The following is a 124,095-nucleotide window of genomic DNA, read 5'->3' as shown; positions in this document are numbered from 1 at the left end:
GGTGAGCAGGGCCACGTGCCTCCACGCGGACTGCAGCTCCCTCCGCCCATGCGGGGTGCAGTCCCACTGCGGGTGGCGTGGCGGGGAGTCCGTACTGCAGGACTGAGCCCACGAGCCCTGGGGTCTCAGAGCAGGTCTGGAGGTGCGGGGGCTCTGCTCGGGCCGGCACGGCGGGTGCACGGCGGGCTCACACGGAATCCCACGGCTGTCCTGCTGGTGTCACCGGGCGTCCCCTGGCGTGAGGGTGAGGCATTTTTTCAGTGTCTACGGAGCAAATTCACGCTTCCCTTTCTGGGAGATTTCTGGTCATTTGCCCACTTTCAATTGGGCCTCTCTAACTGGGTGGTTCTTTTTCTTACGGATTCATAGAAGATTTTTAAATAATCTAGACAGGATTCTTTCATTATGGGAGCAGCATACATGCCAAAGCGTGGCCTTTTTTTTTACTGTTGGTGTTTGGAATATAACCCCTTCTCTTAGCGTTATTTATTTATTTATTTTTGGCTGTGTTGTGTCTTCGTTGCTGCACACGGGCTTTCTCTAGTTGCGGCGAGCGGGGGCTACTCTTCGTTTGCAGTGCGCGGGGTTCTCATTGCGGTGGCTTCTTGTTGCGGAGCGCGGGCTGTAGGTGCGCGGGCTTCAGTAGTAGCAGTGCGTGGGCTCAGTAGTTGTGGCTCGCGTGTCCCCTGCATTGGCAGGCGGACTCTCAACCACCACGCCACCAGGGAAGCCCCCCTCTTAGTGTTTTTAATTGGCGTTTCCCTGGTTACAGATGAGTAGAGCATATTTCCATCTCTTTGTTGGTCTTTTTGATTTTCTTCTTTTGTGAAATGTCTCTTCAAGTTGTTTGCCTACCTTCCTGCTGGGTCATCTGTCTTTTTCTAAATAATATACAGAAGGCAAGTTTTTAAAACATATTTACGTTATCTTCTGTATATTATCTTACCCGTTCAGCACTTCTTCACTTTCTTTTTGGTGTTGTGGTAAGCAGTGTTTCTAAAGACTTACTTGGTTCCCCGTCCAGCCTCAGTGAGGACCCAGGCTCAGCACCAGCTCTTGGGGCAGGCCCTGGGGGAGGAGTTCCTCTGGGAAGACCCCCAAACCCCCCTGTGCAGGAGGGCAGCCGGGAACCAGCCACAGGGATTGCCTCAGAGCCAAGGTGGGCACTGAGCTCCCCATGGGCCCCCTCCGTCCGGACTCTTGGAGCTGCTGGCCTGAAGGGCCGGCCCCGAGATGGGCAGGACGACGGGCTGTGGCAGACGCCCAGCGAGTGTGGAGCCCCTGCCGTCCTGGGGGCTGTGGCCCGGGTCCCTGGGACGGTGCGGGGCAGCAGGAAGGCGGCCTGGGTGAGCCGTCCTCCCCACCATGACCCAGAGGGACCCTGGAGGTGTGGCGCTTGGCTTCGAGGACCCCTGCCTCGGGGCCAGGTTCCCTGAACACCTTCCAGGACCCTGCCCCCTGACCAGGAGCCGCTCTGAGGTGACAGGGGTCCCCGCCAGAGAAGGGATCTGCAGGGGCCGGGTGGTCTCCCTGCAGGTGACCAGGGCCAGAATGGAGGTCCACTGTGAACCCACGTTGTTAACTTGGGCCTCAGTCACTCGGAACTTGGGGGAGGCTGGTGAGGAATAGTCCTGGGTAGAGCTGCTTTTTCTATCCAAGGCTCATCTTGCACCCCTCGCCCCCCCCCACCACAGTCTCCTAAAGTATGAGACTCAAGCCTGAGGGTCCCCTCCCTGGTGGGAGAGCAGGGCCCACAGCGGGACCGGGTACAGCCTGCAGCCTCAGAGCCCCAAGTCCTCGTGAGAGGGGACAGGCCCTGGGGTGACAGGGACCCCACAGCCAGACCAGGCAGGGTCTTAGAGTGCCATGACGAGAGCGTCAGGGGTGGACACGGGCTCTGCCCCCCATTCCACACGCTCACACCGCTTCCCCAGTGCAAACCTCGTGCCCCTGAACCACCTCCTCCTGGCTGCCCGGCCCCCGAGGCTGCCCAGGCGCCCAAGAGGAGGGCGAGGCAGAGTCCTGACCAAGGCCCCTCCCCGAAGGACGGATGGTCTGCTGCTTCTCCATCTTCCAGGCAGCGGCCTGAGTTCAGGACCTGGGAGGGAAGCCGTCTGCCCCTGACAGGCGAGGCCTCGGGCCTGCTGGGAACTCAGCCACAGTCAGGTCCCTGATGGAGGCCAGGCTGCCAGGAAGGGTGTCTTCCTGGAGAGAGGAAGGTGCAGCCAAGCCTGGACCACACTTCCAGGTCCAGCGGGCCTCTTGGAGCCAGCAGTGACGTGCCAGGCTGGGGGCTGCAGAAGGGCTGCAGAGGGTGCGGGTCAGTGCTATGTGGCCACCCCCCGGCCCCCCAGGCAGGCCCTTGAGGGTACCTGGAGGTGCCCATGCAGGGTGCCCGGGGCATGGAGGACCTGATGGTCATTCCCAGCTCTGCGCTCTGTGACCGGGGCCATGGAACAGACTGTCTCTGACAGTCCCCGCCTGGAGGGCCTGCTCTAGGCATCCCTGAGTTCCCCGAGACCACCGTGCTAGGCCCCCAAGCTCCTGCGGATATCACTGAGGACAAAGGTGGCTCTGGCCATCTGGCCGCCCCTGGGGGCCTGGAATGCCGGGGGTGCTCCCCCAGCCTCTGCCCCTGGAGGCTCCAGCCGAGGCCCCCAAGCCCCAGGTGGGCGGGGCTGCCTTCAGGGCGGGCGGACTAAGGTCCTGGACGGCAGACCCCAGCCTGCACGCCCGTCGGGGGACCCTGGGACGCAGGAAGCCATAGCTCGCCAATCTCACAGGAAAATGCTGCGACTCTTCTGAGAGACCCACTCATCAGGGCGCACAGCTGCCCCCAAAAGAAAGAGGCACCTCTGAGACCACTGGGTGTGGACCGGGGTCGAGATGAGGGCCAAGAGCGTCGTGGGGTGCCCGCCTTGTGGTCCTGCATCCGTGTTCGGCCTCCGGGGCGCGGGGCGGGCCGGCGCCGTCTCGAGGAGGGGCCTCCTTCCTCTTTTGGCGGGTGGACTTGGGGTGAAGGACTGTGCTGTGCCCGCCGTCCTTTTTTTCTCCTTTTCTGCCTTCTCTGGCTTTAGTAAGCATTTGCTGTGCTTCCGTATCTTCTCGTCCCCCAGCTGCCAGTCGCACTTCTTTGTGAGATTCTGGGCGGCCGCCCCGAGTCTGGGCTCCCACTTGCACCTGCCGCACGTCTGCCTGTGAACGCTTGGCTCCGGGGTGGGGCGAGCGGGCACCTTAAGCCGGTGTTCCCAGGCCCTGCGCCCTTGACAAGCCGGAATGGCCGGCACGTTGCTGGCGTTATTGTTCTGACCAGCTTTCTATAGGAATAAATAAAAGAGGTTTTCCTCTAATTTTGTTATGTTTGAAAAACTCGGCAAAACATTGAGAAATGTCCTCTACTCGCTCGGTCAGGGCGCCCGGGTGCAGGTCTCCAGCCTCCGCTGGGCCCTCTGTCTACACTTAGCAGTGGGTATGACTGTGCATCCCGGTCTGGAGATGAACCCCACTTCTCACCGCCTGTCCTGTGCACCCCAGACTCAAGTCAGACAACTCCTGAGGATCCCTGTCGGATGCCATCTTCCCCGTGTGGGATTCCAGGAGCTGCAGCCCCACCTGGTTGGAGCCCCCGGTCCAGCGGCCAAGCAGGGTCCCCTCCCCTCAGGGAGTTGGAGCGTGGGTGCCAGGAGAGGTGGCAGGTGCAGGAGAGGACGCTCGCTGGCAGGACCCCAGGAGCCACTGACCCTGCTGGGACGGGCCCTGGCCCCAGAGGCCACCCTAGCCCATGTTGGCGGCCTGTTGCTCCATCAAGGGCCCTGGGGTCTCCCAAGCCCGGTCAGCCCCCTTCCCGACTGCCCACAGCCTGCACCATCCCCTGGGCATGTAGACGCTCTCTGGGCGGGAGTGTCCCCAGGCGGCCAGCGTGGGGGAGAGGAGCTGCACGTGTGCCCCTCCCTCAGGGCAGGCTCCTCCAGCAGCCGTGTGGCCCCGCCCCCCCACCCCCCACCGGGTGGGGGGCCGCGTTGGCTCCTCTGCCAGCCTCTGGGAATACTCTCTGTAGGAGCGGGAGCCCCACCCCAAGACAAACACGGCTGCCTTGTGCTGGCGAGGGGCACACATCCCTCCTGGGCACGGCCGGGCTCCAGGGCCAGGCAGCTCGCCAGGGAGCCCTCCTGGACCCCGTCCCCGCCACCACCTGAGTTGCTTCCTGCTTTTCGGGAATGCTCAGGCCAGCAGCATCTCCCTGGGGTAGGGGCTTCCCTGTGGGGACCAGGGGGTTGGAGACCAGAGCAAGTGTCTCTAACCCTTGAAACTGGGCGGCTGGGGCAGACCCAGGCCCAGAGCTTGAAGCCATGGAGGGGAGGCCTTACAAGCAATCCTCTTGTCTGTAGGATGCATCCATTTAATAGAAGTTCCCAGCACTGAGCGTGCAAAACCTGTCAGAAAGAGTCACACAGGAACCGCGGTGGTGCCCCGAGTCCCTCCCTCAGAAGGAGAAATGTCCCTCGCGGAGGCCTGGGCCTACTAGTAGCCCAGCGGCTGAATTGTGCTTCAGGTCTGGTGTTAAAAGGAGGTCAGATGGCGCGGCTGCGAAAGTTCAGCGTAAAACCAGAGGAAAAGGCCGTCATCTGATTCTCTTCCCCAAAGTCCAAGGCCGCTGTGGGGTCTCACAGCAGCCCCGCCTCCCTCCTACCGAGCCCAGGCTGCTGGTACCTCTCCAGAGCCCCCTGCCCCGCCCCTGCCAGGGCCTCGGCCGCGCTGCGGACCCTCCTGCTTTTCATTTCCTTCTGGAAAAGGCTCCCTTCGCATGCCTGCCTCACCGTTCCGGAGACCCTTGCGGCCCGACTCTGGGCCAGACCCTCACAAGTGAGACCACAGGGGACCCACAGGGCAGACAAGGGTGGCCCACCGCCCCGTGGCTTGGCTGAGAGCTGTGGGCAAGGCCCAGGAATCAATACCAGCCGTGGCCGTGGAAACGGGCAAGTTCAGGGGCTGCAGTGTGCTCTCCTGCTCCGGTGCGAGCCCCCGGCCCGGGCCTCTGCAGTCCAGCCTGGCTCCTGTCTCTGCACTGCGGCCAGACCCGGTCACGAGTTGCGGTGCGTTTGTGCAAAGGGCCAGGGATTGTATAGATTTGTAAAAACAGGTTAAAAAGGCTTCCCACCAGCGTCTGGTAGTGCCCGGGGCAGCCTCGGCCGTCACCGGGTCCAGTCCCGGGAACAGCTCTGGGCTGGGCGGCAGGTGGGGGTCGGGGCCCTGCGCTCATGCATCACGCGGCCCACGGACCCTGGCAGGACGAGGTCGGCCCGGAGGGCTCCACACGGCACTCAGAACTGCGTCTCGTCCCGCGTCTCGGGGTTGCAGGAAGCCAGCTTGTTGCTGCAGCTGCTCTTCCGGCTCCGGGAGCTGCTGGCCACGTGGGCCAGGGGGTCTGAGCGGATGAGATACCTGCGGGGAGGGCGGGAGGTCCCTGATGTCTCTCTGCGCCTGGGAGGCTGGGCTGGACGCCCACGCGTCAGATAGGCAGGTGTCTAGACTTGTCCGGGGACCCGGTACTTACACAATGTCGTTGGGCTCCAGCCGCGTGTCCGGTGGAGGGTTGATGAGCACATAGGAGAGGGTGTTCTGTTGGTCGTTCATCTCGTCTGCGGAGACAGGGCCCAGCGCGCAGTCACCACTCAGCACCCCCCCCTCCACCTCCGCTCTGGGGGGCCCCGAGGAGCTGGCAGCCCTGGTCCAGCTGCAGAATCCTCCCGGCCTTTCAGCCGTTCTGCCTGAGCCCTTGTCCTGGCGAACCCAGCAGGGCCGGTCCTCCCTGACCGACACTGGCCTCGGCACCCGCGCTGCACGGGCATGGGGGCGGCCGCGAGGGCAGCAGGCACTGGCCCCCACGGTCTCTCGATGGCTCGCTCAGCTGAGTCATCAACATCTTAGGGTGTGCTGACCCTGAACATCGAGCACACCTGTGCACACCGACACGTGTGCACACACCTACACACCCGCACTGACACCTAGTGCAGCCCTCAGACTCCCTCCCTCCCCCGCCCCCCAGTGCCCTGCATCCCCACCCCATACAGGCCACCCCTGACCCCTCCTCAACCCTCCGCTTCAGACTTGTCCTTTCCTTCCCAAGACCTGCTCCCGTGGCACCAGCCCGGAGTCCGCCCGGCTCAGTCTCCCAGAGGGGCCCTTGGGCACACACGGGGTCCGAGCTGCCCGTCACAGAGACAGCCTGGGGTCCAGCCCACGGGGTGGCTGTGGATTCTGGAGAAACCCTGGTCACCTCACAGGTGCCTCTCCGGCCAGATACAGGGACAGGGCTGGCCGCTGTCTGGCAGTGACCCCAAGCTCACGAACGGCTGGCGGCCTCAGTTTCCCCATTTGGTGATGCCTAAAGGCGCCCCCTGACCCAGGACCGGCCCTCCAGGGGGATCAGGCCCTGGGTGGCCTCTGCCCCCAGCCCCTCCCGTTCCCTTCTCTCGGCGCCAGCCGGTCCACTGGGGGGCAGGATCCTCTGCGAAGCCAGGGCAGTTGCCCGCTGGCTGGCCGGGGGCGGGGGGGCTGCAGCTCGCGCCTCTGAACTGATGGGTTCAGGGCCGCATCTGGCGGTACATTCGGGACCCGCACGGCGGCAGGCGGACGGCGTGCTTCCTGGGGACAGGTCGGGGCACAGGCTGGGACCCGGGAGCTGACGGACATGTGCAGACCCTGACGGCATCAGCTGGTGCCAACCTCACGTCCACGCCCGGGAAGGGGACGGCCTGACCCCCGCGCGGGGTCACGAGCCAGGTTGACTCACGCTGGAGGCTGCGTGCCTCCAGGGTGGGCAGCACGGAGCCGGGCAGTGGGGGCAGCGGGTGGCGCAGGTGGGGGCGGGGAGGCTCCCGAAGGCTCTCAGGGATCCCGCACCCCTGACCACAGCCAGGACGGCTCCACGGGGACAGGCGCACGGTCAGAACAAGGAAACCGAGAGGCCGGTGCTGGGCCGGGCCCCTCTGTGTGGCCGGGGAGAGGGGGAGCCACGCCTGCCTCGCTGGGCCCTCCCCTCCGGCCTAGACCCTGCTTCTCCCCCGGGGGGCATGGATCACGGGCATTCCCGGCCCGAAGCAGGCCCAGCTCCGTGCTTACAGGGGCCCGGCTGTGGCGCCCAGGGCTGGGTGTGCTCTGTTGCGAGGCCCAGACCCCGACTTCCGTGGGACGGGGCGGCCGCGCCGTGCCTGCTGTGCTCTGGTGAGGGCCCGGGGTGCGGCCGGGGGCTGGTGATGGCACTCCTGGCCAGTGACCAAGGGCTGTGCTGCTGCACTCCCCCCCGCACCCGCTACCGGGCACCGCAAGCCTCTGTGCGGGCCCTCCTCCTTCAGCCCGCAGACCAGACGCCCGGCCCGGCCCTGGGCGTCCACGTGCTCCTCTGGCGCCCCACCCTGACCACAGCCCCACTCTCCTCCGTGCACTGGGGGCAACTGTAGCACCTTCCCCCGAGATGCATACCGCTGCTGGGTCCTCATGGCGGTGCCCTCCCCGGGAGACTGACTGCCCTGCAGCCCCCCAGGATCAGCCTCTCCTCTGGTTTTACATCCTGGCTTAGGCACCTCTCGGTGTCCACACGTCGGTGGGGGGCTCAGGACACACCACCCGGGGAGCCTGTGGGTGTGGCCACCCCTGCCCGGGAGCCTTGGCAGGGAGCAGGGGTGCAGCTGGGCGCAGGGAGGGGGCGACGCAGCCACCCCGTTCACGGCAGCCCCAGGCTTGGACTTGGGCTGGCCTGGGGGCTCTGCCGTGAATGCGGTCGTGGGGTGCGGGGTGAGGAAAAGCACACGGACCCCGGAGATGCCAGGGCTTTGCCTGCTCAGGCCCAGCTGGGCCGACCCCCAGCAGCTCCCCCGCCGTGAACCCCGGAGCTTCTCGCTCCTGGGCCTGGGTCTGCCCCTGGCCGTCCAGTCCCACCTGAGCTAACACCTACCTGGGCTCAGGAGGCCTGTCAGCGCTGGGGTCACCCCTAACCCCAGAGGGCCGGGGCGTGCTGGCTCTGAGCCTCCCCGGATCGTGAGGGGCCCCCAGGGAGTGAAGGGGTCCCGGCAGGGAGGCCTGGACTCTGCTCTGACCTCTTTTGGGGTCTGGGGGCACGTCTGGGGGCTGTGGAGTGTCTTCCTGGAAGACACAGGGGGCCCACGCAGCACCTGAGCCTCTGGATGAGACAGAGAACCCCCTCCTGAAGCCCCAGCGGGGGCGCGGTGGTCAGCCGTCCCCCGGGCTTGGGTGGCCCTCCGAAGGCTCAGGGCGCAGCAGATCCCAAGGCCCCAGGCACCAGCCCACAGGGCCACGGGCACCCTGGCCTGGGGCCCTCCATCTGGGTGCTTCCCGAGAGCTGGGTGGGCTCCCAGGGGCTGGCTGCAGGCCGATGGCCACCTCCGTGCTCAGAGCAGGGCTTATCTCAGACAACAGTTGGGGCAGAAGGGCTGGGGTACTAGGGTCAGTACCGAAGTCAGCAAATGAAGGAGGAAAGTTAAGGTCCCCGCGGTGGGGCGGCCTGGGAGCTCGTGGGCCCCTGACTGCAGGGACCCTCCCTCGTGTCTTGTCCTGTCTGCCTGCCTGGCCGGGGCGGGCGGCCACCAGGTGGACCGTCGGTGAAGGGTTGGCCTGCCCCTCTGCCAGACTCCAGCCACCGGAGCAGAATTACCTTGCAAATATCCCAGGTTTACCCGATTCATGACATCACTGGCTGTTAAATTTGCTACATCCTCTACGGAACACACAGGAAGAGGGACAGACAGAAACAGAGAGAGACAGGTGAGCAAACAGCGCAGAAGAGGCGGCAGTGCAGCGGGGAGGGGGGCAGGGGGCGGCTGCAAGGCGGGAGGCCCGTCTGTCCCTGAACAGAAGTCGGTCCCTCATCTGCCAGGCTCTGGTGGGGGTGTGGGGGGCGAGGAGGCCCAGGGGAGCACTGAGTGCCCACCCAGGGGCGCCCGCTCTGGGGCTCAGCTGAGCTGGAGTCTCTGCCAGTGCGCGACGCGAGGCCGTGAACACGGGACACCCCACTCGGAGCCTCGGCAGTCAGTGTGCCACCCGGAAGGGGGGTGACAGCACTGAGAGGGGACAGAGGTAAATCGTGAGGCTGGGGTGTGGCCGGGAGGGGCTGGGCAGCTCTCATGGGCGGCCGTCCACCTCGGGGCCCGCAGACAGCCAGACCCTTGGGCAGCTCCTGGGTGAAGCCCGAGCTGCCTCATCCCACTTGGAGGGGACTTAGGGGCCCCTGAGCCAGGAGGTGGGCGCCTGGGGACAGAGCCAGGCCTGGGAAGTGGGCAGAGTCCCCGAGACGGAACCCAGCGGAGTCCAGAGCCTTCACCAGGCCGGGCGGCGGTGGGGGGCTTGGGCCCCTTTCGGCCCCATCAACGGAGGCAGCAACTCTGGAGTGAGGGGAGGGGACGGGCTTCTCTCCTCTGGCCCAGCCAGGGCACCCCAGGCCTGTTCACGGTCACGTCACAAACTTCTCCCCAAAACAAGCTATGGAGAAAATCTGCCGATGACAACCGCCCTGGCGGTGTCGCCCTGAAGTCGCAGGGAGGGGGTGGCCGTGCGCTAGGAGCAACGGTGGGGCCCCCGTGGCCCGGGAAGAGTGTTTTGGTGCTTGGCCGTTCGACCGGCGGCCCCCAGATCTGCCCCCGTAACCCCGAGCTCCAGCTGCTGGGAGGGCAAGGGGAGGGGTGGCCGGGGGCTCTGGGGTCTCCCTGCCACACCCTGTTCTTGTTCTCACAGTACGCAGCGGGCCTCTGTGTTTCTGACCCCAGCAGGACCGGCTGCAGGTGGCCGGTCTGTCCCCGACCGAGGCCTGTGCCCTTGGCTTTCGGGGAGCCCGACCCAGCCCTCCCCACCCCCAGCTGCCTCCTGCAGGAGAGCTGCCTGTTAGGCTCAGCCGGCCTGGGCCTTTATTTTACAGATGGGGAAACTGAGACCGTAGAGTGGAGGGGTGAGCCCTTCCTTACGCGGAAGCTCCACACGGGGAGCTCTGACGGGCCGCGGGGCGGGTGCCCCGGTGGGCAGAGCGCGGGCCGGGAAGGCAGACGGGCAGACGGCCCTGCGGCCTTACCGTAGCCAGTGGTGGGCAGCCCCAGATGCTTCATGCGGTTCTTGACCAGCTCGGAGAGCTCCTGCCGCTCGGACCGCTGGTGCAGGCGGAGCCGCTGCTGGCTGATCTCCTCGGCCGCCGCCTTCCCCGTGTGCCGGGCGCCCTTGCGGCTCAGCCTCCGTGCCCACGGCAGGCTCTTGCGCCGCAGGAGCGGGCGCTCCGCCGAGCCGCCGCCCACCGTGTGCCCGCCGCCACCCGTGCCTGCCCGTGAGCCCCAGGGCCCCTGCGCCTCCCGGGTTTCCTCGTGGTGCTCCACGCTCACCGAGACCTGGGACTGGCCGGGGAGGAGGGGTGAGGGCCCAGGAGAGGAGGGGGACCCGGGCACGGGGAGGGGGATAGGGGACAGGGGAGGGGCTGGGACGGGTTGGGAGGGGTGCCGGGCAGAGGATGGAGTGACCCACGGAGAAGCTGGGGTGACAGGGAGGAGGACAGTCACAGTCCCTGGGGGCACCTCAGCCCAGGGACGCCAGTGCCTTCCTCTGCAGCTGGGCAGAGGGTGCCGGGCCACAGCCCCAAACCACTCAGCCGTCCCAGCTGCTGGCTCTAGGTCTGTCTCTGATTTGCTGGTGAGAGGCGGCACCTCCCTCAACCTCTCTGGGCCCTGCATGTCCCGACTTTGCCATGGGGCGGGGGGTGGGGGGCACCTCCTCTGTGCGACTCAGTTTCCTCATCTTGGGGGGCAGGAGAGAGCGGGAGTGGGGCACATGGTAGGCTGGGAAGTGCCAGGGCCTTGCGTGGCTCAGTCGGGGTGTGGGGCTCTGGGGGTGTGGAGGTCGGGATGGACAGTGGGGAGGAAGGGGTACCTGCCAGGACGGGGGCCGTGGCACGAAAGGCAGATGTCATGGGGGCTGGGGGACCCTGGGCTTCCCGTCCTGGGCCTCAGTTTGCCCATCTGTATGGGGGCTGGGGTGATGCCAGGAGCCCTCTCTGAGCTGCACCTTGGCTGGCGCATCCTGGGGCCTCGCTCCCTGACCTGTCACCCAGAGCCCAGGGCCCTGCGCCCCTGCCAGGCAGGACTCGTGCATGTTAAGTGAACCCCTGTGGGCCTGAAGGGACCACTCACCTGGGCCCTGAGGTTGTGAGGCTGCAAAGGAAACCAGGGCAGCCTGGGTACCTGTGGGGCTCCTGCCCTGACCCGCAAGGCTGCCTGAGCCCTCGTGGACTCAGGACCCGTGGGCAGGCCACCCTCTGCAGTTCCAGCGGGCGGCACAGGGGCCCCACAGTGCTCTCGAGCCGCCCCTCCCCCATGGGGGGGTCACAGCCACCCAGGGGATGTCCACGTATGGAGGTATGTGGGCCTGACCCCAAAAGGGCCTGACAGCAAAGGCCCAGATCCCCAAACTGGAAATGGGGCGGCCTGAGTCACAGAGAAACGGGGCCGCCTCAGGGATCCCTTCTCCTCCCCCTCCCCGCACCTCCGAGGAGGAGAAGACGTGGCACTCGGTCCTGTAGATGCCGATGGGGATCTCGGCGCTGGATGAGCACAGCTTCTGGAAGAGGCGGCCATAGGTGCGGATCCACAGGTCGTCCTCTGTGACCTTCATCTGGAACGCGGGAGCCTGGGCTGGGCCGGCCTCGGGCAGGAGGACCCTCCCCAGCAGGGCCCGCCCGCCCTGCCCAGGCACTTACGGCACAGAGGTAGCCCGAGCCCGGCGTGGTGTCCAACCCCAGGAGCAGCCTGGTGATGGGGATCATGTAGTCCTTCACGAAGGACTGGAGAGGAGAGACCGCAGTGAGGCCAGGCAGTGCGGGCAGATCTGCCTCCACGTCCCCTGGACACGCGCGCCGGGCGCCCACAGCCTCCCGTGCGGTGCGCCCAGCAGACAGAGCTGGGCGGCCTTTCCTGGCTGTGGTCGCTCACTAGGCCGAGTGCACTAGGTCAAAAGGGATCAGAAACCCAGAGGCTGCCGGGAGCCAACCCCAGGGCAGCGCTCTCCTGGGAGGAAAGGACGGGGGACACTCGGGTGAACCCCTGCTGCTCCCCGGCGGGGATGGGGCCCAGAGCCTCCCAGCCCTGGCCGGCCTCCTGGGGACCCAGGGCTGGATGCTCAGCGAGGGGCGCGTGGCTCAGGGCTGGAGCCGGATGCCGGGCGCCGCCCCGCCCCTGCTGACCTGATACAGCAGCGTGTCCAACATGCTGATGCTGAAGACGCGGCCGGCGGCGAAGGGCAGGCGGAACATGAAGGCCAGGTTGGAGCCGTTCTCCCGCTCCCTCTGCAGGACGAGGGGCTCAGGCTGGCTGGTGCCCGTGGCCATGGCCGCGGCCACGCAGGGCAGGCAGCCCAGGGGCCTCCGCGTGCACGGGGTGTGTGCACGTGTGCAGGGTGAGCGTGTGAACACACACAGCAGACGGCCGAGCACCCAGCTACGCGTCCCCCCAGACACACGGGGGGCCAGAGGCGGGGGTAAGGGTTCGGGGCTCTGCTGGGAAGAAACGGGAGCCTGGACTTGGTTTAACGCCCTGCCGTTGCCATCGCGGAACCCTAACCCTTACGGTAACTTCACCCCGGAGCACGAGTCCATGAGCGAAACTGACAGGACGGCAGGGCACGCGCGTGAGCAGAGACAGACGTGTCTGCCTGTGCTGCGTGCACGGCGTCGCGAGGCTCCACGCGGGTCCCTTAGACCCACTGTGTGCGGCTCCCGTGGCCACGGAACAGATGACCACAAACCCCAAAGCTCAAAACCACACGCGTTTACTCTGTCGGTTTTGGACGTTCCAAGTCCGAACAGACTTCAGGGGCTGGAATCAGGCGTCACGGTGCCGTGCTCCAGCCGGCGGCCCCAGAGGACGACCTTTTCCTCTCCCTCTCGCCGTTTCCAGAGGCTGACCATGTCCCTGGCCTCTGGCCCTTCCTCCACCTCCATGCTGACCTCCAGCCTCCCTCTTGCAAGACCCCTGGTGATGGCGTGTGGGCCCTGGGTGAACCAGGGCCCCCTCCATCTCAGGATTCTTCATGGAATCGTCTTCTCCACCCTGTGCTGGTTCCGGGGCTAGGGCAGGGGCTTCTTGGGGGCGTTGTCCCCGCCGCAGCAGGTCGGCCTATGGCTGAGAGGTGACTTTGAGCCCGGGAGACTGTCCTTCCTGCTGGACCAGAACACGCTTCAGACAGACAGAAAGTGGGCCACGTAGACCACGAAGAGCCCTCTCGTGGCCCTTCTCACTGAGGCTGCACTTTGCCTCGGCAGCCAGCCTCCTTGCTGCAAGGTTGGACGGCGGGGCAGACAGACGCCCGGGGAAGGAGGCCTCGCCTCTGTCCCTCCCCACCAGCAGGGAGCCCAAGGGCGTGCTGGACGGCACGCGGGCATCCAGGAGGGAAACAGTGCGCTATCACATAAGAGCCGCAGAACCAGGGCCGCGTGGCGTGGTGACTCCAGGCTGCGTCCCACGGTGTCATTCAGAGCCCAGGTCGCACATTATGAGGACAAACGGAGAGATTCCCGAAATCGTTAAAGTTGTCAGTTTCCCTTCACTCAGAACAACGAATGGTTTGAGAAGAAGAGAACCAGGACGGGTCGGGAGACCGAGGAGGAAGAGGCCTGACGTTTTAGTGGCTTCACAGGACTTTCCTGCTTTCTGAACGAGGGCCCTGGTTTCACGCTGTCCACTCTGTAGCGGCCGCGGAGGGTCCAGAGGCTTTAGCCCGAGCTCCGAGGTCGCACGCGACAGCGAAACGTGGTAACACACGGGGACGAGCCCTCCTGAGAACCACGCGGCCAGAGGGAAGCAGGCGCAGGACTGGACGGGCATCCGGGGCACTGCCGAAGAGGGGCCAGTCTGAACGGGCTCTTGGCCGAGGTCACTGTCATAGGCGCTGAGACTGTTAGAACGATGACGCCACTGGGAGCCTGCGTCCTGGGATGCGGTGGGGAACCCCGACTCTGGGAGATCTTCCTGAGAACAACCTCCAGGGAGACACGGATGCCGCCCTCTGCGCCTGAATCACCCCCCAGTGCCAGCGCGACCTCTCGGAAGCACGTTGATCTGAACGCCGGAAGTATTTCCAGTGTTCCTTCAGTTTCTACTCATTAAACAGGACTTGTCTCATGCAGGTTGTACATACAGCGCGATCCCATCTTCCCTCCCCATCCTCCGTGGAATCCTCTCTGCGCGGGGTGGGCGCGCCAGCTCCGTCTCCAGAGACTGGGTGGCATCACGTGGCTCTGCCCGCCCCCCCGCCCCATCCTCGGCCCCACGTGGACCTCAGCCAGCAAGCGCCCAAGGCTGCAGCCGCCCACGGTCACACGTGCTCACTTCCTGACTTCTCTCCAGATCACAAATCACAGGACTGGGCTCCCCACCGTGCACCCACGGGGTGGGGAGTGGGCCGCCCGCCCCTGCCCCTGGAGACGATCCTGCAAGGGAAGGTGCTATCAAGTGGTGATGCCTGCCACAGAGGGAGGGGCTGGGAGGTGGATTTGAGATGTCTGCCGTGCAAGGAAAGGGGAGTGGGAGGACGTTTGCTGCGTGTTTGCTGACGGACTTCACGCCCACCTCCGGAACAGGTCCGGGGTGCAAGGCCTGTGGGGAACTGGGTTTGCTCGAGGGAAGGCGGCAAGTGAGGGCCAGCACCAGGGTGTCAGCCTTGACCCCAGTTCTGTGCTGGTCACCCCTGCCCGTACTTGGATCAGACTGGCCCGAGCGCCTGGATACAGTCTGGCTGGGGCTGCTGAGGCCGACTTCCAAAGCCCACGGCTCAGCCTTGAGCGGAGGCAGGCTCAGCTCATGGGGCACTGCAAGGGGGCATTTAGGGGGGTCCAGTGGGCCATCGTGTGGGGTGCAGGCCAAGCCTCCTCCAAGAGCAGGACGGCCCGAGCTCCCGGGCCGCTGACTGAGGCCCCCAGCTGCCATCCAAGGAGCTCCAGGGCCACCACGGGAACTCACTTCCGTTGTCTGTCCGGGTTCAGAGCTCCCATGCTGTCCCTCTGTCTGCTGTCGGTGGCCAGGCCTGGCCTGGGGGAGCGGCCGTTCGGGGGTCCTCCCCGGTGTGACACAGGGTCAGCCACGCAAGTGCAAGCCGTCCCCTGACGAGGACCTCAGCCCAGGCTCCCAGGGAATGGTCACTGCTCCCCGACCGCAGCGGCCAGGGTCTCCTCCGTGGCAGCCCACCTGCTTCCTGGTTTCACCCAAGGCAGCCTGAGCACGGCCCTGCCCCTTGGTGGAGGGTAGTGCTGCACTGACCCGGGCAGCGGCCTGGGGCCCACAAACGTGCCAGGGCAGCACCACCAGGCCCGCCGCCACCCGTGTCCCTGGGCTCCACACCTGAGCCCAGCTGATGCCCTTCCTGGAGCCCGAGAAACAGACAGCTGACTTCAGCTGTCCCACCGCACTGCTGTGTGACCTGAGGCAAGTTGCGCCCCCTTATCCCCCACCCCGACTGTACCGGGACGAGCACGTCCCTGCTGGGCAGTTGACAGAACGGACACGGTTCAGGTTTGGGCGCGGTGTCGGGGCCGGTGTCACCTGGGCTAGTAATTTCTGGCATGATGGGCAACCTCTGCCTCACACAAGGCCGGGCCAGGCCCGGCCTTAGGGGGACAATGTCCACTCCTGGCCGATGACCCTGAGTTCTCTGGGCTGCACACTCAAGAGCCTCACGCTGGGGCTGAGCCCAGGTCTCTGAGCCCCCTGGCCGGAGGAGGGCAGGCACCCAGGCCTCCCGTGGCCCCAGTCGCCCACTCCCTCCAGGTTGTGGCGCAGGGGCTGAAGCCCTCAGCTCGGCAGGTCGGGCGGGGCCACTCACCTTCTCCAGCCTGGAAAGAGCCAGAGAGTAGCTGTCCTTGGCGCGGAACTGCATGAACCTCATGTTGGACGGGTGGGTGAGCTCCGTGGTGATGCTGAGGCTGGGAAAGAGCCTGGGCGGGGGCGGGTCGCGGTCACGGACGTGGGCGGGGGCTCAGGGCGGGTCGCGGTCACGGACGTGGGCGGGGGCTCAGGGCGGGTCCGTGGACACGGACGTGGGCGGGGGCTCAGGGCGGGTCCGTGGACACGGACGTGGGCGGGGGGCTCAGGGCGGGTCCCGGTCACGGATGTGGGCAGAGGCTCAGGGCGGGCCGCGCACCGCACCGGAACATGGTCTGCACGTTGACAATGGTCTTTGCGTCGGCCATGTAGTCCTCCTTGGCACTCATGGTGCTCTCCTTGTCCACCACCACCAGGTTGTCGGCGTAGATGATGCCGCACTGCAGCAGGCTGTCCAGGCTGCGGGGAGACGGCCTGGGGTGTGTCCTGCTCCCTCCCACTCCGCCCTGGCCGCCCGGGGAGGAGGGGAGAGGGCGGGGGCCCTCCTGCGGAGCGGCGTCTTACTTGTCCACGGAGCCCTCCATGTAGTAGACCATGGGGAAGCAGCAGATGGCCTCCAGGAAGTGGTGGTCAGGCCTGTGGGCACAGCAGGTCCTGGAGGCACCCACCCTGCCCTGCCGCCAGCCCCCATGGCCAGCCCAGCCCTGACCTGGGCGAGCAGGGGCCCCAGGACCGCAGCGTGTGGGACCAGGGGGGCCTTTAGAGGCCAATGGGGCTGCTCTGTATCATACCCGCGGGGAAACCGAGGCCCCAGGGGCCAGGACAGCCGAGGCTGGACCCCGGCGTCTGGGGGTAGCAGTGCTGGAGGTCGGCCCCTGGGGGCTCATGGTCGTGGGGACCCAGTGGGGCTGGGAGAAGCCCTGCGGGAGGACGACGGAGCAGTGCCGAGGGCCGGGGCTGCTCCCCTGCCTCCCGAAGTGCCCCTCTACCTGTTGTCCAGCAGCAGCACGATGGGGTTGAGCTCTCTGCGGGGCCGGTAGTAGGCGCGGAGCGGCACGATGAAGTTGTACAGCCCGTTGCCCGCCGTCTCCGCCGACACGATGATCAGCCTGTTCTTGAAGCCGTAGGCCTTGGCATCCTCGTAGCTGTTGTGCTTGCAGCCCTGCGGGGGAGACGCCGCGATCAACCACCGGGGAGGGAGAGAGCGTGCCGTGCTGGGGTCCTCGGCCAAATGGCACCTGGTCGCCAGCCACCTGGCCTCACGGGGCTGCAGGCCACCAGCCCGCCGCACAGAGTGTGCGCTGGGGCCACCGTGGGAGAGGTCGCGTCCGGGAGGGAAGGGAGGTATCTGTGCGAGCACACGGTCTTAGCAGGTGCAGATACGGACAGATGAGTTGTGTGTGCACACATCTGGTCGTATGCGCACACACGTGTGTGCATGTGTGCACACGTTTGGTCATGTGTGTACGCATTGTTATGTGTGCACACATTTGGTCTGTGTGTACACGTTGTCGTGTGTGCATGCGTGTACACATTTGGTCGCGTGCATACACATTTGGTCATGCATGCACAGGTGTACACATTTGGTCGTGTGTGCTCGTGTGTACACACACTTTCTAGCTCTCTGCGTGGAGAGACTCAGATACAAAGCACCAGTGAGCACACCAAGTGCCCAGACCTTATTTCTAAACGTGGTTTCCACTGAAAGGAATCAGGTTTCTTGGAGGAGCAGTTGGTTCCAGGACCGGAGCAAGGCAAAAACAAGATGCGGGGGGTGGGGGTGGGGGCACCGTGGGTTCAAAGGCATGGACGTGTTCAAAGATGAGGGGACATGTTGGAAGGACCGGGAGGCCAGCCTGAGGGCCCACCAGCAAAAGTCCACGTGTCAAAACCAGCATGATCCACATGGAATGCCGATGTAGCAGTAATGACCAACTGGTTTACCCTCTGAGTGAAAAAGTGAGGCCACACTGACGTACACAAATGGCTAAGAAAGGGGAAACACTTTCTCCCAGTGAAAAGCTGACATAAACACAGAAGGAAGTGGAATCAGCAAACCATCGGCTGTGGCGGAAATGCGTCGGGGGAGCTCAGTCAAGGCCGGCTTATGTACCTGGTCCCTATGTGTCTCCCCACAAATGACGTCCTAACTGCAAAGGCGAAACAGTAGCTCCTCCAGCAGAGAGACTGGGTGCGCGAGGCACCCGTACCACGTGCTCTAAGGCAGCATCACGGGGAGGCCTCCAGGAGGACGTGGCACCTCTGGGGGGTCCAGCCCCCAGCGCATGGGCCGAGTCACCGCCCACCCCGCCCCGCCCCGCCCCCCCGCCAGGGATGCTCCACCAAACCCAAAACACGGAGACCCAGAGACCCTGGGGAGGGGAAGGGGCAGGGAGCGTCCAGATGGAGGGAGACAAGCTGTGGCTCTGGCCGGGAAGGGCAGCGAGGGCTCCTGGGACAACCAGGGCCAGTGGAGTGTGGGCTGCAGGCCAGGCCGGTTGTGGTGAGTGGACGGTGGTTATGAGAGGGGCACCCTCGCTTCAGCAAGCGCACGTGGATACAGGAGGGAGAGAACACGCCTCTACAACAGACACAGATGTCGGGGAGGGCAGACAGGGTCCAGGACGTCCTCGGCGCATCCTTGCCACTTCCCCAACTTTGCCGTGACCTACCTTGTCCAGCCGCAGGCAGCAGAAGGGGGCTTTCACGGGCAGGAGGTGGCACAGGGTAGGGGAGCTGCCAATGTAGGGCGAGTTGGGGGGGTAGCCCTTCACGTACCTGGGGGGAGAGACAGGAGCCTCAGCCTGGCCCTCGGGCCCTAGGCTGCCACATGGGGGTGGGGTGCCAGACCCCTGCAGACCTGACTGGGCCAGGTAAGATTGCATGCAACGCGCGCACGTACACGCGCACACACACACGAGCTTACACAGGCCACGAAAGAACCTTAAGGGGCTCTGACGGCCCATCACCCCCTGGTGCCCCCAGCACCCCAACGCAGGGGCAGACGCTGGCCCGTGGTCCCCGCTCCACTGTCTCCCCTGGGCCAGGCTGGTCGCCCCACAGGCTGTACTCCCCCCGCCGTCCCCACAGCACCCCGCGCACACACACGCGGTGGTTACCCTGCCGTGGTTGTCCCCCCAGGCCGCCTGGAGAGGGGCTGGCCTCCCGCTCCACCTCCGGTTGGCTTAAGGGACGTGGCGTCCGAGGCCAGCCCGCCACCTGCCCCAGGTGTGCAGGAGCCCTGCCAGGCCCCTCGATCTCAGAGCTGGTCCCCGGCAGCCTGTGTTTAAAGCATGTTTACTCCACCACGGGGCAAAGGCAGGAGCCGAGAGGGCTGCAGTGACAGCCCGGCTGGGAAGCGCTGGCCGTGGCCCTGGGGTCAGGCACCGCCTGTCCCAGACGAGGCCAAGTGGCCAAGACCTGGGGACACAATGGGGTCTCTTCTGTCTCATAATCTCAGAGGAAGACCTGGGCCCAAACCCAGGGCAGCATGATGGCTCAGGATGGGCCAGTGGCCTCCACGCCCGGAAGGCACCTCACCCCGGGCTCCCCTGTCTGTGACCTCTGCAGACCACGCTCAGAGGGTAGCCACCCTGCCAAGCGGGCCGTGGCACTGAGGCCTGGCCGCCCAGGTTGTGATAGGGGAGGACGAGGGGTGAGGGTGGGCACTGCCTGGCCTTCCTGTCCACGAGCTGGGTCCCCAGAAGATTCCACTTGCCAAACAAGGTCTCTGGGGAAGCTGTTTGGAAGCCTTGTTCAGAGCGTGGGGCAGACCCAGGACCGGCGCCGCTGGCCCACCTCTTCCTGGGTGCCGGGCACTCACATGCTGCCCCTCCCCTCTCCCGTGGAAGGCTCCTGTTCCCCCTCCAGCCCCGGCGGCACTCACTCCACCACAGACAGCCCCTCCTCGTCCGACGGCGTCATCTCGTCCTCCGACTGGTCACTCAGCAGGTCGCAGGGCAGCAGGGTCGAGCTGTCAGCCACCTCCAGCACGGGCGCGATGCTGGGCCGCCGGCTGCCCGAGCCGTTCTCCGTGGGGAGTGCCAGCTTGCTGCCCCCACTGCCTCCGCCGCTCTGTGCTGGCTGGCACTCCGTGTTCTGGAGGTCCATGGCCACTGTCCCTGGAACAGAGTGGCTGAACTTGGCTGGAAGTCCCTCCCCTGTCTGTCCCGGGGACAGGGGTTCCCGGAGTGGAGGTGGACAGAGGCTCCCAGTGACCCTTGACGCAGGGCGGTCTCACCCGGGCGGGCACTTGGACATCGATGCCGACACAGGTCCCCACAGGAAGGCAGGATGCCCCCACGGGACAGATGTGCAAACTGAGGCCAGAGAGGCGGGACTTGCCCAGGGTTACGCTGCGGGCTTGAGCACCTGGGTCTCCTGGGTGGGTCCCCCGCCCACCCCTCCCGCCCCGCCGGGAGCTGGACTCGGCCTCACCCATGGAGGCGATGATGCTGTGCACGGGCAGGCGGGACGACCCCTCGTACAGCCCCTGCCCCGCGAAGCCCTTCTTCTTCTGCTTTTCCTCCTGCTTGAAGATGAAGGCCGAGTTCTCCTCCTTGGTGATGTTGATGTAGAAGCAGGTGTCGGAGGCGGCCAGGATGTGCCGGGGCCCCGGGTTCAGCAGGATACTCTTACTCTCCTCCCGCTTCAGGCCGATGAGACACACGCCGTACCTGAGCGGACAGGGCGGGGGCTCGATGGGGCCCAAAGCTGCCCCTCCTGGGCTCCTTGGGGGCTGACGGTGCAGCCCTCCGCTCACGGGTGTCGGGATGCCTTCCCACTCGACGCAAAGACCCACCGAGGGCAGCCTCGAGGGGGAGGGCAGAGGAGAGAGGGAGAGGGAGAGGCCCCGTGCGGGTCTCAGGGCTGAGTGGGCGTGACGTCTGACCCTGAGGCCCCGCTGGTCCACCCTGCAGCGGGCACGGGCCACGCCCATTTCAGCCTCCGGACCCCGCCCCGCACTCCTCTCACCCTGGCCTGGACCGGGTCGGGGGACGTACTTCTTGTGCGCGTGGAAGGCAGCGTAGGTGAAGCTCTTGCCCTCGTACTCGCGGAAGAACTTGCTGTCCCCCATGCGGATGTGGTAGACCTCGTTGCCCGAGCAGCGTCCGTACATGCGCTGCCACTGCTCCGGTGAGTCCTGGCCTTCCCTGGGGCGTGGGGAGGGTGTCACCCCCACGGCCGCCCCCACCCAGCTGGGCTATGGTGCCCCCCAAATGTGGCTTCTGCCGGTGTGGGTGGAAGCCAGCGTGACCCCTGACCCCAGCCCCTCCCCGTCTGGCTGAGACTAGACCTAGGTGGCCTGATGGGTCCTTGGCCAGTTTTAAAAAGCTGTAAACACAATGGTCTGATTTTTAGGGGTGTCAAAATGTTTCAGAGTCAAGACTGCCCTCTGCGGCCTGTGGGTCCTCCCAGGAACCCCGGGCCACGTCCTCTTCCCCTGCCTGGTCCCTCCCCTAGGGCCGCCCAGGCCCCACAGGGAGCCGAGGACACCCGTCGGGGCCCCCCACACCCCAGCCTGGTTTTCCCAGAGAGAAGATGGTGCCCCTCCTCTGTCCCAGGGCAGCCCCTCACCTCAGGCTCTGCCTGGGACCCCAGCCCAGGTGCCAAACACCAAACGCGCCTTCTCTTACAAACCAAGCCCCGCCGGACCCCGTCACTGTGCCTAGATCCCAGGGCTCTCCTGCTGCCCCCGCTACGGCCCTCTGCTCCACGGCGGGCCCCGCCTGCAATTCCCAGCAGCCCCCAGGCCGCCCCCCAGCTGCGACCCCTCGCTCAGCGAGGCACCGACTGCTTCCTCAGCTGGGTCCACAGCGGTCGTTTCCCCGGGCCTCGGCCCCTCCCATCACAGGTCTCCTCAACGCCTCCCGCTCCCCCAGCAGCCCCCCACCCCACCCCACCCCCGTCTCGCTGGCTGCGCGGCCCTGGGGCAGCACTCACTGGCCGCGGGACGTGTGCACCAGCAGCGTGATGAGGGTGGGCGTGGCCGGGCAGATGCAGCTCAGGGCCAGCATGGCGTACTTGCATTCCTCCTCACACACCACGTGCTCTGCGGGCAGGAGCGCCAGGGCCACCGCAGGCTCTTGCTGCCCCACGGCACACGCCCCCTTGCCCAGCACCCCCCAGAACCCCTCCCCGCCCTGCTCAGCGCCATCCAGTGCCCTGCCCCTGGGAGCCTGTTCATTGTCTCGGCTCTTCTGTGCTTGTCTCCGGGCTTGACCGAGAGCTCCAGGGCTGGGGGCGGGGCTGTTCATTGGTCCCCCAGGTGTCCAGCACAGGCCTGCTCGCCTGTGCCCTCCAGGGGTCGGCACAGGCGCCCAGCTCGGGCACGCCCACAGAGGTGCTCGTCAGACACTGCTTCTGCCCGCCCTGGCCCCCAGGCCCAGGTGCAGAACCTGCATGGGCTCTGCCTCTATCCCACACCCCGCACGCTCGCCCGTGAGCACACAGGCGCCCCCCTCCAGGCCAAACATACCTGCAAACTTGACGTGAAACTTGTTCTCGGGCTTGAGGATCTGGACGTAGAGAGGGCAGTTGGGGGCAAAGTCCTTCACAGCCCAGGCGCGCAGAATGGTCTGGTGGTCCTGAGGCAGGGAGGCCACGGTCGGTGCTGACGGGCAGCAGCAGCCTGGGGGAGGGGCTCTGCCCCCAGGCGCCCCCCCCCGGCCTGCGGGCAGGTGGTGGGCGGCAGTGGGGGGACTCACCGCTGCGGTGCGGTCCACCTCGTTCCGGCTGCTGAGGATAAAGCAGGCCTCCCCGTTGTCCATCCTGCAAAACACCGGGTCTGAGCACCACCAGGGCCGTCCGTGGTGCTCCCGTCTCGGCCGTCAGGGGAAGAGTTGGGCCTTGTTGAGACCCCAGCTCGCTCTGGGAAGCCCTGGATGGGCTGAGGATGGGCCCCCGCTAACCCGGGGTGGGGCTGGGGCACGGAATGAAGGGCCCACTTGGTGGCAGAGAGGCTGGACCCTGCCCGCTGGCCTGTCCTCTCCCGAGACAGGCTGCCCGAGGCCTGCGGATGACCCGTTCTGCTCCCCTCATGCCCCCAGAGCCCCTGGCTGCACAAAGGGTGGCTGAGAAACTGTCCACGCCCCAGGGCTGGGGGGCCTAGCGGCTCCCACCCCATCACCTGGCACCCCAACTTGTCCCTGTCTGGGGCCTTGATTCCTGGGCGAGCCTGTGGGGCCCGAGGCTCAGAAGGTAGGCGTGGGGGGGGCGCCGGCTGCCGGGCCTCCTGCTTCCTTGGCCTCCACACAACCCACATTTCACCTCGAAGGTTACGTCAGGCTCTGGAATAAAATCCTGACGGGTGATGGGGGAGCCTCCGGGGTGTCTGTGTGCCGCAGCAGATTCTGGAAAGTTCCATTCACAACTCAGCCTCCTTACCTCAAGTCACCCTGTCACCTCGTCTTCAGAAGAAAACCTGCCCACAGCCTCAGCTTCCCACCTGACTCAGAGTGGCAGCTGCCCCCAGGCCCCCAGATGAACAGCCGGGCAGGTGGGAGGAGGCTGGTGGGCTCGCCCAGGCGGCTCTGCCGGGGTCAGCGGGGGGCCTGGCCCGCCCGGGTGGGTGACAGGCACAGAGAGGGAGCTGCTGCCTGCCTGAGTGCCCCTCCCTGGCCTGCCTGCGCTCAGGGCCGCCGCTCAGGCCGGCGCGGTACCGCACCCTCACCCCCGGCCGGCGCTCACTTGGCCCGCATGAGGTCCTGGTCCTTGAGCGCGGAGCCCTGGAGGTAGATGACCCGCTGGGACCACAGGGGGATCTGCAGGACCCTGCGAACCTGGATGTCCATCTCGGTGGGGCACAGGATGACGACGTAGTAGTCCTGCAGGTAGGAGGGCGTCAGCCCTGCTGGCAGGCTCGCTCGGCTCCGGCCCACCCTCCTTCCTAGTGTTTCCACACCAGTCGCCTCTCAGGAGGCCCAGCCTTCTCTGTGATGGTGTATCTGGCAGGAGGGAAAGGCAGGACCCCACAGACCCGCCCCCACAGCGTGGGAGACCGCCGGGGCTCCACTGCACAGGCAGGGAAACCCAGGCCCGGGGAGCTCAGGGGGCACTGGGGCGGGGTGGGGCCGTGGGCGGGGCCTCACCTGCAGCCGGGGGTGGGCGTAGAACTCATTCAGAAAGTCCATGAGCAGGTCGATCTTGAGGGAACTGACACATAGGATCACGTGCTTCTCCGTCTGGGCCCGGTGGCGGCTGTAGTTGCCCCCCGACTTCTGCCGCTCCATCCACAGGTAGACGAGCTCCTCAAACTGCAGGTAAGAATGTGTGAGCTCCAGGAGGCCTGGGGCTCCGGGAGCTGCGACAGCAGCATCCCGACCACGTCTCGGAAGACCACGGGCAAAGTCTTGGCACAGGTCACTCACGGGGCCAGGTGGGGGCAGCGCGGACGGTCCCGCCAGTGTGGGGGGTAGTGAGAGACGCGGCAGGTCCGGCTCCCAGCCCCAGGAGGCCAAGCAACCGTTAGTGGATGCCGAAGTATACACTCCGAGCATCCAGGTAACTGAGCCCTTTGGGTCTCCATCAGCACCTGAGACACGTTTTGGAGAAACCTGGAAACGTGTCTTGGAAAAGTCTCAGGCCTAGAATGAGGGACCCAGGTGCCCGGCATGGAAGGAGAACTTTGAGTACCATGGTTCTGAGCCCACGTTAAGGGTGTGGGTGATTCGAGGCTGCCGTCTGGGGGGTGCTGTCCACCCTGGCCCACACTTCCTGGCTGTGAGCTTTGGGTGTTGAGAGCCCTTTGTAAGTAAGACAGTGACACATCCATAAAGATGGGCTGGCGGTGAGGGGACTCCAGGCTCCACGGAGCTGACCGGGGTGCTGACCTGCCCAGGGCCTGCCGCTACTGTCTGACTTCCCGTCTCTGGGTGACAGCCAGACCCCGTGAAAACACCGAGGTCGTTCATTTTTTTTCCACACAATTTAAAATGAATGGCAGCAGCCACACCCTCTGGTTCTCACCTGCTCTGGGTGACGTGCTGTATCTTGCTAAGGGGAGATCATCTCATTGAATTTATTGAGCACCTACTGGGTTCCAGTGACAAGGCCCTGTGGCCTGGAAGCACAGGACTGGGCCCTAGTGGGAGGGGCCGGAGACCCCAGGGTGATCCCTGAGGCCTGTGCAGGACTGGGGCTCCGACGGCAGACACCTGGATTCAAGCCTCCCACGTCACAGGTGTGGCCCTCCGAACGTGACCTTATTTGGAAATAGGGTCTTTGAGGATGTAATGAGTTAAGATGAGGTCAGACTGGATTAAGGTGGGCCCTACATCCAGTGGCCGGTGTCCCGTAACGAGAGGACACAGAAGTACAGGAATAAGCCACATGGAGACGGAGGCAGAGCTGAGAGGGATGCAGCCACAAGCCCCAGGACGCCAAGGACCATGGCACCACCAGAAGCTGGAGACACGGAAGCAGAGCCTCCCCTCAAGCCTCCAGGACCAGCCCTGCTGACACCTCGGTCTCAGACTCTGGCTCTGGACTGTGAGAGAGTAAATTTCTGTTGTTTAAGCCCCCACCCCCCCATTTGTGGGGTGCTCTGTTCCGGCAGCTGCAGGAAGCACTGATGTGTGAAACTCAGCCCTGAGCGGGGAGGATGCTGTCAGCTGTCGTCACTGTTACTCTGCAAGGAACATTTACAGGTGGGCATTTCGTTGTCACCGTCTCTAAGGGCACTAACTGGTGAACGTGGTTAAAGAAAGAACGAAGGACAGTAACCGGGACCGTCCCTCTCCATCACTGACAACAGATTAGTCAGTCTCGCGGGTCCTGACCATCCACTAGCCCTGGAGGATGGTGTGTGCCTCCAATGCCGGGCCCTGCGGCCTCCCTCTCCTTGGGGCTTGGGCACCAGCCTGGCCTGGGTGATGGGATGTAAGCACCAGCTCTGAGCGGCCCCTGCACCCGCCAGGAGCGTGGGGGCCAGAGCACCGCAGGAACAGAAGCTCCGCAGCCGTGGGACAAGGGCACAGCCTTGCGGAGGCGTCCGGGATGCCAGGGGGCGGGAGCCAGCTTACCTGGCACTGTTTACTTGAAACCACACACGACCCCTCTATGCACTCACAGGGGGCACACACACGGGTGACAGCCCCCAGCCCCACAACCTGCCCCGGGGAGGGGAGATCGTCCCCTCTCTCTCCTGATGTAGCTCCTGAGTGGGACAGACTTGCCATGCTTGAAAAAGTTCCGGATAGTAATGTAAAAATATAATTTTAAACTTAAAGAAATATGATTAATTAGAATTAAAAACATAAAACAAATAATGATGTTCATAACTATATAACTACAAATGCAACTTAACTTATAACAAAAAATAATTGACGTATATAAATTTAGATATCTAAAACATTAAAAATACGATTTAGAAAAACATGATTGTATAAAAATATAATAAAATGTGAACATGGATTCTAAAAAGGCCCTGGGAAAGTGGACGGCCCACCTTGAGGTGCTCTGTGGCCTGAGGGGGCTCTGCCGGGGGCGGGGGGGAATGGGGGGAGGACGGGGCTTCAGGTGGAGGCCAGGGAGGAGGCCACTGCTGAACCAGGTCCAGGAAGGCAAGTTCTGGCGAGCGCGGGGATGGGGGTGAGACCTCTGTTTAGGGCTCTCGGCCCACGGGTGTCCCTCGCATGCAGCTGGCCTTCCTGGAGGGGTTGGGCTGTGCTCCGGACCAGGGGGAAAGCAGGGAAGGGGGGGTGTCGGCTGGGGGCTCCGAGCTGCAGGGCGGGGGTGGGGAGTTGAGCTCAGGGTCAGCAGAGGACCCCGGGGGTGGACTGGCCCCAGCTGCAGCCACAGTTAGGCACCTCCCCTGCCCCGTCCCTCCAAATCCTGAGTGTCCCCCGTGGGGTCTGGCTTCCCCCAATCCATCCTGATCCCTCCCCTGGGCCTTCTCCTGCCCTCTGGAGGGCTGGGGGCGCCTGCAGCCACCGGCCCCCTCTCCAGGCCTCTACCCGTCGTATCTAAACACGGGTGGCTCAGCCGGCAGATTGGCCTTGCTGACAGGCGACGGGGAAGCAGCTGTGCCCCACGGGGTCCTGACAGCTGCTGCCGCTGCACCGGCTAACGACTCCTGATGCCCAGCCCGCGGGACACCCTGGCAGCCCCCGTGCTCCACACTCCGCACGGGACCCGGGGGAGCCGTCTGAGCACCCCCCCCCACTGTCCTGACGGCTGCGGGCCTCACTAGCCACAGGTCCCCAGGAGGCCCCGGCAGGCCCCGGCAGGCCCCGCGTGCCCCTGTCGGGGTCTCGGCCTTGCGGCCCCTCCCAGGACTGGCACCCCTCCCTGCCCCTCTCGGCCCCGCCGGGCAGGGCTCACACCTGCAGCGGCAGCACCACGAGGGCCACACAGATCATGATGGCCACCAGCAGCTGGGACGGCCAGATCTTGGGCGTCACGTCTCCGTAGCCCACGGTGGAGAAGGTGACGATGCAGAAGTAGAAAGACGTCAGCAGGGACAGGTTGCCGCCTGCGCGCTCCAGGTGCTGGATGCCGCAGGTCCTGGAACCGGGGATGGGGGTGGCGGCAGGGCCTCGGCCGGCCTGGCTCCTGGGGCGAGGCCGGCCCTGCCCGCAACAGCACGTCAGCTGTCGCCGACATGGCGCCCCAGCCTGGGCCCGGGTCCAGCTCTGCACTTCCCGACCCCGGCCTGCGGGGCTGGCACACCCAGTGCATCCCCCCGGGCCTTCCTTTCCTGCCCCGAGGCGCCTTTGAGGCCCCTGGAAAATTGGACGGGAGCGCGGACACAGCGCTGCGTGGGCTCAGCGTGGGCCTGGGGTCAGAGGGGGTGGGCGGAGCCGCCCAGGCTGCGAGCCCCTACCTGCCACCCACCTCGGAGCTCGTCCTCCCCCAGGAGGTCAGACGGCGTGGGGCACGACCAGCCCCCCCGCCCAGCTAGAGCTGGACAGTCCTTCCCCGCCGTGGCCCCGCGTCCCGTCCCCACATACACCGTGGCGCGGTACACAGCGGTGCTGGGGCCCTCCCCAGGGTGGACGCGCTGGCTGCGGGGAGGGGCAGGCTGGACCACCCTGGCGCTTCCTGCCCCGCGGACACCCCGCCCCGCTCCGCTGCAGTGTGCGTCTGCGTGTGTAGGGGGGGGGCGTGGGGGAGGGGAGTTGGGAGGCACACAGCCTTGGGACCCGCCCGTGTCCTCGCCCAGGGCACAGGCACGTGCGGGGGGCGTGCTCTCCGCTCCAGCCCCCCGGCTGCTCCCAGATCTTATTCTTGGCTGGACCTCGAGCCGAGGGTTCCCCCCGCCCCCCCTCCAGTGCCCTCCTCCACCCTGTCTCTGCCTCCGGGCCTCCACCCCGGCTTCTCGGACGTGGGGCCGGGCGGGGACTCACCCCGTGAAGACCAAGCACAGCAGGGTACAGAAGAGGATGAGGACCTGGTTGAACATGGCCGACTGGGTGCGCAGGATGGCTCGGTGGAAGTCGTTCTGCGGGAAGTGGCGCCATCAGGGGCAGAGCAGGGACCGGTCGGAGCCCAGGCCCCCCCCCGGCCCCACGTCCCAGATGCACGAGAATGAATGAATGGGGCGGGGTGGGGGGGGAAGGGCGTGGCCGCGGCTCCACCTGACCTCAGCGCTCGGTCTCCCCGTCCGGCCTCTGCCATGCCAGGGGAGGACCCGGGGCGCAGGCCAGAGGCCGTGACCTCAGCGCCGTCACCTCACTTTGCAGTGGGGATGGAGGTGAGCCGAGGGAGCCTGGGCTGGGGAGGGGCACCCTGGGAGAAAACAGTCGTTGCGCCGCCTGCCGACAGGGGCCTCGCCCAGACCTCAGCACAGGGTCTGCCCGTGGCCCCGTGTCTCGGGGCCCCGCCTGCGCTCACTTGCACTTTCACCCTCTCCCTCCACCAGCCACGGTTCCAGGGGCAGGGACAGGCCTGGGTGACTCTCCCGGGGCATCAGGGCTGGGGCCCCAGCTGGTCAGGAAGGAGGTGTGAGGGCATCTCGTGGTGACAGAGACACGTATGTCCACCGGTCAGCCCGGCCTCCTGGGCACCAAAGGAAGCTGGCCAGCTCTCCACAGGGCCAGGGCATGGCGAGCTGTGCCCTGGGGTCCTGGGGGCCTCGCAGAGGTGAAGCGGGAGGGGAGGGGCGGGGCAGGGGGGAGCCCACCCTGCCCAGAGCTGCCTGGCCCGCGGCTCACAATCATGTTCTCCAGGGCGTGCTTGGCCAGCCAGCAGTTCAGAAACACCGGGATGAACAGGTTCCGCAGCGGCGGCCAGAATATCTGTGGAGGAGACGGGTCAGGGGGCGCGGGCTCGGCGGCCCCTTCCTCAGCTGGTGGTTCACCCACCGTGATGATGAAGGGCAGCGTGTTGATCATCTCCAGGATGAAGGCCACGCGGAAGATCTGCTCCCAGATGTTGCCCTGGGGAGCCAGGGGGGTGGGCTTCAGAGCAGGTGGGCGGGGAGGGGGCCAGGGAGGGGTGTAGGGGGGAGGGGTGCGGGGGAGGGCAGGGCCAGGCCTGGGGGCACTTACTTTGTAGCTGAGGTAAGTGAGGAGCGTGGTCTCCAGGAAGCTGACGGCGGCCACGGTGACCTGGGGCGGGGAGGGGCCGGAGCCTCTGAGCGGGGCCGGGGCAGGCAGGGCCCCCCAGAGCCGTGCTGCCTCCACTCACCTGAGTGGCCCACAGAGCCGTCTTCCTCTCCACCCACAGGATGGGGGCCCTGGGGAGAGAGGGAGGTGAGCCCTGGGCCTCTACTGACCGCAGGCTGCTGCCTGAGCTGGACGAAGGGCAGCAGCCTTGCCCTCGGAGGGGCCGAGGGCAGGAGGGAAGGGGAGGTGCCCGGGGAAAGGGGGCCCCAGGGCGGGGCCTGAGAGGCCAGGGCCTAAGCGGGCTGCCCTGGGGACGGGCCGTGGGCTCAGAGTCCGCAGCTGGCCCAGGTGGCCTCCCCTTCTCGTCTGGGCTCCCGGGGACAGGCTCCTACGCCCGTCCCCGCAGGGGCAGGGGTGCTGGCCATCACGCTCCCCGGTTTCCGACCTCAGGTCCTCGTCCATAACCCAGCAGGGGAGGGGAGTGACTTGGGTGGGGGTGTCCCTGCCCAGACGCAGCCCTGGGACAAAGGCTGGGGCGAGACCAGCAGGAGGGGTCGGGTGGCCGTGCTCAGTGCAGAGCCAGACCCCAGACGGCCAAGGCCCTGACCCCCGTGGGCCCCTGTGGGGTGGGAGGGCCCCCGCCGCAGTGGAGGCATTGGGCTGTTGTTTCCTCGGCCGAGGGACACAGACTCTGAAATCCCCAGGCCTTCAGGGCTGCTTGGACGAGAGTTGGGCCTGGGCTCAGGGGCTGCCCTGGCCGCCACTCCGAGGCACAGGCCCAGAAAGGAGAGGCTTCCAGGGCCGGGTGTGAAGGGAGGGGCTGGCGCGTCCCTTCCACCCCAGCTGTGCGTGCCTTCCAGGGACAGGGCGACCGGGCCAGAGCGGGAGAAGCTGCGGAGCTGGGGACAGAGCTCAGGGTCTGGTACATTGGGTCCTGCTGCTGCCAAGTACCAGGACTGCTCTGCGAGGCTGGGCCGGGGGTGCCAGGGGAGGGGCGTAGGTGCAGGCTAAGGCCAAAGGGGGGATCTGGGTTTGGGGAGGCTGGAAGGGAGAAGCCTCCATCAAGAAGGCGGCCAAGGCCCTGGGACGCGTCCTGGCCTGTGGACCAGGCACCCCCGCCGCTCTAGCGTCACTTCCCACTGCCTGACTGGGCGCCTGCTTTCTTTGGCTAAAGGGCCGTGAGGTGCAGAGGCAGCGATCGACCCTCCGGCAGGTCCTCGCTGCATCTCTCCTCCCACCCACGGTCCATGAGGGCTGGGCCAAGCCGGCTGCTGGTGACCCCTGCTGTCACTCTTAGATTGCTCCTGGGCCTCAGGGGCTGTACGCTGAGGGGCCATCCCGCCACTGCCCGCTGCTTGGCCAGGGCCCGGGGATCCCAGGAGGGTCACGGGCTGCGGCTGGGCATCTATCCTGGGGGGCTGGGCAGTGTCACCCTCTGTCCACCCGACCCGGCCCTGGGCCTCTGAGTGGGAGCTGGGTGGCAAACTCACCAATTGATCTCGGAGGACGACTCATTGAAGGTGTAATTCTGCTTCGGGCAGCCCCAGCTGTGGAGAGACGGAGCTGGCTGGCCACGGCCCCTCCCAGCACCGCCCCCGAAGGGGCCAGACCCTTCCCAGGGTTGCCACGGGCCTAGGGCGTATGGGGGACACACTCTCCCCAGCCAGGGCCAGGCCCCCACAACTCAGACAGGCGTCTGTATTCTAACACCTGGGGAACAGGCAGCCTGCTCGCACCCTGCAGATGCTCTCGGAGGATCTCTAACGGATGAGGGGCAGGCCGGGTGAGGAGGACACAAGAGGTGAGCCCAGGAGGGAGCGGGGATTCCACCTGGGCTGCCAGCAGAGAAAGGGCTGCGCGTGGCCAGCGATGGACCACGCAGCACTCAGGGCCTCCTGGAGGCCAGAGCTGCCGAAACAAGGCCGGGCGACGTGCGTGAGACACGAAGAAAAGCCGAGCTCCTGCCCCGTGGTGCCGGCTCCAAGACGCGTGTCCCTAAGTCACTCCCGAGGACAAGCCTCCCCAAGCCACCTGGATGCCCATCACTGGGAAGGTGGCAGGGGCCTGGCAGACATGCTAGTTCTGCCCCAGATTACAAGCAAAGCCAGGGTCACTGGCCAACAGGACCTCACTCTCACAGAGCCCCATGGTGACGGGCAGCTCCCTCCTCCTTTTTTCTCAACTGACGCACTTCCTCCTAAGCCTGAGCCTGTTGTTGCAAACTCAATGCCCATAGAAGTCGCCAGCCACCCTCCCATCCAGCCACCCACACATCATCCATCCACCCACACATCCATCCATCCATCCATCCACCATCCTTACATCACCCACCCATACACCCTCCTCTCATCCATCCACCTTCTATCCACTCATTTATCCACCCACCCATCCACCCGCCATCTATCCACCCATCCATCCAGCGTCCTTACATCATCCACACATACATCCTCTCATCCACCATCCACCTTTCTATCCACCCACCCACCCATCCATCCTCCTTCTATCCACTCATCTGTCCACCCACTCATCCATTATCCATCCATCTCTTCATCCCTCCATCCATCCACCCACCTGTCCATCCATCCCACGCATACATCTACCAGCCCCCTCACCCATCCATTCGCTCTCCCACCCACCCGTCATGTGCCAGGTGCTGTGCAATGAATACAACAGAGCCGGTCCCTGTGGGGATGTAAAGCCGGATGTCCCAGACGCCTCTGGGAGTGGGAGAAGGTGGGATGAACCCAGCAAAGTGCTTGGAGAGTCAGAACCCCGGTTTCCTTCTCAAACCACCACGGTGGGATCTGTCCTCCTGCACTCCCGATGAAGACAGGAGGTCCGTTCTCAGGAGTGGGTGAGGGTCTGGCCTGCGGAACCCGCCCCGCTGCACGTGGCGGGGAGGTAACTACAAGCTTGCACTGCGAACTTTGACCCCGGCCTCCTTCCCAGCTCAGCGGGCGGGAGCCCAGGGGCCAGGCCTTACCCTGCAGGGAAGAGGGGAACGATCTGCCCTGAGGAGCCAGGCAGACCCAGGGGACGGTGGTGACCAACTGGCCACACACCCTGACCACAGGGCCCTCGGCCTCCGAGAGCCCAGCCTTAGTGTGCGTGGCCAGACGCTTGAGGAAGTCCCTTCAACGCGAGCTCGGGGGCGCAGAGACTGAGCAGAAGGGGGAACTGTAAGAAAGGAAAGCGGTTCAGACAAACCCGAGGTGCTGATGGCAGGGCGCCTGCAGGGGGACCGACGCTTGGAGATGAAGCGTTCTCAGAAATCAGAAAACACAAGAGCAGAGGTGAAAATCTCAACCAGAGGCTGGAGAGAAAGCTGGGGAGACCCCCAGACAGAGCAAAAGAGGGAAGCAGGACCATTCCAGAACCTTCCAGAACCCCACATCCGGGTATGCGGGAGTCCAGAGAGGCTCCCGGAGCAGATGGGGAGGTGGGCCGGGAGGGGCAAGGGGAACCGGGTGGAGCCCCAAGAAAGAGGCACACCCCTGCCCTGCACCGCGAGGCTCACGTCCTCCCCCCACCGAGGCCTGGCACCCCTGCCTGCCCAGCAGGAGCTGCTGAGCGACCCAGAGCCCCTCGCTGAGACCCCCCCGCGCACCCCTGGGCGAGCAGGGAGGGGGCATCCCAGACCCCCAAGGAGAGCTCTGTCCAGGTCAGGGTGTGGCTGCAAACGCAGCCGTCGTCCACGACAAGGACACCCTTCTGCCCATGCTGAGCCGGCTGGTCAGCTGGAGTCTGAGGGTGGCATCCTGGCCACGGCTCTGTTGGGGAGGGGTACTGGGTGGGGCCCCATGGGGGAAGGAAGGACTCCCCAAGGCCCTGGGCACAGGGCGCCGGGCACGGACCCATGTGCGGACCCCATCGGCCTCTGTAACGGCAGAGGGCCCACAAGAAGGCCCAGCCCCGGGCCCGCAGGTCACCCACCATCCGATCCCCAGGGCCGGGTCGTCCAGCAGGACACGGACAATGTAGAGCAGGCAGGTCAGCAGCTTCAGGGAGAAGTTGAACAGCCGGATCCTCAGGCCTGTGGGGGGCGGGACGGTGGTCAGGGCTCCCGGACTGGCCGGGGTCCCAGCCCGCACTCCGCCCTCTGCACCTGGGCCTCCGCACCGGCTGCCCCGCCAGCACTGACAGGGTGACTCTGCTGGGCCGGCCTCTGAGAGGCTTCACCCTGTCCCGCCTCACGGACGTGGTACAGAGGGCTCCCGGGGCTGGTGTCACCGGTGGCGGGGGGTGAGGGGAGCAATGGACAGACTGACGGACCAGGACCCACGGGCACCTCCGCACCCCATCTTGCATCCCAGGGGGCCAAGCTCCTGCTGGGATGCAGGTGGAAGGTACCCGCAGCGGGAGGGTGGGGCCACACGGAGGGGCCAGGGAGCCCCTCGGGGTGAAGGGGCTGAGACGGTGCCACCCGGCTGCCAGGGGCGGCGGGTCCCCACAGGGTGGGACGTGGTGCAGGCCGGAGGTGAGGGGCACTCCCGCCGCCCTGCCCCCCACCCTGAAGGCCCCACTCACTGGATCTTTGGTTTTTGATGAAGAACAGCTTAAGCCTCTCTTTGAAGGTGTTCTCGTTGACGTAGAACTCCACCTGGACCCTGGGGGGCGGGCAGGAAGGAGTGGGCCCGGGGCCAGCGGGGGCTCCAGCCCAAAGCCCCCCGCACGGCGGGCCCCTCCCTGCTGCCAGAGCCAGGGTCAGTGCTGCCACCTCGGACAGAAGGCCCTGGGTGCCACATCCCCACGTGCCCCCAGCGGACCTGCCCACCAGCTGCCGCCTTCTCAGTGCCCAGGGACCCCCAGGCCCTGCAGAGGTGTGTGCTCACAGGCCCCCAGCTGGGCTGTCACGGCAGCCACCAGGATTACATGTGGCCTGTGTGGCCCTTGGCTCAAAACATGCTGTATCATTAGTATAGAATGTTCCAGAAGCCAATGGTCAGCTGCTTTGTCTGGAGGCCCCTGGTGGTTGAGCCTGGAGACTCGCTGCAGCCCGTGGGATGGTCGAGGCAGACAGGCCGGCAGTGGGCCCCCGCCCTAGATGACCCCCAGATGCCCTGAGTCCCTGCCCGGGCTCCCAGCATCCTGGGAACAGACCGCACGGACTGGCAGGATTTTGCTGTCGAACGAGGAGACAGGGGGTGGGGATGGCCCGTCTGGTCACTAGGGTAACGTGGGACCCGGAGGCCACGGGCCGCTGCCCCCGCCTCGGCCGCGAGCCCGCTGTGGCCGGCATGCTGGCTAGGCGAGGGCTTAACGTTCCACCGTAACAGAAACTCCAGTGTTGACAGCAGGCAGCACGACAATGACCCCGTAGCCAGGTTCCCGCGGTGGGAATGGTCCAGCACCGCTTTTCCCTCGCCGGGTGGGGGCCCTGGGGCGGGGCTGCCTTGCTCTGGGTTAGCACCTGGCATCTGCCACACGGCCTCCGTTCCAAGCTGCATCTGCCCCACTGGCAGGTGGGTCTCAGGACCCCACAAGCAGCCCGTGGGCATCACTGTGGCCAGTCGTCACCCCCTGACCAGACAGAGGCACCAAGAGCTCGGGATTTGGGGCGGGGCTTTTGACCGGAAACGCCTGGTCCAGATGCCATGCCCTGTGCCTCACCTCACCCAGATGTCAGGTGGAGGCGGCCCCGCCACCCTCAGGGATGTTGTGTGGGTGCGATAAGACTGTCCAGGTGAGGCAGCTGCTCAGCCACACTCTGTGTGAAGACCGTGACACAGGAGGCAGAGGGACTGAGCACCCTGAAGACAGAGTAGTGCTACCCAGAGGCACCCTGGAGGGCTGCACGTAGGAGGTGGCGGTTGAGCAGATGGGATGCAGGACAGTGGTCCACAGGCAGAGGTGAGGCGCACGCTGGCCCAGGTCCCTGCTCCCCACCCCTACCTCCCGGTCGTCGTCCACCAGGGTGGAGGGCTGTGAACGTCCTCCCCCTCTGACCAGGCTCCAGCTCCTGTCGATGCAGAAATTCATGCCGCTGTCACCTTGAAAGTTCAATGGCACTGCTCTGCCTGCGGCTGGCTGCCCCAACATCTCCAAGAAGTGTTTAAAATGTTCATCACTCCTCAAGCCTGTTCTAGGCATAGTGTGTGATACAGACTTGATATGTTGGCAGCAGCCGTCTGGACCTTCCCTGGTGATGGGCCCACGGGAGGGGACTTGGGCAGAGCCCCAGCACACCTCCCTGACCTTTGCCAGGTCGGGGGCCCTGGCCTGACCACAGTGGCCCCCACTGGTCACAGGGCTCAAGAAGGGCCCAGGGGCAGGAGCTGGTGGTGTGGGCCCTTCCCCACTCTCAGGTCCTGGTGCAGGGCGGTCAGCCGGGGTGGCAGGACAGGCCTCCCGCAGACCGGAGGGGTCCAAGCCCAGAGCCAGTGGTCAGTGCACCCCACTGCACCCCAGCACACCCCACTGGCCCTGAACCCCAACCTCCTCTGCAGGTGCTACCCGGAGCCGGGTCGCGGGAATCCGAGGGTCCCTCTGGGGAGTTGGTCAAATGCCTTCTCTCTGAAGGAGCAGCTCAGACAAGCCAGGCTGGGCCTGGGCCAGGTCAGGGGGCAGACGCCCCTCGGAGGTGCCCACATGTCCCGAGGGACCACTCCCCCACCGTCCTGCCCTGCACAGAGAAGCCTCAAGGAGGGGTCCCCAGCCTTTGTGCCCCTCCACTCGGGTACCCCCTTCCTGGCCCTCACCTGGCCAGCAAGGCCTAGCTCGGCCCACGTGGAGGGTGCGCGTGGCTGGTGGCCGAGTCTCCCTCCTTCCTCCTCAGCCTCCCGGGGACCTGCCCCCCGTGCACCACGCCCCCAGCCCGCATGCCTCTCACGGCGGCTGCCGCTGCTGCCCCCGCAAGTCCCCGCCCAGGCCCAGGGGTCAGGACTGCCAACCGGGACTGGTCACGCCTCAGACATGGAACCCGTCAGCCCCCTGCCCGGGCAGCTGTGGACACCCATCTGGACAGGCCCCCCCGGCCCCGGGCGCTCTCCACGCGGGAGGAGAGAAAGGGGTGGGGGGTGGCGGAGCCCGGCGGAGACTCGGCCCCGGGAGGTCGAGCCTGGGTGCCCGGGGAAATCCACGGAGCCGCCTCCACTTTTAATTTTTCACGAGCTGTGGCTGCCCGCTTCTCCCACCACAGAAAGTAAGTTACAAGCTTTCCATTTACTCTGAAGTGCAGGTGCAACGGGTGTGATTCAGCTGCAGGATGTGCTCTTGGCTCCACAAGTTGCTGGGGGATGCGGCCACGCCGGGGTCACGGACCATCTGGCCTGGCAGAGCCCCGCCCCTCCCCCTGCCTGTTGCCCCGCCTGTCTGAGCCTCGGCGCCTCACCTGGGGCTCGGGCGGTGACAGGAACCGCCTGCCATGACGGCCCGGCAAACACAGCTCGAGAGCCGGGTGAGGGCAGACAAGGGGTCCACTCCGTCTGCACCCGCTTGCATCCATTCACCTGCTCCTTCGGCAGGACGCCCGGCGGGGAGGCCTGGGCGCACCGCGGGGCCCCTGCTGCCCGCTGCCCGGGGTGCAGGAAGGTCTGCGGCACTGGGCAGGCCTGGTCACGGGGCCCCGAGGCTTCTGAGAGCCCTGGCCTCAGACGGTCCCTGGGGTACCCCCTGCGGTTCGGCCATGAGCCCCGAGGACTGGACAGGCCAAACCCACTCCCTGTCCCGGGACAGTCCCGAGCCCTGCTCCCTTCCGTCCGCCATGGAGTGAGCAGCTCTCAGGCTGGCGAGGACGGCGGTCCAGGCCGGGCAGCTGGAGGGCCATGTCCCCAAGCCCGGCCACAGGGCCTCTCGGAGAGGTCCCGCCAGCCCCGTCCCTATACACATGGAAACTGAGGCCCACTCAGGCTGGACGCTGCCTCAGGTCACCCAGTGGTCAGAGGAGACAGGGCTCTGGACTCCCGATGGGGCCTGGGTCTCCCGAGTTTCAGGGGCGTAGGAGTCAGGTCCCAGCAGGCGGCCGTGGCCCATCCCCACTCGGCTCGCGTTCGCTGCCGGTGCGCAGGGTCTTGCCCACGCTGGGGTGGACCAGAGGAGGCCCCCTCGTGCCAGCAGAGCAGCTTGAACTGCCCCCCCCCCCACCAGGACCGCACCTGCCAGGCGAGGGCAGGTGGAAGAAGGGGCTGCAGCTCTCCCTGCTGACTGGCAGCTGACCGGCAGGCTGCGGGCGTGGCCTTCCAAGGATTCCCGGCAGGCAGCTCTGGCACAGATGGCCTGTGCCGGGAAGCGGCACACGCAGGGCCGGGCGGCCGGTCCCGGTGGGACACCAGGCACACGGCTGTGGGGAGGCCCACCCGCCCGGCGGTGCCAGCCTCGCACTCACACGGGGCCGACGTCTGGCGGCCTTCTTCCCGGTCTGCTGCTGCGTGCCGGTGGCTCTCCAGCAGGTGCCCGGGAGCTCCACGCAGGAGGCCATGGAGCCCCGGGCGAGATGGGAGAGCAGGGCTGGGGCCCAACTACCAACGCCGAGGCCGCGGCTACTCTGCGAACGGGCAGAGCCCGTGGCCCGCCCTGCTCCCCGGGCAGTGGCAGGTCCCAGGGTGGGCGGGCAAGGAGCCGGGCTGATCTGGGTTTGGAGGTGGGGCCCTCAGGCGGACAGGCTGCGGACGGGCTGCTCTGCCCCAGCTGCAGCCTCGCCTGTGGGGGCATCAGGGGCACAGGCTCTCCTGCAGCTCCTCCCACGGAACAGGCTGGGGCACAGGCCGCCCGCTGTCCCATGTCAGCCCACGGCCACGCGCCTCCCCTCTGCCACTCAGCCCTCCCGGTGCCTCACACACCGAGGAGAGCAAGGGCTCCGGGTGACCTCTCAAACCAACAGACAGCGCCATCCTGGGCCTCCCCAGTCCGAGAGAGCATCCTTGTACTGGCGCCTTGGCTCGGTCAGGGGCTCCGGATGACCTCTCAAACCAACAGACGGCGCCATCCTGGGCCTCCCCAGTCCGAGAGAGCATCCTTGTACTGGCGCCTTGGCTCGGTCAGGGGCCCCGGTGAGCCTCCTTGGGCCTCCGAGGGCCCAGGGACGTTTGCTCTGCCCGTGACAATGCAATTCTGGGGCAGCAGGACCCCAGCCTCGGCCCCTCAGGCGGCCGCAATCGTCCGCATCCTCCCACGGTCTCAGACCCGCTCCTGGTGGGGCTGGGAGAGCCCTGCGGTGGAGGAGGTACCTTCCCCCTCCTGTTACCCACCGCACCACCGCTGGGGGGCTGAGGCCCAGGGCAGCTCCCAGGCCCCTGCCAGCGGCGTAACAGCGCAAAGCCTCCGGCTGCAGGGGGTGGCGCGGGGAAGCCCCGTGCGCGCGGTGGTGGCCAATGTCGTCGGTGTTAACCAACGAGACTAAAAACCAGGCCCCAGTCGGTGGCCACACTGGACGCCGTGGGTGTGAGCAGGTGGGGGGCTCTTTCCCAGGAACGTCCCCGATGGGGCTGCTGAGGGCGCTTGGGTACCCTGACCTCAAAGCACCCTCTGCTTGACCTAAATCCTAGCTGAAGCCAGGAAAAGCCTGGCAGAGCTCACGGTGGGGCAGCCGAGCCAGGCGCCTGGGGGTCCGGACGGTCACCAGCGGTCACCTGTACGCCTGTCCCCACGTAGGCACCACGGCAGGGGTCCCTGCTCCCTCCCGAGGGCTGTGGTCACAACCTGTGGGGTATTCGCCTCCGGACACCCCCATCTCCTACTCCCAGGCTCCGCCCCAGGAAGCGCCACCCGAGGCCCAGCAGCACCGGCCGTGTCCCCGCTCTCACCCGGCTGCAGGGCAGATGGTGTGGCCGGAGCGGACCCTCTCCCCTGGGCTGGCACGGCTCGAGCTGCCCTCCCTCCCCGGGCCTGCCAGGGGCTGGGAGGCCACCTGTGAGCCAAGCACTTACTGAGACAGAGAGGAGTCCAGGCTGAAATCTTTCAGGTGAAGCCTGGGGACGGAATGGAGTGGACACATCAACGCGGACGGATGGACAGACAGAGGGCCTGGGCTCCTGGACCAGGTGTGGGCAGGGACACGTAGGGAGGACGCGGGCAGGGTCCAAGGGAAGCAGGGGTGCGCCCGTGCGCACACTCCCGACTGGGCCTGGCGCCCTCGGCACCCGTACAGCATCACAGTGCACGCGGCAGTGCGGCACACGTGCCCCGGCCCGCCCCAGGCAGGACGAGCGGCAGGACCGCAGGTCTGGCGAGGGCTTACTGCCCTGTCCGGCACTAAGCCCGCCCCAGGCCCTGCGTGACCCCAGTGTCCAGGAAGCAGCACCGTCAGCCCCCCTCTGACACCCAGGAAGCTGATGGCAGCAAGAGGCGGGCCCCGCACAGGGCCACTGGCTGGATGACCTCTGCTGGGCTCCCCCGCCCTCTACAGGCCACTGCACCCCCTGCCCTGCCCCTCGGCTTCCTGGGTGACGAGGCAGGCCAGTGCTCTTAGGGACCCCCAGGGGCAACCCCTCTACTGGGCCAGCAACACACACCTGCTGCCCTTTGGGCGGCCCGGCCTAGGGCTCTACCAGACTGACCACAGCCAGATGACACCAAGGTGGGCGTGGCCTGTGCCGACCTGGGAGGGAGGCTGGTGGGAGCTGCCAGACTGCCCGTGTCGGAGCGGAGTAGGGAGCGGGGCACAGAGGGTCTGCTCTTTGCTGGTGACGCACCCAGCTGGGGCCTGCTTCTCCGCAGAGGGCTTCACAGGGCCTCTCAATTTTTAAAGCAAACATCTTCCAGAAGGGGAAACCAAGGTTCAGAGAGGACCACTGCCTCCCTAAGACCACAGGCGGGGAGGGGGGAGCGGCCTGCCTGCCTGCCTGTGCAGGGCCCTCTGGGTGGGACCCCCGGCCTACAGCTCCTGGTGCGCCCGCGGGTGAGGTCTTGGGTGGGTGTGGTGTGGGGCTGGGCGCTGCAGAGAGCAGGGGAAACCTGGGCTTAACTGGGCCCAGATTCTGCGTGTTTATCCAGCTCAGGTTCCCTTTGGCCTGGGCTTTGCCCCCAGTGCTGAGTCGGGCGACAGCTGCACCCAGGGTGGCAGGAACCTGGCAGGGCCAGAGCCGGTCACAGCGGACCAGGAACTTGCTGAGAGCGGGTGAGGGGCGCCGGCCGGAGAGGACAGGTCGGGAGAGGGAGACTGGGCCTGTTCCTGGAGGGGGCGGGCACAAGGGCAGATCTGCCGCGGAGGAGGGGCGGGGGAGGCCCGAGGGTCCTGGGGAGAACAGCACGAGGGCAGGGCCGCGCTGGAGCCGCCCGAGGGGGAGCCGGAGCCGGAGGAGGCGGCCACGCGTTGGGCTCAGAGCACGCGGGGAGGGCGGGGTCGGGCCCCCAGAGCAAAGTGCACAGCTGGTCCTGGGCTGGCCAAGCCGGTGTTCACTACAGCCCTTGCTTCCTGCCCTCCCCGGCCCCCCGCAGTCCACAGACGCCCCCAGGGCTCTGCACGCAAAGGCGGGGCCTGACCGCCGCCGCCCCCGCGCGTCCTTGGTGGGCAGCCAGGCTCAGAGGGGCCGCCCTGAGTTAGGGCCCTGGGTGTACGGGCGCCCCCCAGCGGCCACTCTCTGAAGCTGCCACCCGGGTCTCCGGGCGATTTCAACCCCCGCCCAGGCCCTGCAGCACCCGCACTGGCCCCGCCCAGGCCCCACCCCTGACTGCACCCCGCCCCCAAGGCCCCACCCCACCTGGGGGCCTTTGCACGAAGACCCCGCGGCTGGAGCTCGCCCTCTCTCCCCCCAAACCTTCTCGTCAGCCCAGCTCTGAGCGAGCCCCTCCTTGGATGTCCCCTCCGGGTGAGGGTCCAGGGTTGGTGAGCTCCGCCCCTGAAACTACCCCCGGGGAGGGCGAAGACAGCCTCCTGGCCCAGCTTCGAGGCCTGGTCTCCTGGCGGCCTCCCACTCCCCCGTCCAGGTCCTCCTGCCTCCCCTCCCCGGGGACCCTCTTCCTGCCCTGGAGTTCCCTTGACCTCTACGCGCGCGGCCTCCGGCGGGTCCTCAGAGCTCATCCTGGCCTCTGGCCTCCACTCCTCCCCTTGCCCGTGTGGCCCCATCCAAAGCCACACCCACACAAGGGTCCCCACTCCCCGGCCTGGGCTCTGCCTCCCGGACTTCTCCCCGTGGCCGTGCCTCTAGGTACCCCAAACTCAGCCGTCCACAGAGCGCTCCCCATTCCCTGCCACGACTCCCCACAACTCTCAGACCCCACAATTCTGCCTCCTAGACCCTTCTGCAGCCCGCTCCTTCTCACCAGGGCCCCTGCCATGCCTTCCCGGCTACCCCCACGTCCCCTCCAGCAAGCCACCGGTGAGCCCCTCACTTGGGACACAACCCAAACCCAGGGGGCAGGGCCTGCTAAGTAAGCAGGCCCTTCCTCTCCAGCCTCACCTGCCCCAGCTGTCCCACCCCTTTGCATCCCTCTTCCTTCCAGGTCAGCACACCTGGCACCCGGCTAGGACCTGAGCTGTGCCTGGAAACCTCCTGCCTACACCTTCCAGTGGTTCTGTCCCCACCAGCCTGGGGCTCTGCAGGGGTGTCCCCAAAAGCCAGCACACTGCCCTGCTCTGCCCTGCTCTCCTGCTGGCCCCTGGGCGACAGCTCTGGGCCTTAGCACCCTCACCCCATTCTGGCTCCTGGGGCCCCTCCTCCCACACACAGCTGTTGGGGCCCAAGGACTCGTCTCTCAAAGGCCAGGGGGCAGCCCACGTCCAGGGCCGAAAGCACCCCCCCCGCCACCAGTGGGGCCCCCGAACTCGGGCCCCAGTCCATGCAGGCCAGCTTTGCCGTCCCTGGCCCCGACCTGAGGCTGGACTCCTGAAGACTCGGCAGGAGGTGGGGGACTGCGCTGGGCCCCCCCAGCAGATGTGAGGCTACACGGTAGCACCCCTGGGGGCAAGGCCGCTCAGCCCCAGGGTCGCAGGGGGCATGAAGGGGCCCTAGCCCAGCCGTGACCCTCCGGGAGAGTTCACTACATGGCCAGCCTCTCCCTCACTGGCTCTTCAGCTCCAAAGCTCTCAAGCGATGGTCCTTATCACCCCCCCCCCAACCCCGGTCACGTTTCTAACGATCCCCCCACAGCGTCCAGGAGATGGGGGTGCAGTGCTTCAGGGGCAGGTGGGGGGGCGCCCTGGGCAGGGACGAGGCCTCGTGGCCCAGCGAGCCCTGCCCCCGGCTGGCTCCAGAAGGCGTGTGCAGGATGCAGGCAGCCGCAGGAGCTGCGGCCACAGGCTCCCTCCGGCAGAGGGCAACCACCTGCCGGCTCTGGTCTTACCGGAATCTATCAGACTCGTGTTCCTAAGGAACAAAGCCTGCAAGTCCTCCCCTGCTCTGAAACCTGCCATGGCTCCCTACTCCTCCCGTCCAGAGCAAACTCCACAGTGCGCATCTAACGCTTGGGGAGAGGAAGCTGCAGGCACCAGCCCTTGGTGCTGCTGGGCCAGCGATGCAGCTGCAGACACTCCCTCTACTCTGCAGAAGGGGGCTGATGAGGACCCTGAACCTCAGGGGCTGCAGGGGGACTGAGTGAGGCTGCTCACATGAAGGTCATCAGCACAGGACTGGGGGTGGCAGGGGTGGGTATGGGAGGAGGGCTCCCTGGAGGAGGTGTCCCTGCCACCGCGGCTCCCATGCTGCACTGCGGGTTCAGATGCAGCCTGGAGAAGACCTGCCATGCCTCTGTCCCTGCACTGCCTCCAGGAAGAAGATGGAGAAGAGAGGAACCTGGTCTCCAGGGCCTTGGCCGGCCCTTGCCTCCCTCCTGCCCAGGGGCTGCCCATCAGCTGCGTGAGGCCACCAGGCGTGCCCGTTAGAGGCACTCAATCTCCAGCCTTAGCAGTCTCCTCCGGCAAATGGGAATGACCACTGGGCAGTGGCCCCCAGGGGCGGCCAAGGAGCAGGAAATGGGGTTTGAGGGGCCCAGAGGGCATGTGGCCAGCAGGAGGGGCGGGGGGAAGCTCCCCAGGCACCCTTGGTCTGCCATCTGCCAGGCTGAGTCTCTGCCAGCCCCTCGCCCCAACCCTGACACGGCACAGCGCCTCCCCCAACCGCCCCAGGCTTTGGCCCTGGCCGCTTCCTCTGCCTGGAAGCCCCTGCCCATCTCCCTGTACCCCCCCCGAAGGGCGAGCGCCCCAGGAAGCCCGCTCTCCCTGTCCCGGCCCAGCCTGCACCTCCCTCTACCAGGCACAGCTTTCCGCGCCCACGACATGTGCCCACACCAATGGGTCTGATTCATCTCGGTTTCCCCCGCAGCACCTAGAAGGGCTCCTGGCACAGGGCAGGGGTGGCTCTGCATTAGCCCTGCAGACTGAACCTCAGCGCCCTCATCTGTGAAATAGGCCGTCGTGCTGCGCTGGGCCTCAAGGAGGGGCCGGACAGGGCTTGGCACTGCCCCTGCCTGGCTGGGGAACCAACCTCCTGCACCTCAGCTGCCACTGGCTCCAGGCACCAGCCCCAGGGAGCCTGAGCCCTGATACACCCCAGCTCCCATCTGCTATGCAGCTGCTCACCTCTGAAGCAGGACACAGATGCTGGCCCCGCCTCCCCCCAAGTGGCTGCTGGAACCAACAAGAGTGTGGCCTCCAGTGGGGCAGGGCTCGGGCAGTGGTCACCAAGCCACCTGGCACAGCGCCCAGGTCCCCACTGCCTTTCCCTCCGGTCTTATCTGCAGCCCCTCTGTGCTCAGCCTCTCAGAGCAGGAGGGAGCAGGGGTCCCACAGGCTCCCCGAGGCGGGCTGGAGACACACAGAGCGGCTGGGGCGCTTGGCTGGGGGTCCCAAGGGAGATCTCAGCCGTCCCTCCCCTCCCGGGGCTGCAGGCAGCGCGGCAGGTGCAGCCGAGCGGAGCCCGTGCGGGATGCGAGCGCAGAGATGCAAAGCCCCTCCCGCGGTGCCCCGCGCCCCCGCCCCTACCTCTGGCCCACGTCGCTGCCTACGGAGCCCCCGCCGCGGGCCGGCAGCAGCGGGCTGAGCCCGTGCGGCTCCTCGGGGGCCGAGGCGCCGGCCGGGGCGCCCCCCGGGCCCGCCTTGCCCTCGGACGGCGAGCGCGGCAGCTTGGCCCGCGCCATCCTGCCGGAGCGCACGGCGGCGACGGGCGGCGGGCGGCAGGCGGCGGGTGGCGGCAGGGGAGCGGGCGCTACCATCTCCGCGCGCCGCCCCGCCTTCCCCGCGCCGCCGCCACAGTGGAACGTCCGAGGGGGGCTGGGAAACTGGGGGCGGCCGGGCTCCCTCCCGCCGCGGCCCGGGGGCGCCCAGGCTCGGCCGCCTCCCCACCCCGGAGGCTGGGTGCCCAGAGGACGCGCCACGTGGGAGAGGGTCTTGGCGCCCCAGGCTTCGAGGGGCTGCCTTACAACGGAAGTAGTAGTAATAGTCATGCTGATGGTCACGGCGCTGGGAGGAGGGGAGGGATAGTAGCACGGTGACAGCCGGTGGCTCTCGGCCGGTCACCTCCGCAGGCAGGGGCTGCTGGAGAGGGGAGCCTCAGCCGGCCTGTGGGTTATGGGGACGCGGGTGGGGCTCTAGTTGGCCAGCCCAGAGCCACGTGCACCTGCCAGCCCCTACCCCTGCTGCCCAGGTTGGGTGGGTCCAGCCCCTAGGTCAGGTGGGACATCGCTGTCTGTCCTCCCACCCGCAGGCACTCAGGGGTCGCCCTTTCCCCCACCTCCTTCCCCCCAGAGCTTTCTGGGAGTCACGGGGGTACTTGTTTACCGATGCCCGCATGCCAGGCTCAGCTCCGTGCCAGGCATGAGATCCCAGGCGTGGATGAGCCAGCTACTTCCTGGAGCCCGGTCTGCGCCCGACGCCCTGCTGGGCGAGCTCGGATCCTCTCACTGAATACAGATAGCTTGAGGAAGTGTGCAGATTTCTGTCCGTTTGCAAAGTGGGGAAACCAAGGCACTGAGGGAGGGAGAAGTGCCTTCCCCAGGAGACCAGACAGGAAGCAGTGGAGCGAGGTCTCCCACCCGGGACCAGCTGACTGAGCCTCTGCTCCCTGTTGCCACATTGTGTGGCTTTTCTGCCCAATTCCTTCCATTTTCACAGACGAGGGAGGCCTGAGGCTGGGAAGGACAGGTGACTCGCCTAGGTAATGGCCGTCAGGTGTTGGCGCTGGGAGGACCAAGGCTGTGGGTTGGCTGCCCTGGAGCCCAGCTGGGTGCAGGGGTGCTCAGACGACAACCGTCCAGGCTGCCGGGGGGCTCCAGGCCCTGCCGACGTGTCCAAACCCTGACGCCAGACTGGAGCCTCCAGCTTGGCCAGCCTGCCTACCTCTATTTCTTCACCCCACTTGTGACCCAGCAAACCACCAGGGCCCGGTGCTTACAGAGGTCTGCAGGAGGAAGGTGGGCCTCGGTACACCCAGCCCCTGGCCTGGCCCCTCCCCAGACATTGCCTTGTCGGGATAAAGCCATTTGGTGATCTCAGCGAACACTCATAGTGCATTTCCCCCGAGCGCCTTCTACGTCCCATCCCGTCCCATATCTGCCGAGGTGTTTGTACTGGCCAAGCACTGGGAGGCCCCTGCCCGTCCTGGGCAGAGGGGGGGCAAGCCTCTGTCAGCCATTCCCTACCCTTCCCATGGAGAGAGAGGCATAGAGCGCCTGCAAAAGAGGGAGGGCTGGAAGTGCCTCGGGCCTGCTGGTGAGCGAGACGCATGGTGATGACTGTAAAACAAAGCCAGCAGCACCGCGGGCACGGGCAGCGCCATCTGCGGGGCCACGCTGAGGCCCCTCTGTATGTGTGTCCCCGCGAGACAGGCTGAGACCTGGGACCCTTTGCTGCAGAGCTTGCGCCGAAACAAACATCTCTGCGAGCAACGAAATACAAAGAAACGATAAGGGACTAAAAATAACTGCGTGCATGCGCAGGTGGGGCAAATTCTGGACAACAAGAGACAGAAACCCCAACTGCCACTTCTGAAGAGCTGGGAGCAAAAGCAGGGCACTGTGCGAGACCCTTGCACACACCACCAAGGGGTGGGCAGACCTCCTAAGCCACCCCTCCGGCCCGACCCCTGGACACATCCCTACCCTCACCCCATATAAGGAACCAGACGCCCCCACCACTCAGCGAGTGAGCAAGGGAACCTATTACTTGTTCACGCTCCCCACTACAGCAGCAGGGCCCCCAATGAAGTCTTGCCCGAATTTCTGCTGTGGCCTCTGATCAATTTCTATTGATTAAGGAGGCCAAGAACCCTGGTTGGTAACACACACACAATAGACCATCAGGGACGTTCACCTGTGCACCCCAGGAAGCTGTGAGAGGGGCTCCTTGGGACTCTAGGGTCCACAAAGAGACCAGAACTTGATTTCCTTGAGCAATGGCAGCGAGTGGCAGCCCATCTCAGAATGCTCGTGGGAGCGCCATCTGTAAGGGCACAGAATGGCAAACGCCTCACGTCCACCCACAGGGAAGGCTCAGCGTGTCTAGCGCTTCCCACCCTGAGTGCTGTGTCTTTCCCGTTCTGGGTTTTGAGAATGCAGTGGGTTGGCAGGTCCCGATGGTGTCTGAGGTCCAGGGTCAGATCAGGTGACAAGGGCAGGATGTCCAACATTTTGTGTGGCGGGATCTAAAGACAAATACAGGCTGATGTGTGGTGGTTACGTCTGGGAGTGGGCTAGGGGAGGCCTTTCAACTGGCTGCTGCATCATTTAGGTAAGGTTTGATTTATTTTGAAAACAATGGTCCACTTCTATGATCCAGAGTCTAGTGGTATCTTCCTGTGTGGGGAGGACAGACAGCCCTCCTGGGTGGACCAGTGGCCCACGGCTCTGCATCCCCAGGGCACTGTGAGGAGTGTCCAGTGGGCAGGCTGGATACTCCCACGTGAGGCGAGGCAGGGAGAGCAGACCGAGGCCCTGAGGACTCCCAGCACTGCTTGCTCCCACGGGGCTCAGGCAGACTCAGACCCCATGGCTGTGTGTGGTGGGGTAGGGGACAGCCAGGAAGGTCGACTGCTCCTTTTGCTCAAGCACTTTGCACCTTCTTCCAAAGGGCTTCATTCCTGCCACACAGCAGCCCTGTGTCATTCTGTGTGTGGGGACTGCTGGCTGGGTGGGGGTGGGGCAGGCTGGCTGCAACTAAGGAGCCCATGTGCCGCAACTAAGGAGCCTGTGAGCCACAACTAAGGAGCCCACCTACTGCAGCTAAGACCTGGTGCAACCAAATAAATAAATTAAAAAATTAAATTAAATTAAAAAAAAAAAAGCCCGTCGCAAAAGGACAAATCCTGTAGGATCCACTTATCTGAGGGACCTAGAATAGTCAAATCCATAGAGACAGTAAGGAGATGGTGGGGGCCAGGAGCTGGGAGACAGAGTTAGTGCTTAATGGGGACAGAGCTTCAGTTTGGGAAGATGGGAAAGATCTGGAGATGGATGTGGTGATGGTTACACAACGACGTGAATGTGCTTAAAGCCACTGAGCTGTGCACTTAAAGTGGTTAACATGGTACATTTTTGGTGTATTTTACCACAATTCAAATAAACAATTTTTTTAAAAAGAAGGAAGGAAGGGAGAGAGAGACGAGAAAAAGGGGGATAAAGAGAGGATGGACTTCATAAGACAAAGAACCTGGCCAACAATAAAACATGACTAGGAGCAGAAGGAATTCCCTAAACAGGCTTCAAGCACTAAACCCACTGGACAGGGACAAGCTCAAAAATGAGATATGTTGGTATCTCAACAGAGTGAGGGAAACAGGGAGATGACGGAAGTTTGGAGACAAACCGAGAGCCCAAACACTGAATCACGTGGGATCACTAATGCACCCAATCCAGAAAAGATGTGACTGAAAATGGAGTTACTGACAGAGGGATGGCCCTGCTGGCACAGAAGCAGATGCAGGGCAGAGGCACAGGAGCTGAAAGCGGTGGGAACACTCACGCAAAGAACTGCTTGTGCCCTGGATAGAGGCCCCGACCTATTTTAAGTATTTAAAACACATTCAGAAAGTACTGAGAAACATAACGATGAAAGAGTTCCAGGAAAATAAGGTACAGGATGTGCCACACCCAGATATTGATTCCATTAATCTACTGCGCTTAAAGGATAAAGAAAGAATTCTTCAGGCAATAAGACAGACAATGCAAACCAAGTGAAGGGTAGAGCAAGTTGGCTTCAGGGGCTGGGGGAGGGGGCGGGGAGTGAATGTTTAATGGGGACAGAGCTTTGGTTTGGGAAGATGAAAGAGATGGATGGTGGTGACGGTTGCCCATCAAGAATATGCTTGGGCTTCCCTGGTGGCGCAGTGGTTGAGAGTCCGCCTGCCGATGCAGGGGACGCGGGTTCGTACCCCGGTCCGGGAAGATCCCACGTGCCGTGGAGCGGCTGGGCCCGTGAGCCACGGCCGCTGAGCCTGCGCGTCCGGAGCCTGTGCTCTGCTATGGGAGAGGCCAAAACAGTGAGAGGTCTGTGTACCGAAAAAAGAAAAAAAAAAGAATATGCTTACTGTACTTAAAGACAAAGACTGTAACAAGAAGCAAAGAAGGGCATTACATAATGATCAAGGGATCAATACAAGAATAATATATAACAATTATATATGCACGCAACAAAGGAGCACCTAAACACATAAAACAAACATTAATAGACACAACGGGAGAAATTGACAGTAACACAATAATAATAGGGGACTTTAACACCCCACTTAAATCAATGGATCAGACAATCCAGACAGAAAATCAATAAGGAAACACCGCTGGTCTTAAATGACACATTAGACCAGGTGGACTTTATATATATATATATAGAGAGAGAGAGAGAGAGAGAGAGAAAGAGAAAGAGAATGACTCATCCCAAAGCAGCAGAATGCACATTCTTTTCAAGTGCATATGGAACATTCTCCAGCATAGATCACATGCTAGGCCACAAAACAACTCTCAGTGAATTTAAGAAAACTGAAATCATATCGAACATCTTTTCCAACCACAACAGTATGAAACTAGGAAAAAAACTGCAAAAACCACAAACACGTGGAGGCTAAACAATATGCTACTGAACAACGAATGGATCACTGAAGAAATTAAAGAAGAAAATAAAAACATACCTGGGGACAAATGAAAATGGAAACACAATGGTCCAAAATCTGTGGGATGCAACAAAAGCAGTTCTAAGAGGGAAGTTTATAGTGATAGTGATACAAGCCTATGTGAGGAAATAAGAAAAATCTCAAATAAACAACCAAACTTTACACCTAAAGGAACCAGAAAAAGAAGAACAAACAAAACCCAAAGCTAATAGAAGGAAAGAAATCATAAAAATCAAAGCAGAAATAAATGAAGTAGAGACTAAAGAAATCAATAGGAAAGATCACTGAAACTGAGAGCTGGTTCTTTGAAAAGGTAAAGAAGATAGATAACCTTCAGCCAGGTTCACCAAGAAAAGAAGAGGGAGGGTCCAAATCAATAAAATTAGAAATGAAAAAGAAGTTACAGCTGATACCACAGAAACACAAAGGGTCATAAGAGATTACTACAAACAATTATATGCCAATAAAATGGACAACCTAGAAGAAATGGACAAGTTCCTAGAAATGCACAGTCTCCCAAGACTGAACCAGGAAGAAATAGAAAATAGGAACAGACCAATTACCAGTAATGAAATTGAATCAGTAGTAAAAATCTCCCACAAACAAAAGTCCAGGACCAGACAGCTTCACAGGTGACTTCTACCAAACCACTAGAGAAGAGTTAACACCTACCCTTCTCAAACTATTCTAGAAAATTGCAGAGGAAGGAATGCTTCCAAACTCATTCTATGAGGCCAGCATCACCCTGAAACCAAAACAAGACAAAGATATCACAAAAAAAGAAAATTACAGGTTAATATCACTGATGAACAAAGACGCAAATATACTCAACAAAATATTACCAAACTGAATTTAATAATACATTAAAGGGATCATACACCATGATCAAGTGGGATTCATCCCAGGGATGCAAGGGTGGTCCAATACCCACAAATCAATCAATGTGATACACCACATTAACAAATTGAAGAATACTAACCATATGATCATCTCAACAGATGCAAAAAAACTTTTGACAAAATTCAACATATTTTTATGTTAAAAACTCTCCACAAAGTGGGTATACAGGAAACAAACCTCAACATAATAAAGGCCACATATGACAAGTCCACAATTAACAACATAGTCAATGGTAAAAAGCTGAAAGCATTTCCTCTAAGATCAGGAACAAGACAAGGATGTCCATTCTTGCCGCTGCTATTAAACACAATATTGGGAGTTCTAGCCACAGCACTCAGACAAGAAAAAGAAATCCAAATTGGAAAGGAAGAGGTAAAACTGTCACTGTTTGCAGATGACATGATACTATACAAAGAAAATCCTAAAGATGCCACCAGAAAACTGCTAGAGCTCATCAATGAATTTGGTAACATTGCAAGATACAAAATTAATATACAGAGATGTGTTGTACTTCTATACACTAACAACAAACTATCAGAAAGAGAAGTTAAAAAAAATCCTGTTTACCATCACATCAAATAAAAATACCTAGGAATAAATCTAACTAAGGAAGTAAAAGATCTGTAAGAAAACTGTAAGACACTGATGAAAGGAACTGAAAATGACACAGAGGTCAAGATATATCATGCTCATGGATTGGAAAAATTAATATTGTTTAAATGACCATACTACTCAAAGCAATCTACAGATTCAATGCAATCCCTGTCAAAATACCAATGGCATTTTTCACAGAACTAGGACAAATAATTCTAAAACTTGTATGGAAACACAAAAGCTCCTGACTGGCCAAAGCAATCTTGAGAAAGAAGAACAAAGCTGGAGGTATCGTGCTTCCTGACTTCAGACTATACTACAAAGCTATTGTAATCACAACAGTATGGTACTGGCACAAAAACAGAAATATAGATCAATAGAACAGAATAGAGAGCCCAGAAATAAACCCACACACTTATGGTCGGTCCATCTGTGACAGAGGAGGCAAGAATATACAATGCAGAAAAGACAGTCTCTTTCCCAGTGGTGCTGGGAAAACTGGACAGCTACATGTAAAAGAATGAAATTAGAATGCTCTCTAACACCATATAAAAAAAAAACTCAAAATGGATTAAAGATCTAAATGTAAGCCCTGAAAACATAAAACCTAGAAGAAAACAAAGGCAGAACACTCTCTGACACAAGTCGCAGCAATATGTTTTTGGATTTGTCTCCCAAGGCAAAGTAAACAAGAACAAAAGTAAACAAATGAGACCAAATTAAACTAAAAGCTTTTGCACAGCAAAGGAAGCCATCAACAAAACGAAAAGGCAACCTACCAAATGGGAGAAAATATTTGCAAATGATATGACCAATAAGGAGTTAATACTCAAAGTACATAAAGAGCTCATACAACTCAATAACAAAAAAAAACAAACAACTGGATTAAAAAATGGGCAGAAGACCTGAACAGACATTTTTCCAAAGAACGCATACAGATGGCCAGCAGGTACATGAAAAGCTCAACATCACCAATCATCAGAGAAATGCAAATCAAAACCACAATGAGACATCAACTCACACCTATCAGAATGGCTAACATCAAAAAGACCACAATTAACAAATGTTGGCGAGGATGTGGATAAAAGGGAGCCCTAGAACACTGTTGTTGGGAATGTAAATTGGTGCAGCCACTGTGGAAAACAGTATGGAGCTTCCTCAAGAAGGTGAAAATAGAACTACCATATGATCCAACAATCCCACTCTTCTGGGTATATATCCCCCAAATCCTTGAAAACACTAATTCAAAAAGATACATGCAATCCAATGTTCATAGCAGCATTATTTACAATTGCCACGATATGGAAGCAACTAAGTGTCCATCAACAAATGAACAGATAAAGAAGACGCATGCATAAATACAATGGAATACTAGTCAGCCCTAAAAAAAAAAGAATGAAATTTTGCCATTTGCAGCAACGTGGATGGACCTGGAGGGTATTATGTTTAGTGAAATAATTCAGAAAGAAAAAGGCAAATACTGTGTTATCACTTATATGTAGAATCTAAAAATAAAATAAAGGAATGAACATAACAAAACAGAGACTCAGAAACAGAAACTGACTCTGGCCCTCCCACCTCCCTCTTCAAAAAGCCCTGTGATCCCATGGGGTCCACCCAGATGATCCAGGACTGTCTCCCCATCTCAAGATCCTTAACTTCAACACATCTGCAAAGCTCCTCTCGTCACCTAAGACACTTGCAGGTCCCAGGCATTAGGACATGTACATCTTTGGGAGGGGGGCATTGCTCAGTCCATCACACATGGTGAACCTATGTAACGCCATTAGTCAATACATGAAACCCAGAAAGAGTAGTCCAGAAAAACACCTTCAGCTGTCATCCTTTGAGGCTGCTATAATACACTTTGAAAACTGGTAATTAAATGGAAAGGATTGAGCGTGTTTTCCTGCTTTCTCAGCAGGAATTATGTTTCGGGGTGTACAACTAGCTCCCATTGATGTAGGAAAACCACCAGTTAAAGAAGAATGTGGCTTATACTCAAGGAGGGTGGAGCAGAACCGGAAAGGAGCTTGTCCAAGCCGCCACAGAACGTGGGGTCAGGGAGGACGTCCGGTGGGGTTGCCACCCTTAGCTGCACCAAGGAGGGGGAACGCATGGTCGTATGACGACGGATCACCTTGCACAACTGCCCAGTGCAAGGGCTGGGCTGTCATCGTTAAGCCATCGTGTCCCTCTGGCCATCTCTAACGGAGGGACAACCAGGACATGGGGCAACATGGGGACGGTGGTGGCATTAAAACCTTCTCTTGCCTGAAACATTTGAGTTCCGTCCACGAGACCTTCAGATCCAACATCCAGTGTACGGGAATACTGGAGGCGGAGCAACAAGCTGAACCACCCACCAAGAGGCAACCAGACACACAGACGGCAGAACATTCTGCAGGACCAGAGGCCTGGCGTATCAGCTGCCTTTGCCGTGTGACAAATTGCCAACTTCACAGCTTAAAGCAACATATACCCGCAGTGCCGAGGTTAGAAGACCGGGTGTAGCTTAGCTTGGTGTCTCGCTTAGGGTCCCACGCATCTGAAATCAGCATCAGCAGGGCTGAGTTTCCACCTGGACCCCTGGGGAAAATCCGCCTCCAGGTGCATCCAGTTGGCTGGATTCAGCTCCTGGCGGCTGTAGGACTGAGGTTCCCCTTTCCTGCTGGCTGTTGGCTGCTCAGCCCCTAAAGGCTGCCCTCCATCCCTGGGCCCCTCCACCTTTAAGGTGGCAGTCGTGGGTCAGATTCCCCTGTGCCCCAAATCTTTTCTTCCACTTCCAGCCAGGGAAAACACTCTTGCTTTCAAAGGGCCCCTGTGACCAGAAGGGGCCCAACCTCCTGGTGATTAACTCAGCCAACTGGTTAGTAACCTTACTTATAATGCAAAATTGCCATGGGTATGAGCTTCCTATGGCTGACGTAACAAAGTACCACAGTCTGGATGGCTTGAACAACAGAAATTCATCCTCTCCCAGTTCTGGAGGCCAGAAGTCCAAGATTAAGGTGTCAGTAAGGCTGGCTCCTTGTGAGGCCGTGAGGGAGGATCATTTCAGGTCTGTCTCCAGATTTCTCTTTTTTAAAAGGTCACCAGTAGGGACTTCCCTGGTGGTCCAGTGGCTAAGACTCCGCATTCCCAATGCAGGGGGTCCGGGCTTGATCCCTGGTCAGGGAACTAGATCCCACATGCTGCAACTAAAAGATCCTGCACATAGCAACCAAGATCCCACGTGCCGCAACTAAGAGGCGGTGCAGCCAAAAATAATAATAGTAAAAAGTAAATGTTAAAAAAAAAAAGGTCACTAGTCATGTTGGATTAGGGCCCACCCTAATGACCTCATGCTCATGTAATGACCTCTGAAGACCCTACTTCCAAATAAGGAGATCCTGGGGGTGACATCTCACCATCTTTACCGGCTTGGAGATTAGGGTGGGGGACCTGGGGAGGCCACACCTGGTAGGAGCCACTCTGGATTAAAAGGAGTTAGTGAACCCTAATAACCAGATGCAACACAATATTCCTGGACCAAACAAACCAGCCGAGAAGGACAGGTTGGGGCCACCAGGGAAATGTCTTCCCCAAGCCAGGTATGTGCTGCCCCCTCCCTGGACTCCACCCTGGCTGCAGACCCAGAGCCAGGAGCCCTCATCCACTCCCCCCAGGCTCTTTGATCACCTCATGGGCACCACCCGGGGCTCCCCGACTTCTCAGGGGAGACGCCTCCTCTCCTCCCGCCCCCCCAGTGCAGACACGAGTCTCATGAGATGCCCCATAGATGCCACACGAAATCTGTGCTCCCCCAGAGGCTCCAGGGGAGGGTCCTTCCTGCTTCTTCCAGCTCCGGGCGGCCCCAGATGGCCCTGGCTTGTGGCCACATCACCCCAGTCTCTGCTCCGTCTCCACAAGGCTTTTCCTGTGTGTGTTTCTCTTCTTACAAGGATACCAGTCAGCGGATGTAGGGCCCACCCTAAATCCAAGATCATCCCATCTCAAGATCTTTACCTTAATTACACCTGCAAAGACCCTATTGCCAAATAAGGTCATGTTCCCAGGTGCCAGGTGGACATGAATTTGGGGGACACCATTTCAAAGCACTGCAGTGGGTCTTCAGTTCTTTCCTGCAGACCCCCTCTCCTGAAGTTCCCCCAATCAGCTGTGCGACCTTGAACAGGTCTTTTTCCTGTGGGATCTGCCTCTACTCACCAGGCGCCCGCACCGCGTGGGTGAGGGGAGAGGTGAAGGCTCTCCCTCCGGGGATCCTGGGATGTTCTTGGGGTGTAAGGAATTTGAAATCAAGGCAGAGCTTAACCCCGTGAAAGGTTACCGGCCATCTCTCTTTTTTTTTTTTCAATTAATTAACTTATTTTAGTTTTGGCTGCGTTACGTCTTTGTCGTGCACAGGCTTTCTTTAATTGCGGCGAGCAGGGTCTACTCTTCGTTGCGGTGCGTGGGCTTCTCGTTGCGGTGGCTTCTCTTGTTGCAGAGCACCGGCTCTAGGCGCAAGGGCTTCAGTAGTTGTGGCACGCGGGCTCAATAGCTGTGGCTCACGGGCTCTAGAGCGCAGGCTCAGTAGCTGTGGCGCATGGGCTTAGTTGCTCCGCGGCACGTGGGATCTTCCCGGACCAGGGCTCAAACCCATGTCCTCTGCCTCGGCAGGTGGATTCTTAACCACTACACCACCAGGGAAGCCGTGGCCATCTCTTTTGTAGCGTCCACCTTGTTTCCCCAAGCCTGCTGTGGGTGGAATGTGTGTGTCTCCCCAAACTCACACTGAAGCCCCAACCCCCAGTGTGATGGTGTTTGAAGGTGGGGCCTTGGGAGGTGATTAAAGTTAGATGAGGTCCCGAGAGTGGGGCCCTAAGATGGGATTAGTGCCCTTATGAGAGCACGTGCTCTCTGTGTCTCTGCCTGTGTCTCCCGTGAGGACACGGTGAGAAGGAGTCTGTACACCAGGAAGAGGTCCCATCAGGCCCCCCCTACCCCTGGCTGGTATCTGATCTCAGACTTCCAGCCTCAGAACTGTGAGAATTAAGTGTCTGCTGGTGAAGCCCCTAGGCTGGGGTGTTTGTCACAGAGCTCGAGCTGCCTGAGACCCAGCCTGGACACTCTCACCTCCCATTTTCACTCCAAGTGGATGAAGCCGAATGACACGTGCACAGAATTTTCAATGGCAAATGGCACATCGTGGGAAGCATATCAGGAGTGAAGGGAACCGCAATGTGAAGCAGAAACCGAGCATGGTTTCCGTGACACTGGAGGATGCTGGCCACCTCTCGCTGGAGTCTGTGTTCTGCTTTGCACTAATTGGGAGGAATTTAATTTTGATTCGTGCACACAAGTCCCCAGGATGCAGGCTTAGAGGCAAAGAGGTGCGCTGAGATGTCCAACACCAGGGACCGGGATGGGGACCCGGCTCCCGGGGACGCCCAATTCGCCATCTCAGGGTCTCCTGCAGTATCCTCGGGATGTGGGCAAGGGGAGCCAGGGCCCCTTCTCATCACAGAACTGCTAACACCTTGACTGGTGTACCCTAATCCCAGATCACTGAGAGTGTGGCTGTCTTCCAGGTGCAGACTCAGGTCCAAGAGCCCCGCCGACCTGCCTTGGTGTCCACGGGCTGGTGTGGAGGTGACCACACCGCTGCTCACACCTGTGTGCGCCCCTCCATCACCCACACCCTCCCCGTCCCGTTTGTTCTTATTCCTTTATCCTCCATCTTCTCGCTGTCTATCCCGCCTGCTCCTGGCCTCCCAGGACCGGGGGTGACCCAAGCCCCCACACGCCCACCCAGAGGGAAGGACACAGGGTTGGAGGAAGGCGCGACCTGCCCCGGGAGCCCCGGTCACTCTCTGCGGGGGGGCCCCAGGTGACAATGGGGAGAACTAGACCTGGCCCAGTCCTACAGTGGTGTGGCAGAGATGCAGGCAAATGAGCCCCAGGCCCGGAAAGTGCTAGAAAGATCGATATAAATCTTACCCCCTTGGGACACAGCACACAGAATCGGCTAGGACCTGAGCCTTTCCTTGGTCTAATCATGCAGACAGAGGAAAGTGAGTCCCCAAGAGACACAGGGACACTGAGAGAGCCGCCTGGCAGCGTCCGGGTCAGCTCCCAGTGTCCATGCACCCAGCGCGCTCGCCACTGTTCTGTCTATGGTTTAAAGTCAGAAACCACAGAGACGGAGGCAGACGGGAGAAGGCAGAAGGTGTGCAGCTGCGGAGGACGTGGGCGGATCCCGGGAGGAGGTGAAGGACCCTGGGCTTAGGTGGGAGGGAGCTGAGGTGAGCACAAGCGTTTCAGGCCTGGGCTACAGAGGAAGCTGGGAGTGTTGGGGGCCCACTGGAGAGGCTGGCGTGAGGGCGGGCAGCCGTCCAGGGCGCAGAAGCAGCTGCCCCAGGGGTGACCAACTTACGCAGGGAGGGGGTCCGGGAGGACCCCCGGGCCTTGGGCCTGAACACCCAGGTGGCTACTCTGGGCTGGGGAGGGGCTGTGGGGGGAGGTGTGGCGTCTGGCTTTAGACCCACACTCCGGGGTGCTGGACGACATGTCCCCTGCACCCCAGCACCATCCAGTCCTATTCTGCATGGAGCTGAAGGTGGCAGGGGACCCCCCAATCTGCCTGGGCCCCACCAGCCTGCGCCACCGCCATTTCCCAGGTGGGCTGTGTCCTCCAAGGCCTTCAGGTCTGTGACGGACACAGGCCCCTGGCCAGGATGGGGCCGGGATCCCACCTTTGCCCCATCCTGACGGCTAAGCAGAAGCCAGGCCCTGGGAATTTAAAGGTAAAACCAGGGGCTTGAACTCAGCCCCCGCGCAGGGAGAACCCAGGGGACCCCGGGGGGCTGGGCCTGCTCCAAAGGCACCTCTCTGAGCCCTGCCTGCCCCTCCCGGAGCCCCTGGGGGCCATGGCTGCCAACAGTGGCTCCTGCAGGGCGGGGCAGGGGTCTGTCCTCAGGGCGCCGCCCGCAGCACAGGCCTGCCTCCCCACTTCTCGGCTTGCTGGGTGAAACAACACGGGGTGCCGCTCAATCCCATAGCAGCAGCCAGGCTCCATCCTCTGTTGCTGGAAGAGCTCAGGGAAACACGGAACAGGGCCCTTCTGGGCAGCGCTCTAACCCTGGAGGCCTGGCCTCCTCACCTCCCTGCAGCCGCGCTGCCCCGGAGCCCCCAGAGGGGCGCACACACCTCCCCACCCCCAACCCCGTCCTCCACTAGATGCCTGGAGGGAGAGGGGCACGGACCCTGACGTCACCTCCCGCTGCGGGCTGGGGTCCTGGCCGGACAGGCAGCTGGTCCCAGCACACGAGCCAGGAGAACACCTGGCCGGGCCTTCTCCTCACCTGTGGCTCTGCCCACCCCAGCCTTTGGCTGGTTCTAACCCTCATGGGAGACGAGCCTGTGGTGGGACAGCCCGTGTCCCCCGCACCGCAGTGCAGAGAGGGTGTGAGGTGTGGCGGCTGGCTGAAGCCTCGTGTCCATGTTACAGACCAGGAAAGGAAGCAACACTTAAAATGACCAAAGCCCCGTCTGCAAAGCCCTTTCCCGCTCCCCTCGCAGCCGCCTCTTCCAGGCTGGGCCACAATTGGCCCTCTGCAGGAGGCAGAGCGGGCATGGGGGCTCACCGCCCAGCCAGGCCTGCAGCCCCTGAGCCCCACAGGGGGCCCTCAAAGCCCCAGGTCCATCCTCCAGGACCAGGTGCACCAGGCACACTGGAGGGTCCGCTGCGGACGGGGAGGGGCCTCCTGGAGCTGCCCCTTGGCTCCTGGGGCAAAGGGGCAGTGAGCTGACCCGGGACAGGGCAGGGAGCCCCGAGGCCTAGACCTTGGAGGGTCCAGGTCTAGGGCTTCTGCCTAGAGCCCTGCTCCCCAGGAGCCCTGAGACCCGGCCACAGGCAGTGATGAGGGTCCCCTAGGACCCTGGCTGCCCCCTGAAGGTGAGCCAGTCCTGGCTCTGCCTGCCTCCTCGCTGCCCGCCCTGCAAGAGGCTGGCGAGCAGTCTCCTTCGCTCACGTGGGCTGAGCCCCCCCTCCCCCCAAGGCCACGGTGTGTGAGGCTGTGGTGACTCATGGCTGTGGCTTTATTCCCCTGGAGAACAGGAAGCCCACAGCCCTGGCCGCCTACCCACAGCCTGCCAGGAGTCGGGCAGCAGCGCCCCCGCTCACCCCACAGAGGCTGCCCTGGGGCACGTGAGTGGGGCTGGAAAGGAGCCCAGGCGGCAGGGACCCAGGAGCACGCGCGGGAGGGCAAGCACAGCTCTCCTCCCCGGACCCACGACGCCCCCCGTCTGCAGTGCCGATTCGCCCAGGCCACCGGCCCTTCCTCCTGCAGCCCCAGGACCCCGGCCCCGGCCCAGCCCCGGGTTCTGTGGGACTGTTCCTGGGGCACACGGAAGCACGGGCTGAGTGCACACGGCCCTGCTGGTGGGGCAGGCTGGCGTCCTTGGCCTCCAGCCTCTCGGGCCCTCCGGCCACCCCACAGCCTCTCAGCCCCAGTGCCTGCTCCCTTCCCTCACCCGACGTACAGACACATCCTTACCACCTCTCCACACGTGCAGCGCAGGGTCTCCACGCCTGTCCGGGGACCGCGGGGGCCTGTCCTCTGGAGGACTCCCCCCGCGCCACACACACACACACACACACACACACACACACACACACAGCCCGTCTCTGAGCACCATGGGCACACAAGCACAAAGTCCCTGGGCCCAGCACACAGGAGACTTTCCCCCTGAACACAAGGCCGAGGAGGACAGAGACTGGGGGGTTGCCAGGAGCTGCAGGGCAGTGACTGCTCACGGGTACGAGGTTTCTGTCTGGGGTGATAGAATGCTCTGGAACTACATAGTGGTGATGATGTATATGTACCAAATGTCACTTTATATTTTAGGTTTTGTATATTTTACCACAATAAACCCCACCCTCCCAAGCCACAGGGTCCAGAGCACGGTGGAGGATTCAGTGCCAGCTTCCCATTTCCCAGGGGACAGGGACAGTTCCCTCCAGGCAGACACACGCCACCCTTGGCTGACGGCAAGGACCTGCCATCCACTCCTAAAATCTAAGGGATGTGTCACTGCAATTACATCAGTTGCAGTCACTGGCATTTCTGGAGCATTTGGAGGCCCCAGGCCCACTCGGGGAGATGGATGCTGTTTCCTGCCCACCTCTGAAAGAACCTCTGGGGCTGCTGTTATCGAGAATTAATCAAGTCCCAGCGGAGCAGGCAGTGAGGGCCTGGTGCTGACTCAGGAAGGTGCTGAGCTCACGTCTGGCTTAGAGAAGTGCCCAGCCTTGCCCTCCTCTGCCTCTGCCCACCCAGGTAGCTAAACGAACTCTCCACCTGGCTGTGTGTTTTCGGGTGGGTTTACCTATTACCACAGTACTCAGTCCACCAAGATAAAAACTACACGGCCTTAATGTGCCCCTCTGCTGGGTTTGCACCCTTGGTTCTATGTGGGTGAAGCCCTTGGGTTCCATCTCTCCTCCTGATTCTACCTGGAGAATGCAACTGAATGCTACGGGAGGTCTGGAAGGATATTCTGTTTCCGGCAGTCAGAATGCATTTTAAACTCACTTTCCCCAAGTCTCACACACAGTCCTTACATGCTGGCCTCCTCCACAAGCACGATTTCTTTCCCAGCTACAGCTTCAGCACTGAATTATTCTGAGAGCCTGATCTGTGCCCTGACGAATTCCAACCTCACGGACTTTACGTGCTAACTTGAATAACTGCACTGTTGGGACAACTGCAGATTCACGAGCCCAGTTCAGGGCTTGGTGGGGAAGGAGACCCGCAGACACCGGGGCCCCTCCCCCAACACACTGCAAGGGAAGTGGTTCTGGTCCGAAGTCCCACAGGCTCCAGCGTGAGTCCCTGCACGCATAAAGAACTTCCCCCGAGGCTGATGGAGCTATGGTGCTGGGTGTTTACTGAGACAGCTATTTGGGGAAAGGGCAGAGAAAAGCAACATTTCTCCCAGTTTCCTGCCAGCCTCCTCAGCACATGAATTATTTCCAAGGGCTCATTTTGCTGGTCCTCTGCCGAAAGACTCAAGTTCATTTTGCTTTGTGCCCCCAGGAGAATCCGAGGTGAGGGCACGTTGTCATCCCTGGTGACCACAACATGAGCTCCCTTAATTAATAATAAATGACCACAGCCAGCGTCTGGAGGACGCCAGCCCTCAGCCAGCCTGCGGGGCTTCGCCACGTGGCGCTTCCGGCCCTGGCTTGTGCCCCAAATCAGCAGAGCTGCCAGAGGGACTGGGGGCCTGTGGGCAGAGACGGAGAGGCTGGCCCGGGGACTGGTCTCTGGGACTCCCCAGCACAGAGCCTCCCGTCTCATCGTCAAGGCTCCTCCCGGGAAAATGCTTCCCACCCTCCCCACCCCCCAACTTCTCGGGGTCCCGGAAACCCGGGAAAGTTGAAGGGCGCGGGCCCCAGGCAGCGCGGGCGCAGCGGCGGCCTTCAGCACCACGGACAACTCCGCGCGCCGACCCCCCGCCCTACCTGTCGTCGTTCTGGAAGGACTGGTCGCCCAGCAGCAGGTCCCGGAAGCGGTACCGCGGTGGCAAGGGCACGAGCTCCGAGTCCAGGTCGCTCATCTTGAGGCTGACAGTGTCCAGGAGCGCGCCGTCCCCGCGGCCGCCGTCCCCGGCGCCGGGCTGCCTGCGGGCACACGCCAGCGCCCCCTCAGCCTGCGCCCGCGCTCGCCGCGCAGGGCGGCCCCCGGCCAGCACAGCCCCCGCCCGCCCCGCCGCCCCCGGGCCCCCCAACCCCCGGCCCGCGCGCCCAGCCGCCCCAGGCCCGCCCCGCCCCCCACGCGCCTGGCCGCGCAGCACAGCCCCGCCGCTGCGCCCACAGCTGCTGCCGGGCTGCGCGGCCCACTCCGAACAAAGCACCTCCAGGGCGTTGGGGAGGTCCACCACTGCCGATAGCAGGGGCAGGCGCTCACACCACCCCCGATGCCGCGGGGGCCGTGGAAGCCCTCCCGGCTCCCCCCACGCAGACTTTGCCAAAGCCGGCTGCGCAGCCTTCCTCAGGGTCCAGGACACCCAGCTCCCCATCAAAGACCCCCTTCCAGACCCTCAGGCTGCTGAGCTCGGGGGAAGCGACCAGGAGGCTTACGAAGAGGCCCTCATCTGCGGCCTCCCTGGGGCCAAGCAGCTCAGCTCGGATCAGAGCCTGCGAGGGGGTGTCAGCAGGGGAGGGCGGGATCCCTTTGCCCAGTGTCACCAGGATTCTGAGGCCACAGAGACCCCTGTCCCAATCACCTGGCAGTGGTAGAGCAGGGGTCACACCCGGTAAACCGGGAGGGTCCCTGGCAGTCTGCAGCCTCCTGGGGCACCGACATTCGTCTTCCAGGGCTCCTTCCCCTTTCCTGCCCCCATTCCCACACCCAGGTGAGCTCTGGCTACAGTTACCCTCACGCACCGAGGCTCCCAGTTCCCAGCGTCCAGGGCAGCAGCCCCCAGGGCCGTCTGGACATCACAACAGGCCCTCTCTGCCCTCCAAGTCAGAGGCTCGCTAGCTACCCCTGGAGCCACAACACAGTGGTGCCGGACGCAGCAGGGCAGCTGCACACCGGTAACTAGTTAACTAGTGGGGATTCTCATTTCCATGGTGCAGGTGGGCAGGGCCGGGGCCGGGCCACCAGCGCAAGTGGGAGTCAGGTCAGACCCCGGGGACTCCCGGCCCTCTGGCAACCACCTGGCCTTCCAGGTTGAGTCCAGCCCAAGGCCAACCCTAGGTGCTGCCCCTCAGCGCCCGGTGGGACACTGGTGGGGAGGCAGGAGTTATAATATCTCCCTGCAGCCTCTGCCCGCTGGGCTGAGCCCTCACTCACTCTTCTAAGAGCCAAGACCCCGGGGTCGGGGGAGCAGCACATCAGCTGTGACCCTTTAGTGGTGGACCCGGGAATGGCCTCCTGGGCCCCTTCTCAGTCACCACAGGAGGCAGGGCAGATGAGCTGGGGCGGGGGGGAGGTGGGTTCTCCCCACTGTCAAGCCCGTCCCCCCAAGGGACAGGAGGACGATGGAGGAGCCCAGCTCAGCCTCTGGGCAGGTGCAGGGGTCTGCTGACCACACTCACTCCCACGCTGAAAAACCACGGGCAGGCTGTACGAGAGGCTGGGAGGCCAGGGCCACTCACCTGGAGCACGAGGTCCACGCGGGTGGGTGGGCACTATGGACCCCTCCTCTCCCTCCCCAACCTGGGAAGGGCAGGCACATTCCCTGGGCCCCCACCGAGGGCCTGGCCCATGCCTCCCGACCCCCTGGACGAGCAGCAGGCAGGTGTCAGCCCCCCATCCCACGGCCATCGGGAGCTGCTCAAGGACCGTCCCAGGCCGAGGCTGCGAGAGACCACGTGGGCCCAACACGCCTGCGTGCTGTCCTCCCGGGTCTCGGGGTCAACCCCGAGGATCTGGCAGCATTTGAGAAATAACATTTCCTTAATTGCATCAGCGTGGCTGCATGTTTTTCCTTAGTCACAAGCTGGTGGGGCCGTGGGTAGGGGCACGCAGGCGGGGGAACCACACGGGCTGAGGTTGGGGGCTCCATCTTCTTGCTTTTGCCCCTTTCTTGCCAAAAGCCCCTTTCAATGGAAGAACCCCAAGAGGCTGCAGCTCCCCGGGCGTGGCTGCCTCTGACCCCCTCCCCACTCTGACCTGCTTTGGGTTTTCTCTCCTGGCCTCAAGGCCCGGACACGGCAGGGCCCGTGGAAGCGCTCGGAACCCAGGGCCGCTGTTTGCTTCAGGGGGACACAGCGGGGGTAGAAAGTGCACGAGGAGTCAGAAGGCCAGGCCCCTGCCCACACGCTGTGGCCTGGGGAGGATGACGGGGGACGCTGCCCTTCTTCCCTGACGGTGCTGCTGGGACACCGGACACTGGAGTGAGCACAGGGTGCAGAGCAGATACCCCACAGGCCTCCTGGCATCATGCCTCGTTGCACCAGCGGAGCCGAAAGCCCACATGAACCTGAGTGTTTGTTGTGCTGGCCAAGAACCAGGGCCCCAGGTCTCCTGGAATGGTGCCACTTGTAGGAGGGAGGTGGCTGAACGAGGGGGCTGGCTGAGGCCTCTCTCCAAGCCCAAAGGCTTGTGTCGCTGAGAGCTCTTGGGCATGCAGGAGTGTGGGGGGTCCCATCCCCCTCGGAGCTGAGATGGTCCAGGTGGGGCAAAAGCAAGGCCCCACCTCTGCCTCCTCGTCTCCCCTTCCCACTCGCTCTTCCCTGCGGGCCCAGAGGGGCCGGGAGGAAGTCTGGGACCCCCAAACCACGCCCATTATCCTTTCTGTTCTGTGTGCTGGCCACATGGAAGAACGGCCGATTTCTATGAGAACTCAGTGCTTCGGTGGCATAAAGAAGGCGTCCATCTCCCCGGCCCTAGCTTGCCCTCAGGACAAGGCATGGAACTTCTTCTGTGCGACTCACCAACACCCTGCCGAGCCAGGGCAGAGCAGCCCCCTCCCCGGCAAGGCCTTGGGGACTCTCAGGGCCCGTTGGCATAAACCCGCAGGCCCAGGGAGCCACCAAGGGTCCTGATGACTGAGCGGGCTCGGTCCTGCCCCATTAGTCCATGCTGGGTGGCCCCATGAAAGTCACTTCACCTCCCTGAGCCTCAGTTCCCTCATCTGTAAATGAATATCCTGACGCCTTCTACCTTTAGCAGGTGACTGTAAAGATGTAAGGAGACAGCAAGGTTGAGGTGTGCAGTGTGGTATCTAGCACACGGGTGCGTAATCCACGTCAGTTTTTAATTTGGGGCTGGTGAGCTAGCAGTTTGGCCAAATTCCAGTGGACAAAGGGTCTGACCCCAAGCGTCAGGTTCCTGGGATGGCCAGCTCCCCATCACGGTCTCCCCAGTTTGGCCGGAGGCCCCTCTGGGGGGCTTAGACTCGGGATGCCGACCTACGGGATCCAACAAGGGAGGCTAAGGAGGAGAAAGGAAACCAACACCCGGCACACACGGCGGGAAGTCATCTCCCAGTTTGGTGCACATGTGCTCACGTGCCCTGACCCTCCGGGCCCAGGGGAGGCAGAGCCAGGGCCCCAGCACCCAGTGCCAGCCGTGTGCCAGGCACTGTGAATGCAGCATGTGGCACAGAATCCTCAGAACCCCGCGTGCAGCCAGGACTCCCCGTCCCTCCGACGGGAGGTGAGGACCTCTGGGCTCACACAGCCTAGGAAGAGGCCCACAAAGTGGGGCGTGGGGAAGCCAGGTGCACCTGATACGGGGCCGTCCTGTTTACCAGCAGCTGCACTGCCTACAGGCGGCCAAGGGGAACCCCTCTGAGGGCCAGGACTCCTGCTTCCCGTCCCTCCCAAATCCGCCCCCTTGGTGGTCAAGGAGTCAAGCAAAACTGAGGAGGGTAAAGTGGTCAAAAACCTGCTTCTCCGGCCAAAGGCCCCAGGCCCCAGTAGTTGCACAAGTTCTGCCACCTCAGTCAAACCATTCCAAAGCTCAGAAACAGAAGCGACTTTGCTTATTCTCCTAATCCCATCACCCAAATCAGGGGCAGGCAACACCAGTGTATATGTGAGACAATCTCCCTTAATGCTCTGGCGCAAGAATCCTAAGTAAACTGCTACCAATGGAGCGCGGTAGCGCACAACAGCACCGCACCAGCAACACCAAGTGGGGCTTACCTAAAAAAGAGGGCGATATACTCCACCATGCAAAGAGACTAAAGGAGGGCTTCCCTGGTGGCGCAGTGGTTAAGGATCCGCCTGCCGATGCAGGGGACTCGGGTTCGAGCCCTGGTCCGGGAAGACCACACGTGCCGCGGAGCAACTAAGCCCGTGCGCCTCAACTACTGAGACTGTGCCCTAGAGCTCGCGAGCCACAACTACTGAGCCCACGTGCCACAACTACTGAAGCCCGCGCGCCTAGAGCCCACGTTCCGCAACAAGAGAAGCCACCACGACGAGAAGCCCGCGCACCGCAACAAAGAGTAGCCCCTGCTCGCCGCAACTAGAGAAAGCCCACACGTAGCAACGAAGACCCAATGCAGCCAAAAATAAATAAATAAATTTATTTTAAAAAAAGAAATTAAAGGAGAAAATCCACATGATCTTGTGAGTAGATACAGAAAAAAGATTTGTTAAGACCCCCCCAAACCCATTAATACATTAGATATAGGGGGAGACGTTCCTAATTTGATTAACAACAACCAAAAAAAATCCAGGCAATGGAATCCTGGAGGCATTCCCACTCCAGTTGGGAACACCAGAGTCTGCCCACCACGATGGGCGTCCTCGGCTCCCACTGAGACGAAGCAAAGAGTAAGAAAAGGAAGAGATGGGGCTCTCATCGTCTGCAGCAGGCATCACCGTTTGCCAAGAAAACCCAAGAAAATCAGTTGAAACCTATTAGAACAAAGGAGAGCATCTAACGGGGTCACACAAACCCAAGGCAGGAGCGACAAGGCGGTGGCAGCATCACGGGAGGGAGGGCCTGCTCACGGCAGCCGTGCAAACTCAGGAACCGGGGCCCCACCTGCCACCGGCCTCCAGGACCACTCAGAGCAACGGCCCACCGCTCTCCGGCGCTCTCACCGACGGCAGGAGGGGGCCGTGCTCCCAGAGCTCAGCAACCCTCCTCCAGAGGAAGGGGCAAAGCTGATCAGCTCCCGCCAATGCACACGCTCATCTTCTCAGAACCTGTTTCCGAGATTCACGCTGAAGGATAAATATGCAAGACCTGCCAGGACAGGTGTAAGAGCGAAACAGAGAAGGGACGGGCCTTGCCAGCTGTCAGGGCTAATTTACAGCTCCAGCAACGGGATCTCTAGGGCTTGGTATGAGAGAGAACACAGAGCAGGGGAATTCAGGAGAGAAAGGAGGCCTCGGGAGGGACATCAGTAATTCAGTGTTGCTGTTGGAATGAGAGCAGCCCAACCCATCCTCAGGGCCTCTCATGGGACGCTCACAACACCCTGTGTGGTGGGAATGGCGTCCCCCCAGTTTGCTGACGGGGAAACAGACGCCACAGAACTGAAGTAACTCAGCTGCCTGGGCAGGGCCAGTGCCGGAGCTCAGGTACTCTCAGTGGCTATGCCATCTGGCCACGGGCCTTCCGTCAGCTAAAGAAAGACCCCAGCTCACAGCCCCCAGACGAGGAGGAGCCTGGAAGAGAACGCAGGGCAAAGATGCGTGGGGTCCAGAGGCTTCTTGTTCAGCAAGAGAGACGTATCAATGCTTCCACGTGGGAACAAGATGCTTTTGTTTAAAGACACGCTGATGAAAGGGAAGAACAGTGAGAGAAATCAGGTCGGTGCAAGGATGCCTGCAAGTCACGCAGGAAAGACAGACAGGCAGAAGGAGGCAAAGGACGAACGAACAGCAGCTCAAAGAAGAGAAAACAAAACAAAAAAGTCAACTGACACACACGTGAAGGACCTGCTGCCTCCCCAGCCACTAGAGAGACAGCCCAGCAAGTACCATGATGGGGGGGGGGACTCTCTGACCCCGAGACTCCAGCTGGGACACCCTCCTCTGTGCCTAGGACGCTGGGCACAGACCCTAGCTTCACGATGACCCTGCAGACGGCCCGAACGTCCGCTATGCAGGACATGCTGCGCTGTGAACACGCAGGTCCCAGTGACCCGAGTGGACACGTCTCTACAAAAGAACAGCTCTCTCAAAGGATCCCATTTAGGTTAAAAACTAAACAATCTGCTCCGAGAGGACCCCAGTGAGATGGGGCTTTCTCTAGCTGCCTGGCTCATACCAGGTGTGCAGGATGTCCCCACCGCACAGTGACAGCTCGGCGGGCGTGGGGGTGGTGAACGGTGAGCTAAGGGCTGTGCCTCAACCTTGCTGCTACACCAGGAGACGTACTGAGCAAGGCTTGAGTTACTGGACGTGAGAAGCGCCAGGATGACCTTCCTCTCCCCACGCATCACCAGGCTGCAGCCGCAGCCCCAGTCCTTGTCCTGGGCCCAGCCACGGGCCGGTCTCTGCGGAGGAAGGGCATATGACATCCTGGGGAAATGTCCCTTCTCCCCCCCAAGGCTCGTTTATAAAGGAGTCCAGATTGCTTGCAGTGCTCAAGCCAACCCGGAGTAGGACTGAGGGACACCCCCCTCGGGCTCAAAGACATGCTCCCTCTCCTCAGATGCATTCTTCAGTAGCTCACACTTGGTTCAAAATTTCCAAGGAAACTGGAGATCTATGACTGACAAGAGGGATGGGGGATGTGTGCACGTGTGTGCACATGCGTGGGTACGCATGGACCTGTGTGTGCGCCTGCGTGCACACAGGCGTGGATGTATGCATGCACAGTGCACACGCATGCGCACACACGTGTTTGCCCGCACATGCGCACACATCCCTGCCCAGTGCCCCGCAGGGGAGTCCTGCAGACGTCACAGCACCACCAGGGTCGGGGAGCAGACAGTCGAGCGCTGGGCTGGGTGCCCGGGGAAGCAGAAAACCGCCGAATCCCTCTGCTGACCGCGACACCCACCATAATAAAAAAGCTAGAGCTGCTCAAGCTGCCTAGAGCTGGCGGGGGTGCACGTCTGGGGAAGGACCACCCTCTCCCTAGGGGAGGAACCTTTGAGTCAACGCCGTGGACGGCTGCTCGCCGCCGTCTCCGAGCTGCATCAGATCCCAGAGGGGAAGCTCAGAACACGTCGTCGTTGAGCCAAATTCAAGCTGGAGAGCTATCGAAACAGACACTTCATAGCAGCTACCCCCTGGCACAAAGCCAGCCCAGAGGACAGCGAGGAGGGGCCTGGTAGCCGTGTGGCCACGGGGCCTTGGGCGTGGCCACGGGGGCGCCATCACCACCCCTGGCCTTCCCCAAGCCGTGGGCCCGCCCCCTGGACACAGGGGAGGCAGAAGCCACGGGGATTGCAGTTCCCACCCTACCGGCCGCTCACCTAGGCTTGGATCTACCTCTGGGGAGAGCCCATGCTGCACGCCCCCGCGGGGGACGCAGTGTGCCCGGGTCCCTCAGTGCCGGGCAGCGAGCCCACGTGCAGATGGCAGACCCAGCACTCACCCCCTGGGTGCCCGCCCCCTGGCTGGGTGCGTGGTGGCCACTGGGAGGTGCCGGGGGAGGCCTGGGCCGAGCTGCAGGGGGCTGAGGCGGAAGGCTGCCCTGTGTGCCCCACTCCCATGGCCGTGGGACTGGGGCACCACCGTGTCCCTGCTCAGCCACCAGGCTCCAAGGGCTGGCACGGCCTGCCGGGGCACTCTGGGCCTTGCCTGGAAGCTGAGGCCCAGGTGGGGACACCCTGCCCACACCTCACACCCAGCAGGTCCCTCTCCTTAGAGCCTCACGTCCCGGAGAATCCAACTCCCCGGCTGGCTTCCCTGTCCTTTGTCCTGTGACATCTGCCAGGACCTCCAGGGTCAGCTCTCCCAACACCCTAGGAGCCCCCATGTCTGCCAGATGGGGTGAAATTCCGCACTCGCCTGGCACCTGGGGCCTCCGTCCCTGATTTAAGACTCTGAGCTCTTCCCAAGATCAGACACCTGCCGAGAGGTGTCCCGCAGCGGCCTCTGGCCCAACATCCAGGGTCTCTGTGAAGATGGCTGAAGGCCCACGTGGGGCCTGCCCCAGGGGCGGGAGGCTGTCCTATGGGCAGGAGGGGCGTTTCTGGTCACGTCATCGTCAACGTGCAGGGCAGCATCCCAGGCCCGCAAGGCTGGCACTGCAGGGTGGCCTCCAGGGCTCACTGCCCCATGCAGGACAAGCTGGCCACAGCCAGAGAGACTGCACAAGGGACCCCTGAACATACCCCCTGTGGGAAGTCTAAATCGCAGAGCAGACCTCTTAGGAAAGGCCTTTCCAGGAACCCCAGCCCGGAGCTGGCCTACTGACCCTGCCTCGTCCTCTGCAAATGGTTTAAACTTGCCAGCGTCTAGTACGGGCCTCGGCTACGGGCCAGGCCTCCCCATCCCCGAGCACGGTAGGAGGAAGAGGTTTTGGTGAACATGGGTGGCCCATCCGCACACACAGCCCACAGAGTTCCCACGACTCCTTTAAAAGCGCCCGTGCCCTCAGGCGCTGCCCCTGGGCCAGCACCCATCTCGGGGCTCCACCCTGGGCTCCACACACCCGGGCACAGCTTGCAAATCCCCACATCCTCTGGACGGAAGGAGAAGCCTCAGGGCAGAGTTCATGATTCAGTCACGAAACCCTCTAACAAAGCACGACCCCTGCCGAAGCAGGGTCGTGCCAGGTAACTCGGGGTTAGTCAGACACATGGACAGGCTGGGACACCCGTGTGAACGGTGGACGGAGCCCGCGTGAGCGCACAGATGACACCCACGGACCCGCGCTGGACACAAGCCGAGCTCCGAGCGGGTACCCCACCCCATCCCCTGCTCACTCACCTCTGTCCTCCCGAGCTGTGGCCGTAGCCACCCCGGGCCGAAGGCAGACCCCCAAGTTCCCTCTGGCCCCCAGACCAGGAAGCTGCCCCTCCTGCCGGACAAGACTGGCCTGTACCTCGGGCCTTGGGAACCTTTTCCCACGGATCCTGGGCCACTTCCTGCTGCCCCGCAGGCACCGCTCCCTAATATGGGCCGGGAGGGCTGGCCGTGACCTCCAGCCAGACATGCACCCTGGCGGGATGCCAGCCCTAGATCTGCGCCTTCCACCGTTGGGGCCCAGAGGGTCCCATGCTGGCCCTGGGTAGGCAGGGCTGTTGGGGGACCAGGAGGTTCCAGTGGGAAGGTGCAAAGCTAGGACTCTGGTTTCCAGGGCTGACCCTGCTGTGAAACCTGGTGCAGGAATCCACCCCTCGAGCTCCACCAACCTGGATCCTCACCCACCTACACGGGGTCTTCCCTCTCCGAGCTAAAGCCCACATCCCTGAGCTGCCAGCCTTGGCCTCCACTGCCCCACCCCACCCCAGCCAGGTTCCCCTCTCAGCCAGTCTCCCCTGCTCTGGGCAGGGGGTGGGGATCTCTACCCCGCCTGACCTTCCTGGTCGGGGGGGGGGTCCCTACCCAGCCTGCCTGACATACCCTTGGCCCTGGCAGCCACTCCACACGTGTCTGAAGCATGACGGCAAATCACTGCAGGGTCAGAGGTCAGCTCCGACCAGGGGAGAGGAGCGCTGTCCCTGCGGACGCAGAGCCATCTGGGGGACCGAGCCCCTACCTCGCCTGCAGCAGGCAGTCAAGTAGGGCAGGGGAACTGGACACGGGTCGCCAGAAAGATGGGTGACACCTGTCCGAGCAGGGAGATGGGCAGAGAGGCATCCGAACCACGTCACAAGACCCCTCTCTGGTCACTTATTCTGTGCCTGACAGACGCCACCTGGTTGATCCCTCAGGGCAGCCCGAGGGAGGTCCAGGCTGTGCCCACCTCACGGGGTGAACTCCACTTCCCAAGGATACCACCTGCACAGCCTGCTCTCGGGGCCCCTGCCTCTCACCCAAAGCTGTGCCCCCAGGACCCCACGGGTGCCAGGCCTGCGCTGTCCCTGCAGAGGGACCACCTTGACCCTTGACATGTGGCTGGAAGCTTCCCCTTCCGGTCCTGGTCCCTCACCAGGAACGGCCCTTAAAGACCATTCGCTCGACCACTCACTTGGCAAGCTGGGAAGCCAAGTCCCACAAGGAAACAGCCGGAGCACCTGGTCTTGAACCCCGGCATCTACCCCTTCTCCGGCCTTAGAACAGCTGACCGAGCGGGACCCAGAGTCCAAGGTTCTGCCCAGTCAGGGAGGGTCACACACAGGGCAGCGGCTGTGGGTGACCTGGAGTCTGGGTCCTGGCGCAGGGTGAGGGGCAGACGTGTGTGCCTGTCCTCTGGGGCTGGTGGGGTGGGGAGAGCGCCCCGAGGACAGGGCCCTGGGGCAAACCCCCATCGGGATTGTCACCACTCTGCCCTTCCTGGGACGCCCACCGGCACGGTGCCCTCTGTGCCAGTCACCTGGACAGGCAGGAGCTTCGTGGCATCGTGGGACACTGCACAGGGAAGGTCGGCTCCCAGGCCACCTGGAAGCCCCTGTCAGTTAATTCTCTCCTCACACAGATGAATAAGCAAGGACCCTGAAAGACACGTGACCAGCTGAAAATCACCAAGCAACTAGAACCCAGGACTCCTGCCCTTCATCTGACAGCCCACCGGTACCCCACACCCCAAACAAGGCTCCTCTTAGGAGGAGCTGCCCTTGAAAACCCACTTCTACCTGGGGAAACCTGGCCCCTGTGCCTCGCTGGGTACAGCGCTGCCACCCCCACTGGCTCCTCCCCCAGGCTTGACCAGAGAGGGAGCTGGGAGGCCAGCACAGCACCTGGCCCCTCTGGCATGCCAGGCACTCCAGCTTCCTGCCCGCAGGGTCTGCGCCTCGTGGTGCCTGGGAGATGCTCACAGCCCCGCAGGTAAGAATGGCCACACTCTGGCCACCTGCTGGTCATCTGAGTAAGGACTCGCCTCACTGCGACCGGGTCCTGAAGGGCACCCCTGTTCCCCACGCTCCCCACGCTCCGGGGTCCTGGGGAGCAGGTAGTCCTGGGAAGTGGGGATTTGAGGATGAGGGGCCCTGGGGTGGCACGAGCCCCGTCCGGGGTCCCTCCACGTGGGGGAGGGCACTGCAGACCGTACCTGGCGGCGCATCGGCCGTCGTCGAACACGAAGGTCCGGTTGGTGTGGCCCCCGCCGCGCGCCCCCCTGTAAACACCCCCCGGGCTGTGCGCCCCGTCCGGGAGCGGCATTGGGCTGGCGGCGAATGCGACTCGGAGCGGAGGAGCAAACGAGTCGGGAGCGATTGGCGACTTCTTCCCCCGCTTTGCCCTGAAACACTTTTCTCTGGTTACGGTGGGGGTGGGAAAAAAGAGCCTGTTCCAGGGTCGGTTCCGGCGCCTGTGCTGGAGCGCCCCCTGCCGGCCGCGTCGGGAACCAGGCTGGGGACGGTGTGGGGGACCGCCCGCATCCCACCCCGGGTACCCATCTCCATCGCGACGCTCGGCGCCCCCGTAATCCCGGGAAACCGGACAGAGGCTCTTTAAAGGCTAGAAAACCCTAAGAGCGCCCCCAGGGGCAGGGGTGCGTGGTGGGAGGGGCTCCGAGAGGGCTGGGGGCCTCTGGGCGCTTCCTGTTTAAAGCGCGAGCATCGGCGATGGCGCCTGCGCTGCTCGATCCTGCCCTCGCTCTGAGCCGCTGGGAGGGGCGGCCGATCAACACCTGCCCCGCCCCCATCCCCCCACGGCACCTGTCACTCCTGCAGAGACCTGCACCCAGACCCCGTCTGTCCGTCCTCGCGGCACACCTGGGAGGCCGCTGGGCCCGGAGAAGGAAGGGAGGTCGGACCCCTGGAGGCACGAGTGATCGCACGCTGCCACCTGCCGCTGCCGGCACCTCTGCCGCGCGCGCGGCCGCCCTGCTCTGCTCTCGCCGCAGCCCCACACGGAGCACCTGGCAAACAGGCAGAGGAGTGCCCGCAGCCTGCTGCAACCCCACGACCCAAAGGAAGGCATCCAGGAAGCGGGGGGATCCGCTGGAGGGCCCCACACGCTCACACTGCCACCCTGGCTCAACTGCTCCCCGCCCCCGCAGGTAGAACCCTCTATTCTGTCCCCAGTGCTGGCCTGGCCCTCAGTGAACCATAAGCGTGGCGGAAACACAGAGGAATAGACAGGGAAGGGAGGCGTCTCCCAAAGAAGGGCGAGGGACTGCGGCGTCAGGCGGGGGTGGGAGAGCTGAGCCAGCATCACCCGCGCGGCTCATCTCACCTCACGGCCTGGGGCACCAACCCAGCCACCCACAGCAGGGTGGTCAGTGCAGGGGCTGTCAGGGCGGAGCTGGGCCAGCTGATTTGGAGGGTGCATGGCATGTACTTCGTGGTCCTGACATCTGCAGGAGTCTCAAGTCCCATCCCTGTTTACTTCCAGAAAACAGCAAGCTGAACAGATACTGTGTGTATGTGTGTGTGTGTGTGTGTGTGTGTGTGTGTGAACTTGGCAAAGGCATGGCTTGCCCCCAAGTCCCCAGAAGGAGTGCAGCTTGTCCCCAGGCTCACCCTCAGTCTTACCTCTTGGGCACTTTCCCTACTTCCTCCTCAGAGGATGCTGCTGCTGCAAGAGTGCCACCCACCCCTGGCCCCCAGCAGGTCTCTGCCCTCCCCCAGGACTCCTGCCAGGGTGTGTCCATCTTGTGGGCCCCTTGGAGGTGCCCTCTGGCTGGCTGGTCAACGAGATGACTGGCATGCTGTCAGTGACGGGAAACTCTGGCAAGCCCGGTAACATTCCTGAGAGCTTCAGGGAGACCAAAACTTGGCCCCTCTCTACCACGTAGGAGCCAAGCCCCAGAACAATGGCGTGTCCATCCCTCCCCAGCCAGGAGCAGGAAGGGGAGAGAGCCCCAGGCCCTGGCTTCCAGCCCACCTGCTCCAGCAAGGCAGCCCGGCAGATGGGATCTCTCCGCCAAAGCCCCCCACTGTGCCCCTGGACACCCAGGCCAACATGCTCTGTGGGGTCTGCTCTGGCACTGCCCTCTCTTGGGCACTGGGGACCCTCCCAGGGCAAGGAGCCAGGCTTCTCGCACCTCCCGTAAATGCCGGGCCGTACGTGCTGGCAGAACCGGCCATCCCCAGCCTTCCCTGGACTCAACACAGAAGCCAGGCTGTGGGCTGCGCAGGACTGGACAGCAGAGGCCCTGGAGCGCCCCCTTCTGTCGGGAGTGCGGGCCTAGCACATGGGCCCTGGCCTCCTGGCTCCCTAACCTGACCTCCGGCCCACCCATCCTCACAGCATCACCCTCGATCGCCAGGCGACTTCTGTCCCCCGCCCAGCCCTCCCTTTATCCCAGGCCCGGCCTCCTGGGGTTCTGCCGCCTCTCCTGTATGGCCTGACTCCACGTGCAACACGTTACTGCCCCCACCAGTCCCCCAGCATCTGACCTGCGGCCCCAGCCTGGGCTGGCCAGCCCTCCCCCATGCCACCTTCAGGACTCAGCTGAGCAGAGTGGAGACGCGGGCCCAGGCCCTCAAGTGGCAGGACCTCCCACGGCTGCACTTCGCCCATCTCTGGGTGCTCCCGCCGCCCAAAGCCCCAACCCAGGACGCCCACCTGCAGCCCTGGGCCCCTCCTCGGTTGGAGACAGGTTTCCTGCTTCCCCAGGGGCAGGGGCTCTGCTCTGTCACCTGGTTCCGTCCCAGGCCCAGCACCTGGGGCGCACTTTGACCACCGCAGTGACACCTGCCCCAGCTCCCTCTTGCCTCGCTTCCCTGTGAACTCGCCCAGCAACTGCCTCCCACGCCCACAGCAGCCCACAGCACTGCTCTGAAGTCCTCCTGACTGAAATAGAGCTTTAGTACCCTCCCCTCCCCTTAAAGGTCCACCTCCCTGAAAAAGGACCAGTCTCCACTTTCCCCTTTCTCCCTCCCTTCCTTCCATCACTCCTCCAACAAAGCCCCGGTGGGCTTCGTGTCCAGCACTGGGACGGCCCCTGGAGACCCGGCGAGGTGTGCACAGACCTGGAACCACTCACACTGTGCACTAAAAGCGGGCCGAGTGAGGTGTTTTGGGAGCCCCCTGCCCAGAAGCTGCTGGAGACGGGGGCTTCGTGGAGGGAGTCTGCATCTGGAGGTGGGGGGCGGGGAGGGAGAGCAGGAGCGAAGGCCTGTGTGAGGGCAGAGCCAGGGCTCAGCCCCGAGAATGAAGGTCCGGGCCTGGGGCAGGCAGGGGGCAGGCGTGGGAGAGGCAGGAAGGCCAGCCAGCCTTCAGGCAAGCTCGGGTGCTAGGAAAGGCACAGAGAGGGTGCGTGGGATCGGAGACAAGGCTGGGAGGCATCTGCATGCCTCCTGGCTCCTGAGTGGGCGGTGGCACTGGCTTAGGCAGAGCATCCCCTGCAAGAGGATGCCATTTGGGGGACGGGCACAAGTGAACCTTGGACCTGAAGGCCCTCAGAGGCAGGTGGGGCCCCTCTGCCCATCCTTAACCAGCCGGAGTCCCATAGATCTTGGCTGACCAGCCTCCCCGCTCCCATCTTAGCTCCCCTACCTGGGCCTCAACGTGCCCCACGGACCACACTGATCCTGAAACCTTCTCCTCCCACACCTGTAGCTCCCCGGCCCCTCTGCTCTCAGGTAAGTCCAACTCCTCCTGCCACACAGCGGATCCTACCTGCCCACCTCACCCACGTGCCAGCCCAGGGAACCGCCTGGGCTCGCGTTCTTTCCTGCTTGGGACGCTGCCCAGCTCGCTCCTGAAAACCACCTCGCCCTGAGGACACCCTCCTGCCCCTCCCTCCACAGATTCGCAGTCTACTTGGCCCCCCCAGTCGTGAGACCCTTGAGGGTAGCACCCAGCTCGGGGTTGGCACCCGGGGGCGCCCGCGGTGGGTAGGTGACGGGAGACCCCACTGAGCGGGAGCTGGGCCGACCAACCAGAAGGGGTGGAAGAAGCCCACCTACTCTGACCACCTACCCCAGCCGCCGCTTCTTTCTGGCAACTTCTCGGCGAGAGGAGCTTCACTGCACACGGGCGTGGGGCGGGGCAGAGCGCATGTGAGGGAGGCGGGGCGCGTGGGGGCGGGGCGCGCGTGGGGGGCGGGCCAGGTGCTGCCTGGGAGGGAAGCACGTGGGGGTGGGCCGAGTGCACGTGAGAGGGAGGGGCTGCAGGACGGCCTGCGCGGGGCGGGGCGCGGCGCACGTGGGGGCCCGGGCGCGTTGTTGGTCTCTCCACTAGCTCCAGCTGCGTGCCTATGGCGTTCAGGGGTCTTGCGTCAGACGCTGGGCTTCCCGGAGCCCCTGGCTCCGAGGGGTGCAGGTGAGAATTGGGGGGGGTTGCCGGAGGGGGTCAGCTGGAACGCCCCTGCCTGGGGGTGCTCGGGGTGTCCAGACCTGGCGCTTCTATCCAATTCAAATTCACCGAATCCCCGTCCCCACCCAGCTTGGCCTGCCTGGGGCAGAACCCCGACCCCCGGCCCTTTGGGGGAAAGAGGGAGGGGTGCCAAGAGGTAGGGCCCAGGGCCGTGTTCCTGGGCGACCCAGGCCTTGTCCTGCGCCCGCCTCCCAAGATGTCCATCACCGCCTCGGGGCTCCGGGGGCGTTTTCTGGGATCACAGAGCCTGGCGCTCTTGGCTTTTTTCAGCAGCGGCCCTTTCCTGCTTGGGACCCAGTTACGCTGCGAGGATCTCTGCCACGGCTCAGGCCAGGCCAAGGCCCCTGCGATGGCGAAGGGTCCAGTCTCCTGCCTCCCACGGAACGTGCTCAGCGAGAGGCAGCGCAGGTGGGGGCCGCACAGTGGGGGTGGGGGTCAGAGGAGGTCAGGTTTGTGCCCGCGAGCTGGTTTCAGGTGGCTGGGACAGGCTCGTGCCGTCTGTCGGGTAAAGGAACGCTTAGTACGTCCCCGAGGTGAATATAACACGTGCTTTTGCGGGTGGGGGTCCCAAGGGCCACCGGTGCAGCCCTTTCTTTGACCTGAAGTCCTGGGCACCTCGAGGTTGTGCATTTGCAACCGACACCTCCAGGCAGTGACGGTGCAGGCTTGGCTGCAGCCCGCGGCAAATACCTGGATAGCCTGCAGCTTGGGGTCCAGGGCCCTGGGCCAGTGTGTGTGCTGACACGATCCCTAAAGGGCTCAGGGGGTTCTGGTGGCTGCGGTGCTTTTTCCGGGTCAAGGCCAGACTGCCCCATGGCCGGTGGTCACTTCCCTGGAGGCAGGAAGCGGATCTCCTTGAGCTGTGAGCGCCTGCGGGCCCTGCTGCCCCAGTTCGATGGCCGGCGGGAAGACATGGCTTCAGTCCTGGAGATGTCAGTGCAGTTCCTCCGGCTCGCCAGCGCCCTGGTGCCCGGCTGGGAGAAGCACGCTGTGAGTTGTCCTGCGGCAGCCCTGTCAGCCCTCTGGGGAGGAGCCATGGGCATCCCCCCCTATGCCCCGGGCAGCTCTGACCACCCGGCTGCCTGGCTTCCCTCTGCCCTCTGCCTCGCACTGCCAGGGCTGCTGCAGACACGCCTCCATTTGTGCACAGCACCTCCTCCGGGAGCCCCGGGGACAAGTTCTGTTCTCCATTTATGTTCCTTGTACTTTTGCCCACGGTGTCAAGGCTGGTATGGGTAAAAGGCCCATTGCTGTGAGGTCCCCGGGCGGGCATGGCCTTCAGCCTCCCTCCCGCCCCCACCTCCCAGTCTTGAGGACACGGTCTGCACTCAGGGAGGACCTCTGGGACCCTAGGCAGGGTGGCCAGTGACGGACCACAGCCTGCTTTTTTTGTGGGTTTTCTGGTTGATGGTCTCTGTTGCGTTTTTGTGTTTATTTCCGTTTTTGGTTCTTGCTTCTTCGAAGGAGACATGGCACACGTGGCAGAAGGACGTTTTGCAGCTGGCCCTGGCGAGTCAGACCCCAGCAGGTGCCCCGGACCCCGGCGTGGGAACGTCCAGCGTGTCCATGTTAGTGTTCCTGTGGGGCCAGGGGACTCCCGGGCATGGTGTGTGCAGACTGTTCAGAGGTTTCTCCTTCTGTCTTTGCGTGCTTCAGGCAGCAGGCCTCCCCAAGCCGTGCAGCTGCGGATGTGGACGACGGTAAGGCCCCGGTGGGGGCGGCCGCAGTGCTGGGTGGGCCGCCGGCCCTGCCTGGTGAGCGTGAGTGGGCCCTTGTCCTCCCGTCGTGCCGCCCCCGACGAGGCCCCCAGGGCAGCGTGATGACTGCGCTTCCCTCATGCTGGATGTCTGCCACGGCGGTTGGTCACTGCTTGGATCACAGCTGCCAGTCTGCGAGTGCCACGGGAGGCGAGACTGTGCCTTCCCCCTCCCCTGGTGTGTTCCTCAAGGCGGGGAGGGGGTCTTGCTGTCGCCAGGGCCAGCAGCAGAGCTGGGCCCCCCAAAGAAGGTCGGGACTCAAGCTCAGGGTGTGAGGGTGCAGGGATCACACAGCACGGTGGTCTGAGGGTGGAGTCCTTGGTCAGGAATCATGGAGATGGAGGAAGAGGTGGTAGCGTGAGGGTTCCCAGGTCCGAGTCCCCCATGGTTGACCTGAGGCCGAGTCGGCATCTCCACCAGGAAGCCTCCCTGGCCCCAGGTGTCAGGTGCCTCACCTCTGGTCATCTATCTGCTCCTGGTTACCTGTTGGTTTTTTGCTCTTGAAATTCAGGGGTTCTTTATGCAGGACACAGTGGGTAGGGACTCAGGTCTTCAGGGGAGTACTGCTTTCCAGGTGGGGAAGGCTGATCCACGCCTCGCTTCCCCCACAGAGCCGCCCAGCCTGGTCCTGCGGTCTCCAGGCCTGAGTCCCTCCAGGGCCCTGAGGCCGCCCATGCTGTGGTCGCGGCAGCCACCCTCCCCGCTGGTGAGCGAAGAGTCTCAGAGCTGCTTGGGCCGGGCTGGGTCCCCAGGTCAAGGGACTGACAAGGCCATAACGCTGGATGCCAGGTGGGTGTCCCAGTGGTGTGTGCGTGACCCGCTACATGCCTTCTCCCAGCCCTGCCCGAGCTCTGCTTGGACCCACTGCCCGGGAAGTTTCTGCCCCTCACATCCTCGGTGTCTGCCTGGATGGCCCAGGCTGCTGGCCCGGTCCTGGAGCAGCCAGACCCTGCCATGTATGTGGCTTTCTAACGTGTTTCTGGAAACGCTGTTGTCTCCTTAATGGCCGTCTGTTTTGGTTGACAGTAAGCGACTTTGTGTTTTGCGAGCTCTACCAGCTGGGGCGTGGCCGGGAGCTGCTGGGGCTGGAGAGGAAGCAGCAGCGGGCTGGGCTGGCTCGGGGCAGGCAGGAGGGTGGGCTCAGGGTCCGGCTGGGAGGGCACACCCCGTTGTCTCTGAACCCACAGCTGCCTTTCAGGGCCCACGCTCTTCTCTCGAGGTGCAAGGCCTGGGGTCCACCTGGGGTGACTCAGGGTGAGGGTGTCCTTGTTGCATCCAGGTCTGTGTCGGGGTATGACGTCGAAGATGGGTCGTCCTTTCTGCTGACTGCCAGTCCTGAGTGGTGGCTGGGTGAGTGGGGGATGCTTGGCCTGGGCCACCTTCTCCTCTAGCCTGGGACAGGCTTTGGGGTCTGGGTTGGTCCTGTTGCGGGCTGGGCGGGCAGCTGGGGCTGTTGGGGAGATGGGATGGGGTCCAGCTTGCTGTGTGACACTAAGGTCCCAGTGTCTGTCTCTGAGCTCCTGTTTTTTTCTCTGCTGGTGGTTTTGGGGACCACCGGTGGGAATGACAAGTGGTGTGTGGGGAGTTATCTGTGCGCTCAAGTGCACAGCAGCACGGGGTTGCTTGTGTATGGCTGCGAGTCAGTTTCAGAGCCTTCTCCCGAGACCTCGTCCCCACAGAGGCGTCTGGATGTGCGATGAGTCCTGTCTCTGCAGGATTTGGCTTCATGGGGTGGGGGGAGCCCCTTCCTGGTTCTGGGTCCCAAGCAGGGCCGGCAGGAGTGGGCCCACCCACCTGGTCAGGGGTCCTCTGTTCCCACCTCAAGGATGAGCAGAGGGCTTCCTGGTTGGGTGGGACAGATGGGCAGAGGGGGGGCCCCCTTCTGCACACCGAGTCCACTCTGCGTGCCCTGGGGTACCTGCCTGTTCTGCTGACACGTCCCGTCTTCTTCCAGGGTCCCTGGAGGGCAGAGGCAGCAGTGCCCCTTTTCGGGTCCCCGCCAGGAGCAGCGTGCTGGACAGGGCAGAGCCCAGCTTCCTGGACGACCATGAGCCCGGCTCCCAGGACCCCCCAGATGGGCCTCTGGAGCCATGGAGCTCAGATGTGAGCTGCCCCAGCTCAGCCCTGCGGGAGGAGGTAGACAGCATCTTCCCCGACTTCTTTGCTTACTGAGGGCTGGGTCGTGCCAGGCCGCGGGGCACGGGGCCTTTGCAGCAGCTCGTGCCGCACGCTTGGGCATTGTCTTTGGGGTTTGGGCTGCAGCTGTGCTCTAATTCCAGCGAGGCTGTGGGGGGGCAGCTGGGGGAGCGGAGGCTGGATATTAAAAGAGGAAAAGCAGTGTTTCTGGAGGAAGCAAAACTTGTGTAGATTTCGTATAATTAACGCAATTCACTGGGCAGATGGTGCCGCTTCTGTTCAAAGTGCAGCCACCCCTGCCTGGGGATTTGTTCCTATGATGTTCCTGGCCTGTGGGATCCCTAAATAACCCGGCCCTGGGGCTAGGGAGGGGAGGGGTCCACAGATGGGGAATTGTGTCCTTGGTCTGCTCCCCAAGAGGCAGGCGTGGGACCCAACTCCCTGTGCCTGTGAGGCTGGTCTGAGGGGCCCCACAGAGGTCCATTGGGGAGGCCTCTTTCTGGACCAGCGGGGGCGCTTGGGAAAGGAACCACCTCTGCCTTCGAGGTGCTGGCCTTTGTGCTCCCCGTGCAGGGCCCGTTGGGGGGCGTGGGACGGAGGCCGCTTGGCTTTCGCGTCTGGACCCTCAGCTGCTCCCGTCCCCAAGGATCGGGGAGGCGCTGGCTTCCTGTGAGGAGTGACCCTGCCTGAATCCCATCACCTTTCAGTCACAGCGAAGACAGTGCCAGTCTCTGACCCAAGCTGGTCAGGGGCTCAGCCCACCCTGATCCCTGCTTGTCCCTTTCTGGAGCCCTGGGCATCTTCACCCCAGCACCCTGGGAGGGAGGCCCGGGAGCTGGGACTCAACTTGTTCAAAAGCCTGACTGAGACCCCCAGCGGGTGGGTGGACCCACCCTGACCCTTAAACTCCCCACTTAGACCTTTAGAAGGCGAGGGGCAGGACCCCACCTCGGGTGGCAGGAGGGCTCACTTGCGCTGCCTCCAGCTGGTGAAGGGGGGGTTGCTCGGAGCTGGTGTTGAGAAGGGTCCGGGGGCCCAGGCAGGCTGGCGGGGCCAGAGCAGGGGTGCGTGAGTGCCGCCTGCCCCATCGTGGGAGGAGAGCAGCCGTCAACCCTGCACCTGGGCCAGGGTCCTGCGTCGGGTCCCACAGGCCCTGGGACCACGAGTACAAAGCTGCTGCATCAGACAGGGCGCCGCTGAAGACGCCCAGACGGGACGGGCGCCGCTGCAGACGCCCAGACGGGACGGGTGCCGCTGCAGACGCCCAGACGGGACGGGCAGTGCTGCAGACGCCCGGACGGAATGGGTGCCGCTGCAGACGCCCACACGGGACGGGCAGCGCTGCAGATGCCCACACGGGACGGGCAGCGCTGCAGACGCCCACACGGGACAGGCACCAATCCAGATGCCCACACGGGACGGGCGCCGCTGCAGACGCCCACACGGGACGGGCGCCGCTGCAGACGCCCACACGGGACGGACGGCCGTCTGGGGCCAGATCTCCCTCGCTGCCTGGGGGAGTGCAGGGAAAGCTGACCCCCCTCCAAGGTGGGGAGAAGAAAGGGCTGCCGCCCGGGCCTGGTGGGGGCTGGGCTGTCACGGCTGCTGGAGCGGAAAGGAGCTGGGGGTCCCAGAAACAGCTTGCTTTCCACCCCTCCCCTGCTCTGGCCCTTTCTAAGCAAATTACCCTGTTGGCTGCAGTTGGGTGTTCGGGGTGGATTTAGAAAGCACGGTGGTGACTACAGGCTTGTTTTGGGGAGTGAGGGGGTTTCAGCATAACACCCCCAGCTCTCTAGGTGACCTGCTCTCCTCCCCCCACCCCCAGGGGCTCCCGGAAGTAGGACAGTGGCTGCTGCTTGCACGGAGGGGGACGTGGGGCTCGGCAGGACCCCAGACACCCTCAGGCTGCACCCTCTCCCAGGTCCACCAACCTCTCAGCCCCGGACATTGTTGCTGGGCAGTGTCTGTGGCTGCGCCTTGGGGCCTGTCAGCTGGCTGAGCTGAGAGGTGGCCAGCTGCTCTGCCAGCACCACCGTCCACCCTCCCCGAGCCCTGCCTCCCCTTCCTCTGCCACCTCCTGCCCTCCCTGCTGCCCATCTTCCTCCTTGAACTTCGAGGCCACCTTGGGTCACTCCCCATTGGTGTCGTGGTCAGGGTGCTCAGGGCTGCCCAGGAGCCTCACACGGCCTCTGGTCACGGGTCCTGACCTGGAGCCTGGCACAGCCAAGGGCCTCCCTGCCCACCTGGGAGGGGCCGGCCACTGCTCATCCTCAGGGGTCCGGAGAGCACGGTTCCAGGGCCTTGCCTACCACCAATGTGACCTTCTCTTGGCAAGGCCAGGCCCATCCTGTCCATCTCCCACCTAGGTGTCCAATGAGTGAGAGAAATGGTACCCTCGCTTCAGGCCTCAGCCCTCCCGAGACCCTCACCCAACCAGCCTGGCCTCAGTGTGCCCACCCCCCACCCCCCCCCGTGTGTGCTCCCCCGCACACGGGGACACCTGGGCAAAGGACAGGCCCCACCTGCCCTGGAAGCTGGACTCTACAGGCCTGAAAGAGCCAGAAACAGGCTCAGTCTTCCTCCAACCCCGCCTTTGGTCTCTTGAAACCCAGGACACCTCGTCATCCCCCAGCGGGTGCTACAGCCTGCCTCCTGCGTACAGCAGGGTGCCCGTGGCATGACAAGGTCCCCAGGGCAGCCATGCCCAGGCCCACCTGGCTTCAGTATTTTGTGCAGGGTCGTACCTGACGCTGGGGAGGGTGGGGGCCTTGGTCTGGTCCTCCTGTGCAGGGGTCAGAGCTGCAGCTCACACCGTGGCCGGGAGCCAGTGTCCCCTGTGGGTGCTGGACCTGGTCACCTTCCAGGGCCCACCATGAGTCCCTCCCTCTCCTTTTTCCAGAACCTTCTGGAATCTTTTTGATTCTTCCAGAGGAGAAGAGGGCACTCTTGTGGCCAAGTGCTGGTAGACAGGGCGGGGGAAGCTAAGCCATATGATGGAGGCGTGGGGTCTAGGGAGGTCACGGGGATGTGGATCCTGATTCTTCTCTGAAGGGGTCTCCGCAGAAATGGGCTTTGGGGCTGGTGGTCGGAAGGGGTGCAAATGGAGGTGGTCCCCTTCCCTTGCGGGCCCTGCCTGGCCGTTTCTAACCCCTCTGGAACCTGCAGGTGGCCCCCAGCCCCTCGACACAGGCAGCTGGTGCCCTCGGAGCTGCGGACCCTGCAGAGGCAGCAGCCCAGGGAGGCCCTGGCGCCCACAGTGTCCACTCGTGGACCAGCGGGTCAGCGCCGCACCTGCTGCTTATGGGGCTGGAGGAGGTGGCATGTGCAGAGCCATGGCAAGGGGGGCCTGGGCTCCTGTGCACTCCAAAGCCCCTGCCATTGGATGGGGCCTGGGTGCCAGGGCAGGGAGCACTCAGCGAGGCCAGAGTTGGTGTCTGGTTTGTCCGGGGCCTGGCCAGCCCTTCCTGCAGGGGGTGCCCTTGGTGGTGCCGGTTCTAAGGAACGTGGGTTCTGGGTCCTCCCCGAGCCCCAGGGACATGGCTGTCTCTGCTTCTGAGGGCGGTGGGAGAGAAGCTTCCGGATCATGTGAATTTCCCCCGTCTCTGCTGATGGGGTTGAGCTGACGTGCCCAGTTCCTGCATTTGCCTTCGGGAGAGTCAGGCCAGGAGCTTCCGCTGAACGGATGGATGCTCTGTGCTGCCTTCTCGGCGCAGAAAACAATCCCGTTACGCCTCTTAGAAACTGCGTTTTCTCGTTGTAAGCGTGGGGGTTGGTTGCACTCAATTCATTTGAAACGCTTGGGATCCTAACCCGACAAGGAAAGCTGTGGGTGAAGTGCGGGGTGGCAGGTGGAGGGGATACCTCGCCCAGAAGCTTCAGGGCCTGTCCCCAGGCTGACCTCAGTGGCCGCGAAGCTCCCTGGGGCAGCCGGTGGTGGGTTTGTTTCCCGGTGTTGGGGTTTCTCTGCGTGGGCCCTCCCAGGGCATCGTTCCTCAGTGAGTCCTTGCCCCCCAGCCTGCTCTGGGCTTGCTTGGGGACTGTCCCGAAAGCGCCCTGTTCCTGGGTTTGGGATGGACGTCGGAGGCCAGGTGATGGCACAGTGGCCACCAGGACACAGACCCTTCAGCAAGGAAGAGGAGCGTTGGACCCTGGAGAACGCCCTTGGCCTTTTTGCGGGGCCGAGCTGGGCCGCTGTCCTGTGCTGGCGCTTCCTGCGGTCGCGTGCAGCCAAGCCGGCCAAGTGGGTCCACGCAGCCCAGATCCCAGACGGCTGGGAAGTCCCTGTCCAGGCTGCCCCCCTGGTAACCCCAGGGGTGCAGCGCCTGTGCTTCACAGGGGCTTGTGAATTGGGGCGGGGGGCAGCTTATTCAGAGTGCAGCTTCTCAATCAGTGAGGGGCCAGGGGTCAGGATACCTACCGGGCACACGGCCTTTGCTGGGGCAGGTGGCTCCTGAACCCGGTGCCCTGGGTGGGGTGGTGGAAAGGGTTCTAAGCAGCACAGAAGGACACTTGGGAGGAGTGTCGGGGTCTGCAGCGTCTCCACCCCTCGTGGAGGGCAGCTCCGGGGGACGAGTCCAGCAGCATCACAGCCTGACTCCCCAGGGTCCTTTGGAGGACACGGCTTCCCATTCCGCAGTCTCCTCTCTTTTAAGCCCAGGGGCACCTTAACGGCTTTTGCTTTACAAATGGGGGAGGGATTCCAGGGCTAACAGGGCCCCCAGGCACGTCTCTGGTATGGTTTCAGAGTCTGAGTGGGAGGATGTGGGAGTCCTGTCCTTGGAGGTGGTGCCGGAGGGGTGCTTCTTCCTCCGTGGTGTCAGGGCCCAGCACTCACCCCACCGTCCCCATCAGAGCATCACGGAGCCTCAAAGGACAAAGACCAGGCTTAGAAGGCTGTCCCCCACCCCTGCCACCAGCATGTCCTTTTATATCCATTTGGGATGCCCAAAGCAGGGCTGTGACCTCTGCCCCAGATGCCTTTGCCTGGCCCATCTAAGCGCGCGCGCGTGTGCGTGTGTGTGTGTGCCGTGTTTTGTGCGGTGGGGTGAGCCCCTTGGGATCCCGGCAGGCCTGGCTTCGCCCAAATGGCCCCTTAGGCTCTTTCCGAATGCACTTGATTTTCCCACGCCTGGTGGGTGGGTTCAGCTGTGCCAGGGGCTGGGTGTTGGCTGGCTGATACCCCTGCCTGTGACATGTGCCCCGGGGTGCCGGGAGCCTGGCTGTGGTGGGCGCTGGCAGCGGAGTGAAGGAGGGGCTCCCCTCCAGCGCTGGGCTGGGTGGGAAGGCGGGTGCTCTCCAGCCTCCTGCCCGGCCATCCGCGAAGCGGCTGGGCCGTGTCCCAAGGGGTTGGACGGGAAGCTGCCGAGTGGGGCGCTTCAGCCACTCCTGTTGTTTCTGCTGCTTCGCAGGAGATGGGTGGGGGGGAGACGGGACGCCCCGGGGCTCAGCAAGAACCCCCCCCACCACCACTGCAGTTGTCTCCGGGATCCAGGATTTCTGAAACCACCTTCGGAGCTGGCTTAGCTCTGGTGATGGGATGGGGTCCCTCTTCCCTTGTCGTAAGTGCCCCCCACATCCCAGTGTGCTGAGGGTGGAATCAGAGCTGGAGGCAAGGAGTGCTAGGCCTTTCCCAGAGTAGGGGGGCGGGGGCCGGCGGCTCGGGTGAGAGCGGCTTGTGCTGAGGGGAAGTAGGAGTGAGCGAGGAGACCCCCAGACCATGACCTGGACCGCTGGGACCCAGGGCGTCCGTGGGGTGGACCGGGGGTTGGTGCTGCCCGAGGATGAGGGCACACAGGAGGCAAGGGGAGCGGACGTGGGTCGGGACACGGGCTTCTGGTGGAGTGGGGGTGCGCCTGGTGGAGCCCGGGGCGGGGCAGGCAGAGAGGGAGGGGTCAGCGCTGCCTGGCTGCTGGGGTGTGGCCTGGCCCCAGCTGTGGAGGCGGGCGGTCCCTTCCTCTGACTGAGGGACCCTGCAGCCAGCTCCCCCTCGTCCTGGGCCGATGTAAGCCTTGGTGCCACATGGCCGAGCCTGGCCCAAGACACGGCCTCGGGGGACTCTTGGCCACTGGAGAGAGCCCCCTGGCCTGGGGCAATAGTGGCCCAAGGTACAGCCCTTGGGGGAGCAAAGGGGCTCGCCTGCTGTGGGGCAGGGAGCTTCCCTGAGGCTGGGGTCCAGTGGAGGGGGGCCTGGCTGATGGGGGACTCAAGTGGGCCGCCTGGGCCCTGGTCCCAGGTGGGAGCCCTGGCTGGGCACTGTGTGCATCGGAGGAGGGCTCGGGGTACCCACCAGGCTCTGGCGGCTCGAGGAGGGTAAGACACGTCCTCTGCTGCCTGCCCAGCCACTGTGTCCGCCCCCAAGGCCTCAGCCACTGTCATTTAGGGGAGACCAGGGTGTGGTCTGAAGGGGCCCCTAACCTGCAGGCGCTCTGCTGACCGACCCACCGGAGCTGTGCTCTCTGCCCGGAGACCCCACTGCCGGGGTCTCACCCCACAGCACCACCACGGGGTGAGGCCTGGGGCTGCCACTGCTCACAGCCCCGAGCCTGAGGGGACCAGGGTGGCCGTGGGGCCTGGCCTTGCCCCCTCCCTGCACCATCTCCCAGCTTTGCGCTCTGAACGGTGTCCTGGTGAACCTGTAGCAGCTTCTCCAAACCCTGTGGGTGTGAGTCCAAGGCCAGCTTGGTGTCGCCAGGAGGGTCCCCATCCCCTGTCCCCAGCAGCCTTGGCCTGGGATGGGGTGTCAGTGGGCAGCTCCCGGTCACCATGCTGGCACTGGCCATGCTTGTGTTAGGGCTGAGGCCCCCCCAGAGCACACTGGGTCCAGGTCAATCATTTATTGGACACGGCAGGACAGGCCTCCAGGAGGGTGGAGGTTGCTGCTAGGTGGTGGGGCAGCTGAAGGGCTCCTTGGGTTAACCGAGATCTTCTGGTCCTTCGGTGCCTGGGAAACACCCCTGTGAACAAGAGGGGGTGCGGCAGGCTCAGTGGTGGGGGATGGTGGGGGCAGATCTGTGGGAGGGGCGGGGCACTGTCTTGAGAGCCAGGGCAGCTGGCTCCCCACTGCCCCGGGCCCTCCCGCGGGTCACGGCCTGGGGGCGTCTGTTGAGGGACAGAGGAGGCGATGGGGAGGGGCTTTTGTCACAGGCAGCTGCGTGCCAGGCCCTGGACCCCCAAGGTCTGCTCTCTATAGCCCTCCACCTGCAGGCCCACCCCGAGTGTGTCCACAGGCCCCTCTGCCCCCCCGCTGGCCCTGCCCGTGTCAGCCTGGGTCAGCCCGATGGGCGTCCCCACCTTGGGTCCCTCCCACGCTCCCCGGCACTGCATCCTGAGTCTCCGAGACGGCAAGGCCCCGCGTGGCGCAGCTGGTAGCGCGTGTGCTGAGCGGCACCTGCTGCCGACCCCCACCCCCAGGGCATCCCCTGCTGCAGTCCCCACAGGGTCAGAGGTTACCCACCTGGGCCCGGCAGCCTCCCCATTGTCAGGCGCGGAGGAAGTGACCTGTGGCGAGCTGAGCGGAGGTCCGAGGCTGGGGCAGGGGTGGGCACCCACCAGTTGTGGTCACTTTGATGATGTTGGTGGGGTGGATCCCGTGGTTTCTACAGTAGTTGGTAAATAGTAGCAGGGCGTCCGGGCTTGCCTCGGGTGTCCGGCCTGGGGGCACAGTGACAGGGGCCGTCTCTCTTGCTGGTCATTTGGGATCGCGGGCGGTGGGGTTCTGGGGGCTGGGAGGCTGCCCTCTCGGGGTGTGGGCGTGGCTATGGGGACAGGACCAGCGTTCGGGTGGGGGCAGGCCTCTTCTCTGGGTCCTGGTTGTTGCTGTGTTCTGTCCTTTGTTTACTCCACGTTGGGATAAAGGGCTGGGGCCCCAGGAAAGTCTGAGGGTGTCTGGGTCCAAACGGCCTCGAGGTGGCCGGGGTCTATCCTGTGTCTTGCTGGCTGTGGCCCAGTGTCCTCCCTGGGGACTGGGACCCGCAGGGGACTGGGTGTCCCTGTAGGGGGTGGGGGGAGGGGCTTGCCCTGCCCTTGCGGGGTGGCGGGTGGTCCACGTGTGGGCACAGGCAGGCGGGGTCTCTGGGCACTTACTCAGGAGGTTCACCACCACCACCTCCTTCTCACGTTTCTCGCGGTGGTTGCAGAGGATGACGTAGCTCTTGGGGTCCACTTCTTCCAGGAAAAGCCTGTTCTGGTCGGCATCTGTGACCCCGGGGGTCAGGGTGGGAGGCGGGACAAGAACCACACCCTGGGACCCCTCTGGTCCCTTCACAGGGCTGGACGACTTGCTCCTAAGGGCCAGCCGAGCCCCGGGCTGGGCAGGACCGGGTGTGGGCCTCGGGCCCTTCCCGGACGCCTCCGCCCACACGTGCCCGCCTCTGCTGCTGGTGCCACGGGGGTGCCGCGCCCGGCCCGGGGACGCCGTCTCGAGGTGGGCGTCCTGGCAGCTGGGCTCCTGGCCACACTCAGCCCCGAACTGGGGATGGAGTGGGGCCGGGCGGATGGGGCCACACTCCACCTCCAGCGGTGGGGCTGGAGGATGGCGAGTCTATACTTACTCTCCAGCAGGTACTGAAATTTCCTTTTCGTTTTATTTGCCATCATCGTAATTGGGACACATGCACCATTTACCCTGGGAGGGGGTGACAGGTCGCCTTGGAACCCGCGGTCTGGAAGGCAGGGCTCGGCCTTCTCCGTGCAGCCCCTCGGTGGAACTGGGGGAGCTCGGCCACCCTGGACCTTGGACTCTCGTGTCCGTCTCCAGGCAGTGAGCCCCTCGCCCCGCCGCACATCACCTCTGAGCCCGGAAAGCAGGCTGTGAGGGGGGCGGGGGACAGGGTCGTGTGACTCACCTGGGCTCCGCCCTGCCCGCACCTGCCCCAGACTTACTTCTTGTGCAGGTGGAGCTGCAGGGCCCTGGGGGTCACCTGGATGCGGTGGACGAGCAGCCGCGCGTCCTTGTCCTCCTTCAGGAGTTTGGGTTGGTTGGAGGCCATCCCTGCCAAGAACCATTCGCCGCTGACCTGGGGAGCAGAGGGGGGGGACGCTGGTGCTGGCTGGCCCTGTCCCTGCGGCCGCTGCCCCCAGCCGCCTCTCCATCCCACGCCCGACGCCCGCGGCTGACTACCAGAGTCTCGTTGAAGTTGGGGTCCTGGGGCCCCCAGTGCAGGGCCTGGGGGCAGCCGAGCAGGGTCAGCCCCACAGCCAGCAGCAGGAGGCTCATGGCGAGTCAGGGGGGCTGAGGGATGGCCGGCGGCACCTCGGACAGGTGTCCAGAGCCCGTGGTGGTGGCCCTTTTGTCCCCTGCCGGGAGAGGTTCCTGGCCACGTGGTGGGCTGTCACCAGCCCCCTCCCATTGACCACAATTACCTTCTATTTGTTGGGCCTGCGGCCAACAATGGCCACTTTGCCCTTGTCCACAGCCCCCCTGCCCGTGCGTGGTGCAGTCATGCTGTTTCCAGGAACAGCGGGTGTGTCCGCCTGGGCAGGCTTCCAGGGTCCTTGTGTTCCCATCAATGATCAAGTCACAGAGCCGCTTGCTGACCTGGGCAGCCCTGGGCAGCCCTGAGGTCTCCCGTCTGACGGCCACCCAGACATTTGTGTAGCTTGGTCGTGGGGCCCTGGGACTCGGGGAGCGGCCCCGGGGGAGCGGCAGCCCTGGATGCCCTTCCCCATCGGGGGTTGACCGATGACCCTGGCTTAGGGGACAGGGGTGGCTCCGTGACACGGCCTGGGCCATGCTGCCGGGCGCTTCCCCTGGAGTGGACCATCTGGGCAGAGCCAGGCACAGCGGGAGTGAGGGGGCTGCAAGCGGGAGCCGGGATGTGCCCCATCTCGACTCCCCTGCTGGAGCCTGACTGAGTTTGACTCCCTCGTGCTGCACAGGGACCCCCGGGGCTGTGGGGCACAGGGTAGAGCAGCGTAAGTGCAGACACCTCCCACCCCCCCAACCAGGGCTGTGTCCTTAGCTCTCCGATCCTCAGTTCCACACCTTTGAAGGGGCAATGACGACGCTCCCTGGCTGCTGACTGCCGGCCCGTTTCTTGGCTGCAAGACCCTTTGAAGATGCTCATGTGGGGTCTCCCATCCCCCTCCCTCATCCCCCACTGAAGCGGTGGCCTTGTGCAGCCGACTGTGCCCCAGGTAGAGTCCCTCCTTTGTTACCGCAGTGCCACACCTTGGTGTCAAAACCGGGCAAGAACATTACGAGAAAGGAAAAATTGAACGTCACACCCACCCATGAACGTAGGTTCAGGAGCCCAGGTAAACACCCTACAGCGAATCCAGCCACATCTGTGGAAAGGAAGGTACTTTACAACCTGTAGGGTTCCATCCAGAACTGCTAGGTTGGTTTAGGGATCGTGAATCAATCCAATATTCCATCACTTAATAGAGCGGAGGGAAAATCCTCTGATCGTGGTATGAGCTGCAGGAAAGGCACTGGATGAAAGCAACTATTCATGGCAAAAACTCATACCGCTCTAGAAATTAAAGGGGGCGTCCTCATCTGATTAAGAGGTTTACAAAATACTAGGGCAACTGACCTCTGTCTTGGTGAAGCAACAGAAGCTTCTAGGAAGGGAAAGGCAGAAGGATTTGCAAGGAAGTGGCCAACCTGAGATGGTCCTAGGTGACGTGACCCTGTGTGGAGGATGTCCAGGTCACCTGCAGGTGACTTGTTCAGATTCATTAGTGAGTTTAGAAAGGCGACTGGCCACAGGATCTGTACACAAAAATGAACTGTTTCTATACGCGAGCACTGCATACTTAGAAAATGAAATTTAGAGAGACTTTATTTACAACTCAGTGAAAAAAATCAATTAGCTAGAAACAAATCGAAGGAAAAAATGGTGCAAGGCTTCTGCGCAGTAAACTGTAAGCTAGTATTGAGAAATTAAGGTAAACTAGATACGTTCATACACCGTGTGTGTGGATTAGAAGCCTCAATACTATAAAAACGTCAATTCTTTTCCTAAGAACAGTAGGGTCCCAATCGAAATTCCAGCAGGGTATATGTCTCATGGGACTTCACCAGCTGATTCCCAGACGTCTGAAAATGCCAAGAGTTAAAGATAGCCGGGACTCTCCTGAAGGTCAACTTGGTAGGATTTGCTCTCCCAGACTCCTGTTCGCATCACGAGCTCTAGTGCTGAAGCCAGCGTGTAATCTGTGTGAAGCTGAAAAAGAAATGAACCCAAAGAGCAAGGAACAGACCCTCGAGTCCGCGTACGGGCACTTCTGAGGGTGAAGATGGCTCTGCAGAGAAATGGGGTGAGAGGCAGCCTTTTTCATACGTGGTGCTGGGTCGTCTGCTTGCTCATAAGGACGAGAATGAACCTTGACCTTACGTCAAATACAAAGATAAATTCCAGCAGTGTTAAGAGTTGGATGTGCCCCACCCCGGGGACAGGTTGAAGTTCTAACCCGGGACCTCGGAATGGGACCCTGCTTAGAGGTAGAGTCTTTGCAGAGTTAGTCGGTTAACATGAGGTCACAGGGTAGGCCCGACCCAATGTGACTCGTGTCCTTGTAAAGATGACAAGTGTGGGGGCTTCCCTGGTGGCGCAGTGGTTGAGATCCGCCTGCCGATGCAGGGGACGCGGGTTCATGCCCCGGTCCAGGACGATCCCACGTGCTGCGGAGCGGCTGGGCCCGTGAGCCATGGCCACTGAGCCTGCACGTCCGGAGCCTGTGCTCCGCAATGGGAGAGGCCACAGCGGTGAGAGACCCGCGTACCGCAAAAAAAAAAAAAAAAGATGACAAGTGTGGACACAGTCATGCAGAGGGAGGATGCCCGGAAGATGATCACGTGCTGACAGAGGTGGAGGTTGGATGGATGTAGCCATGACCTGTCCTCCCCTCGAGCCTTTGGAAGGAGCCCGGCCCCATGGACACCTTGACTCGGAATTCTGACGCCAGGAGGATAACGCTGCTGTCTCAGCCCTGTCTGTGGTTCTTTGGTGCAGCAGCCGCAGGACACACACAGCAGGATAGTGGTCAAGGTCCCGGCAGGAACAGTGAGCACATCCAGAGGGGTAATGAAAGAGCGTTTGGGGAAAGGGCTCCCGAGGAAGTGGTGGGAAGGGTTAGGAGAAGCCCACAAGGGAGGTGTTACCGCCCTGGGCTCAGGGGCCTCGGGCGGCAGGTGGTGGACTCTGGGCTGCAGGTGTAGGCAGGGCCCCCAAGAAGGACACAGCATGGCTGAGGTGCAGCTTAAGGGAGGGGCAGTGGGGGGGTGAGTACCCAGACTCTCGATCCTGCTCCCTGGGGGGCCTCCCTTCGGCCGAGTCCAGCTGGAAGCCACCAGTTCCTGCACTGTCAGAGGCTAGAGCCCCATTCCCTGCAAGACACAATGAAGTGGGTGAAAAATTCAGCCCCAGGGTGGCAGAGGTAAACTACTCACATAGCCAAGGGCTCCTGTCCACGATATATAAAGAGCAGCTGCTAATCAACAAGAAAAAGACACAACTGTAGAAAATGGGCAACTGACCTCAGTTATCATTTGACAAAGACACCAAAACCATGAGAGAGTGTTTTAGCCCCGTTAGTGATCCAAGAAATGAAAGTTATAATGAGATTTCAGCCCCCCCCCCACCCAATGCCCTAAATGACTAAAAGTAAAATGCCTGATTGAAACGGAGCAGGACCCCTTGGTCCTTCCCCACCATGTCCTCCGCCTGCCTTTTGTCTGTGGAAAAACTTTAGCCAAAGAATAAGTTTAATCAGAGAAGTGAGAAAATGCAGAAGCAAAGGAAAACTGTCAAAGGAGACCAAATAATCATAGTTTAGTCATTAAGCAAAGTCAAGGACTTTTAGTTCCTCAAGGGCTATGGATAATATTCTGAGCCATATCCTGTGAACTGTCTCCTAGATACTGAAACCCCCGCCGGGTGGAAGAAGTTACCTACATGATGACCAGGCTGTAGCCATGACATAAGCTGCCACAATTCTGAGAACTGGCCTCGAGGAAATGGGAACAAACCGACCCTGGAACTGAAGGCTAACTGTACCTAAAGCAGTCAAGATGACGCTGGTCAGAGCATCGCAGGACTAGTTTCAAGGTGAGTGTCAGAGCTGACTGTGCTGTTGCTGCATGTCGCGCCCTCCCTCCGTCTACAAAAGCTCTTGTCCCCTGTCAGTGGGGGGCCAGTCGGCCTCTGGACACGAGTCTGCCCTCCCCCCTCCCTGATCCCCACCTCCCACCCGGTTGCTGGCCTTGGAAATAAAGCAAACTTTCCTATCCACCGACCTTGTCTCTTTAACGGCTTTAGGACAGCGAGCAGCCCGACCCCACTTGCAGTTACATGATCGCACCAGTGATGACAAGGACGTGGGGCAGCATGAGTTGATGCTCTGGGGAAGGGATGCTGGTCAGTTCACAGACACGGGAGAGCCATGTGCACGGGCCGCCAAGGCCCCTGGATACGCCTGCCGCTCTCCTGGGTGCCTCCCCACCCAGGTCTGTGCACAGAGCCCGGCCTGGAGGCTGCCCCAGGGTCACCGACGGAAGACCAGGCGACAGAGCTGTAGGCTCTTCACACGGTGGCTCTAGAGCCGTGGGAATGGGGACTCACAGCTGTGCCTGTGGGGCCTCCTGGGCGGTGGATGCACGGGTTTGCTGTGTGATGATTCTCGGAGCTGCACACGGCTCTTCTGCACTTTTTTGTGCGTTGTACCAAAATAAGTAGAAAGAAGGCAGTGGAGCTGTTAATGTGTCGATTTGATGCCTGTTTCCCCAGAGGTTTTCTCCAAGTCTCCACCCGCCCCAGGATGTGGGTGACCTGAGGGTCTGGCAGCGTGGGCAGCTGGACAGTCGGAGCCACCCTCCACCAGCCCAAATGGGAGGGGCTTTGTTGAGCTGGGAGCCCCGGGCCAGTGGAAGCGCTTTGGGAACAGAGTAGTAACAGCGGGTGTCTGTAGACTTTGGCATTTTGTCCGTGCACCATGGTTCCGCGACTGCAGAGGGTTTCAGGGGTGTCCACGTCGGTGCGCCGTCCGCTCGAGTTGGTGAGCGCCCTCTGCCAGGCCCCTCTACTGCAGCTTGACGGGACTCTTGTCCCCAGAGCTGCTGGATTTTGTCATTCGTCTTTCTGCAGTGGCTGGTTGGGGGCCTCCCGAAGGGGTTGGTCTTGGAGGGAGCAGCCAGGGTTGTGGGCAGAGGCCTTGGGGTGGGGTGGCGGGAGGGTCGGGTGGCCCAGGTAAGCCACCTGGACCAGCACAGGTGCTGGGCGGGGGGAGAGGGCGTGACAGCGAGCCTCCACGGCGGCTTCAGGACGGGGCCACAGGGATGCCCCTGCTGGTTGGCACAGACACTTGTGGAATTGAGTCGAATGCACTCTGTACCCTGAAACTGGGGTTGAGGTGGTGGCCATCCTTCCCAGAGAGGGGGTGTGTGGCCCTCATGCTCCTGGCCACAGTCCAGCCTGCAAAGCATAGCACGGCCACCGCTTGCCAAAGGCCTGGAGCCCTGGGAGTGCCAGGCCGCTCACTAGCCGTCTGGCGTGAGGAGGGGACCCCCAAACCTATGCCCCAGAGAACACGGGGTACCCAGCATGCCTCCTGTCGTGGGGTGCTCTCTTACCTTTAGGTTGAATTGCAAAGTCCCCGTGGGGACCAGCGTGAATGAGGGATGCTTAAAGAGGTCACCTGATGGAGGTAGCTGGAAAAGTTTGAAGACTTTCCCGGGACCTGGGTCGACGGTCCACATGTGGGGTGTCGGGAATGAGCCCATTCAGGTCTCCTCAGGGAGCAGCTCCGGGCTGTGGTACAGTGTGAGGGGCCCAGGAGCCAACAGGCTGGCAGTGGAGGGACCACGGAGGGTGGGGCTGGGCTGGGCTCACTGAATCCCTTCCTGTTTTCACAGATGTCGGGTGAGGCTTGGCGGGTCACTCAAGGTCACGCCTGGAGTGAGGGTGGCCGGTCAGGTCCCGGCCACGGTCCCTACCTGTGGCACTGGCCTAACTCCTCTCCACCCCCCAGGGGTCCCCATCTTCACTCTAGGCAGGTCTCCTGACAAGGCCAACATGCTTCCACAACGTCAGTTCCTAATGGCTCTGCGTCACGGCATCTCCCTTCTCAGAGGAAGGCATGGCCGACTTCCGGACCCGGGGTCTTACACCCGATCGCCCGAGTCTGTCCTGGGTGTCCTCCTCGACAGGTGCCCTATGGTGAGAGCCCTCCACCCAGAAGGGGTCCCTCCTTAGCCAGGAGCTTCGCAGCAATCACGTCACCCAGGGCCCAGGGCGCCAGGCACCCTGGCACTTTCGCAAAAGTTTCCTGAGATGCTAATTTTCAGGAACAAAAGCTGTTGTCGTGGAGGCCGCTTCCTGGAACAGACCTGTCTGAGGCCTCTGGCCTGGGACCAGCGGCTGCACACCTGTGTTCCCGCCCACGTGACAGGTGTGGAGACCAAAGTCTTCATCCTTGTCCTGGGGCCCAGGTGACCTCAGCCACCTGCAGGCACTCATGTCAGTGTGACCAGCTTGCCTCATCCACCTTCCAGCCTCCACGGAGACCGGATGGCAGGGCGGCACTGAGAATAACGAGCTGGTAGCTGGTAGCTGTTTAATACCGCAGCCAGCTCCGCAGCAGTGAGGGAGCCGCACCTGGGCAGGTGGTCAGAAGGAGGCGGTCCTATCTTGGGGCTGGCAGTGGGCCTTCCGCAGGTGGTTGTTCAAGTGACCCTGAAGCCTCTCGCCTTCTGAGACGGTTCCCACTCTGTCTATGGAGCGTGTAGCTCTCTAAATAAACCTGCCTCGACTTAAAAAAAAAAATGACCCTGCAGACCCCACAGCCCAGTGGCCTGAGATCTGTCCCTGGGGCTCCCCCAACCCTCCACCTTCCAGGTTGGCAGGATGCAGAGATTCAGTCGTCCTGCACCGCGTCCCGTGCCGCATCCTGCCCCGCATGCCAACCCCAGGCTGCCCGGTGTCACCCCCGCCCGTCTGTGAGGCTGGTCTTGTGTGTTCAGGTAGTCCTCCCCACTAGTGAGTCGTTTCAGGAGGGGCTGGTCTACCCTGCGCTTGCTGCTGTCCTCCCAGAAGTCTTTGATCGACCCCTGATGTCGCTCTGTCCTCTGATGGTGTGCGTGTGTGTGCCAGCCTGCAGGCGGCCAAGTCACTGACGCGGTGAACGTTAGACCAGGAAATGAAGACCTGGCTTTTCCGTAGGGACCCTGCCACCAAGATGCAGAAGGCTCCTGGGGTTCCTCCGGAGCAGCCGTAGAAATGGCTCTCGTATGTGATGGGGTCTCATACTTGCATTTTAGCTGTATTTGAAATTCACAAAAACAGTATCACAGGGCATATTCTTTTGTGTCTAGCTTATTATGCAGGACATATTGTGTTTGTGAGATTCATCCATATTATTTTTTAATTAATTATTTTTTTATTGTACTACAACATACCTAACATAATATTTACCCTCTTAACCACTTTTAAGTGCACAGCTCAGTGGCATCAAGCACATTCACGTTGCTGTGCAACCATCACCACCTCCGTCTCCAGAACTTTCTCATCTTCCCAAACTCCATCCCCACTGGACACTAACTCCCCTTCCCCTCCCCCAGCCCCTGAACCCCAGCATCTACTTTCTGTCTCTATGGATTTGACTTCTCTAGGGACCTTATATAAGTGGATCCTACAGGATTTGTCTTTTTGTAAAAAATAAGTTTATTTATTTACTTATTTATTTTTGGCTGCTTTGGGTCTCTGTTGCTGTGCGCAGGCTTTCTCTAGTTGCGGCCAGCTGGGGCTACTGTTCGTTGCAGTGCGCGGGCTTCTCGTTGCAGTGGCTTCTCTTGCTGCGGAGCGCGGGCTCTAGGTGCACGGGCTTCAGTAGTTGTGGCGCCAGGCCTGAGTGGTTGTGGGGCACGGGCTTAGTTGCTCCGTGGCATGTGGGATCTTCCCGGACCAGGGCTCGATCCTATGTCCCCTGTGTTGGCAGATGGATTCTTTTTTTTTTTTTTTGGTACGCGGGTGTCTCACTGTTGTGGCCTCTCCCGTCGTGGAGCACAGGCTCCGGACATGCAGGCTCAGCAGCCATGGCTCATGGGCCCAGCCGCTCCACGGCATGTGGGATCGTCCCGGACCGGGGCACGAACCCGTGTCCCCTGCATCGGCAGGCGGACCCTCAACCACTGAGCCACCAGTGAAGCCCTGTCGCCCATTTTTAATTGCATTGATTTGGCAGCAAGGTCTTCAGAGAGGCGTCTGGAAGACCCCTCTGGGACTCTGGCTTCAGGCCCCGGTGGGATGGGGCAGGGAGCTGACTCCCTCCAAAGAAGGGTCTGCTTTCTTGGAGGACACTTCCTAGATTAGAATCCTGGCTCGAGGTCTATTTTTCCTTTCAGCACTTTGCAGGGGCTGTTTCTTGTCCTCTGTCCTCCATTGTTTCCGAGGAAACGCAATGCCAGGTGTGTGACGTTACCTTTGAGTTGCAGCGGTTTTCCTGTGGGCCTGAGAACGGTTTGCTTTGTACTCATTCTGCTTTGGGGTTTGTCAAATGTCTAGAATCCGAAACTGTCTTTCATCAAGTTTGGGATTATTTTTTGTTGTTGTCCATTATTTCTGTAAATTTTCTGGTTCTTTGTTTGGGGTGTGTGTGTGTGTGTGTTTGCTTGTGTCAATCCCTTCCCCCCCTTGAAACTCCAATTCAATGTCTATCAGGCCTTTGGATCCTGTCCCACGGATTGCTGACGTGCTACTCATTTTTTTAAAAAAATCTTTTTCTCCTTGTTTTTTTAAACAGGATAACTTCTATAGCTCGATCTTCAAGTTTGCTGACTTTTCTGTCATCTCCACTCTGCTGTGAAGCCATCCAGTGAGTTTTTAATTTTAGATATTATATAAATTTTACATTATATTATATATATATTATTTTATATTAGAAATGTATACATATATATTTGAGTTCCGGGATTTCTCTTTATTTCTTTTTAGAGTTTTTATATCTCTGAGGTGTCCCATGGTTCTGTTCTTTTTGAGCATACTTCTCCACCCTATTCCTGAACATACGTACTTAGGAAGTTGTCTGGTGGCTCCAGCTCTGGCTCACCAGGGCAGCAGCCTGCGTCTGAGTTGTGTTTCCTTTCATTATCTGTTTGCTGGTTTGGTGTTGTATCCGGATGCCGTGAAGGGTGCGGTTTAGATCCTCAGTTCTGTTTTGCTGCTCCCAAGAATCCTTGGCAGTCAGTTTCTTGGCTGGCTCTGTTCCCTCCGTGTGGTGGGTCACAAGTGTCTGTCCATCCTTTCGGGCCTGGCTGGGCTTCAGGTCTATCCTCCCACGGGGAACCAGGAGCTGCAGGGACTCAGGGCCTGCCCTCCATGGCACTCTCCCTCCTGGGGTTCCCTTTCCTCCCCAGCTGGTTCTTTAGGCCAGGAAGACCCAGAGTTCCTGTCGAGTGTAGCCACCCAGCCTGAGGCGAACAGGGCCGGTGCTCAGACAGAAAAGCTGCTTAACAAAAAGGGAAAAGTCAGCCAGCGCTCTTTTCTTCCCCCAAGGCCAACTTCTCTCCAGTTTCTGCTGTCTGTTGGTCACTCTCCAGTACCTTTGGAGAGTTGTTTTTTATATTTTCTGCAGACTTGTCAGTTACTCTGTGTGAGTGGGGGGTTGGTCTGATGGCAGCTACTGTGTTCCTGGCAGCAGGGCCTGGACTTATGTGTCTGCTGGGGCAGGATGACACAGATGGTCGTCGGGCAGGGCAGGAGCAGGGTGACCTGGTACGAGGCTGCTGCGATAATCCAGGAGGGAGGAGGTGGCGGCTTGCACCAGGGGGCAGCAGTGGGGCGGGTGAAGGGGGTCGGATTCTGTTTTGAAAAGAGAGTCAAGGATGTGCTGAGGGGTCGGGTGAGGATATGGGAGAGAGGCCTGAGGACTTGAAGCGTGTGCGTGGCACCGGCCTCCACCCTCTCTTCCTCCCTCATTTGGAAGCTAGGAAATGTCTCTGGGGGCTTCCCTGGCGGCGCAGTGGTTAAGAATCCACCTGCCAATGCAGGGGACACGGGTTCGAGCCCTGGTCCAGGAAGGCCCCACGTGCCACAACTGTCGAGCCTGCGCTCTAGAGCCTGCCAGCCACAACTACTGAGCCCGCATGCCCACGTGCCACAACTACTGAAGCCTGTGTGCCTAGAGCCCGTGCTCTGCAACAAGAGAAGCCACCGCAATGAGAAGCCCGTGCACCGCAATGAAGAGTAGCCCCAGCTTGACCCAACTAGAGAAAGCCCGTGTGAAGCAACGAAGACCCAACGCAGCCAATAATTAAAAAAAAAAAAAAAAAAATGTCTGACCGAGTGACTGGGAAGATGCTGGAGGGCTGGTGAAGCCAGGTCTGCTCTAGATGCAGGAGTGGACGTCAGTGGACGTGCAGAGCTGGCGGTGCTGGGCACTCTGGGGATGGCGGGGAGGCTGCACCATGGAGTAGGTTCCAGAGCCACTGCCTGGCCCTGTGCTTGAAGCCATGAGATGTGCAGGGTCCCTGTGGGGCTGAGCGTGGAGAGGAGGTGATGGCATGGTGACTCCTGGGCTTTCTACACGAAAGCGCCTGAGACTCGGGGGGAGTGAGGGGTCCAGGGCTGCCACTTCCTGGCGGGGAGGCCCCGGGCAAGCCGTGCAGAGTGTCAGGGCACCCTGGAAAGGACCTGGAGTAAAACATCGTCTCACAAGGCCTTTGAGAGGAAGAACAGGACGGGGCAGCGTACACGTGAGTGATCTGGGCACAGCCGAGCACCGTGTAAGTGGACAAGTCACTTCCAGGCGGCTTGAGTCAGTCTGTTTGGGGATAACCATGGGAGTGGGGGAACACCTGGTATGGCCCATCTCACAGAGGGGTGTTTGTGCCACTTAGAAGCTGCCAGGGGTCCCTGGACCATCCAGGCACACTCGGGGGACCCCCCAGCCTCATTTCAGGCCAAGGGGGTCCGAGCAGTGTGGCCGGGGACCAGTCCTCTGAGGCCCCTCTCCCAAGCATTTTTCTGACATTACCCCAGCAAGGCCAGGTGGCGTCCGTCCATCACAGCCTTGGTGACGTGGGCAGAAGGAGGCTGCAAAAACACTGACTTCGGAAAATGCCGGCACCTCAGGGAGCCTGGCTGCCTGGGGCAGAAAGTGGCGAAGTGCCTCCGAGGGCAGAGGGCATGGGTGGGGTCGCGCTTGGCCTGAGTCCCCCACCTGCAGAGCATCTGGTTTGCAGAGGCCGCTCACAGAAGCCAAGCTGTTTCCTCCAGCGCAGTTGGAATTAAAGGTTCCGAGTGAGGGGTCCCTGGCCGGTCCCCCCAGGGCAGCTCCTGGGTCACATGTGCGTCCTTGGCCGGAGCCTGCAGCCGGACAGGCAGACAGTAGGGTGGGGATGGGAATGTGGGCACACGGAGCAGCCTGGCCGCCCCCCTCCCTCCCCAGTGCCCTCACCCTGGTCTCCGCAGGGTGGGCTGCCAGAGAGCATCCAGCCCCTGACCATCCACTGACAGCGAGGGAGGAAAGGCCACCGCCCTGGCTCCTGGCTCAGAGCACAGACACCGAGATTATTTAATTGGGGCGTTTGTGTGTCAGACTCTTTTTTGGGTGCTGAGAATATGGTGATGGCCAAGCAGACCCAGACCCACCCTTGTAACTCACAGCTCCCGCTCAACTGTCACAGCAGCAGGAACCATGCCAAGGCCGTGCTGGTGTCACGTGGTCTGTCGGCGGTGTTCCAGGCGCTCCACACGTGTCCACTGACTTAATCCCTGCCATGACAACCTTATCTGCAATTGCGGGTGTGGAAACTGAGGCACAGAGAGGTCCAGAACCGTGGCCAAGGTCAAAAAGCTGGTAGGCGGCAGTCTGCTCCAGCATCCTGCAGGTGCCGGAGGGGAGGAGGGTGCAGGCAGCCCCAGCGCACAAACATCCCTGGTGAGGGCACGTAAAGGGGTTGAAGTTTCCGTGTTTCCACCTGCTGGGAGTCAGGGCCAATGAAACATGAGCTACTTTCTCGCCCAGGAGATCGGGTCTGAGACACACCTGGCTGTGGGGAGGTGGCACCTGGGGCGTGCAGGGCAGAGCCACTTGGGGTGAGATGCATACACCCAGCCTCTGGGCCAGTGGAAAAGTAGGCCAAAGGTGCCAGTGCTCCGGGATGGACACATACAGAAGTACAGAGACGCCCCCTCTAAGAATTGCGAGAGGAGGGGACGAGGGGCGATCTAGTTATACTGTAGCTACAATCAAGTTGGGCCCTCCTTTTTTAAAAAAACAACAACAAAAACTATTTATTTATTTATTTGGCTGTGCAGAGTCTTGGTTGTGGCATGCGGGATCTTTTTAGTAGCGGCATGCGGGATCTTTTTAGTAGCGGCATGCGGGCTTCCTAGTTGCGGCATGCATGCAGGGTCTAGTTCCCCGACCAGGGATCGAACCCGGGCCCCCTGCATTGGGAGCGTGGAGTCTCACCCACTGGACCACCAGGAAAGCCCCCTGGGCCCTCCTTACAGCTCTAACTGGTGTCCGGCCACCTGGTCCTCTATGTCCTCCCGGTGAGGGGCAGAGCTGGGAGGTGGCAGAGATTCGAGCTCCTGGGCCTGGGAACAGCTCCTGGGGTTGGGGAGCTGGGCGGGCGGCCACCCCAGAGCCCCTCTGTGGACAGTTTCAGGTCAGACGTGCAGGACCTGCTGTCCTCTATGGTCTCTGGCTGCAGCCATGTCAGTGGGTTTCCCCTGACCTCCAGGGACGACCCGGCCATGAGTTTAGCAGGTCTGCTGTGCCCTTCGGCCCATCCTCTGCATGCACCACGTCACGTCCACGCTACCCTGGTCCCGCGGCCGCACCAAGTCTGGTGGCTGCAGGAGCCCCAAATGCCCTGAAACGATTCCAGGCACGTTTCTTGGGACTGATTGAAAAATCTCAGCTTCAGGAGGGCTTTGCAAGAGGACACCAGGTGGGCACACAGTGCCGACGTGCCCGGTGGAGGTGCAGCTGGCCTTCTCCAGCGGGGGGTCTGCCAGCTTCATGCAGAGACGGTGCCAGGCCTGGGGGTGACACTGGCTGACGCGGGATGGGGACCTTTGGGTGAGCTGACCTTGCCCAGTCCCTTTCCATCCCCCGCACGAGCTCCCCACGCCGCCCACCTGATTTGCTCGACAGAGCGTGGCTGCTGCTTTGCCGAGGTCTGCGGGGTTGGGGTCTTGTCCCCCTCCCCTGGTGCCCCTTGTTCCTGAACCTGCTTCTCCTGGCTGTGTGCATGTTTGCCTGTGGGGTTGGCGGCCAGGCCCTTCTCCTCAGCCCTCTTTCTAGCAGCAGGTCCTGCTGGGAGGCGTCCCAAGCTTGGACGTGGCAGCAGGAGGTCAGCCCGCACGCACTGGGACCACTGGCCTCTATTTTCTGGTCTCTCTACCTCCACACCCAGGGCTTTGTGCCTGGAGGGGAAGGGCACACGGGTACCTCCTCTCCCCTCAGTCCCACCCAAGTGGAGCCCGGCCCTGTGTGTCCTGCTGCCGCTCTGCCCGGAGACTCCGCCGGGCCCGGGTCGTGTCTGGACAAAACCCACAGGGGGAGCCCTCCTCCTGCCCTCTGCCAGCAGAGGCCAAGAAAGAAGGACGCTACCTTCCGGAGAGGAAATCTTTGGGGGATCCGGGGTGAAAGAGGACGGCCGCATGCATAGACGCCCCTGCCCCTGCTGGACCCAGCCTGCAAAACTGCCTCTGGGGTCCCCACTGATGACCCTGGGTGCTTGGCTCGGGCCCCCACTGCCTTGGCGATAGGCACCTTCGGGTGGGCGTCTGGGTGTAGAGAGCACTGATGTGACAGGGGCCGTGTGGGGCGGGGTGTGCAGTTATTGGGGTCACCGATATTCTTTTCTCCTGAAAACAAAATCTTTTTTAATCATAGCAAGTAGAATGAATATAGACGCGGAGAATGTTCCTGTTTAAGACCCCACTGGCATTCTGGGGTGACTGGATGTCTTTTCTACCTACTGTCCTCGAGCCAGCTCACTTAGTTTTCTATAAATTGAAGTATAGTTGATTTACAATGTTTCAGGTGTACAGCAACGTGATTCAGTTTATATATATATGTATATATTCTTCAGATTCTTTTTCCATTATAGGTTATTACAAGGTATTGAGTTTAGTTCTCTGTGTTACACAGTAGGTCCTTGTTGTTCATCTATTTTATATATAGTATGTATAGTATATATATAGTATATATATTTTTATATAGTAGCGTGTATCTGTTAATCCCACATTCCCGATTTATCCCCCCCACTTTCCCCTTTGGTAACCATAGGTCTGTTCTCTATGTCTGTGAGTCTGTTTTTGTTTCATAGCTATGTTCATTTGTGTCGTTAGACTCCACATAGAAGTGATGTCATTTATGATGTTTGTCTTCCTCTGTCTGACTTACCTCACTTAGTATGATAATTTCCGGGTCCATCCACGTTGCTGCAAATGGCGTTATTTCATTCTTTTATGGCTGGGTAGTGTTCCATTGTGTATATGTACCACATCTTCTTTACCCACTCATCTGTCAATGGACACTGGGGTCGCTTCCATGTCTTGGCTATTGTAGATACTGCTGCAATGAGCATTGGGGTGCATGTATCTTTTCGAGTTAGAATTTCCTCTGGATAGGTGCCCAGGGGCTCTGACCCCTGGATGGTGGGGCCCAGTGTCCCTGCCCGCTGCACCTCTTACCTTGTCTATCTGTGGGTCTCTGGGTTTGGGTCGGGCAGTAGCCCGCCGGCCAGCCCCAGCCCTGCGCTGAGCTCCAGAGCCTGACTCAGACAGCCAGGGCCCTGGAGACTCTCTGCTCTGGGCTCAGCTCGCCTCTGAGGCTCCCTCTGGGGTGGGTGGTGCTTCCCTGTGGCCCAGGGTCGTCAGCCACCTCCCAAGCATCAATCTGGGCGGCCCCTGTGCTCCCCAGATGCCAGTCTTCCGCACCAGCAGGCCCCGGCCAAGTGGGCAGCTTCCTACCTGTCCCCGGCCATGGCCCAGCAGGCTGGACCGAGTTTCCGGACAGGGAGCTGGAGGCCGGCCTGGCCATGAGAGTGCGGGGTGCCCCTGGCCCCCTGCCCATCCGGATAGAGCCTCTTTGTCCCAGCATCTGGCTCCTTTGGAAGGGACACAAAACTCTCCCTCCCCACAGCCTGGAGCCCTGGTCCTTGTGCAGCCCGACTCAGAGATTATGAACAGACACTGGTGCTGGGCGGGGTTGGTCCCCGAGGGAAACGCCCTTGGGGTTTGGGGCCGGCCCTCGGTCCTCTCCTGCTGCTGATCCCGGCCGTGGCCGTCCAGCCTTTGCCCCCCAACCTGGGGGTTTCTGGAGCAGCCGGCCATGGGGAAGGTCTCTGGTGGGTGGTCACCCGCGGAGGGAGGGGTGGCGCCAGCCACCTCACCCTGCCCGGGGGCTGCCCACTCGAGCTGCACTGCAGGCGGGTAGTTGTTTACGGAGCATGTGTGGGTAGTTTGGTTCCTGTTCAGACGGGAGGGGGGAGGCGGGGCAACCCTGGGAGGGGAGCAGAGGGTCTACGGGGCAGGGGCACTGGGGTGGTGGAGCTGCCCTGTCTGATGGGTCAGGGGAGGAGCCTGTTAACATTTTCCCGGTTGAGTCGGAAGGAAGGACAAACTCTCTTTTTAACCTTTTATTTTGAGAGAAGTGAGGATTCACACGCAGGTGTGAGAACGGATACAGACAGCTCCCGGGTCCCTTCGTCCACTCTCCCCCCTGCTGACCTCTTGCACGGCTGTGGGGCAGCACCCCACCTGGACGCTGGCGTTGGTACCACCCACGCTTGTGCAGATCCCTCGACACGGGCGCTGAGGGCATGAGTGTGTATTTCGTGCCAGGCTCCCGTGTCCGCTGCAGCCCAGGTACGGAACCTTCCATCCCCACGAGAACACCCTCCTCCTCTGGCCCCTCCCGCCCTTAACCCCTGAAATCACTGCAGTTTTGCCACCTGGAGATTGTTGTATGAACAGAATCCCACAGGGCAGCCTTGAGAGCCATCGCCTTGCCCGTTTCCCGTGGAGCTGTGTCCGGTGCGTGGCTGGACCACACTTTGTTCGGCCGCTCGCCTGCGGGGGACACGGGCTGTCACAGCTGGGGCAGGATACGCAGAGTGCGCAGAGGTTTTTGTGTGGACCCGTCTTCACGTCTCTTGGGTGGATGCCCAGTGGACGATCACTTTTAATCCACGAAATAACCGTGGGCTACTGGGACCCCCCATGTATTCACCAAGACGTGGGGTGAGGGCAGGGGTCACGTGTCTCAGAGGGACGGCTGAGCGGGGAGCGGGGAGAGGCAGGACCTGGTTGGCTACCTTAGGACCCGCCCCCCAAACCTCACAGATGCTCATCAGAGGTGCCCGAGGGCCCCCGCTTCTCAGATGAGATGCTCTGGAGGGGCAGTCACTGGGGAAGGAGAGGTGGTCTTCCTGGGGGGGGGACTGTTTCCTGAGGAAGGAGGCCAGCTGGAGAAGGAGCCTGTGTGGGGTGGATGGTGCCCCCCCGCCCCCCAAATACGTCCACGTTCAGATCTCAGCATCTGGAACCGGTCCCTGCCTCCCAAGGGACCCCTCTGCCCTCCCAGAGACCCCTCTGCCCTCCCAGGGACCCCTCTGCCCCCCAAGGGACCCCTCTGCCCTGGAAAAAGATCCTTTGCAGATGGGATTAGGGTGAGGCTATTGAGATGAGGTCATCCTGGATAAACCCAGTGGGCCCTCCGCCAACGGCAGGTGTCCTCACAAGAGACAGAAGAGGAGAGACACGGCCGCGGAGGAGAAGCCGTGTGGCCACGGAGCTGAGACTGGGGTGACGTGACCACAAGCCCGAGCAGCTGGACGCGGCAGGAAGGGCCCTCCCCTGGAGCCTCCAGAGGGAGCTCAGCCCTGCCCACACCTGGATTTCAGACTTCTGGGCTCCAGAACTGCAACAAGAGAATAAACTTCTGCTGCCTGGAGCCCCTGTTTGGGGTCCAGTGTTACGGCCGCCTCAGGACAGGGATACAGGGCATGCTCGCTGAGCCCCACCACCCCAGGAGGCTCCCTGTTACGTGGCAGGAGAAGCCCGCGGGCAGGGTGAGGGACAGGCTTGGAGAAGCGGCCTCCACCCTCCATCGGGCTTCCTCTGCCGCCCTGGCCGCCCAACCACCCGCAGCCGAGCTCACGCACCAGAAGGCCTGGGTGGGCTCCTCTACCTCCTGTGCTTTCTACAAGGATCTGGGAAGACATCCGGGCTCTCAGACGGGGTCTCGCGGGGGTCCCCGCCCTGCCCCAGGCCCTGGGCTCCCGCTGAGGCCGGGCTGAGGGGACGCCCCCGGAGCCTCTCTCTTGCCCAGGCTGCTGGCTGGAAGGCAGTGAGGCCCACCGGTGTTGCTGGGGTCGACGATATTTTCTGGGCCAAGTCCATGTGATTTGCAGATTTTTTCAAATCTGTCCAGGAAGCTGGGTTTCAGCTCTGGGAACCGTCCTGAGGACAGAACAGCTGGCGTCAGGATCCCTCACCGGCCATTTGGGACCGTGTGGGGAGGGGACAGCGTGGCGGGTGCCCGGTGGGGCGGCGGAGGCACCTGGGCCCGGTCCACACCCGCCCTGAGACACGATGGGCTGTGGGCAGCCTGGCCGTGGGGACCTCGGTACGTGTCGAGACCCACTGGGACGGGGCTGTGTTCGGAGCAGGGGCCCCGGGGCCCGGCCCGGCCCTGTCCCGCGGACGGCGGCTGTACCGTAGAGCGCCAGCACTTGCGTCTCCGTCCCGTTCCTGAAGTTCCGCAGTCACGTACTGCAGGTAGTTGGCCTCCGAGACCTGCAGCAGGTTCTACCCCAAGTCTGCGTGGAAGCTCTGCTCAGCCTTGCCCTGGCCCCCACCAGTGCCCGCATCCCCCAGAGGCCAAGGGCACAGACCCTTGTGGGTGGAGGGGCGGGTGGAGACCCCCGCCGCCCCCGAGGGCCCACCCAGGCTCGCCTCCCCGAGCCCTAGGCTGGCTCTCCCGCCTCCCTGGGGCCCTGGGCGGGGGGAGCCCGGGCCCTTACAGGCCAGGCCCACTCCTCTCACTATGGGGTCAGCAGTCAAGAGGTCTCACAAAGTGCCCTAAATCAGAGCTCACTAGGGGTGGGGCCGTCAGACAAGGCAGCACCCGTGTTCACTTACAGGTGATGGTGTATTCCCCGCTCTTACCCGTTTTATCACAGACCATGGCCACATCCACGCACCCGTTATGCAACCTGGAAACCAGCGGGGTGATGCCCGCAGCGGGACTCCACCCGGAAGCCGTGTGACCAGCTCCTTCCATCCCTCCAGCCTCGTCCCCATGTCCTCTGCACCCCTACCCCAGCCTAGCACTCTGCTGCCCCCCACCCGGTGCCCCCAGCGCCGTATGCAGCACCCCCAGATGGCCAGAAGCTGATCCACACGGGTTGGGGGGGCATCCGTCCTCCCCAGTTCTGGAGAATGTGGGCCACTCACATGAGGTGGAGGCTGAACTGCAGGCCACCATTTTCTAAGCTTTCGATACTCTGCATGAAGACCCTCAGATCCCCGTCTTCTTCTATCCGCCTCATGTCGTCTGCGGCCATGGAAATAGAATACCAGGTCCCCCAAACCTGGAGACAGAGGCTGTGGTGGGTGTGGTAGCCCGTAGGGCATCCTGGACTTCTTGGTGCCTCCCTCCTGGGCCAGACCCTGGGCGTATGGCTCCCAACCAGGGACCCCTCTGCCCTCCCAGAGACCCCTCTGCCCCCCAAGGGACTCCTCTGCCCTCCCAGGGACCCCCTCTGCCCCCCAAGGGACCCCTCTGCCTCTCAAGGACCCCTCTGCCCTCCCAGTCTGCCATTGCAGCTGGGGGTGAGAGCCTCAGGAACAGCATCCTGTCACAGGTCAAAGACCCCAGGTGGAGGCAGGGCATGTGCCCTGCAGCCAAGCCCCCGGGAAGGCCCAGACCCTCAGCCCCACCTTGGAGATGTCATGGTTTCTCCACAGGATTCTCTGGAGGTAGAAGTCCTGGGCAGAGACCAGGCTCAGCTCCAGGCTCTGCAGGAGCAGTGCCACGCCCTCCGGTGGGTGCCTGCCCTGAGGCCCGCCCCCTTTATCCCCCTTCCTGCGCTCTGGTTTCCGGCCCCAGCCTTACGTGTCCTCCGCACAGGCCGCTGCTTGCTGGGAACACAGCCGATAGCTGCCGCAGCCACCCCCGCTTCTCACAGTGTCCTCCCCCAGGGACGGCTGGCTCTGGAATCTGCCCGGACGGGGGTCCGGCTGGGTCTGAAGCTGCAAAGGGAAGTGGGGACAGGGACGCGTCTTGGCCTGAAGCCCCGCCGGCCACAGGGGCGAGTGACGCCGGGGCCTCTCGGAGCCGTAGGATGTGGGCAGCAGAGGGCACTGCCCCTGGAGGGGTCACTCCTGCCCCTTCCAGCCCGGCCCGGCCTGGGTGCTCCTATATGAGAGCATCGATGTGCCCGGGCAGCCACACGTGCAGGTCGGGGTCCTGAGCAGAGGTGGGCAAGTCCCAACTCCCCTTCTGCATCTGGGCACAAGGTGAGCTGGTGGTCGGCGTGCGGGGTGGGGGTTGCGCTGGACCAACCAGGACATCGGCCACTAAATCCTTTTTTATCTTTTTAATTTATTTTTTTAAATTTTATTTATTTATTTTTGGCTGCGTTGGGCCTTCGTTGCTTCACGCGGGCTTTAGTCGCTGCAAGCGGGGGCTACTCTTCGTTGCGGTGCGCGGGCTTCTCATTGCAGTGCCTTCTCTTGTTGTGGAGCACGGGCTCTAGGCGTGCGGGCTTCAATAGTTGTGGCACGTGGGCGCAGTAGTTGTGGCGCACGGGCTTAGCTGTTCCACGGCATGTGGGATCCTCCCAGACCAGGGCTCGAACCCGTGTCCCCTGCACTGCCAGGCAGATTCTTAACCACTGCACCACCAGGGAAGTCCCACTAAATCCTATTTTAAATAACAGACACAGTTTATGTATTGATTGAATATTTTTTTATTGAGCACCTACTATGTCCAGGCACTGGGATTAAAGAACCTGGTCTCAGGAGGGCTGTGCTCCAAGGGGGACACAGGCATTAGACAAACGGAAAATGACAAACGGCCTCCTCCTCCCCCACTTCCTGCCCCCACCACTGGCCTTCCCTGTGCCCTTGGACGGGCCGACCCCCCTATGACCGAAACCTCCATCCTGCTCAGTGGGGTTCCCAGGTCAGCCACCTTCAGCTCATTCGGTCCCTTGGTCACACCGCTCACCCCGGCCTGACCATCAGCCATTGGCAGCTTCTCCCCGTCCTTGGCCACTGTGAGGACGGGGGACAGTGCAAGGACAGGGAGGGTATGAAGACAGAGCTGGTGCCTTTGGTCCACAAGTGAAATTCCCAGAGGTGGGCTGGGAGTTGCTTCTTCACAGAAGCCCTCTTTGCTCACCCATGTCCCCCAGGACCCCCGTTTGAAGGTCGCAGTCTCTGTCACAGAGGACAGCTGTGACGTGCCTCCTGGCGTCAGGATTTCTGTGACCTCACAGGATGAACAGGAGTCTTGGTTTGGTGCTGGGGTCACGTGACTGTCTCTGAGATGATGCCTGCTTGAAGGGCCCTCCAGGGCTGCTGGAATGTGCTGGATTCTGTGAGGCCAGGAGAGGAGCGCCCTCAGCCCAGCTCCGTCCCAGCAGCCATGGCCTGTCCCCACCACCCTCGCTCCTGTACCTGCCAGGGTCACCTTCCCACTGAGATGCTGCCATCAATGTTCTGCTGCATGAGCCATGACAGACATAGACATGGACACGCCTGCATGCAAATGCACGCACGTGTCAACACTCACGCACGCACACTCATGTGTGTGCACACGTGGCCCCACCCTGCATCCTGGATGCTTTGATGCACCCAACAGATCTTATAACATGAAGCGTGCTGTTTCTATCTTCAGAAAGATGAGTACTTAAAAAATATTCTGAAAAGCAGAAGAAGAGGTTTGCTCTCCTGGGGCGAATCCACTGCCTGGGGGATGAGGGAAGAGAGGGCTGTTCTTCTCCATCATATTCATGAACAAACTGCTCAAGACACCTCCCTGCGAGGAAGGGTCAGTCCCTAGAAGCAAGGAGGGACCACAGAGGAAGTGAGATGCAAAGGAGAATTTAAAATACCCTTTAATTTTTCAAACAGGACAAACTCCCATTGTCCAGCAGCCATGAGGAGCCCCGGACAGCAGAGGCGTCATCGTGACCGTGACTTTCCAGGACTTACATCACCAAAGGGTCTGCTGACATCACCACCCACGGAAGGCTAAACGCCGCGCAAGCCCCCCATGGTGTCTGGCCCGTAACTTTACAAAGACCCAAAGATAGACGCTCGGAAAACGGCCATCCCCGCGGGCCGTCATGACCGCCTCTTACATTGCCCCAACTGAGGTGAAGGGCCCCCTCAGAAGGGACGTGGGGAAGTTTGGTGACAGTGGTAGAAGCGGTGCCTGCCTTGGGGGTGTCGTTGCTGAGACTCACTGCTGGAGAGAGCCCGTGGTACCCTACCCACGTGGCATTGCTAATGCCCTAGGATTCAAGCAGGGGTCAGTGTCACATTGCAGGGCACGAAAACCGCCTGGCCAGCGTGGAGGGGTCCAGTGGGAGTACAATGTGCGCGGCCTTTGCCCTGTCCAGTGTTCTAGTAGGAGGTAAAAAGAAACACGTAGATTACATTTCGTCATATATTTGTACTTAGCTCAGCAGATCCATATAATCAATGTAAATTTATTGATTACATACTTAAGTCCTTTTCTTTCTATGTTCGTCTTCAAAGCCCAGTGTGTTTTGTGCACTCACAGTACATCTGAAGTCAGACCGGCCGCCTTTCACGTGCTCGACGGCCACACGTGGCTACTGACCTGGTCAGTGCAAACTAAGGCCGCCTACTCGTTAATCCGGTGCCGGAAATGAAATCTCAGACTCTCCATTCTGCTCAACACACAGCCCTGCAGGTGTGTGTACAGAGATCCCATGTAGGATGCGTGACATAAGCCTGGGCGTTGGCTGGAGCCAGAGGTTCCATGTTAGACCCTGACGCCTTTCATTCGGACTGTAATCCCTGTTCACAGACGTCCGCCTTGGAGAAGGCTCAGGTGTTCTTAGCCCGCCAGAGTCCTGGGGCAAATGGTGCATCTTACTATCTCTGCGAGGAGAAAGAAGATGACGTCAGCTTTGGGGACAGATGGCAACCTTGTCATGACCTCATTTTGTCACTGCTCTAGGGTGGAGAATCTGCAGCATGTCTCTTAGTCAATGTGGACGTTGACAAGGACCAGGAGACGTGTCCGAGACGGTGCACTCAGTCCCCAAAGGAGCGGCCAGCAGCCCAGGAGACTCTAGTGGAACAGAGGTGCCCCTGACTCCCCTGCCCTCTCCCCAGAGGTGAGCGTCCCAGGAGCGGACAGCTAGGTTGGTGCCCCAGTGTCTCTCAATGAGTCCACGAATCCATGGTTAAGAGGGGGCAGAGGTGTGACTTTCTGCTAATTAAAACGGACTTCTCTCTCCTCCTCTAGGAGACAATGAACTCTAAAAGGAAAATGCTGTTATTGATTCTGTGTCTTTCATCCCTCGTGTTGCTTGAGTGTTTTTTCAGGTAAATAGAAAGTATTGATGAATCAGGACCTGCGGTGCTTGGCAGGGCTGGTCGAAACCTCCAAGTTTTGTCCAAAGATGTTAATAACACTTTCAAAATTAATCAGATGTTACCGCCCCTCTCTGGGAGGCCAAGCAGAATATACTTACTTTCATTCTTTCATTTTTAAACTTTCAACAAGCATTGCTCAAGCCCTGTCTGGGCCCTGGGCTCTGTTCCAGGTGCTGAGGGAACAGCGGTAACAGGACGTGCCTGTCCACATGGAGCGTCCTGTCCTGTCCTAGGTGAGGAAGGCTGAGCAAACAAACAGAACAGAGGGTCAGGGGTGACATATTTTACATGATTAATGTCAAGAAGAAAAATTAAAGTTAGGTCACAGCACCGGGTTGCTATTTCAGACAAACCGTAAACTGTCACAAAGTTCCATCTTGTGTCTGACATAAACAAGATGACAGTGACCTGCCCTGGCAGCCTGTGTGAGCTGGGGACACACCTGTGACCTGCTCAATTTCTCATAGAGAAAAATACCAATTCTTCCTTCCTCCATGCCCACACCTCGTGGCCTCCTTCAAAAGCAGTGCAACCTTCCCAAATGCTATCTGAAAAGCCGTCATACCGTGAGAGAGAATGTCTTGAAAAATGAAACTTTCACAAAACACAGATCTGACAAAAGGCTTGTAACCAAAATGTGCAAAGTACTCTTAAAACTCAACAGTAAGGAAAAGAAAAGCTTAATTAAAAAATGGGCGCGATCTGGACAGACATCTCACCTGAGGAGACACAGAGATAACAAACAGGCCTCTAAAAAGATGCTCGACATCATTTGTCATTAGTTAATTGCAAATGAAAATAGCAACGAGATACCACGACATACCTGTTAACACAGCCAAATGGTACAGCCACTTTGGAAGACAGTGTGACAGTTTCCTACAAAGCTAAATATGGTCTTTCCAACGATCCAGCAGTGGTGTTCTTAAGTCTTATTAATCCAAGTAATCTGAAAACGTATGTCCACAAGCAACCCACACAGGCTTTTATAGCAGCTTTATTCATAATTGCTAAAATCTGGAAGCAACCAAGATGTCCTACAGTAGATGAATGGGAAATAAACTGTGGTCCATCCAGATAAAGGAATATGGTTCAGCAATAAAAAGAAGTGAGCTATCAAGCCAGGAGAGTATACGGAGGAAACTTCAATGCATGTCGGTAAAGGAAACAAGCCGGAAGCCAATCCGAAAAGACTACTGGATGATTCCAACTGCATGGCATTCTGGAAAAGGCAAAACTGTGGAGACAGTAAAGGGATCAGGGGTTGACAGAGGTTTGGGGGATGGGGGAGGGGTAGGTAGATGAGCACAGATGGTTTGGGGGCAGTGGAACCGCTCTGTGTGACACCGCAGCGGTGGACCCATGGCGCTATGCCTTTTTCAAAACCCATAGAATTTCATGGCACAAAGAGTGAATCTTAACCTAGATAAATTCTCCAGTTGTTTAGGAGGTTGAGGGAATCCCAGGAAGGTTTGCTGAGCCTGAAACAAACATGCCTGAAACAAGCTCCCTGAGGGCGGAGGAGGGCGCTGAGCGAGGTCTCCCTGGAAATGAGTGGAGTCTGTAAAAATAAAGGCAAAGGAGCTGCACGTGGGACTGTCTCTAGTTGATAACGTCGTTTACCCACAGGAAGACAGGGTAGCAATTCTGAAGCCAGCGAGGGTGGTCCTGGGATGGAACCGTTGGGTAAGTGGAAGGCAGGGCATGGGAGCCAGCTTGTCACTGGTGGAGTGAAAGTTTATAGGTAAGTGGGGGACAATAGGTGGATCCATGGGGTGTTGGGTTGGAGCTGGAGACACAAGTCTGCACTCGTGTTTAGCTTCAAGGAGAATTACACGAGGAAGTATTTCTAGACAGTGCACTTGTACCGTCTGGTATGAATACACATATTCACTTCCTTGCTGTCCCAGATGAGAGGGCCTGGAAACAGTGATCCCCCAGGAGCAGTGAGCACACCTAGCCTCACATCTTGGCTTTTAATATTCTACAAAACAAAGCAAACCCCTAAATAGAGAAATGGCTGATTCTACAACCAGGACAGAAAATACACAGGATGAGCCTGGAGCACATCCAAGGAACACAGGAGCCAATAAAAGAGTTCCCAGTGGATAAAGTTGGAAGAATTTAAGCAAGAAAATAAAGTAGCATTGGATTATAACCCAAAGTATAAAACAGATATTCAGAAGAGACGACACTCCCATTCATAAGAATTCCTAGTAATCGATGGAGACGTTCCCCTCCAGGAGGTGGAACGCGTGGGTTGCCGTAGTGTTTCCCTATAAAGAGTACAGTATGGAAAGTGGGGAGAAAGAGTGACTTTATAGTAGAAAAGCCTGCAAACACCACCTCAGCCAGGTGGTCAAGGTCACGTCAGCTGGGACAGGTCGTGATGTGGTCTGAGAAACTGCCAGACAAGAGGAGCCCAAGCAGACGGGCGTCATATGGATCCTGGACAGGATCCCGGAACAGGGGAAGGGGCTTAGGGACAAGCTGAGGAAATCTGACGGAAGCAAGGGGTTGAGCTCATACTAGTATCACCATTGCTTCGCTCATGGTAACAGGTGTCCCATACGAATCCGAGTGGTTGAGTGTGTGGCGGCCACGTGCAGGGGCATCCAGGACCACCTTCATAATCTTTGCTGTGAAATTGCTCTAAAAATAAAGTTTATTTTAAAAGGAGGGCGCACAGTGTCCATCGACCGATGAATGATAAAGATGTGGTACGTATACACAATGGAATACTACTCAGCCATAAAAAGAACGCAGTAATGCCATTTGCAGCAACATGAATGGACCTAGAGATCATCATACCGAGTGAAGTAAGCCAGAAAGAGAAAGACAAATAGCATATGATCTCACTTATATGCAGAATCTAAAAAAAAAAAAGATACAAATGACCTTATTTACAAAACAGAAACAGACTCACAGACTTAGAGAGTGAATATGGTTACCAGAGGGGAAGGGTGGCAGGCAGGGATAGCTAGGCAGTTTGGGATTGACATGTACACACTGCTGTACTTAAAATAGGTAACCAAGGGACTTCCCTGGTGGTCCAGTGGTAAAGAATCCACCTTCCAATGCAGGGGGTGCGGGTTTGATCCCTGGCCGGGGACCTAACATCCCACATGCTGCAGGGCAACTACTGAGCTCATGCACCTCAACAAGAGAGCCCACGTGCTCCAAACTCCAGAGCCCATGTGCCCTGGAGCCCAGGCGCCACAACTAGAGAGAGAAAACCCACATGCCTCAACTAGAGAGAAGCCCGTGCACCACAAGGAAGACCCAATGCAGCTGAAAAAAAGAAAAAAGAAAATAAAATAGATAGCCAAAAAGGACCTAATATTCTGTAATAACCTAAACGGGAAAGGAATTTGGAAAAGAAAATATACAAGCATATGTATAACTGAATCACTTTGCCGTGCACCTGACACTAACGCAATATTGTTAATGAACTCGACTCCAATACAAAATAAAACTAAGCAAAAGGAGGGAAAATAAAGGATGATAAATTAATAATGCAAAATCAAGGCAGAAAAGTTTAACCCCATGGCATTGGTATCACACCTTATATGTCTTCTGGTGGCATTTTACCTTCAAGAAAGGACTGGGTGTTGAGATTATCTCTTTGAAGGTAATAATGATGGGCCGTCCTCAGCAGAGAAGATGCAGGGGCCACGTGCTAATCCATAGCATGGGTCTTGCCATGTGCCCCAGAACTGTAAAATTACGCTTGGCATATAGTAGGTGCTCGGTCATCATTTGGTTAAAAAGAGAGCAAATAAGTGGATCTGAATTCTAGAGTTTTTGTTATTCAAATTGCAAGAGGTCTCTGTTCAAATTCAAAACATAAATGATTTTTCCCATTGATCTGAAGAATAAATCATTTACTTGGGAGGGTTGACAAATACAGCAAATAAAAATACAGAACGCTCTGTTACATTTGAATTTCTGATAGTAAATGAGAAATCCACTATCAGAGAGTTTTAGGCAGTTTTGATTGCTCTTAGCTATGACCCCACATTACCTGGGCCACACTTACAGGAGAACATCTGCTGCTTGTCTTAAGCTCACGTTGAGTGGGAGTCCTGCTGTCGCCTGCCAGACGCCCCTCCGGAAGGCACATATCTGCTAGCAAGGATCTTTGTTGTATAAAGATTGTCCCTCTGGAAAGCCGAGAGGGCAGGAACCAGGAGGCTCCAGGGGTGGCAGAACCAGGGGGACAGAAAACCAAAGACTGACAGACCTGCAGGCAACCGCTTCTGACTTCCTTGGCGATCGGCTCAGAAGTGTTCTAAATACACGACGCCTAGGTGCTGATTAGCTAGTGTGTGCCCTGTGTGTGTAAGTGCATTAGCTAGTGTGTAAGTGCATTAGCTAGTGTGTAATGCATTAGCTAGTGTGTGCCCTGTGTGTGTAATGCATTAGCTAGTGTGTGCCCTGTGTCTGTAAGTGCATTAGCTAGTGTGTAAGTGCATTAGCTAGTGTGTAAGTGCATTAGCTAGTGTGTGCCCTGTGTGTGTAAGTGCATTAGCTAGTGTGTAAGTGCATTAGCTAGTGTGTGCCCTGTGTGTGTAAGTGCATTAGCTAGTGTGTAAGTGCATTAGCTAGTGTGTAAGTGCATTAGCTAGTGTGTGCCCTGTGTGTGTAAGTGCATTAGCTAGTGTGTAAGTGCATTAGCTAGTGTGTAATGCATTAGCTAGTGTGTGCCCTGTGTGTGTAATGCATTAGCTAGTGTGTGCCCTGTGTGTGTAAGTGCATTAGCTAGTGTGTAATGCATTAGCTAGTGTGTGCCCTGTGTGTGTAAGCGCATTAGCTTGTGTGTGCCCTGTGTGTGTAAGCGCATTAGCTAGTGTGTGCCCTGTGTGTGTAAGTGCATTAGCTAGTGTGTAATGCATTAGCTAGTGTGTGCCCTGTGTGTGTTAGCACATTAGCTTGTGTGTGCCCTGTGTGTGTAAGTGCATTAGCTTGTGTGTGCCCTGTGTGTGTAAGTGCATTAGCTAGTGTGTAAGTGCATTAGCTAGTGTGTGCCCTGTGTGTGTAAGTGCATTAGCTAGTGTGTAAGTGCATTAGCTAGTGTGTGCCCTGTGTGTGTAAGTGCATTAGCTAGTGTGTGCCCTGTGTGTGTAAGTGCAATAGCTAGTGTGTAAGTGCATTAGCTAGTGTGTGCCCTGTGTGTGTAAGCGCATTAGCTAGTGTGTAATGCATTAGCTAGTGTGTGCCCTGTGTAAGTGCATTAGCTAGTGTGTAAGTGCATTAGCTAGTGTGTGCCCTGTGTGTGTAAGTGCATTAGCTAGTGTGTGCCCTGTGTGTGTAAGCGCATTAGCTAGTGTGTAAGTGCATTAGCTAGTGTGTGCCCTGTGTGTGTAATGCATTAGCTAGTGTGTAAGTGCATTAGCTATTGTGTGCCCTGTGTGTGTAAGTGCATTAGCTAGTGTGTGCCCTGTGTGTGTAAGTGCATTAGCTAGTGTGTGCCCTGTGTGTGTAAATGCATTAGCTAGTGTGTAATGCATTAGCTAGTGTGTGCCCTGTGTGTGTAAGCGCATTAGCTAGTGTGTAAGTGCATTAGCTAGTGTGTGCCCTGTGTGTGTAAGCGCATTAGCTAGTGTGTAAGTGCATTAGCTAGTGTGTGCCCTGTGTGTGTAAGCGCATTAGCTAGTGTGTGCCCTGTGTGTGTAATGCATTAGCTAGTGTGTGCCCTGTGTGTGTGAGCGCATTAGCTAGTGTGTGCCCTGTGTGTGTAAGTGCATTAGCTAGTGTGTAAGCGCATTAGCTAGTGTGTGCCCTGTGTGTGTAAGCGCATTAGCTAGTGTGTAAGTGCATTAGCTAGTGTGTGCCCTGTGTGTGTTAGCGCATTAGCTAGTGTGTGCCCTGTGTGTGTAAATGCATTAGCTTGTGTGTGCCCTGTGTGTGTTAGCACATTAGCTTGTGTGTGCCCTGTGTGTGTTAGCGCATTAGCTAGTGTGTACCCTGTGTGTGTTAGCGCATTAGCTTGTGTGTGTCCTGTGTGTGTTAGCGCATTAGCTAGTGTGTGCCCTGTGTGTGTAATGCATTAGCTAGTGTGTGCCCTGTGTGTGTTAGCGCATTAGCTAGTGTGTGCCCTGTGTGTGTTAGCGCATTAGCTAGTGTGTGCCCTGTGTGTGTAATGCATTAGCTAGTGTGTGCCCTGTGTGTGAGAGCGCATTAGCTTGTGTGTGCCCTGTGTGTGTAAGCGCATTAGCTATTGTGTGCCCTGTGTGTGTAAGTGCATTAGCTAATGTGTGGCCTGTGTGTGTTAGCGCATTAGCTAGTGTGTGCCCTGTGTGTGTAAGTGCATTAGCTAGTGTGCCATGTGTGTAATGCATTAGCTAGTGTGTACCCTGTGTGTGTTAGCACATTAGCTAGTGTGTGCCCTGTGTGTGTAAGTGCCTTAGCTTGTGTGCCATGTGTGTAATGCACTAGCTTGTGTGTATCCTGTGTGTGTTATTGCAAGGACTCTGGTGTTGATCAAGGAGGAGGCAGGACTCCGGATGGTGGTCCCATACAACGTGCTTTTCTGGGCCGTCGGGGTCTGGCGACAGTGGGGTGTGGGCTCCACCCAGAAGGGGAATGGGAGAGGGGCTGCCTTTTGTCTGGACACAGTTCTCTGATCTGCTGTTAGTTTCATTTTCCTTAATCCTTCCTCCCAACCACATACCCTTTCTGGCTTCCTCCCTCTGGCCGTCCTCTCCTCCCCCCAGCCCTCTTTCCTGACCACCTTTTCCCTTCCATACCCAGGTGAGATGTCTCCTCTTCCAGTAGTTTCTCCTGGTCCCCAAACTGGGCTAGATGTGCCACATTCAGCCATATGCCTTGAGCCCTGTCTCTCCCATTGGCACCTACTTCAGGGACTGTTTAGGGCCGCCTCTCTGTCGCAGGTGCCCCAGGGCCAGGGGCCGGAGCTGCACTTTCACAGTTGTAGGACCAGCACCAAACAGCACCCAGCACACCTCAAGGGCTCTGTAAATATTTGTTGAATGAATGGATTACTCATAATAACTTGGTTTTCCGTTCATACTCAGGAATAGTCAAGTAGAAGAACGTCAGCTCTCAAACTGGTTTAATCCCAGGTAAGATGGAAAGTGTCTGCACATGAACACACACACACGCACACGCACGCGCGGACACACACACACACACACACACACACACACACACACATGAACTCAATTTGGAGTGATTAGTTTTTTCTTTTTTCCCAGTCACTAAATTATAGGCGTCCTGGGAGGTCTCCAGTAGCTGGAGTTTATACTGACCCACTCTACTTGCTGGAAGCTTCCTGGTTTACTCAGGGAAAGGGCATCCCGCTGGGGGCAGCTTAAAAAAGCCACCAACGGCTTCTCTTGATTTTGGCCTCGGCTCCCAGGGGAGGGTCCTGTCCTCTGTAGTGGTTAAGGAGTATCTGCTTTCTGGTTATATGCCATCATTTATTAGCCAATTCCCTCTTGGCTTTAGATTGTTTACAGTTTGGGGCTATTGCGAGGAATGACCCAGGGACTAACCATGTACGTATATATTCCTACATTGTCCTGTGAGTTTATCTGTGGGTAAATTCCCCAAACACAGCCATTAGATCAAAGAAGGCAGATAATAATTTCTTTTACATTATGCCTTTATTTTTTTGGCCACACTGTGTGGCACGTGGGATCTTAATTCCCTGATCAGTGATTGAACCCACGGCTCCTGCACTGGAAGCGTGGGGTCTTAACCACTGGACCGCAAGGGAAATACCCAGATATTTAAATTTTTGAGGTAAGTGGCTAAATTTCCTTTTACTAACTGTACCTTTTTACTGTCTTATCTACAGCGGGTAAACTAAAGTATCATAAAGTTTTTTTTATTCTTAGCAAAATTGCTGCTTAGAATATCCCAATTCAATCTGCATTCTTGTAGTTATTATTGCGTTTTAGCTTACTTTAATGTCTGTCACTCATTTGTATTTAATCTTCTGTGCATTCCTTTTTCAAACGTGTATTTTCTAAATGGACCTCAGGTGCTCAGAATTAGATTAATCGTAATCCATGATTCCTGACACACTGCCCTCACCGGTTTATGCAAAGCCTGGTTGTATTGTTGATTTGTATGTTTGCTTTTGCTTACTTTTCATGAAACAAGAAGGATAACCTTCAATGGCTCACATCGGCTTTGTGTTGCCCCCTGTCCCTTTGTCCTGCCCCCTCGCCACCCCCCTCACCTCTAAGATAATCAACATTCTGAATCCTGATTGATCATACTCTTGCTTTCCTTTTTATATAATTTATCTACAAGTATTCTGAACAAAGTCTATTTTTGAATTGTAGCTCTTTGTAACTTTATAAAGAGGATGTCGTGCTTATGTAATCTTCTGGGGCTTACATTTCCCCTTGATACTCTCTTTCTAACATTCACCTGAGTTTGTCACTGTAATTCATTTTGGACAGCTGTATAACACCCAGGGTGGAAATATTCCAGCTGACTCACCAGCTGTGCTTCTCCTGGGCACCTGAACCGCTTCTGTGCTTTTGCTGTTACAATGCTGCCTGCACCGTTCTTATGCCTGCTTTGTGGCACATGTGGGCAAGAGCCTCACTTGGGTGGAAGGGGAGCCACTGGGAGGCTGGGCATTTGCTGTCCAACCTGGAAGATGGTGTCAGATCATTGCCCAAGGCAGGTACCCACCCCAATTTAAATCCCCAGAGGTCTCCTTGCTTTCTGATGCTTGGTGCCACCAGTGTGGTGGGCATAAAGTATCTCTTGAGGTATATCACCAAAAATGATGGAGTCCTCACTTCCAATGATTTTCTCCTCCATAAAACCAATGAGAAAACTGGCAAAAATTGTTATAATCAACTCATTCAGTACTCTGGAAATTAACAAAAGGCTTATACCAATCTGGGGAGCATTTGCTCAAGAAAAACAGCTGGCTCTCAGTAAGAAAAGTGAGGTTTGTGGCATTTTAACTTGCCTTGGGCTGACTGCCTCTCTCCAGCTCTACAGTGGCCTTGAGTCAGATTCTCCCTCCCTTCCCAGGCTTCATCTTTGCTCTTGGTTGTTATGTTTGTTTGTTTAATGACTTTTCTGAGCTAACTTTTATAAAATTTATGGCCACTGAAATCTCTGCTCACTTAGGGAGAATCTTATTTACAGAGTTGCCGTATTATATTATTTAAGTTATTTATTTTCAACCCAAAACTACCAAACTTGCAAAGAAACAAGACAGTAGGGCCTGCACAGAAGAAAAAAAGAAATTAATAGAAACTATGCCTGAAGAAGCCCAGGTGTTGGACTTACTAAAGTTTAAATCAGCTATTTTATTTATTTATTTATTTTTTGTGGTACGCAGGCCTCTCACTGTTGTGGCCTCTCGCGTTGCGGAGCACAGGCTCCGGACGCGCAGGCTCAGCGGCCATGGCTCACGGGCCCAGCCACTCCACGGCATGTGGGATCTTCCCGGACCGGGGCACGAACCCGCGTCCCCTGCATCGGCAGGCGGACTCTCAACCACTGCGCCACCAGGGAAGCCCTAAATCAGCTATTTTAAATAACAAAGAACTAAAGGAAACCAAAGTATGAGGACAACGTCTTACCAAAGACAATATCAATAAAGATGAAGGAATTATAAAAAAAAGAACCAAATAGAAATTCTGGAGTTAAAAAGTGAAACATCTGAAATAAAAAATTTGCTAGAGGAGATCAACGGTAGATTTGAGCAGGCTGAAGAAAGAATCAGTAATCCAAGGAGCTCAACAAATTCCAGTGGGATAAACTAAAAGAGATCCACCACTAGATACATCATAATCAAAGTGTCGAAAACCAAAAGCAAAGAAAGGATCTTGAAAGTAACAAAAGAGAAGGGATTCAATAAGATTAACCAATGATTTTTAATCAGACACCATGAAGGCTAGAAAGCAGTGGGACAAAATATTTTAAACGCTGGAAGAAAAAAAACCCTGTCAACTAAGAATTCTATATCAGAAAAAATATCCTTCATAAAAAGGGGGGTGGTTGGGCTTCCCTGGTGCGCAGTGGTTGAAAGTCCGCCTGCCGAGGCAGGGGACGCGGGTTCGTGCCCCGGTCCAGGAAGATCCCACATGCCGCAGAGTGGCTGGGTGCGTGAGCCATGGCCGCCGAGCCTGCGCGTCCGGAGCCTGTGCTCCGCAATGGGAGAGGCCACAACAGTGAGAGGCCTGCGTACCACAAAAAAAAAAGGGGGTGGTGGTTAAGAATCCATCTGCCAATGCAGGGGACACGGGTTCGAGCTCTGGTCTGGGAAGATCCCACATGCCATGGAGCAACTAAGCCCGTGCGCCACAACTACTGAGCCTGTGCTCTAGAGCCCACATGCCACAACTACTGAGCCTGCATGCCACAACTACTGAAGCCCACGCGCCTAGAGCCCGTGCTCCACAACAACAGAAGTCACTGCAATGAGAAGCTCACGTACCACAACAAAGAGTAGCCCCCGCTCGCTGCAACTAGAGAAAGCCCACGAGCAGCAACGAAGACCCAACGCAGCCAATAAATAAATAAATAAATAAATAAATATTTTTTTTAAAAAAAGGGGGGAGAAGAAGTAGAAGAAGGATGAGGAAGAGGAGGAGGAATTCAAACATTCCCAGGAAAATAAAAACTGAGAAGATGTATCACTTGCAGAATTGCTGTACAAGAAATACTGAAGGAAAATTTTCAGGCTGAAAAAATGGGAAACTAGACAATAACTTGAGTCCACATAACGAAATACAGACAACCAGTAAATATATAAGACAATTAGGTAAATATAAAAGACAAATGCATTTTTGTAATTTTCTTTTTCACCTGTCTGATTTACAAGATAGCTAATAAGGCAATAATTATGAATCTGTGTCAATGGCCACAAAATGTATAAACATGTAATTAGAATTACAATAACAGCACAAAGGACAGGAGACGACATGGGGCTATACAGGAGCAAAGTTTTTGTAGGCCATAGAAATTAAGTTGGTATTAGTTGATCTAGATTGTTACAAGTTAAGGTGCTAATTGTAATCCCCAAGCCAACTACTAAGAAAATAAACTATATAGTGAAAGAAGAAAGGAGTGCATTAAAATGGTAGTGTAGAAAGTATCTATTTCACATAACAGAAGGCATTGATAGAAGACCAGAGGAACAAAAAGGATATAAGACATATAGGAAACAAACAGCAAAATGGCCACTGCGCTATTACACTTTGTGGATGGATTAAACACTCCAGTTAAAAGGCAGAGACTGTTACAGCCCAGACCTACTCTACTCCACCTCTTTGCATGACAGACATTTAACAGAATAAAGTCAACATATACACACTACTGTGTGTAAAATAGATGATCAACAAGGACCTGCTGTAGCACGGGGAGCTCTACTCAGTACTCCGTAATAACCTATATGGGAAAAGCGTCTGAAAAAGAGCGGATACACATATATGTACAACTGAATCACTTTGCTGTACACTGAAACTAGCACAACACTGTAAATCAACTATACTCCAATATAAAATAAAATGTTTTAAAAAGGGCAGAGACTGTGAGAATGGATTAAAAAACCGTGATCCAACCATATGCTGTCTACAAAAGACGATTTAGATTCAAGACCACGCACAGACCTAGTTTAGGCTGAACTAAAAGGATTGAAAAAGTATACCATGGGAACAGTAACCAAAAGAGAGCTAGAGGGGCTACACTAATATCAAACGAAATAGACAAAGATAAAAATCTTACTATGGACAAAATAGGACATTTTTAATGATAAAAGAGTTCAATCCATTAAGAAGAAATAACAATAACATACATGCATGTAACAACAGAGTCCTAAAAACTTACAGAATTGAAGGGAAAAACTGACAATTCAACAACAACAGTTGGAGACCACAATACCTAACTTTCAATAATGGACAGAGAAACTAGACAGAAAATCAACAAGTAAATGGAAGGC

At 60.4% G+C, this 124,095-nt stretch overlaps 3 protein-coding genes across 4 annotated transcripts; 1 reads left to right on the top strand and 2 right to left on the bottom strand.

Annotated features, from left to right (window-relative positions):
- Positions 1-4,062: 4,062 nt before the first annotated feature.
- Positions 4,063-72,664, bottom strand: KCNT1 (potassium sodium-activated channel subfamily T member 1). Its single transcript, XM_022578181.3, has 32 exons — positions 72,444-72,664; positions 61,382-61,540; positions 33,935-34,014; positions 33,341-33,440; positions 30,898-30,954; positions 29,490-29,538; positions 29,351-29,410; positions 29,165-29,239; positions 29,015-29,098; positions 28,208-28,302; positions 27,185-27,365; positions 23,951-24,115; positions 23,550-23,686; positions 22,568-22,631; positions 22,339-22,447; positions 21,804-21,912; positions 20,864-21,013; positions 20,298-20,536; positions 19,747-19,981; positions 18,533-18,638; positions 16,850-17,022; positions 16,425-16,496; positions 16,185-16,319; positions 15,862-15,973; positions 12,230-12,331; positions 11,747-11,830; positions 11,533-11,661; positions 11,181-11,201; positions 10,079-10,391; positions 8,672-8,734; positions 5,555-5,639; positions 4,063-5,442 (listed from the first exon to the last, which is right to left on the bottom strand). The coding sequence occupies exons 1-32, from the start codon at positions 72,551-72,553 to the stop codon at positions 5,322-5,324; spliced, it is 3,774 nt and encodes a 1,257-aa protein (XP_022433889.2). The 5' UTR covers positions 72,554-72,664; the 3' UTR covers positions 4,063-5,321.
- Positions 72,665-76,794: 4,130 nt separating this feature from the next.
- On the top strand, positions 76,795-81,068 carry SOHLH1 (spermatogenesis and oogenesis specific basic helix-loop-helix 1). Of its 2 annotated transcripts, none has more exons than XM_089912595.1 (7): positions 76,795-77,068; positions 77,503-77,649; positions 78,106-78,234; positions 78,317-78,414; positions 79,029-79,206; positions 79,697-79,767; positions 80,372-81,068. In XM_089912595.1, exons 1-7 carry the CDS (start codon positions 76,857-76,859, stop codon positions 80,587-80,589), a joined length of 1,053 nt encoding a protein of 350 aa, XP_089768721.1. In that variant the 5' UTR covers positions 76,795-76,856; the 3' UTR covers positions 80,590-81,068. The 2 variants fall into 2 exon arrangements, with proteins under 2 accessions (XP_089768721.1, XP_089768722.1); XM_089912596.1 differs by having other exon boundaries at positions 77,503-77,650; positions 78,125-78,228; positions 78,317-78,371; positions 79,001-79,206.
- Positions 81,069-88,006: 6,938 nt separating this feature from the next.
- LCN9 (lipocalin 9) lies at positions 88,007-89,893 on the bottom strand. The gene is made up of 5 exons (XM_089912594.1): positions 89,672-89,893; positions 89,434-89,567; positions 89,103-89,176; positions 88,636-88,746; positions 88,007-88,203 (listed from the first exon to the last, which is right to left on the bottom strand). Exons 1-5 carry the CDS (start codon positions 89,765-89,767, stop codon positions 88,031-88,033), a joined length of 588 nt encoding a protein of 195 aa, XP_089768720.1. The 5' UTR covers positions 89,768-89,893; the 3' UTR covers positions 88,007-88,030.
- Between the last annotated feature and the right edge of the window lie 34,202 nt (positions 89,894-124,095).

The sequence above is a fragment of the Delphinapterus leucas genome, chromosome 6 (genome assembly GCF_059928025.1).
Source record: "Delphinapterus leucas isolate spDelLeu-1000000601 "Yukka" chromosome 6, BTC_Dleu_Yukka2, whole genome shotgun sequence".
NCBI classification, from domain to species: domain Eukaryota; kingdom Metazoa; phylum Chordata; class Mammalia; order Artiodactyla; family Monodontidae; genus Delphinapterus; species Delphinapterus leucas.
This window is presented reverse-complemented; position numbering and strand designations above follow the sequence as displayed.

Bases quoted from the DNA above. Each gene is read 5' to 3' on its own strand.
- LCN9 (XM_089912594.1), bottom strand. From the start codon at position 89,767: ATGAGCCTCCTGCTGCTGGCTGTGGGGCTGACCCTGCTCGGCTGCCCC. The intron at 89,177-89,433 runs GTAAGTCTGGGG...ACCCCCTCCCAG, and splicing joins CAGCTCCACCTGCACAAGAA to GGTAAATGGTGCATGTGTCC. The intron at 88,747-89,102 runs GTAAGTATAGAC...CCGGGGTCACAG, and splicing joins ATTTCAGTACCTGCTGGAGA to ATGCCGACCAGAACAGGCTT.
- KCNT1 (XM_022578181.3), bottom strand. From the start codon at position 72,553: ATGCCGCTCCCGGACGGGGCGCACAGCCCGGGGGGTGTTTACAGGGGG. The intron at 61,541-72,443 runs GTACGGTCTGCA...GTGTGCCCGCAG, and splicing joins GACGGCCGATGCGCCGCCAG to GCAGCCCGGCGCCGGGGACG. The intron at 16,497-16,849 runs GTAGAGGGGCAC...CTGTGCCCACAG, and splicing joins GTGCTGCTGCTGGACAACAG to GCCTGACCACCACTTCCTGG.
- SOHLH1 (XM_089912595.1), top strand. From the start codon at position 76,857: ATGTCCATCACCGCCTCGGGGCTCCGGGGGCGTTTTCTGGGATCACAG. The intron at 77,069-77,502 runs GTGGGGGCCGCA...CCCTGGAGGCAG, and splicing joins CTCAGCGAGAGGCAGCGCAG to GAAGCGGATCTCCTTGAGCT. The intron at 78,415-79,028 runs GTGAGCGTGAGT...CTTCCCCCACAG, and splicing joins TGGGCCGCCGGCCCTGCCTG to AGCCGCCCAGCCTGGTCCTG.